Source organism: Rhipicephalus microplus, chromosome X, assembly GCF_043290135.1.
Source record: "Rhipicephalus microplus isolate Deutch F79 chromosome X, USDA_Rmic, whole genome shotgun sequence".
NCBI classification, from domain to species: Eukaryota; Metazoa; Arthropoda; class Arachnida; order Ixodida; family Ixodidae; genus Rhipicephalus; species Rhipicephalus microplus.
In genome coordinates this window covers 262,042,419-262,164,314 of record NC_134710.1, presented here as the reverse complement: position 1 = coordinate 262,164,314, position 121,896 = coordinate 262,042,419, and the positions used below count along the sequence as shown (strand labels likewise).

Genomic DNA, 121,896 nt, shown 5'->3' with positions numbered 1-121,896 from the left:
CCCCATTTCTATCCGGCTGAATCTTTTGACATTCCATGACTATGTGGTCAATTGTTTCTTTATTTATGCCACATCCAACACATGTCTCATCCTGTGACGAATATTTGCTCCTGTAAGTTAGAGGTAACTTTCTAGGTAGCGCATCTGCCGCGCGCGCCACCTAGAAAGTTCCTGTAGCAGACGACGCCCAGCTTTAAGCACGGCATTCAGCTGTTAGAAAAATATCTGCACATGCCAGGAAATAAAAGCTACTGATGCCTGACTGTGATGAAGGCTGAAATAAGAGCCCAAAATGTTAAAGCTGTGCCTTTATTTTAAATAAACATTGAAAAAGAGAGCGGAAAAAATGTTTGATCGCCTATATTCGGCATGTTTACATCTCGTTTATTCGCGTTCGTATTACATTGCGTTTTCCAACGTAAATTAGCTGCATATAATTAAAAAAAACGAAGGCGCGTTGATTCGCTTTCATTTCACAAAATAGTCGGAGCCCTTGACGGAAACAACAGCGAGCCGGGACCGAAGACAACCCGAGGCGAGTTTACCCGGTGCTGCCCATGGCGCCTGCCTTGGTCGCTGTATTGGCTTTACCTTGGCGACTGCGTGCGCTTAATCCGATTGCTCTCCGCCTTTCTTGCTCGTAAGTGTGCTGTGTACATATAGTGGTCACTTCGGTCGAACAATGCATCTCACAGCCATCCGGAGCGAAAAAATTTCGACATGGCGTTGCTGAAACGCGATCCTCGCTGAAAGTAAACATCCTGCGCACGTGTGTGGAAACTAAAATTTGGTGGAAACGCTTGCGCTAACAGTCTTCTTCTCACTGCGTGCGGCGATTGCCCGACCACTTGAGTGTCTTTTGCTATTCTGTGCTACGAGTCAACGCAAGCGTCACGACATTCCAAAGCGCCATGTCATCGCCGATCGTCGAATTGGTTCGTGTTGCAAATGCGACCTAACCGCGCGGAACACCATGGTGTAGTTAAATTTCTTCGACAAGGCTTCTTGTGTGCGCGTGTGTGAATGCGGTTGTATTCCTGATATGAGCAACGTCGGTACGTAGCCTTGAATCACCGCGTGGATTTTTAATAGTGCGTTTATGCTTTTTCGATTTGCCTTTGTGCCTCCCTGAAGCGCACAAGCTTCTCAAGAATTAAAGATCCTTAAGTGAAACGCCCGCGAATTGGCCTAGTTATTGTTGCACTTTATTTTGCTGGCGATTTTATATCGCTTCTGATGTTTTTCCTACGTTAGTTCGCAGCTTGGTGCTTTTCATCAGTGAAATAGCATTGCTGCTTACCGAGACATTTCGTTTAGTATCCGAGTGTGAGGGTAACCTAAGAGTAACAGAGTAGACAATAATGTACTTTGATATATTTTTATTATTTGGTGGCCAGTAGCTGTGGATATGGGGTATTTATTTATTTAAGAAGATACTGCCTGTCAGAATGCCATACTTTAGGCAGTGGTGAGCGATACATATAGGAGATATACAGTGATAGCCAGTGGCTATATGGTATTTATTTATTTAAGAACATACAGTTAGTCCGAATGCCATACTTTAGGCAAGGGTCAGCAATATAGTGGGAACAACACAATTCAGGAAATACAGTCATGGCCAGCAGCAATGGCTATGTGGTATTTCTTTATTTATTTTAGAACATACAGCCAGTCCGAATGCCATACTTTAGGCAGGATCAGCAATACAATGGGAATAACACAATACAAGAAATAGACAATGCATACAGAACAATATTAAATATAGACTAGATCATAATGTAGGAACAAGAGTATTATTTGTTTAAAACGAAAGCCTGAATGATACACAAACCCAAACAAAGTTTCATAATACCACACTATTATCACTACACGAGCAGTACAGTAACAGCAACTATCACTTATTTACCATAACGGCTTGACATATACACATGCCGCCTTGCAGGAGCTGAGCAAAGTTTTTCATCCATCCATATACACATGCAGCACAAAAATATAATGACATTAAGTTGTACAACTACGTAAGGTTATGCTTGCAGACAACAGCTGCGGCACATGCCACCCACAATGCAAAGTACAGAGTAACGCAGGTACTTACTAGTATATTTAATTACACATTCAATGCACGAAATACGCTTAGGATGTGCTTCCAAGTGAACAAAAGGACATGACATGAAGCTGGAACTGAACAGTAAGGGTAGCTTAAATAACTATTAAACTGCAAAAACAAAGAACAGCCACGCTTACAGTAGTACAAGAGACATCATACATTTTACACAAACTTTTCTACCAGTACTACCTAATGCTACCTGCAGCAACATGCATTCCAATGCTTTGGCTACCAAACTTCTGTGAGCTTTGAATTTTTGTCATAAGGAGATGGTTTTTCTTTTTCACGAGAATTGAGATTCTAGTTCTTAAAAACGTGGCAAGGAGTTTGTCCGATATGCTGTGGCATGTAGGGAAGCAATTGCCCAAGTACGGGGAACTTTGAATGGTACTCTGAAGTTTAGATGCAGAAACTCTGTTTGCAATCAATGCATCTTCATTTAAGTGCACATAATTTTCAGCAGCCTCTATTAACTGCAAGACAGCTGGTGATAGAACTGTCAATGCCGGCTTCTCTTTGTTGTAGCACTTCAGCATTGTGAGCTTGTTTCCCTCAGCTGAGCTTGTGATCGCTTCAACACAGGCTTGACAGGAGTTTGCCTTCTTGACTTGTGCAACAACATAACCAGCAAGGTACTCCATGGATTCATGTTCTAAGTCTTGAATATCAAGGAGGTCAGACGGACGAACAACATACATTTTGCTTTCATTTGGTTTGTTGTCATCAACCATGCCAGTCAAGAGAAGGCAGTCTTCTTCAGTGTAGCTGCCGTCCTTACTTGGCCTCAGAAACTGGGCCATCATAGCAGCTCGAAGCGAAAACTTGAATTCAAGTACACGAGGCACCGGGTTCTTACACCTTAGTGTAGAGAAAAGATTCTCTAGGGCATCTTGGCCGAACCTGCTCAGGAGCAGAAACTTAAAGTTGTACTTTTCAAGAAACAGTGCCTGCAGTAGCAACACTGATGTTGTCGCTAGGACAACGCCAGTCTGCACTAGTTTCCAGGTGGCTTTTTTTTCATCCCCAATACATATTTTTTCAAAAAGTGCAATTGTTTCTTCAAGAGACTGAAGGGCCTTTCCATACTCAACATCATCAAAATGGCTCAAAGCCAGTTTTGTTGTTCTGGAAGTCATGAGTCTGAACCATCGAAACATCATCTCAAGAAACCATGCAGTTGTCAAGGCTGGTTTATCTAATGTTCCATTATCTACAAGCAAGGGTACTGCAGCAGCAGTGTCGCTGTTGATAAGGCTGAATGCTGGCCCCACCTTCATTTTATCATAATGGCTGGGGTCAACTGAAGAAGGCTTCAGGTGGGGAGCTAGCTTTAGCTCTGCATTGCTGTGCACAAGCTTCTTTATAGGCTCTGCACAAGCTTCTTTATAGGCTCGACGGATATTTCATTTCCTGGCAGATTGTTTTTTTTTTTCACTACTTCTTCGGGCAAGTATATCTTCTGGCCCTTAGTTAAGTGGCTCCTCAGGTTCTTAAGGAGATGAGGAACGTCAGCCATGAAAAAAAGTTGCCTAGATGCATCACATGGGTGGGGACACGAGGTTTTAGGCTTGCTGTGCTTGCCTACAATTGTACCGAACAGTTTCCAGACGGCTTGGTTCCCCCCTCTCATGTCTGTCACCACAACATCTACTTTCAGGGAAATTGCCTCACATGCTTTTATGATGACAATGATTATATCCTTAACTGTTTTGGCATGGAATGAATTTCCAGTCAAATGGTAAGCAACTGTTTGCTTCCAACGGGTTGTTATCCCACTGAGCATAAATACCAGCCCATGAGTGGCCAAACAGTCGAGTGGCAGTGTTCCGTCTGCAAGAGGTATAGTTGGGGCTCCAAGCACTGTTTCCCGAGGATGGGTTGTACACTAAGCCTGGTGCAAGCTGCATCTCATCGAGCATTAAAGTGGCGTGCCGCTCCTCTGGTGACATGAGGCTAACCTATGGAGTGGAAAGATTTAGTTAGGCGATGCAAACAGCGGTGCTATGGTAACAAGACAGGTTATGGGCACCTGTCTGTGCACTTACCTTTAGTGCGAGAGACGCCATGATGTCCTCCAGCAAACCTGGTGTGAACTTGTACCCTTCCAAGTGACGATGTAGGGTGCGTTCTGTTGGCGGAGGTTGTCCAAGCTCCCTGACTGAGTCATAGCCACGTGCTCCACAGGAAAGTCTCATTTTCAATGCCTTTATAACAGTCTTCTTAGTCCATCGAGTCCCCTGCATTGTTGCCATCTTCAGACATTTAACTTGGTCTTCATTCAAGTATTTGTTTAGTCCTGTGACAAGGTGCTTATTTGTAGTTAGTGCCTGGAAACACTGCTTCTGAGCAAGTTGAAGCTTCCGTCGCGTCGCCTGAAGTTCAATTTCAAGCTGGGCCACCTTCTTCTGTAGAGCTGCTTGTATCAAGTGGCCTGAAATAGTGCACCGAAATTAGGTCTAAAGCAGTTGTCTATGCTAAACAGGCAAGAGCGGGGGCTAAGTGGTACTTCATATTGAAAATGTCACACTGATACAGAAAGCGCGTGCACGGAACAGCCTGTTTGCTGTTCTCTGTATGTGTATTCTTTATCAGTGCGATATATCCCCTAGTTTTAAATAGCATTGTTAAGGATGCGTTGCTGACAGCAAATGACCTGCATGAGAGCAGGAAAGCGCAACACAAAAATATCAGATAAGCGCAGGAATATCTAACATTCCCGCATGTTTCTTTTCCCTTGTTCCCTTCATGCAGTTCATTTTCTCTCACTCTGCACGAGTTGCACACAAATCAGTACTGTTACGGGTATAATGTATTGCTATTTACGAAACAAAGGGCCTCGACCTCCTAGTAGCGTGGAAACTTGCATTGAAAGAAAGGTTGTGTCAGCTTCCGTAAGTGTCGCTATGCGCAAAAGAGGCATTGAATGACGGCACACAAAAAAATTCGAACAAAACTGTTTAACTCACCAGCCTGTGTACTTTCTGGCTGGAATGGAGCAGGAATCTGTAGGTCTAGTTGCATATCAGGAAAATCTGCATAGAGCACAAAGCAAGTTGACAACCAGCAATGTAGAGAGGCATTGGTATCTCACATGGGGAATACACATGCTTTGGGCCACACAAAATATCTGCCTGTTTGCTTGGATCAGCTGTAGACACAGCTTTATTAGACGTGAAGGTAAGTTTGAACCATATTTTGCAACATAAAAAAAGATTGTAAATTGCAAAATATAAAATATCTCTGTGCTGTCTGCACGACATATATCGTCTGTATGTGAACGGATGAAGAGCATAAGCACACAATTTACCAGCTGATGGAAAGGTAAGAGCTCACAGACGGGAGAAACTTACCATTCTCAGTGTCGACTGGCTGGAGTTCGACATTGACCTGTGTGTTTTGCTTGACTTTGGGGTCATCTGGGTAGGATACATGAACATAATGACAAATGATAACTCAAGGATTGTTTTCATTGCAATAATCAAATTTGACTTGAACGCTGTGAATAGCATTCAAGATCATTTGTCCTAATGAACACCGTGAACATACCAGTACTTTCCACTCTTGTTCCTTTAGGGGGTGGCTTGCGTGGCTTTGCAACTGGTCGATGCAAAAAGATGCTTGGTGTCGCAAATGGCCTTAGCTTCTTTTCACCGGTATTCTTGAGAATAATCGGTTCAAACTGGTCTTCTGTGAAATGATCCTGTAGCAGATTTGGAAACGACCTTCTAAACATGTTGTAAAGCGAAGTTAACAACGCGCACAGAGATAGAGAACTAGAGATAGTAGAACTCACTGCTGAAATTTATGAATGTTTATCGCTATACCAATAATAATAATTGCTGGGGTTTTACGTGCCAAAACCACGATATGAGTAAGAGGCAAGTCGTAGTGGACTGGTCCGGTAATTTCGCGACTACTTGGGATTCTATTACGTGCACTGAATACACACCGTACACGAGCCTCTAGCATTTCACCTCCATCGAAAATGCGACCGCCGAGGACGGGATCGAAGCGCGTCTTTCCAGTCAGCAGCCGAGCACCGTAACCGCAGTAACTGCCATACCACGACGGCGGACAAATTTAGGTCGCGTGCAACACAATGAGGATATCTGTCAGCGAGTTAGTGCGCTTCCCTTGCTTTATTTAATTGCATGCTAGGCTTGTAGTGCATGACCTACGTCAGCGGGTTCATAAAGCACTAAAATGAATAATCTCGACAAATGTGGGCCATCAAAACCAGCGCGCACGAATGAAATGCTATTGCAGCTCAGCACATGCACGCGTACGCTTTCTCTTGCGCCTTTGTGTCGCGTTACTTACCTCGTATAGTCGTGCAGTGGCCGACGGTTCGAAGTCTTTCCGTCCAATTCTGTGCAACCACACTTTTCTTCTGGTTAGGTTCTGCTTGCCCCGCAGGATGCAAAATAACTTCTTGCCGTCTTTCGTCCGGTTTCGGCACCCAAACGCACAGCAACATGGCATATCGGACCTTCCAGAACGAAATCACTTCTGATCAATGAAAAGATTAGAAGAAAGGGAGCTCAGTGGCTGGAAGAAGTACATAAAAAAGATAGAAAGGCAGCTGCGAAATTTTGGAACCATCTAAACTCCCTAAGAAATGAGATGAGCCTAGAGCAGAGTTTTATAACTACAGCCCAAGGTGCTAGGCTAGAAGGGGACGAAGCTATTGAATATATAACAACAAGTGTGACAGAAAAATTTCAACAAAGAAGTACTTTATGCACCACAATAGACAAGGACGAATCAAGTGGTGCAATGGCTCCATTTTCACAACGAGAGTGGGAAAGGGCTGAAAAAAGGGTTCCTAGTAGTACATCAACAGGCCCAGATGGCATTCCAACTAGGCTGATAAAGACATTAGGTCCGAAGGCTAAACAGGCTTTGAGAGAGGCAGTGAGCACAATAATAATCGATGGTGAAGTTCCCGATGGATGGAAACTTAGCAGGATAAGCATGATCTATAAACGAAAGGGGGACAAAGCTGACATAAACAACTACCGTCCTATAACAGTGACATCAGTGGTCTACAGGCTGGCGACACAGATTATAAAGGAAAGACTGCAGGCATGGATAGAGGATGAGGGGGTGCTGGGGGAACTGCAGAATGGGTTTCGGAAACACAGGAGGTTGGAAGATAATCTGTTCTCACTGACGCAGTGCATCGAAATAGCAGAAAAGGAACACAGGCCCCTGTGGCTAGCATTTTCGGATATCAAGGGAGCGTACGATAGCGTGGTTCAAGAGGAATTGTGGGGAATACTGGACACACTAGGCGTGAAACATGTAGTCACTAATCTTTTAAAGGATATTTATAAAGGTAGTAAGGTAGTTATAAAGTGGGAAAAACAGGTATCCAAGCCTGCAGAGGCAAAACGGGGGCTTAGGCAGGGGTGTCCCCTGTCACCCTTATTATTCATGATGTACCTACAAGGATTAGAGGCCAAATTAGAGGGAAGTGGACTGGGCTTCAACCTCTCTTTAGTCAAACAAGGAAAACTCATTGATCAGGCACTACCAGCATTAATGTACACAGATGATATAGTGCTAATGGCCAACAACAAGGAAGATTTGCAGAGATTGATGGACACATGCAGTAATGAGGGAGATAGGTTAGATTTTATATTCAGTAAGGAAAAATCAGCAGTCATGATTTTCAATGACAACGAAGGTAGTGAGCTTAGAAAACAGGAGGTCACGCTAGAGATAACAGATAAATACAAATATCTGGGCGTATGGATAAGCAATGGGACCGAGTATCTGAGGGAACACGAAATATACGTGACGACTAAAGGTAACAGGAATGCAGCAGTCATGAAAAATAGGGCACTGTAGAATTACAATAGGTATGATGTTGTGACAGGAATATGGAAAGGGGTCATGGTTCCTGGGCTGATGTTCGGCAATGCGGTCTTGTGCATGAGATCAGAAGTTCAAGCAAGATTAGAAATTAAGCAACGTGGAATAGGTAGGCTTGCTTTAGGAGCTCACGGGAATACACCAAATCAGGGAGTACAAGGTGATATGGGATGGACATCATTTGAGGGCAGGGAAGCTAGCAGCAAGATAAAATTTGAGAAGCGATTGAGAGAAATGGGGGAGGAGCGTTGGGCTAGGAAGGTTTTCAGCTACTTGTACATGAAGAATGTCGATACGAAATGGAGGAAGCGAACCAGGAAGTTGACTGGTAAATACTTAGAAAACAGCAGGTGGCCGAACCAAAAAGAACTTTTGGTTAAGAAGAAAGTGAAGGAAACGGAGACTGACTTGTGGAGAATGGGCATGATTGAGAAGTCCGCACTAGAGATCTATCGAACTTTTAAACAGGAAATTGCCAAGGAAAGGATCTATGACAATACTCGGAGTAGTTCTCTACTGTTTGAGGCCAGGACGGGAGTACTGCGAACCAAGACATATCGGACCAAATACGAAGGGGTAGACACAGTATGCAGTGTGTGTGGAGAGGAAGAAGAAACTGCCGAACACTTGATAATGTTCTGTAAAGGGCTTCACCCTATAGTTCAGGATGATGGCGCAGAGTTTTACAAAGCACTGGGGTTTAGGGACAGCAAGGGCAAAATAGACTTCAAGCGGGTAGACTTAACTAGAAGGAGGTTATCTGATTGGTGGCTAAAGTCAAGGCACGAGTGAAAATTAAACCCTTCACTGCGAAGTACGAATCCTCAGCTTCATTATTTAAAGGAAAAAAAAAAGATAAATGTAATGGTTAGTTCACCAAGTATTACGGCTAGGTGGCATTAGCCGCCGCCCGATCTAAAGGGTACAGCCACATCCATCCATCCATCATGCTGAGGGAACTGCAGAACGGGTTTCGGAAACACAGGAAGTTGGAAGACAATCTGTTCTCACTGACGCAGTGCATCGAAATAGCAGAAAAGGAACACAGGCCCCTGTGGCTAGCATTTTTGGATATCAAGGGAGCGTACGATAGCGTGGTTCAAGAGGAATTATCGGGAATACTGGACACACTAGGCGTGGAAGATGTAGTGACAAATTTTTTTAACGAGATCTATAAAAGTAACAAGGTAGTCATAAAGTGGGAAAAACAGGTATCTAAGCCCACAGAGGTGAAACGGGGGCTTAGGCAGGGGTGTCCTCTGTCACCCGTGTTATTCATGATGTACCTACAAGGATTAGACGCCAAATTAGAGGGAAGTGGACTGGGCTTCAACCTCTCTTTCGTCAAACAAGGAAAACTCATTGAACAGGCACTATCAGCATTGATGTACGCAGATGATAAAGTGCTAATGGCCGACAACAAGGAAGATTTGCAGAGATTGGTGGACATCTGCGGTAATGAGGTAGATAAGTTAGATTTTAGATTCAGTAAGGAAAAATCATCAGTCATGATTTTCAATGACAACGAAGATAGTGAGCTTAGAATACAGGAGGTCATGCTAGAGATAACAGATAAATACAAATATCTGGGCGTATGGATAAGCAATGGGACCGAGTATCTGAGGGAACACGAAATATACGTGATGACTAAAGGTAACAGGAATGCAGCAGTGATGAAAAATAGGGCACTGTGGAATTACAATAGGTATGATGTTGTGAGAGGAATATGGAAAGGGGTCATGGTTCCTGGGCTGATGTTCGGCAATGCGGTCTTGTGCATGAGATCAGAAGTTCAAGCAAGATTAGAAATTAAGCAACGTGGAATAGGTAGGCTTGCTTTAGGAGCTCACGGGAATACACCAAATCAGGGAGTACAAGGTGATATGGGATGGACATCATTTGAGGGCAGGGAAGCTAGCAGCAAGATAAAATTTGAGAAGCGATTGAGAGAAATGGGGGAAAAACGTTGGGCTAGGAAGGTATTCAGCTACTTGTACAAGAAGAATGTCGATACAAAATGGCGGAAGCGAACCAGAATATTGAATCATAAATTCTTGAAAACAGCAAGGGGCCAAACCAAAAAGATTTATCGGTTAAGAAGAAGGTGAAGGAAGCTGAGACTGATATGTGGAGAATTAGCATGATTAAGAAGTCCGCACTAGACATCTATCGAACTTTGAAGCAGGAAATAGCCAAGGAAAGGATCTATGATAATACTCGGGGTAGTTCTCTACTGTTTGAGACCAGGGCGGGAGTATTGCGAACAAATTATCACACATAGTTCCTACACAGCATCAGCAGCACCTCTCTTTAGCACTCTCGAAATTCTACCGTTAATTTCCACCTTTCAACTCAAACTTGGAATTTTATTATTCAGAAGTAGAGTCGGTGACATTCCCACTGACATACTTCCCCGCACACATCTCCACAATACTAATAACACAGGGTTTTCTGAGTAACTTTCTGCTTCCAAACGTAAGTACTAAGTATGGCAAAATGACAGCCTTGTTTTCTGCAATTTCTTTCTGGAACTCACTACCATCAATTAATAAATCAAGCCCCTCATTACATTGTTTCCGGCGGCACCTGAAACAGTTCTTACTAACAACATGCGACACCTGAATATGCATGTATGTGTGTATATATATATATATATATATATATATATATATATATATATATATATATATATATATATATATATATATATATATATATATATATAAGGGAAAGAAGTGTATATCTAAGGGCTCGCTTTTCCGTGTTTTAACACAATATTAATGAGATCTAACAGACAGTAATGCCAAGGAATGTACAGGGGAAGTTATTAGAACCAATGGAATGTAAATAAGTAGAAAGAAAAGTGGATGAAAAGATAACCAGCCGTGAGCAGGAATCGAACCTACGACCTTCGAATAACGCGTTCGATGCTGTTACCACTGAGCTACCACAGCGGCCTTCCCTCCATCCACTTTTTTTGAGGTTTATATGTTAATTTAGAAGTAGGAGTGACAGTCAGCGTCATCTATAAACGAAACGACGAGTTTGAAAACACTCTTATGCGCATGTTTGGCGTCACGTAGCACGTGAACTTATTATGAGCGGGCAGCTGATTAATTGTCCCTCTTATACAACCTAAACACACCAAGTCTGCCAGTACGAGACCCTCGTTCAATGAAATAAGGGCTCGTTTTTCCGCGTTTTAACACAATATTAATGAGATCTAACGGACAGTAATGCCAAGGAATGTACAGAGGAAGTTATTAGAACCAATGGAATGTAAATAAGAAGAAAAAAAAGTGGATGAAAAAATAACCAGCCGTGAGCAGGAAAACGAGGGCTACTCTTTAGTGGGCAACATTGTGCATCAATTTTTTTTGCTGGCAACATTGTGGGCATTGCCTAGGTGTGAAGGTCTCGTGTCGCGCATGTGGTTACGCTCTGCTCACTAGCTGCTGAAGCGTGCAAATTGCATGAATTTATTACTTCGAACCCTTTGACTTAAAGAGAAGTAATGACTGAGCAACTGCATTTGCGAGGCACCCTTCGGGGTCATAATGGCTGGGTAACACAAATCGCGTGTAACCCGAAGTTTCCGGATACGATCCTTTCATCATCCCGAGGTCTAGTTTCTCATTTACTTGGTCAATATTTCATCTCATAAAACTGGTAACCTCGCAATACTTGCTGTTTTATTCCTGTGCTAGTATTTAATGTTATATGTGCAGTTTAATAAATAGAGTAATAGTTGAGGGTGCCTTAAGCTTGTTTAGACAGCGGTGTGTTAGATTTTTTTTTTTTTTTCAGATAAAACATTGATCTTATGGAAGCTTACCCGTGACGACATTAATTACGGTATCCCCAGAAAGCGCCTGAAAGGGCATGGACATTTTGTCACAGACGTTGTGATGTCCTGTGACGGCCAATATGCTCTATCCAGCTCGTGGGATAAAACACTGCGGCTTTGGGATCTATGCGAGTAAGTCGGTTAGGGCATGTTTTTGTATCGCATTGAATATGTTCTTCCAACGTACAACTTGGCGTGTACTTGCAGGGGAACTGCCACCCGTCGATTCGAAGGTCATGAAAAGGATGTTCTGAGTACTGCATTTTCGGCGGACAATCGGCAGATCGTGTCAGGATCACGAGACAAGACGATCAAGCTGTGGAACACTCTAGCGGAGTGCAAGTACACAATCAAGGTAATCGACTGGTGCTTCGTGTTCTTATTTTACAGTTGTAGCAGCATGTTCTCAAGGTATCTATACTGTTTTTCATACATAGCATTCAGTGTTGTGGTAAAATTCAAGCAATTCGGTGAGACAAGATTTATTCTTGTAGAGAGCCGGTATTAATTACAGCACTGGTGTTGCTGCTGCACCTTAAAGGTAGCATGACATACAGTAACTCTACTGCACCCTGTATGCTCCCTATGGGAACAAAGTGGCGCATAGGTCTACCATCTCTCCTGGTTAGCAACCACAGTTACCCGCGACTGTTTTTGCAGGCAACTTAAGCCTGTCGCTGATTGACAAAATGTGTCGCCGATTGCCAGTTGACATGCTTGGCGTGTCAATGACCGGCGAAGAAAGAAGAAACACCTCTCGGGACTGTGCCATGGGAGTTCAAAATCATTTTTTGTCTGTCCGGTTACACAAAGCGTGACGGTGTAGCGTAGTGCCAAATAACATGCAAGGTAGATAGATACAACAGGTAGCAAAGGCTCGATAGAAGCCCATACATTCAGAAAATGGTGGCTGATCAGCTGCTCATTGGGCTTAGCGCCATCTCTGTGAAGAGGGAACACTTCGGGCGAAACAAAAATTAAAGCGGATGTCACGCAATAGTTAGCAAACGAATAATGTCATATTGTGTGCAGTAGTGCAAAATTTGATCTCAAATTAATTTTTATAGGGCCCTGATAGCTAAGGACTACGGCAATCTCTGGCGACTCCTCCACGAGTGCGCTTCAAGTCAACGCCAGCTAATCTGATACCGACTCATGACTAGATAGTGATGATTAAGTGAAAATTGTGTCAGTTTTACTAGGAAACTTTTTTTTAAACTTTTATTCGATGTTCGTGTCATCTTCCACACATGGATTAAAGCAACCATCAGCGTATACCTGTCATATCTGGAGCATTGCTTATGTGCTTCATACATAGGCAGGTTTTGTAGCATGCACAATTCTTGTGTTCTTCAGTTTTAACTGGAAGGAATGACACCTAGTCACACCAAAATTATGATATTTGAATTTTATTCAATGGTCGCAGTAAGTAATATGTATTGCATTGCACACAATAGTAATAAGCACGAAAAATCTGCGGACACTACTTGCGTTATGTTTTATTTTGTGCATTATGCTCCGATAAATTACTGCTACGTATGCGAATGCAGACATGCAAACTGTAACGTGATAGATAACTTGGCAATCTGCTCATAATAGTAGGCACTGCATGCTCAAGAAGGAAACTGGGCTGCAGGAATACTGCTGGATGAAAGTCCAGCGAGCTCTGTATTGCGAACCATTGGCCTTGTTTCTTATCTAGAAGACATGGGTCACAGGCATATGTTAGTTGCTATTGCGTCCTTGCACAGCACATCGTTTCCGCTAGTACCGACGGAAGCACTCGGCGTTAAGTGTAATCCACATCGTCCCGCTGCCCATTGGACACTGCACTCAAGACGTTCACCAATGATAAAACGCACCTCACATTTTCGCACACAGTAGAGAGCCCCGCTGCGGTGGTCTAGTGGCTAAGGTACTCAGCTGCTGACCCGCAAGTCGCGGGATCGATTCCCTGCTGCGGCGGCTGCATTTTCGATGGAGCCGAAAATGCTGCAGGCCCGTGTGCTCAGATTTGGGCGCATGTTAAAGAACCCCAGGTGGTCGAAATTTCTGGAGCCCTATACTACGGCGTCTCTTATAATCATATGATGGTTTTGGGACTTTAAACCCCACATATCAATCATCAATGGCATACAGCCGAGAACGTAAGCAACTGTGAAGCACTAAAACACATGAGGGGGTGTGTCATGACAGACGAATTTTACGAGCGTGCCTTTCCATGCAGTGCAAAGGCTGCACTGAGTAATAATAGCGTGAACAGAGGGCGCTAGAAAAAGGATTTTTCATAATAATAAAACACTCAAAAATCCTTTGCTCCTTACACCTACATAATATCTTGGAGAAAGAAATTTCATTTGTAAAACAGTGATTGCTTCGACTTTGAATCAAACTTAGTTTTTCAGTATTAGTGTTTGTTCCCATAACTCCCCATGCTGATGTCACTGGCAATAGCTTGTGAACCACTTTTCGCCCGAAATTTCACCACCTTTTTGAATAGACCTTGTAACATGCACCGCAGCTGCCGCATTGTCAAGTGGCACCAGCTATGGAAGATAAGCAACTCACAAACACAAAATATAGGTCCTTAGAGATTCGAGGATGGCTCGACTGAGCCTACAGCATTGATTATTTTAATATGTTTTTCGAAAATGGTGTTGAATTCACGCAACTACTTTGCTGTCGAAGCTTAAGGACATGAATCTAAAGCAAAAAATTGGCAGATCCCACGTACAGTGGGATCTGCCAATTTTGTGTCATTTACCTTCATCATTTACCGTGTCATTTACCTTCATCATCTTTTCACGCCACCTGATACCAAATTTGGTATATGTGGAGCTAGCGAAACGGCCGCGAGCATGCTATGAGCGTAGCATGTAGTCGTGTTATGCATGACACACATATCATGATTATCATCTTCAGACATGTAATTTAACTTCGCCGTCTATTGACGTCATGCAATACCAATTTAGTATATGTGAAGCTAGAGAAACAACCACGAGCGCATCATGAGCGTGGCATGTGGTCGTGTTCTTACATGACACGCATCTCATGATTATCATGTTTGCACCAGTCGCATACCTTTGTCATCCCTTCTCGCCTTGTAACACCAAACTTGGAATATGTGAATCTAGCGAAACGACGGGTAGAGCATTATGAAGGGCCCAATGTACTGTGACGTAACATTGACACGCGCACGCTGGGCGCAGGGACGCTACGCTAGCAAAACGCGAACACTCTATAGTCTGATGCCAGACGCGACCAGCGTCTGTCGGCACGGCCCAGCGGCAACCGGTGCGCAGTGCGACACGCTGCATTTCACACCAAACACGTTACGCAGAATGCCCCATGTCTGTCTAGCTTTGTGACGAAGGGACGCTGGGCGTGCTCAAACGCGCATGCGCCAAAGCAACGCAGTGCGGCGCGTGCCTGCGAGTATATGCCAGGCAGATCGGCCCCTGGCGTGGCAACGCCAGCATGACGCGACGAAACAAACGCTGGAGCACATGCGCACCAGGTCACGTCTAAGTGTATTGGCGCCTTGAGTGTGGCATGTAGTCATGCTCTTACATGACACGCATCTCATAATTATTATGTTTGCACCAGTCATATACCTTCGTCATCCATTCACGTGACGTAATACCAAATTTGGCTTATATGAATCTAGCGAAACGGCCCCTAGCTTTATGAGTGCAGCATCTAGTCATGTTGCTACATGACATGTGTCATGATTATTATGTTTGGACATGTCATTTACATATGTCGTTCGTTCGCGTCACGTAATACTGAATTCGGTACATGTGAAGCTAGCGAGACGGCCGCAAGCGCATCATGAGCGCAGCATGTAGTCCCATTGTTGCATGACACGCATCACATGATTATCATGCTTGCACCAGTCACATCCCTTTGTCGTCCATTCACGTCTCGTAATACCAAATTTGGTGTATGTGAAGGTAGCGAAACGGCTGCGAAGGCATCATGAGTGTGGCTTGTAGTCATTATGTCACATGACACGCATCTCATGATTATCGTGTTTGCACCAGTCACATACCTTCGTCATCCATTCAGGTACTGTAATACCACATTTGGTATATGTGACGCTAGCGAAACAGCCGTGAGCGCATCATGAGTGTGGCATGTAGTCATGTTGTTACATGACACATGTCATTATTTTCATGTTAGGGTCGGTCGCTTGTGTTCGCCATACAATCATGCCATACCATACCAGTTTTGTAACATGTCATGTGAACGAAACCACCAGAAGAGCTGCAAAACCATGAAATGTAAATCATAACATACATGTCATGATTTTCATATTATGACTAGTCAAATATTCTCGTCATACAGTCATGTTATGTCATACCAAGTTTGGTATCGATACCATTATCCAAACGGCCAGGAGAGCTAAAAGTCGTAGGCGGCTAGATAGATAGATATGCTCAAAGTCGCCGAAGTTCGCTAAGAAATGCTTTGCATTTAATATATGCACCAGTTCCTAGCTAAGGAGCTACAGAGCGCACGACAGTCACTTGATAGATTGCAGGTGCACTGCGTGGTTGCTAGCGGTGTTAGAAAACAAATGCGCTACTCTGCTACCTAAAGGTAGTATGTACAGTTACTCTACTGCACCTAAGCAAGCTACGTCCTCTGTGTGGCCAGCTGTGCTTGCTCTTAGACGTAGTTTCCTATAATTACACGAAAAGAAACTATGTTGTTATATTCTATGGGAGCTGCAATGGACGGGGCTTTAGTCAGCATGGGAATCATTGGTAGTACACTGATTTGTTTAATCTTCATTGTTTCAGCTCCGTTTTGCTCTGTGTGGCCTGAGTCTGCTTTGCCGCAAGTCGAAGTTCAGCACAGGTTCAAAAGCCACATGGTTTCACACTGAGGGATGCCAGCAGCTGCCTAGCTTCTGGCTCATTGAAATTGTTGACTGAAGTAAAGTGACAAGGAAGCTGTTTTTTTTTTACTGCCACTGTTTCTGTTACTATAATCAGCACAAATGTGAAGCACGTTTGCTTTTCATACTGAGCTAAGCATCTTGCTCAGCAAGTTCACAGCTATATTGTAGAACCCTGACCAAGCCTTCGCCACCCTCCTCTTTCGGTCAGCAAGTTAGTAAGGGGGGGGGGGGGGGGGGGCTTTTCTTTAGAATTGCATGAGTATGTAAGGTAGCATCAGCAAAGTTTTTTGCGCTAGAGAAAATACTTCCTCAGGCGTCTTCTCGCTCTCTTTCATGGCGAGGCGCATTCACAAACTCAAGTAACACAAGGGGAATATTATAGAACCGCGGGAAGCATCACATGAGGGCACCTATGATGATGAGCCAATGCAATAGCTCTCAGGAACAAACACTGATCTCAGAGGCCTTACTTTCACCGATTATGTCGTTGTAAGTGCCTTCTTGAAATACAGATCTTGAAGGCCTTGCTTTTGATCACTAGGCCTTGAAAATGGTCTTGTGTGTCTTGTACGCAAGCTCAGGGTGCAATCATTATGTGGAGAAAAAAAAATCAAGTTTTGATGACAAATTTCAGGTGCAAGAGAGATAGGGGTGCTAGGCAGGATTCAAACAGCCCAGTGTTTCAAGCTGTAGAAATATGTTCTTAATCTTCCATCTCCTAGATTGATTGTACAGAACATTTATGTTCCTACAGTATAAATGAGGGGTTACACTGCTTAAATTTCCAAACCAATCGGTACAAGTGTACAAGAAATGGTACAGGAATGGCTTGTTCCCATGGAAGTATATCTTGTGCATGCAAGTGATGAATGCTGCACTTGTTGATATAACCCCAAAAAAGTACAGCCAGATCGATAAGATTTAATGTCATTTACATGTACAGTGGCACTCAAAAGTTCTTTGGCCATTCTGCTATAGGATTGGATGGAAGAGCAGCCTGACCACTGCTGTAAATGAAGTGTAGCCAGGTGTGTGAACCTGTGTAAATTGCTGCTGTTTTAAGAATGCACACTTTTGATGATTAAATTGCTCTACTCATCAGAGAGATTTTGTTTCATTTACTGCATTGTCCTTTCTGGCATGGATTCACTGCTACTTCTTGTTTCACAGTTGCTTCCCAAGCTGGTTTTCTAACGACCTGGCCGCTGCATCTTGTTGCTGTTGTGTCTTTCCCGAAATGCACTTTAACAAGTGAGTGCACTAGTATTGCTTCTAATACTATTGGACCATATGCACTGAAATTTGTACGATGATGTGGTGCTGCAGGGCCTTGTTTCAACATTCTTACAGCCCAGTCTGATAAAGCGTCTAACAAATCATTGTAGCATAACGTTACACTTGAATAAATGAGACTATCGCTCAACACTGAAAAAAAAACAACAAAGAAACATTGCAATTGAACAGTGAGAAACATTAGCTGATGCCAAATCGGCACGCGAAAATTAACTTTATACTGCAGGCAAATTTCAGTGCAGATGCCCTTCAATGCACTATGGTTTTGTGTAGCATTGCCTGTAAGCGTCTTCATATTTGGTGAGTGCCTTGCTGTGTTTTTGTGCAATAATAACACACACTTTTTTTTTTAATGCCAGGACACTGATCTGATGAAAAAACTTTTGTGCAGGTCCCACATGTTGTGGTGTGTGTTTCGCCATTCTAGGGTGTACCTAATCTGCTTTACGGTTTTACTTTTATGTAGCTTCATTTCTTCATGAAGTTGTGTGAGCACCTGTGCATGGTTTGTTAAAAATAGGTGCTTGTAAATGCAATTTGTGCACTGGGATGTATATGAAAGTCTGATAGTGTGCTTTTGGACAGTCAGTGAAACAAAACCATTAAGTGTTTTTGCAAGAAAGGCACAAAAATCGGCATGAGGTAAAATACCTCTACTTCGATAATGCTGGAGAACTTGTGGGCATTGGCTGCTGTATTTCTGTTTGCATTTATGGTACAATCTTTTTTTTTCTTCATAGATTGGAATGCTTGTAATCTTTTTAATTTTGTGTAGTGCTCTGAAAGCCAATAATTAGAGTAAAAATTGTATCTTTGTCTTGTTCCGAAAACAGGTCTAGTGTTGAAAATAATGTTCCTTTGAATAGCTATTATTTGATTTGGCTGTCATCTGAAAACAGTCCTCTACCACTTTTTCGAGTAATGACTGAACGTCTTCAGTATTGGAATTTATTGCCTCACAATCTTGCTACAAAGATTTCTAAAAACATTCATGAATGAAGGCAGTACATGGATCTGTCACATTTTGAGCTCTTTCTCGCTTCTCTCATCCCTATTAGTGCGATAGAAGCTACACAGGGAGCGATGGCATGAGGGAAGAAAGCAATATCTGTGCGTGCCATGACCTTGAGTGCATGTCATGAGGTGCAGTCTCTCTCTCCCGGTTGGATTCCTAGTGCACTAGTGGCTGGTGCAGTGGTGGATCGAGAAGGGAGAAGGGAGTAGTGAAGATAGCCCCCCCCCCCCCCTCGAAGTCTTTTTCAGCAGCACCCCCCCCCCTCCTTCTTGAGTGCTTGTCGTTCACTTATTACAGCACAAATTCACGTTCACTTATTACAGCACAAAATAACAGAATTTACGCTGTAACAAACTCCTCGTGATGATAGTAACTACTAAAAACAAGAAAGTTAGTACCCACCCCCTCTGGTTTTACTTCAAGCGACCCCCCCCCCCCCTTAATATAAGTGGATGGATCTGCCCCTGGGGTGCTGTGTAACGTTAAGAGTCAATGGCACTCCATGGCAAGAAGTATGTTTCATCAAAGGTCTCTCTTGATTTATGCCGGTTATTAGTCACTAGCATGCTTTGTAGTGTGCGTTTCCAAGCAGCAAGTTCCGGCAACTCGAAATGAAGAGTGTGAGTACAGGCCTCTTTCTGATACGAGGGCACCTAATAAAATGGTCGCTTTGCACTCACCTTCTAAGCTCTCTGTGCCATGCTTAATGGCAAGATTTGGCTGTCCTGTTAAAAGCAGCATCAGCTTTTCACAGGGTGTGTTTTTCCAGCAAGCCGATAGGGCGGCTGGTTCATAACCCTCAACGTTTACTTCATCACAAAAGGGGCATGGAAATGTGTGCATCCCAATAGACTTAATAATTAGCTAGTTGGTACTCTGGGCATCTTACATTAATGCTTGTTATACCTGATTAATTTTTATCTGCTTTTGGGCACTTGTGCTTTGTTAACATGCATGTGAAAAGCACCCCTGCATCCATTTTGTGTGTGTGTGTGTGTGCGGGGGGGGGGGGGGGGGGTGCTGTATCTTTTTATCCATGAAGGCAGCAAATTGACCTACTTTATTTCAATACCTTTTTCTGTAAGGGCTCATAATTCAACAGACGTAATGAGATGAGAAACATTAACCTCCATATTCTAGAATGTCCCTTCACTGGGCAGTCCACCTTGACTTAAGGAAGTCGTTTCTAGGAAAAAAATTCACTGCAGACCAGCGATAATCTGCAGTGATTCTTGAGAAATACTGCATAATTTTCAGTCAAGCTGCCCAGCTGAGCTCAGCTCACTTAAGTGAAGGGTGGAATTCGAGTCGAGGCTTGTTTCTGAATACTGAGGTAAATCATATTTTCACATTTTTCACTGATATCACATTTTTATGAAACTTGACTGTTATTGATTCGATGGTCAGAGGTTGATTACTATCATTTAAAGTAGAGCTGAAATTTCCATTTATAAAATTTCTTCACAGGCCTGGGGTTGGGCTGTTGTTTTGCATGAGTTCACTAAGGGAACTGTCCATTTTATCGTACCTCTATCGGATAATGCTTTATAGCACTGGTAAGAAGCAAGTGCCAGGCCTGTCAGGCAGTGTGCACTCAACAGGCTGTTCCAATAAGTGGATTCTTCCAGAATGCACCTCTGGGTGCATTACCGTGACATAATGTATTTTAATATATTAGTCGTACCTTAGCAATTGTTGTGCAGTGAAAATTCATGAAACTTCCCAGTTTCAATTATTTGCTAGTTTGGGACTTTATGTAGTAATGCATCTGAATTGATAAAACACTACTTAAGGGGGGAGGCTACCCTGGAGACCGAACTTTTTTATTTTTTAAGATATCTGGATGAAACTTTCAGGGGTTGTTCACTACAATAAAACTAGCACAACTGCTAAGTTTCACGAAGCTGTGTTTCTTAGTTCCAGAGTTATTGAGGTTTAACTGGGTGCTTCACATGGGTGCCTGAGGAAGAGTCGTGAGAAATCCCAGGACATAGTAGAAAGCTGAAATTCATTGTGGTCATTCCTTGATAGCTATCCCAGGGTGCTACAAAGCCGTTTTTTTTAATTTCCCCCCCCCCCCCCCCCCAAAAAAAAATTTTCATGCAACTTTGAATTTGATGTAACCAGTAATGACCAGATTAATCAAAAATTAATTGTTTATTATAAATTAACAGCACCAATTTTCAAAAAATGGAGCTTGTTACGCCCTTGCAAGATCATTCAGGAACAGAATAAAAAAAACGGCACACAAATCTGATGAACGGTTTTCGAGTTCTTGCTTTCCTCAGCACCACAACTAGCGAAAAAATCCGTTCTGAGAAAACAGGCCGAGAAAGTTCAAAACACGTGTTTTCTTCAAAAAGCTTCGAGTTCTTGCTTTCCTCAGCACCACAACTAGCAAAAAAATTCGTTCTGAGAAAACAGGCCGAGAAAGTTCAAAACACGTGTTTTCTTCAAAAAGCTCCAGCACAGTAGCTAGAAGTGTCCTGGCGCACTCTTTTCTTCTTTTGCCTGGCCTCCATCTTCTATTGGTGTCTTTTAGAATTCTTTTTTAGGCGTAAAGCGTCTTTTTCACGAGCTCACTGGATGGCCAGATGACCTGGTTGAAGTCCAATGGAGTCCGATATCACTTGGGTTGCTTTGCAGCAGCCGGCATTGTAGCGCAGCACTGCTTCATGCAGTGCTGTTTCTACCGCGATCAAGGATGAGTGTTGTTCTTTCGGCATCAGAGACCACAGAATGGAGTGGAATGATTCTGATGCATTTTGCGTCTTCGCTCCCAGGCAGCGCTGAAGAAGCGACTTTTGTGACAGTCTTTCGTAGATGGGCAGCATAGCTGCAGCGACATAGTCCGGTAGGCTGTGTTTATGTTTTGGCTGTGGCTCACGCTTTGCCTCTGCAGCTCTATGGCGGCACCAGGATTGAGCCCCCTCTGGCCAAAGTTCATGGTGAGGGTCCTGGTCAGTCGATGTGACGTGGTGATATGTTGCCATCACTGCACGCTGCATGGCTGTTAGGTCAGTTGAATTGTTTCTCAGGGCCCAACCATAATATCCTGTCAGCTTTTCAATGAGGGCTTTAGTCAGCTTCCCCTTCCCACTCAGTGGCTTATCATTTTTCTGCACAATGTTTCGAAGAGCACTTCCAATCCTTTTCTGAACATGGTTCAGACATTCTTCTTTTACAATTGGCACTAGCCCGTACACATTCTCTTCTGTGAGGGCAGCGAAGGTACGGCTGTCTCCGTCGGACACAAGAGTGGTGTACCGCAGGCCATGCTTGGATACAGACCGCCCAAAGAGAGTCAAGCCTGCCTCCACTTCCATGCTTCCCGATTTTGCGTCTGTGTTTTTCTGGCAAATGTGGTGCTTCTGCCAGCTTTCGTATGCTGCATCTCCAGGTTTGGGCCTTGTTTGGCATCCAAGGCAGTGGTTTGAAAGAACTACAGCATCCAAGATTAGACCTGTAAAGAAGTCAATTACCGATCCCACTCCCATGTGTGATGTGTGACCCCGCTTATGCCATGTGCCATCGTACACTACGGTGATGTCTTTGCAGAAGCTGGGGTCCATTTCTTTATATGGTTTGATCACTGCTGTGGCAGAATCAGCATAAAACTTCTACAAAGCGGTGGCCTCTGGCTTCCTGAACGTCTCTTTCAAGTGCTTTTGAAACGTCTTGTGGTGAAGACCTCTGTAAGAGACGTTCATGGAAGCCCAAAAGTCATTAAGAGCTGTTTGCCGCTTGCCTATTTGCTTTATAGCCATTATGGTGCGGAAATTTACATCAAAGGCCTGCGTGTCCTTTTTGCGGGGTGATGTCCATAATTTATCGACGGTGCCACAAGAGGCGCACACGACTTCAAGTTTTGTTGCAAGTCCAAGCTTGGTGCTCTCTCGGACAGTCATAGCACCTTTCAAACATTCTTTGCACACTGTGCGGCTGAGCACGACGTTAAAGATATTCATTTGAACGAGCGAAAAATGTTCGCACTCACTTGTCACTGCAGGTGCAAGAGCCGGCTGCATCAGTTGAAATTTCTTCTGCGTCGCCGGCGTAGACTCGAGTTCAGCGCGAACGGCGTCACGACGTTTCGCATTCGCATCGATTTCTTCCTTCGTTGGGAAACGCGTCCGCAGATGAAGCGACGGTCCACTCACGCTCGATGGCGGCACCGATTCAGACGAAGTGCTGGGTCCGGCGATATCAGAAGCACTCGGTGTCACATTGGATGGCATCGATTCGGAGCACGTGTCGAGCCCGGCGATCTCGGAAACACTCGGTGCATTTGCGGCTCCAGCCACACTCGATGTGTCGGATTCTCGACTGGCGACAGCCGACAACACAGTTCCGTCGCTGCAAGCGTCTACGCAGTCGGCACCCGCAGCAGAATAGCGGAATTTCGATGATCGTACAAGCCGCATAGCGCGCCTCCGCGCACCGGACTTCCGCACTGACTTCGGCTTCGTTGCCGGCATCGCCCGCAACAACAAAGACGAAAGGCACAGATAAGTGCAAAAAGAAAAAAAAAACGAGAGAAAATGATCGAAAAGATAGCACAAGGCGAAGAGCGGCTCGTAAGCAGACGTCTGTCGAGGCGGACGGAGCAGGGAGCAACAACGAAGCGAGCGCGCTGGACGCGCCATCGAGAGGAGCGACCGCCCCCGCTGCTGCACAGCAGCCAATGGCGGGCACGCTTTCTCCCGCGAGATATGAATGCGCTGCTCTAGCCAATCAGCGCTCCGCATCGCATCGCGGGAAAACGCCAATAGCGTCTCAACTGTGCTGCCGACGCCATTTTGCAAGGCAACGAATGAGAGAGAAAGAATTCACGGTCAAAACAACACCAAGATGGCGCGGGACGACCGCATGGTCCGGGAATGGCGGGCGCGCGAAGTTTGGTTTGATTTCGGGATTTGCACCTGTTTTGGACGCCGGGGCGGCCTCGAAAATAGTATTTTTTTTGCACTTTGCGGTTGAATTAGGTGCTGATAATTACAGAATAGGTAGTTTATGAGACATACAACCCAAAAATGTGGTTTTTCAAGAACCGACTTTTTCGCGATTTTTCGGTTTTCAAGGACCGCGTCCCCCCTTAAAAATTTGAGCAGGTACCCTAAAATTTTGTTAATTCTATCATGGTGAGCTGGCGAAGGGAAATCCGGCTTGTTCTGCCATGTCTCACTTTTGCATCCTTTCCGGCTTGCCAAAAGGCTGTCAAAGTAAGGACATGCTCTCACTGTGTTAAAGTGAAGAAACCTCCACTTTACTATTGGCTTAAACATATAGGAATTATATACGTACCTTGAGTTGAAATGCCTTTCGCAAACTGCAGAATTCTCTTGCAGTGGCTTGTCGGCCCTTGGTATGACACGTGCCCACTTTTCTAAATCATCCTTGCGAGCAGGTGCGCGAAACAGGGAGAGTATACATCACTTGAATTTTGCTTGCACTGCCTGCACTAGTTCTGAAAAGTGTCACAGCGGTGCTGTGGGTGCGCAGCATCGGTTCAGCAAGTGCAGGTGCAGCCGCGACACCTACAACCAGAATGGAGATGCAACTAATGCAGGCCGTGGTGTGTATCGCGGTGTTGTTTACAATCGATGCATGCGGCGTGTGCCAATAGTGGTGTTTACCAAAGCCGTGCCGCGATAGCTGTCTTCATGCCATATAAAAAAAACTGGCAAGAGCTTCACTCGACTGTTTTTTCACGCGCGCCCTGAACCACACGCGTCATCTCCTCCAAGCTTGGGAGGAGGAAGGGGTGCACACTATGCTGCACCTTTTTGCACCTCCTCTTGAGCAAGTAAACTCGTGCAGCACTATGCTTGTACCGTGACAAAACAAGGGAGCCAGTGCAGATCGCGCGTGTGCGGCACCAGCAGATCGAAGAGAAAGGTGCTGCACCCGTTGTACTGGTGCCGCCAGTGCAGCCAAATTGAAGAGACCTTATTTCAACGCAGGACTTGTAGCCGCCGTCGCAACCTGGCACAAAACAAATCCTCTGCGTTTTTTTATTTCCTCGTTGACACCATTCTTCAGTGTGGTTTGAAAACCAACAACATCCGCTGACATCATCTCCTTCAGGGAATCAAGAAACAATAGAAAAAAGGCCGCACTTCTCTGAAAGCAACCGCTAACCTGCGCTGCTCAGTACGAGACACGAGAAATGTATGCTCACAGTGGGCTAATGCCAACGGCGCCCCTGACTGACGCGCCAAACTTTCCCCCAGCGGCGAGAATGCGCAATGGGGCCTCGCTAGGCAGTGAGAGTGCCGCCGCGGTCATCACACCTCCCCATTCTAGCCACCCTATTGAGAAGCAATTGACGTCTCGTGAACTTGAGAAGACAGCCTTGAGAAACCTATAGCTGAAGTTCAAGATGAGGACCTGTGCTCAAGTGGTAATGAGATGGTGTGCGATCCTGAGCCCATTTCAGTGGCTGAAAGTGCAGCAAGAGTTGCTGTCATCCTGTTGCAGCACTACTTTGAACACGATGGTGGCACAAAGTTCCTGCCCAGGCTTTCAGCAATGCACTCCTACTATGTGAGAAAGTGTTTGAACAAGGCCAAGCAAATTGTTATCATCTCCTTTTTTCTGAGTCAGCAATATTAGAAACATTCTTCTTTCTAATCAGTTATAGTAGTATTGCATACTTAAAAATGTTTCTGTTCAGTCAGACACAGTTGGTGCTTTTGAAATAAAGTCATATTTCATTAATTTTGTGGGCTTTGCTTAAATGAAACTTCTCATAAATGAAACAAATTTTCTTGCACCTTCGAGTTCCGTTTAAGAGGAGTCCACTGTAGAGAATATTTGGTAATTTTAATGTGAGCTATTTGATTTGTTGTGTGAAATTTCTGAATATTTGCACATCTCTGCTAACTTGTACTCTTTTGTCTGATACTGTCAAAACTGTATAGTAATTGCTCTTATGTATTACATAATTAATGCTAGCATCGTCAATTGTGACCTCTTTCACTGCACTTTCAAATATGGGGCTAAGGTCATAAGAAACTAGTGCCTAAAACCATGTGTGTTCAAAGGAGCACTGACATGAAATTTCAAAATCGAAATGTGCCTTTCATTTGACTACTCTGTGTGCGTAAGTTCTCTTGGGCAAACTTGAATCGCGTCCATTGTGTGGAAGGTATTTTATTTCGACAGCAAACAGCGTACGAGAGCTTAATGCAAAATAGAGAGCCGCTGTGACATCGACTCTAGTGCTACGTGTTTGGTGTGATACGTTCCACGCATACCATGCTGAGTGACAATGCGCTATTAGCGATGGCGTCTACAATTCGAGTGTTCTTATCCTGGCACTGACTAGCGTCAAAGCCTGGAAACACACTCACTTGTCATGTCTGATTTTCGTCGCACCGCTTTGAATAATTTCGTGAAATTACCAACTTGCAAACCTCCCATAAAAGATCTGTAAAAGAAAAGACCTTGATTCAATGTGTGCTCGTCAGTCAGGACGTCGGGGAACCATTGCGAGTGGCAGTCGTTTGCTTGGAAGCGCGTAAAAAGCGCTATAAAAGTGTCTTTTCATTATGCGCATGTTACACGCCAACATGGTTACAAGCTATCGAAGTGGAGTAGCGTATAGATAGATATAATCGCTAATAAGTAACACGGAGATATCATTAATAGTGAATTTTACTTCATCTGTATACTTCTTTGTGTCCGCGTAATAACTGGTTACTGTTGCCGCCACCGTGAGAGGCTGAATAGGTGGGGCCATGTGGAGGCGCAAAAAAAAACCTTGCAGCAAGGAACATATTCTATTTCTACGCTGGTGCGCTTCCCCTATGGATGGATGGATGAACTTTATTTGGTCTATCGGAACGTGCTTCAGCACGTTGCGAGCCGCTTCCACGTCAGAACAGAAAGACAAAGTCTCTCTGCTGCGTTGCGGGCCCGGTGGACTGTCCATAGTGGATGTTCAAGTCCGGCTTCCCCTATACCGTTATTTTATTGACCGCTTTGCGTATACCTGAATGTTGTGCGCGCCACACACTCCAATATAGCTAATTTAGTCCCTCGAGCGAGCGTGGCTGAAGCATGCATCCTCAGGCACCTCCTCATTGCTGCTTAAAACGGTGTTCATTTTGAAATCGCTCACTGTTATGCAAAGGGTCAATTGAAGCAAAAGTTATTCGTGACGTCGCAAATCGCGGCTTAAGACTTTCGTATTTGACCCTAGTCGACATTTTGTACGGTGACGACAACAATGCAGGTGACAAGGCATGTGTGCGCCTAGCAGACAAAATGTTTGCGGAGCAGCTGAGCCTGACGTCACTCATTTCTGTGAAGTGGTCAGCTGTGGCGCAGTTTGGAGGTGACTGCGAGGTAGTTCCACTGGCAGCGCTCCCAGTGATAAAAATGGCTGGATCGCTGGTGATTTTTAATCGTGCTAGATATCAATGATATAAATCAACAAAAGTGACAGTTGTTCGTGCCTCAGTTGCGTTATAGGTCGCGAATCGCTGCAAGGGGATCGATAGCTACTCGACGCGAAAACCATGACATGGGTAAATTTGATGTCAGTGCTCCTTTCAAGCTTTGGAGACACTGACAGTGCAATGTCCCACTCAGGGCCCCATGCACGATTAAAGGAGTGGTGCCATTGAATTTCGAGGCTATAACAAGCCTCTTGTCCTCTGCATGCAAGGACACTCCACATGAATGGTCGGGCACAGCAGAACATTTTGAATATATTTTAATTCACTTATAAAGTGTACCTCGCTAGATCACGTGCTACAAGACACGAACAGGCAAAAAAAAAAAAACCTTCCACACTCGTCATAATGGCTACTGGGGGTGCTGAATGACGCTACCACGTTTAAATGCGCATATATACCTTATAAAGTGGATCTAAGGATGATCACTCCCATAACTCGGTAGTAGAGCATTGTATGTGCAATTCTAAAGTCACAGGAAGTCATCTTTTTGTCCACTTTTCTTTCTTCACATTTACATTCAATGGCTTTTAATAACATCCTCTATACTTTCTGTGGCATCATTGTCTGTTTGATCTCGTTAATATATTCTCATTTGTGTTATTTTCTGTTGTTTGGTCGTGGGTGTTAGAAATTTGAGATAACCTTTAAAGGGCGAGTAAACAGCTCTGAGGTCTAAAAATTTTTAAAAAGAGATATATGTGCAGTTTTTCTTTGTGAACATGCTGCCTAAGAATTTTGCAAATACGTGCTATATCGGCAAACTCGATCAGTCACAATGCACTCCCGCTTAGTCGCAATGCACTTCCGCTTGCTGTGAATTGTGGTTGTTTGTTTACCGTTTGCCGCACCAGCCACGGGTCAACCGTGTAAGTGTCACGTGCAAAGTGCCAACCACAAACGGTCAGGTCCTCGACGTACGCCGCTGGATGGCCGATTCGCTTCAGCCATGCAGCGCACAGGGCCCCATCATGAGACACCCGGTGCCAATGCTTCTCCGCTGCCCAGTCGCTCGATGTGCAGCCGACGACACAGCAACGCTTGTTACTCGTGTTGCTCACATCAAGGGCGAAATACGATCGTACGTGCACACAGGCGTTATAGTTGAGCGAGGAGTGTACACGTGCATGCGACAACTGTGAGGCTGGTTCTTTCACCGCATTGCCAAGAAACAAGAGGCAGTTTCATAGCTGTGGGTGGGAACAGGAACTGACGTTGACTTCACTACTGTTTTTTCACACCTGACTTAGGCCAATCGGCGAGCTGCGTGCTACGCCAGGTCTCCGAGTTGACGTCACTGCGCATGCAAGGTGGTCGGTCAGGCGTAGGAAAGATGCGCGGGAATTGTTTTTCGAAATAGAGGCTCTGCGCTGCACGCAGCGCTGTAATATTCAGAAAACATGATCACTGCGGTACAAATTGCCGAGCTTGTATGGGGGGTGTAAAAAAAAAAAAAGTCGGATGCTGTTTACTGGCCCTTTAAAGTGCGCTGTATCCTCTGTGAACATTGTCAGAATTGGTCAACTACTCTCAAAATCCCGAAAGGTGCCTAACCCTGGTCTATCGGAATGTCCAAGCTCACTCTTGATAATAGCATCATAACTTTAGGTGATAACGTTTTTCGGGACAACTAGGTGAATTTCGTTCGAGCTGAAAAACTGAGATCCAAGGGAAATCTCCAGAAGATATCTTCAGAGTGGATTGTCTTTCAGGGTTACGCACCTCTGGGAATTGTGAGAGTAGCTGACCAATTCTGACCCTGTTCACCAAGGACGCAGCACACTTTAAGTTTAAAGGTTAAAGAGTAAGGAAGTCATCACTTGCTGCTTCAATCAACGCTATATATTAGCCACCCTCAGTTGAACAGAAGACTTGAGAGCTTGATGAGTTGCTTGCTTCGTAGGTCCCCCTTCTGCTGCCCGGCCAGCCATGTCTATTACTGTGTGTGAGGAGACTCCTGCCATTTTGTTTGACAGCGAGATCTGCTTTTCATTTGGGGGCTTGATGATTAATGAATTCAAGTGTTAAGGGAAGGTGCTACTCAAAGACACTTTTATTTTTAATATTCACCCTAGTGCAATAAAGCTTGAGAGCTGATCATGGAACTTTTTATGAGGATTTCAAATAGATAATGATTTTTCTTGCAAGTTACATACTGTTAGCTCTGCAACATTACAAAATGAAAACCTTAAGTCTTTTGCCCCTGGCCCCCCTCTTTTCATCACTAAACTTCTATAATTTTTCACCGTTTATAGTTCATAATGTTCAAATGAAGGGTCGAATACAAATAACCAGCTAGGAAGTGTATACAAAATATGTAATATACGTGAAAAATAATAGACATAAAAAAGTCCATATTTACTCTACTCTAGTAAAGGTTTACATAGAATTTTTAATTGTATAATAAAAATATTGAAATTTAAACTAGATAATTGTGTTTGTCATGCTTTGGAAAAAATTTGGGCAAAGTTTCATGCATATTTGAGCACCAGAAGTGCCTGAAAAAGGAGCGGCACATTGGAAAAAACGGCGAAGTCTGTGTTTAGAGAAAAACGAGCTTCAAAGTTAAAATTTAATTTTTATATATGAAAGATGTCATTAAATGCAATGAAATTTGCACCAAAAAGAGCAATCCTTCTTGTAGTGGCGACCGCCACTAAAATGCGCCAGCACCAGAATTTTGTCCCTCACGACTCTTTCAAACAGACTCCTCACAGACATTTCACTCACAGGCGGGGCCATGAAACGCTTGCCAAACTTCTTCCGCTCTATCTGGCGGAGCCTTGTGCCAACTGCAAGCTAGGGAGATGTTCAATAGGGCTTCGAAATCTAAACTAAAAAGTCCACTGTCGAGGGACACAACAGTGCCGATACCATTGTGGCTGCTTTGTGTCATGTGCCGTTGTATATAACGGCAATGTTGTCCCCAGTAACTTCCTTCACTGTGAGCTTCCTCAACCTTACATGATTGGCACAGATGGCATCCATTGCCGCATCACAGACTTTCTGGCTGATAGCTGTGAATGACTTTTTTGAGGCTTTTGCAAGCCAAGAATTGCCGCAAATCGGACCAGCTGCTTGTAGCCCGTTCTGACAGAGCGCGTTGCCACATCTTTCACGTTGACAGCGTTGCCATCAAACGGCCTTTGGCTTTCTTCATACATAATGGTGATAAACACATGAGAGAAGCATTGATAAGCTGCACTGCTCGACGAAACACGGACCCTGCAAGTAGGCTTCACAGCATATACAGGCGCACAGCAGCCAAAGGCGATCCCTAATCCTTACCACGGGATTTAAAAAAGCCAAACGTGGCGCTCATAAATGCAGCAATAGCGTGCTTTTTTTTTCTTGCACTGCAGCAGCGTGGGAAACCATCATTATTTGAAGAGTGAGGCTCGGCTCTTTGCCTCATGAGATCGACAATGGCAAACAGCGGCACATTATCAGCGAAAAGGTGCTCGAAGGGTGCACACTTTCGGCCTTTTAACAGCTACCTTGTGCTCTTTAGGCACAATTTTAAAGCATTTTCAGTTGACTCACAACATAGCTCCTTTTTTTTTTTTTCCAGATTAGTAGAGGAATAGTTGTAGAGGGTCCTGCTGCAGTCTTCGACTATGGGACCCACGTTTGTACATTTTTCTGTTAACATTTTATTGCGTAAGAATAATAAGTGACTGACTGACTGACTGACTGACTGACTGACTGACAAATCTTATAAAAACAGGTGAAAACAAAAATCTGTAATTTTTTAGAAAACTCGCATTTTTCGACTCTTCATCTCCCCTTAATACATGTGCGTTCTTTCTTTGCCGCTGTAGATTCTTCAGCTTCTCGCTTTCTCTCTACTGCACAATAAATGTTTGCCCTCCTCATATTTTCACTAGGTTTCCTCTCATTTTGGTGGCTTATCTACTGGGATTTCCTGGTATAGCTGTTTGTGGATGTGGGTTCCATTCTTGTCTACAGTGGCTGCATTGCTATGAAGGCAAAATGCAAAAAATGCGTGTGTGCTTAAGATTTAGGTGCACATTAAAGAATCCTAGCTGGTCATTAAATTCAGAGTCCCTTCACTCCTTTCGCCTCATAATCATATGGTTTTTGTACATAAAATCACAGAAATCAATCTGTCAATATTTGCCCGTTTATTTCGCAGGACAACCAGCATGAAGATTGGGTATCATGTGTACGCTTTTCGCCCACAGCTGGGGACCCAACAGTGGTCTCCTGTGGATGGGACTGGAAAGTAAAGGTGTGGAATTTGTCCAACTGTAGGATGCGGGCTGAGTACAGCCACTCTGGATACGTCAATACTGTCACTGTGTCACCGGATGGCACACTCTGTGCGTCTGGGGGCAAGGTGAGTCCCATGACTTGTAGCATCTGGTTTGTTACCTCTCTGTAAAACAGGTGTTCTCTTATTTCTGCTGCTGCATTCGATTGGAAGAAAACTGTAGGCTTGACTTGATCGCTGTTCGTGCCTTTCGGTGGCGTGGAATCAGCGTAACTCTTTTCCGTGGCTCTGCTTGAAGGAAAGGGAGCTTGGGTGGCGCTTGTAACATTCGAATGGTAGTTCTCGATTTGATTGCAAAGTCTTGGATATGGGGTGCGAGCCTGTGAAATCTAACGATCGGCACCGTTCAGCCCCCAAATAATCTGTGTGGGCTGAAACGTAATCTGCGAATTTCTGCAATTGTGCTTTCCTTTTGTAGTTTTATTTTATTTTGCATTTCGTTGGCAACATGGGAATTTTGATGTAAATTTTTGGAAATTTGAATGCATTGTCTGCATGCCTAGATTCTTTGACACGGGAGGCTGCATGTTTTGCACTAGTGTAGCCCATGAAGAAGGCTGTTTCAGCTGTAGTGTGGATATTTGTGACATCGGCGATGTATACGTTATGGTGTAGTCTAAAAAAAATTTCCAGAAATTTTGCCCCGCATAATAGGCACACCCTGAACTTAGAGCCAAATTTTCTGGGAAAAAGGTGCTCCTATTGTGCGAGTAAGTACAATTTTTAGCATGAGAGTACACTCAAACCTCATTATAAAATTGCATCTTACACAAAAATAGGTTCGTTATATTCGTAAATTCTTTATAAACGTTCATTTCTAACATTATATCTATTGCAAGACTCTTTTTTCATTTAGTACTTTTTTTACAACCTATATTCTATTATATCTGGGTTTGAGTGTAGTTATGAAGTATATGCGTGACCCACACACAGAGTCAAAACGGAGCAACATTTCATTGCATCTTCTGCAAATTAAAAATACCTGGTAGCTTGCAATATCATCGTAGACGGCAACTATGCAGTTTTGAAGGCATGAGACTAGTGCAGTCATACGTTGTAGAAGGTTGCCCTGTGATGACACTTAGTGGCTGAATAGTCGTGTCGATTGACCTTTGTGTCCTGCAATGCTGAGGGCTGCTTCCTTCACATTAGCGTTTATGATGACTGTCATGCTTGCTGTGGTGATAATGCTCGATGTCGTGTTGTTGCCTAGGATTGCAAAGCCAACCTGTGGGACTTGGAGAAAAGTGAGCTTAAGTGTGTTCGGGACAACCAAGACATCATTAATGCATTGTGCTATAGTCCAAGCAGGTACTGGCTTTGTGTTGCCACAGGATCATCCATCAAGATTTGGGTAACTATTTTACTGTTTCATACAAAGTATAGTCATATTGTGGCATTTCGCTATGATTTGTCTTAAGAAAGAAATTGTTTGGAATATCCCATGCTCTTGAGCCTGAAGCCTGCCGTTGCAGCATGGATAACTTATGAGTGTATTCGTTAAGTCACTGCTGTTCTGTAATGGCATAAGAATGTCTTTACAATCATCGTATTCAGGCTGCCTCACAACAATCCTGTGCAAATAATGCTACTGTCACTGTCATGTGGGAATTCTATTAAGTTGCCAAATGTGTAGTAAAAATTTTGCAAAATAAAGTTTGCGAAATAATTATTTTACTTTAATAAATAGAGATGCCCTATGTTGAAGTAGGGCCATTTATGCAAAGTATAGTCAAGGATGGGTTCTATTTTACTTGCAAGGTGTGGCAAGGTATGTTTAAATAATAGGACCAGCCAAAAATAGTAGGACCAGATAAACTAAAGAAAACTTCATTTCAAAACCGTAAAGAAAAATCGCAGTTCTGATGAATCTGTGTGCTGCCACACATTTATAGTTTTATACCACGTTGAAAAATCCACTTCACAAGGGCGCTACAATACTCATTGAGAAGACAAAAACAGGCCAAATGCACTGCAGTAGTATGCGTAAGTGAAGTCATTTCGCACATTTTGCCACCGTGATTTCTCATCAATACCGTGAATCAGGGTGGCATTATACAAAATTCTGTTTACCAAACCAAGCTACTTGCTCAGCACTCAGTCATTAATTGCACAACTACAAAATTTGTAGCATGCCACAAAAACAAACAAAAAAAGCTTTTCTTTAAAATCTTATGAAAGCATGGAGACAATCTCAATTCTGGAAGCTTTGCTCATAGTTGCTGTTTTTGTTTTGTGACATTTCTTGCATTATCTCTGAAGAATTGAGCTAATACCCAGCAGTATATCATAAAATTTCATTGCATTTAAGCATTAGTCTTGCAGGAACCTTGCCAGTCTTTTTGTTGCAGAAAAGCCACATAACCCTTGCATAACTTTATTATGCTGGCAGTGGGTGGCAGGTTACTGCGAGCTGCTCAGAATTTTTTCAGATTAAGAATTATGGAGCGCTCAGCATTGTCTCTTGCTTAAACGTAATTGCTTAGAAGAAGAGTGAGAGGCCCTTGAATTTAGTACTGTGCTGCGTTTCAAACTACTCATGCCTGTTATTTGCCACATGGCTACAACGAAAACGCCCGATTCTAGTCCTGTGGTTCGTAGATGGTGATGCAAGGTTTTATCCAGTGGCAAATATACGCGACGAACTACAGTACTTGATTAGTGCCTAAAAATCCTCATTCACAGTTGTGCATACTTGTCGGGTGCCTCGCGTGCTTCTTTAGGATGCCTTAGCAGCTGCGATGTAAGGCTTCTTGTCCTTGAGTTCGATTTTATTGATTATTGCGAAATTCATTGTAAACAGCAGGTTCTCTTTCACGGCATCCATCACGTAAACAAAACAAGCGGAGAAGTATATGGCTACCCTGCACATTGGGTCAGCAGCACAACAATAATAAATCATGCGCGGAAAGCACGTGATCGGCGTGGCGTCCTCTTAGTTGCGTTGCTCGGTCTCTCAAATGCATGCGGAAAAGTCCTCTTTTATGAACAGAAGCCAAATTTTTGTGAGGGAAAGCAAACTTTTCAGGTCACTTCCCTCAGCTCAATGTTCGATATATCAAGTGTTACAGCTATATTTGTTCAATGTAGCCATTGATTTTTTCTATTCATTAATGTTGAAGCATTGTTGTGATTGAAAGTTGTTATGAAAAATAATTTAATTTACCAAAATTCAGTATAGACGACTATAATACAGTAGAATTTCAATACGTATTCGAAGTGTGCACACTAATTATTCGTGTCATTCTGAATTCGTATGAACCCAAAAATAGATTAAAGCTGATCATGTAGGTGAACATGAACTTTATTGGGATAAACTGCATTTTGCTGAAAAAATGTCCATGATATTCTTTCAAACTTCCTGCCTTCACTGCCTCTCAATAAAGTGCCACGGTTTTCTCACTCGTGCTGCTGGCACTTAAAGCGCGTTCACACTTGGCATCAAAGGGAGGGAAAGCTGCAAAACCTATTGGAAATTTTCTTGCTTAGCCGCTTAAGCGGCCGGAAGACGACATGAAGAAAATAAGTCGCACAGGAGAATTCAAGCAAAAACGCCAGCATGGCTGCAAAACCACGTCCGTGCTTGTTTAAGTTGTTCACATTCGTTCTGACTACCGTTGCCGCTTGAGAATTCATTCCATTTTGCCTGTTCCTTGAGCATTAAAATTCATACCGAGTTCTACTTATGCATGTAAAGCACTGAAAAGAAACAGTTTACACCTGTACAAATGTTGTTTTGGGAGATATGCCATCAGAAACAACACGAGTGGATGCACCGGCAGCGGCGGCGACGGATTCAGCCTGCAGTGCAAAAGTGAAACACGTTAGGTCATGCCGACTTGCTGCTGCTGCTGTGCCTTCTTCTACTTCCGGTGTTCGCAGCGATCATAATCTAAACTAGGCTCTCAATGAACGCGTTCTTGTCAAGGCTGTGAGGTTTGTTGTGCTGCGCGGGTAGTTCGGGATTGCGCCGGCGCGAGCCGCCTTTGCCGCCATGTTGAACTTGCGGCTCGTTGTTTACATCACGTGATTTGTGAACAAGTGCAGTCGGTGTAGCCAAAGCCGTGAAGCAAAAAGGCGATCTGCTATCGTGTAATTAAAAAATAGGTCCTGGGTCGATTTTTGCGCGTCAGCTTTGCGGCATGGTTTTCCTGCCACTTGGGCGACGAAGCAAGGGAAATTCTCGTGAGTTTTGCCGCGTTCACTCCCTTCGAGGCAGTGCGAATGGGCCTCCCTCCTACAGACAAGTCGTGTTGCGTCATTCGCGTGCAACGGTCAATCGCACGTTTGTATCATCCGCGGTGGCTGGGGAAACTGTTCGCATGACACCGAATGAAGGCGTATTTTATATAGTGTAGTCCATCTGAACCAATCTTAAAATTTTTATCATCTCGAAATTCGCATCAACTGTAATCTAATCATCGAGACTCTACTGTATATTAATTTGGCTTTTCACTGTAGGAAACAATTGCATTGATTGATTGATATGTGAGGTTTAACATACCAAAACCACCATATGATTATGAGAGACGCCGTAGTGGAGGACTCCGGAAATTTCGACCACCTGGGGTTCTTTAACGTGCACCCAAATCTGAGCACACGTGCATACAACATTTCCGCCTTCATCATTCACGATTCGATCCCGCGACCTGTAGGTCAACAGACCTGTGGGTCAGAGTACCTTAGCCACTATACTACCGCGTCTGGGCTGCAAACAATTGCAGCACATTATTTTACACTTGCAAGACAGGTTGTAGTGTACACGTATGCTGAAGGAGTACGGCTACTAGCGTGGGTCCAGTTTTAGCGAGCCGCAGGCCAAGCATTAACGTCGCCGTGGCGAGAACACGATACTACTCAAGGTCGCAACATTTTATTCTCTGTGACAACACCAAAAATGCAGTACAGCCCGTTGCAAAGGGGCGGCGAGAAAGCAAATGAGCTTATCCACGCCACGGGCGTAAAAGTTCTACACAGGGTGCCACGAGCACGTCTCCGTGGTAAAGGTGATTCATGGAGACACCAGGACCAAGGCCCGGTTGCTCGAGCAAGGGCAAAGACGCTCGCGATGGCTTTGAAGGGAGACGGGTCGGCGTAGCTTGGCCACGCACTAGGACACCGTACCACCCTTTGGTCGATCGTACGCAAAGGGGCAACAAAAGGTGAGCGTTTGCCTCGAGCACGAGGCGCCGTCAGCGAAGTCTGACGAGCCCTGAGCGACGGGAGTTGACGGATGGAAAAGGAATGTGTGGCTCACCGTAAGCTGTCCCGGAGAATCTCTGACCCGCTCCCGATGCACGCGCGCGAATCCTCTCTGGAGAACTTACACGCGGTGCCACAGTCAGCATCTGCTACCGGGTGAGAGGGGTTAAAACATCACTCCTTGCTCTCCCAGTGCGGCAGACAGCGGAGCAGGGGAGTCATGTTGGGACATGAGAACGGCAGAAAAGGCGGCAAAGCCCGCGCAAAGGCAGCGGGCTAGCCTCAATTCCCACAAGGTGATGGCTACATTCTTACGTAGACTGGTTTGCTGATTGCCCGCTCCTTGTGTTTGATGGTAAGAAAGGAGAAAGCGCTTGAAGTGTGCAACAAATACCTGTAACCCATTTCATACTCAAATGGATTCTAAAAATTTTTGTGGCAGTTTATTTGTGAGGTATTAAGCTCTTATAATGAGGCCATTCAATCATTACAGTCAAATCTTGTTATAGCAAATTTCAGATTCACAACTTTTTCGAAAATCCCGCTCCTAATGTCCACTTATTTGATATAAAAATATTATATTACTGTGAATTTCAGAGCACTGAATGTTTCAGAAACTTTAAATTTTATCAAATTTTATCGCCCTTATATCTCCACAACACTTCAAAATAACGAATAGCACTTTTAAAAAGTTGCTCGTGGCTGTAGAAACAATGCCCAGCTTCTTACACGTCACTATCGTCATCTGCATCATCATCATCCAAATACCCACGTACTTCTCTATGTGCCTGCCCTATGGGAGACCAACGCTGGTTAGGTGGCACGCCGAAAAAGAGCACCTGGCAGAGAGTCGCGACACAACTCGGCTGCTCGCGCCCAGACGACCGCTGCTGCAGTCTGCAGTGTACCACTATGAGAGCACGTGCGTGCGCCGCTGCTGTGATTTATTTTGGTACGAACAGCTCAAAAAGCCATTATGCCAGTAATGCTGCACTGTGGTTTAGAAAAATAACTTTGTTCAAAGGCTACTGTCATATAAAAAGCACTAAAAAACAGAGAGAAGCCCTGCAAAGCGGACTGCGTATATGCATTTAGTATCGAAGGGACAGTGCTGTGCTGTGATGGCAGCTCCCTCATCCTCATTTTTTTGTTGTGTGCTGGGTTTTGGGCTAATGCTAGTGCTGGCTGACATTGCCCCATTGATAAGTTCATGCTGCAACGATACCACGCTGCCAACATCTGCAGTAACACAAAACAAAACAAAAGCAGAGTAAGCGGTAGCTGCGTCAATATATATATATATTTTTTCTGGCATCATTTACGCCTCGTCTGTGGAGTGTATGCCCAGGGACATTGATCAAGCAAACCACTGTAGCAGCTTAGCACATGGGGTGTCGCGCTGCTATTCTTGAAGGCCTGGGATAGATTAGCGACCACGGCGGCTGCACTTCGATGGGGGTGAAATATAAAAAGAACACCTGTGAACCGAGATATATGTGTGCATTAGAAAACCCCAAGCGGTCACAATCTAGATACACACGCTACAGCGTGCCTCAATTGTCTTGTTTGGCACATGAAAGCTTAGCAATTATTGATTTCGCACTGACACCTTCATTTTAGGCCGACACAGGCAAGCGGAAAAACTGAAACTCTGTGTTAGTCAAACTAAATGACGAATAAATATCGAAGACATTTGATACTTCTCTAGCAAGGCGTAAATTCCGATGTTACTTAGCCACGGCAGGCAGTGAGAAAAACGTTAAAGAACCCCAGGTGGTCAAAATTTCCGGAGTCCACCACTACGGCGTCTCTCATAATCATATGGTGGTTTTGGGATGTTAAACCCCACAAATCAGTCAGAAAAACGCTTACCGCATTGGCTGACTCCAGAAAGCTAAGCTTCTAGTAGTCCGCTGCTTTGTAACAAGAACCCTGTCTTTTGCACAAATTAAGTTAAACAGATGCATCTCGGCATCGAGTGTTCACCACGAGAGTATAACAGCTCAGAGGCGTAGGTGAACGTGGCCCTGCACAAGTCTGGTGGACAAGGCAGCTCCTTTACATGCAACTGTTTACAAAAAAAAAAGGGAAAGACTAGCTGCCTATCTTATCATTCACTTCAGATGGAGTTTGGTGTTGGTGGTGGTGGTCAGATGGGTGGACGCATGGAAACTTTGTTAGCCCTGAAGTGCCCTACTCAACGATCAGCGGGCCAGATAAAAAAATGTTTACATATGCCTTATGTTGCATAATACGCTCATTTTATTTCTGGCAAAATGCTGTTAAAACTCTACTGTTTGGCCCTGATTTTCACTGGTGGCTGTCTTCACTATAGAATAAATATAGCAGACACGCGCCATTCGGTTTAAAAACGAGCCCGACAGCACTAAACAGGAGAGCTAAAGCAGAATTTCGCTCGCCTAACCGCTTGGTTGCAACGCCGCCTCCTCTTTCTACATCCTCCCTTCCCTCTATACGTCCTCCCTTTTTTTATATATTGTTGCACCTGAATATGTAGCAGTACCGCTAGCGCCCTTGAGTTTTGTTACGGCGATGCGCCCACGCATCTTCTCTATCAGCCGCCACTCTCGTCTGCAAGAGCAGCTGAGAAGTGCGCGCTCTCACCGCCAGTGTGGTCGTGGAAACTCTAAGCACAGGTTCCCTATACAAATGTGCGATAGCCCTATCGCCATCACCATTGCATGCCCTTGTTTTCTGCATCAGGGTTCGCCACGTTGCTTTTGTTTCGTCGAGCAGCTTTACCTGTGCACTTGTTATATGGCTTGCTTTTGGATTGGGAGCTGTACGTTCACGATGAGCTTCAAAAGCAGCATGAAAGGAATGCAGCAACAGTGAAAAATGCGACACGAGGGACCTATGGGATGAAGTTGCCGATGATTGAACACTACACGCAGTGCGGCGAGGAATTATGCCACTTTGCTGATGACCGCGAAGATCCATGTGGTTTGTTCTGATACCATAATGGCTATGGGATGACGAGAGCAAAGAGGATGTTAAAACAGCGTGCAGAAACCAACACGGAGGATCTGTATCTAACGCAGATGTTTCAAAGTCCGTTGGAAGGGTGCACATGCTTAAAGAGTTCGTCTCGCAGCAGTCGAGCTGCACCCATCAGGCAAAGATCGCACTATTCTTCAAATAAACATGCACTTGTTCGATATATTCGTATTTGTTTTTTCATGCTTATTAGATAATAATGCTATTGTGGATGTATACACAGCACAGCCCAATGGGCATTTAAACACTGATGGACATCCTCTGGACAACTGCTTCCGGATGTCTTGGTTGTCCACTGGTTCTCTGCAAATCTCTGATCGGCGTCCAGCGGACATCCGCAGGACTCTAAGGCGCATACTAATTGGCGATCCAGTGGTAGTCCTGCGGGTGTCCAGGGCGGATATGTGGATGTTCAACAGACATATAGGCCGCTTTATTGTATTATTGTTTTCGTAACCTAATCTCCACTAAATAAGGATTGGGTAAATCACAGACCATTAGTGGGATCCCACTCATTTTTATTATAATGCTTAATTGGTGTAGCTGGTCATATATGATAGAGGAGGTTCGATGCAAACAAAAGAAACAAAACACAATTGGTGTTTGTCTGTCTCGTTCACTTTTATGCGGCAACGAGACATGACCAACACCATTTGTGCTTTATTTGTTCCCGTGTTTGTCTTTGCACCACACCTCTTCTATCTATATGACCAGCTGCACCAATCAAGCATCAAGCATTGTAAATAAAAATGAACGTCCAACTATGTGTCCAATAATGGTCGGCGATTTACCCAATGGATATCTGGTGCAGTTTGCACACCACTTCCCATCAGAACTTACTAACTATAGTGAGACTTGCATCGTTCCGCACTTTTTCACATTTACGTATTCATACAGGACCGGGTTAACTGGCGGAACATGGGAGAGGCCTTTGTCCTGCAGTGGACGTAGTCAGGATGATAATGTTGATGACAAAAGAACATGTTTCTATGTATTGCAAACTGCTATATTGCAACTCCCATTAACTGAAAAGAGTCATGACTTATGCCATCACATTTCCCTGAGGCAGCATGAGAACGCAAACTGTATGTCTTCAAGATGTAACAATTCGACCACCGACTTCCTGTCTCCTCATAGCATCCGCCATGTATGTGTCACATCTGTTACCGTCCTGTATGTATTTGATATGTAACCGTCTGGTATGTCTTCTAACTGTCATAATTTTGCTACCATGTTTATGTCTACTAAAGTGTGTGTATTGTACGTGTTCTATAAGTAGCCTACCTTTATGTAGACCAAAAATTAGGCCAGTTGATAGCCTGCATGGTGGTGCATAATAGAGGCTGTTATAAGTGGAATGTATATCAACAAGCATGTGAAACTGCAAAATTATTTATTTTCATCTACACTGCACAGTTTAGAGCATTTTACAGACATTATTTGAACAGGTAACGTACCTCAGCTGATAAGACAAATAAGATCAACAGATCAGCCTTAGCCCAATGAAGCTTGAACACATCATTGTCACTGTAAATGTTTTTACTTTTTCAGCATTTTTCTAGGTAATTGAGAGTACATTTATTTCTCAAAAACACAAACAAAAGGTTTACGTAAGAAACTCATCACAACAGTAACTTCTGACCAGAAGGCTCTATTCAAGACATTCGAAGCACTATGGAGAGTATACTTAGATAAGCTTTGCACACCCAAATTAGCCATCTGTTGTATTATAATACGTAAAGTATATCACAGTGACTTCTTGTGCTTTATAGACTAATAACAAATGTATGCAGCCTTACGGAGTATAAAAGACAGAACAATCATAACGTCAGAACCAACTCGCATGGCAATCATTAAATATTGCAATAAATTAGGAATGTGATATCATAGTAAATTACGAATGTGACAAACGCCATCAGTGCACTAACAGAGATACCTGGTTGGCACCACTGCTGTACTTAGCATCCATCATTGAAAACAACACTACAGCAGCACACTTAATGTCACCCTTGACTGCTGAACTGAAGGCCGCGGATTCAAACCCCGGGTGTGGTGGCCGCAATTTTTATCGAAAAAGATAGGCTTGAGTTAGACATAGGTGCACTTCCCAGGCGGTCGAAAGTCTTTCACTATGGCATCCCTGATAATCATATATTGTGGTTTTGAACGCGTCAAACCCAGCAATTAGAATTCCTATTAAATATTATGCAAAATGAGACAAGCAAATATCATGTAGTTTTAAAATGTCACCATTCCCCTTTTATTCGATGGACTTCAGTTACAATATTCCGGAATGCCTTCTGTCAGTTATCATTACCAATGTCAAACATGGTTAAGTATCACTAACATGTCACACATGGTTAGGTACTGGCAAATTTAGGTATGATTAAGTATGACTGTTGAGAATCACTCGATTGCACTTATGGCACTAAAATTCAGAAGAAAATTAAGTAATGTTACAAAAACATATTAAAATGAATTATTTAGCCAATTTTAGAATGAAAATAAAATTTTGATCTACTACAGCCTTATTACAATGCAAAAAGTTCAATTTTAAAAGTGACTAATTGGACATGAAACAAAAATTAAAATATGACACACAAGTCTTGAGGGCACCTTACTAAGTAGATTTAAAATATATATATATGCTGTAAAAAAACATAAGAAGCAGCGCTGACACATTCAGAAATGTTGTTTGTACTTGCATTAAAATTCAACCCTAAGAATAGAAAACCGCCTTTTTAGATCAATGTGTCCAGGGGGACACTAAGTAAGACATTGATGCTGTCAGCTGCCTAATAAACTAATAATAACGAAATTTTGATGGCTACAACAAGTGGGTATGTTTGCACATAAAAGTTTGTGACAGTTGTGTTTCTACACAATCCCACTTGAAAAAATTCTTTGAGCATGTCTATTCTCTGAGATATTCCGCTCCAAAGTTCAATTGTGCTTTTCATGATTACACATGCAAGGCAGTGAGGATCAGCAAACCATGACTCCCTGGTGGGATGAGCAGTCACTGCTAGCTATCACCAGCCGGTAGTAAAAGGGTAACCAATATAATGTTCGCCTATGGCTTCGACCCATGGTCAGATTATATGCGGCCAATCAAGGAGTAGTGGCTGTGTGCTAGTGCTCACTGTCCTGCATGCATAATGATGCAAGTCGCAACTAAACTTACTTGCAGAATATCTAAGGACAGGCATGCAAATATTTTTTGGATCTATGCAGAAATGTGACTGGCTCAAATTTTTAATACCTGCATAGGGGCCTGCTGCAGTCTTTAATACGTTCAATATTGCATCTTATTCAACGGCACGGCTGACAGTAACAAGTATTGTTGCACATTGTGTCCCCCTAAACACATAGCTGTCTGCAAAGGTGGCTTTTACACACAACTCACAGCACTGACTTTTTCAAAGAAAAACAAAGGGCTTGATTTTGAACATCCTGAATGTGCGAGCTACTTGAATAAAGCAACCAGGTGGCTCAGCGAAGTTCCTTTTTCATAGGAAACAGAAGCCATGCGCAGCTGTTGTACATCTGCAGCCAACGTTTCCACGAGCTACCACTGATGGCAGGCTTGTCCGGAATTCTTTCACACTCAATTTGCACAAGGAGCATGCATAGGCTGCGATGGAAACAGAAAAAAAAAATTAGTTTAGTGATGGCAAAACTACATTTTTCAGTCTTTTCAAAATTATTTGGAACAATGTGTCTTAAACTAGCAGGATGTACACAAACTAGAGATGTTACAAGATAAACTTTCTTGATGTTCGAGGCGAACACAGTTGCAATCTTATGAAATAATATGCAATTTTTACATCACAGATGTGTTGAAACCATGCTTAATGCACTCATGCATAGTGTGTTGACATGCTAATTCAATGATACCACAACACACACATGATGGTATGCAATTTCATCAAGTATCCATTGCAGGTAACATATAAAATTAAAATATGAATTTGATTTCAAATGCAACTAATGTAGCTTTCTTCAGGCTGCTCACATTGGAACGATTATATCTTTAATGTCAGATATTATTGTCACCAAATTACTATTGTTTGCTGCTAAACTAAGGTCATTAGTTTCAATGATTCTTGTTGGCTAAAATGCAGTACGCCTCACTTGAGCATCACAGGCTGTCTATTGAAAAAAAAAAAAAAAAAACGTGGAAATACGTTTAGCAAGTTTTCAACACCAAGGTTGGGCGAGGCGCATCCAATATTTATTAAACCTAAACAAAATAACGAAATCCAAACCAAAGTGGAAACAAGCAGAGTAAAATCTGTGGTGCTCGAACGCTTCGACTAATGATCGAATTTGTGCTTGCACAGTAAGGTATAGTGATTCGGCCGCATTTAGCCATGAATTATTCGTTCAAAAATGCAGTTCACGTTTAACAAATAGCTTAAAATGCACGGGTTGTGGCCGCATCAGGTAATCTATACTGCAGGTGTATACTGTAAGTTAGAATTTTGCTAAACGAGCTGCATGAACACCTAAGCGTAAGGCAAATGCTGTAGGCCCGTGTACTCAGATTTGGGTGCACGTTAAAGAACCCCAGGTGGTCAAAATTTCCGGAGTCCTCCACTACGGCGTCTCTCATAATCAAATGGTGGTTTTGGGACGTTAAACCCCAGAAATCAATCAATCAATCAACCTAAGCGTAAGGCAACCTTTGCGAGCCCTACCTAAGACGATGCAACACGCTGCACACCAATCAACACGCTGCACACGAACATGCATCAACTCAAGTATCACGGTAGTTCATAAAGACGCGTGCCGAAGCAAATGCACACACCGGCATACATTCAGCCACTCGCAAGGAAATAACTTAACTGATAGTAGTCATAACGAATAACAATACTGTAGCTGTTTAAAATAAAACGCACAGCGTATCAAATTGCCGTACACACGTTCACTTCAGTAGCGCACATTAAATATGGCGGGCTTACGTGCCTTAGCCATGATCAACGCCTACAGCTAACAAACGCCCCAGAATTATTAAACAAAATAGTAGTCACTCGTGAGCAGGGGCCCCCTCCAACACCACGGCCGACAGAGGCGGGCGCCATCCCAACTCGGCTCAAATCCGCCGCTGAATTCCTGCTGCGTGTGCATGCGCTCCCTGCTTCACACTACATACAAAAGAAAAACTCGTCCATGCTTAAGTTCGCACAACCTTGCCTTTACTATGATGAAATGATACAGATAAACAGGCTCGCCACGTACACAAAAGCTCACTTATCATGCACATGGTATGAAAAACGTGGCGAACACGGTGGTAACAGAGCCCCGACAGCAGCAATGTGGTACATACCTGGCGAGTGCTCCACGATACGAAGCCACACGTACTCGCTTGAGTGTAGCGCATCTTCATAATCAGCAGCACTTGCAGAACACAGAACGCAAGCACACTTCACTCACGAGAGAAATAAACTCAAACACAACCCTTCAAGAGGCGGCCGTCGGTCGAGCCGCGGGTAACACGTCCAAACAAGTAAACTGGTTACAGCCGTGCAGACGCACACCGCATTTGCGCATCTTAATGCTGACTAAAAAAGCTCGGTTATGACATTGAAATATGTAAAATATATGTACATATAAACTACACAAATACGTAAAGCATATAACAATTTGATTTAAAAAAAAAATAAAGGAATGTGGAACTTTAAACGCGCAAAACTTGAAACTTCTATTCAAGGTACACATTAAACGCAATTCGGAACAAACAAATGAACAACAGCGGTAATAACCACCACAAAAAATTAATATAATCTAAAATAAAAATATACAACTGTTGATATACATGCGAGAATATGTTGCGACTGATGACTTTATATCAAACAGATACCAAATACAATGTATATGATGCGGGATGCAGTGTTCGTGTGTGTATATATATATATATATATATATATATATATATATATATATATATATATATATATATATATATATATATATATACATATGCATACATACACAGTAGAACCCCGCTGTTGCATTCCCGTGTGCTGCGTTTTCCTGGCTTTTACATCGTTTTCGGCCGGGCCCTGCACAGCTCCCATAGGATCCAATGCATCACGAAAAACGAGCCCTTAAGTATACACCTGTTTCCCTTATATATATATATATATATATATATATAAATATACACACGCACAATACGTTTTCTTTGTTATGTCCCGGGGGCATCCGCTGGAAAAAGCCAAAAAGATGTAAAAATTTAATCCGACATTATTATCCTTTGGATGTCCCATGGACATCTCCTTAGGATGTTTGGACTTTATCCGGATGTCCGAGGGAGTTTCAATTGGGAGGTAGACAACTCACGTGATTGCATTTATAATATTTGCAGAAATTTTTAATATTTTCACAACAATGACTTTTTAAAAATAATGAATAATTTTTAGTGGTCCCTTGAAAGTTCGTTCGTTCTGTCGAGATTTCGCTGTTCTTGGAAAAGTGTTGCATGGCCCCTTTAAGCTTTTCTCATGGCTGGGTTGCTATCGCCTACTTCTGAATAACCTGTGTGTGACATTATAAGCACCCCAAAGCATGTTGCTGGCGTTACCTTTGCAGCATTTCGTGCTCAGCATCAGCAGACGCGATGGGCACATCACACTTGTAATATGCATGCCAAAGATAAATAGCAGTTGTAAGCTAGAAGCTGCAACTACTGCTGGATTATGCTGGGCTACAGAGACTTCTCGCGCTTAAGTGTGATGATAACAAAGTGGTGTTTTTCTTTTTTCCTTTTCTCTCTTCTTTTTTTCCAAGCAGACAATGAGTGCTACTGCTTAATTATAAAAAGTTAACTTTTTTTATTGTCAATTTCGATGCTTTAATGTTTCAATTTAAGAAAGGCTTGCTGTTTACTGTGCCAGCACATCGTAGAAAAAAACTATGCCTGAGGTGTCGCTAGCATTGATATTAAAGGCACGCTACTGCATGTTTCGGGTGGGTGCTGTGTGGTGGTGCTAGTACTTGTACCGCAGGCTGATGCCGACAGTGCTGGCATCATTGTGTTGGCAGAGTGGCTGAGCTGGCTGCTTTGTGGAGGGGTTTTATTGCGCATTAGTGGCTAGCGCTGGAGGAGCTCCAGTCTAAGAAATGCTAGTGATTTCCCTGTCGAAAGTTCAACTAGAGCTTAACCTGTTGAGAGTTGGAATTTTTTCACGAAATGCAGTACAAAAAAAATGGGCACTTTTTTTATTCCTGAAACAAATTCTTTAGGTGATTCTACTTAAGAAAAATATTGTCCAAATTTTTTTTTGATGACTGACTGTAAAGTTTCAAAAGAATCATTTATGTTGTTACATACACGTGATTTATTCATAGTAACTATAAGAAAAATCCTTTTTAAGATATTCGTATACAATTTTTATGAATAAAAATTATGCATTGTAATAAACATAGCTCACAGACATAAAAAAAGCACACCAGAATACTTTGCCACCAAAAAATGTCTTTGCTTTGGCACTAAATACTGGGGAATAGTCACCTTTGATCCGTTTCGAGTCATCTCACCACGCATGCTTTCGAGATGTCCCTCCTTCATCATCACCACCTGGGTCTGAGCTCGTAAGTGAATTTTCGGCTGATGAACTCAAGTCTAAAATTAGATTCAGATTCGGCACGAGAAGAGTCCACATGGGAAGAATCGCCGCTCGACTTGCAACCGGCGCGCACTTCTATAATGCAAGCCGTCTGCGCGAGTGTGCGCTTGGAAGAAAACTGTGTAGTTGTGCATTCATCCAGAAAGCAAAACTAATGAAAAAGCTATAATGATCTTTTGTCTTATCATCGAGACAGAGTTAGATTTCCAGAGTCCCTAAAACAAGAAACGCAACCGCAGCAGCATCGTTTGTGTAATTTATGTAATTTATCACAGCATGGAAGCAGATGTAATCGCGTCTTGGGTAGCACTAAACAAGAGAGTCACAAGCGGTCACCCGGAAAAAATTAGAAACCAGGCAGCCATCAGCTCTGCGGGCACGAGAACAATAACCGCCTGAAGGATGAAACCGAAACCAGCCACACCGTGTGCATGTGTTTGGATGCACAAGCAAAAGCCACTGCGCAACTTGTGCATAAGCAGCAGAGACAAAATCAGAGAGACAATGGTGCGTAAAAATATTCCACGTATTTTCAAAGTGTGGCAGCTCATGCCAAACAAGAGAGGTGATTGAAAAAGGCGCGCACTTTAAATCAGCCACACCACAAATGCGCTCGGATGCGTAAACGATAGCCGGTGCGCCTCTTTGGGAAGTAAAAAAGAAATACAATGAGAGACATCTGCGCATGAAAAAAAATTTCTAGTATTCTTGAAGTGTGCCAGCGTATGCCGATCAAAAGAAATTGTTGAAAAAGGCACGCGTTACATACTGGCAATGCCATGCATGTATGGCAAAAACCCTTTGGTCTGTGTAAGGTTTTGCCTTAGGTACATGTTCGGGAAAAAACTTTAAAAGGGAAACAACTTTTCGCGACAGATGTTTCCTTTCAAGCAGCTTTGCGGCAGCGTTCCTGTCCAAAGGTTACTTGTTGGCACAGTCATCTCTAGAAATCACCTTGAGCCACTGGTCATGCTGTTCAAAGGTATCTCGTGGAAAGTCAAGCGTGCAACTCTTTTTCCGAGACTTGAAGAACATTTGCGCATGTAGCAAAGCAGCATTTCTAAACAATAAGAACACACTGCTCAATAACACATCACTTTTTCCATCAACGTATTAAGTCAAGGAAAAAAAATGCTTCTCAAGAATGGGCGTTGTAGAATTTTGCCTCTTGCACTTCTGTTGATGGCTGTTTATTTGTGTAGCATCACTTTCAGCTCATTTACGACATTGCGTCGCTACCACATTTGAGGTGCGCTTCATCGCAGTGCAGTTTGATAAACTCCTCCATTGGTTTCTGCACGTCGCTTCATCTGATTTACCAGGGCCCATGCAGCTGGTTGCAAGAAGTCACCGTGAGAGGCTCTAGAGACTACCGAGTGAATAGGAGGATAACGGACAGGGTTGGGCAGTGCTTTTGAAGCCTACATCCCGGGAATAAGTTTTTTTCTAGGAGGCATTTATGACACTCATGCAAGAAAGGAATGCACATATTGGTTATGCGTATGTGGAAAATGCATCTGCAAAGAGTTTTATAAAAAGCCGTGTTTTATACACCAGTAAATATGGTATCAAAAATGGCTGCTGCATTTAAATAAGTCCAACCCTGCAGGGTCTGCAGTTTTTAAGTGTTACTTGTACAGTGTAGCATATGTGCTTGATAACTGTTAAAAATAGTACCTGCCAAAATTAAGCAAGAAGTTTTTGTTCTTGTACTATGGCAGCTTTGTTGATGCGTGTAAAGAAGTAACCTGTTTGTGTCTTGTAATAAATGAATTCATGACTCGCTATGAAAACACTTTAGTCAAGTGTTTGCTAGGACCTTAAGTCCTCATGTCTAGCTATTTCAAGAAATGGTCAACTTCATAATGGTCACGTGGATAGCTTGAATGCTAGTTCAGCAAGGCAATGATCATTACTAGGGAATCAAAATGTGGAGGTATGTGAAGTATTATGCTGTACTCTAGTTAAAAATCTGGCTGCCTTTTCAATGTTCTTCTTTGATTGCTCCATTGACAGAACTTGGAAGACAACAGCCAGGTGGATGAGCTGTGTCCTGAAGTGCTGACACCAAATGCCAAAACTGAACTTCCACAGTGCATATCACTGGCTTGGTCAGCTGATGGCCAAACACTGTTTGCTGGCTATACCGACAACCTTATCAGAGTTTGGCAGGTTTCAGTGGGCATTACCCACTGAACAGGTACTACCTATTTTAGCATGATGTGTTTCTCGGAACATTCTTAATTTATAAAAAAAGGCACTGGCTTTAATCTGCTAAAAGTGCATCACTTTTTAAGATGCCACAAATTTTTGTTTTCTATTTTTAAGCTGTTAAGCCTTATGACACATATACAACAGATGGTCGTGGTGCCTAGAATATATGCTTCCTAATGTGCTGACTTCTGGGCATTCCCTGTGAGAGGCGATGGCACCACAATTGACATTTGTTTGTGGCTGCTTCCAGACAGTGCTACCTCTCGAGACTTTGCTAGAGCCATGCAGGTGACAGAGCTAGTGTCCTTGCGGCAGGGTAAAATTGGTGATATGCCAGTAAAGAAGTTTTGCAGAAATTGAGTGCTCATGGTTTGGGTTACTGTAAATATGGAGTGTAGGACAACCATTTATGCTGTATTAGTGGTGCCTCCTAAACGTCTAAGTTACAACTGTTGGTCGATACCTGTGAAATATAGATGATTGAAGATGTCCAATGACATCGTTGGTAGTCAAATGACAAGGTCTGGTGTTTTGACTCTGAAATGGACAAAGAGAGCTTTGCACTCACACGCTACTAGACTGCTGTTACCGTAGGTGTAGTTTTGATTCTCTTGGAAAAGGCTGATGTGCTGTTCAACCCTTCTCTCTCTCATGCATGCATGCGTGTGTGTGTAGGTTGTGGGTGAGTGGGCAGGTGGGTGCTAAGACATGCATACTGATCATACATTTTGACATAACTTCAGTCACTTACATGCCAGCACTGTGACTTCATGATGACGTGCTCTAGTGGGACACTCCAGATTTATTTCTATCCTACCAGTATACTTGATTTGCACATGAAGCATAGCCCACAGAAATCCAAAAGAGAGGCAAGAAGAGGAAAATGAAAGCTTGCGATGAGAAATTTGAAAACAGAGGGTGGGTGCTGGAGTCAAAGTTTTGGACCTGTCTTTTTTTTTTTTTTTTCAAATTGCAGCCTTGAAAAAGACAAGTCCGCTTTCCAAAACGTCGGCTCCAGCACCACCCCCTGTTTTCGAATATCTCGTAGCACTGGGAAGTAGCACATCTTTTGGCGACGCAACCACTCTTACCCACATACTTTTTTTTTTCAAAACCATTTCGTTTTGTTATTTTGTTTCTCGATGCTGCTGTTTGGTTTCTGGGGTGTCTTTTTATCTTACACGTTGCAGTGGGGTAGCCCTAAAACTATTGCTATTTTGCGAATATATTTATGTTTGTTACTGCTTGTATAATCTTTTTCTTCATCAAAGTTGTTCTTTTGTACTCCCGCTGCAGCTACTTCTCTGTTTGTCTTGATGTGAGTTTTTACCGCCCACTTTGTAGTTTTTTTTCCTTTATGCTTTGATGTTTTTTCTGTATTCACTCCCCTCTGTAATGCCTTCGGGCCCTGAGGGTACAATAAATAAATAAATAAATATATTTACAGGGGGGGTGTCATATACCACTGGTACAAAAGTACTGGTTGCAGTTCTTGCCAATGGCAAGTACTGTAAGTTCTTGCCAATCATTATTTGATACTGTGGAGTAGGTTTATTATTTATTCTACTATTAGTTGCACACCATCAAACAAAACAGATGCTTTTTGGTGTGTGAGCGCTGCCAGTGATGTTGCAGTGACGCCTGTGCCCAGCACTCTAGTAGTAGTATATTTGAGGCACTATAAGGTTCTATGTCAAATGTCGGGCATTCACTTGCATCTTTGGAAATGGGCTGAAAGTGAGCTGGGCAAATATCTTCTGGTATTCAGGCAATACCTTAAAGGAACATTAAAGGTCAAATAACAATTTACGTCAGAGTGAAAGCTCAACGTATGACATCTAAAATGCCATTATTATCAATAAAGTGCCCTACTTATCAAGGTTTTAAGGTAAATGCATGATAACACATGTGCTTCGTGTAGGACATTCACAAAATGATCCCGATGATGTGAGAGGTACCACCTACAATTAATCACTAATCGAACTAGCTGCACTAAATAAAGAACCTTCCATGCATCAAGAGACGTAATAAAATGCTGCTTGTTCGTTTCTGTTTGATTCATGGAAAAAATAACTGCCGAATATTGCGATGGGGAAAGTGGTTCAAAAGTTCAATTTTCGCCTGGTTAAACTGGACAGGTCGTGCCATCTAGTGGGGCCCAGTTGAACCAAGCACGTCTGCCACCTCAAAGGCCATGGCAGAAAATTGTTCAATGGCTGTTGTCACTGTTGTGGCTCCCGCTATTTTCGTTCTGCGGCTACTAGTGCCTGCGGCCGCACAGTAAAGCCGGGCAACATTGTGCACGGAAGCAGTGGCATGACATAGGCGGGTAACTTGAAGTTCACTAACACAATGCAGACCATTAAAATGTGATTTTATTTCAAAATAAGCAATTCCTTGGCACAAAAGTAACACTAAGAGGTTTCTGGACCGCTGTTTCAGCAATCAACATCAACTTAATAGTTGCCTTTAGTGTCCCTTTAATGTAAGGCTGACAAATTTGTCAAAGCAATTCATGAGACCTGTAGTCCTGCACACTTTTCAGCAAATGGTGCTGAAAAATAGTGTAAATATAAATGATACCAATACCATTGATGTTTGCTAAGCCAAATTTTGTGCAAATGTATACAATGCACATTTTGTGTTGACTGCACTATATAAGTGGAGAGCTGTTCATAAGAAAACAGAAAGCACTGCCACTTTATATCTTATGCCTAATGATGCAGTGTTGTAGCACTGTTGTAACTTCCTGCATATGTTACACCCGGTCATATTTGGTTCTATATAGCGATTCATGTGGCATTGTACCAATGTCTCTTACCTTTTTAATTGAATAAAAATCTGTTGCACTGATAATTAACTGTTCTATGTGATAACGACCTTGATTGGTTGCTCTATGAATATTAGATTTTGATCTTTATTGGAGAGTAGCATTTTCTGATAGTGCGTTAATATGAAGCGGCACCAAGCTGCTATGCTTTTAGTGTTGCACACTTTCAAGCGATCTGGTATGTCACTTAATCTCTTTCAAAAGTGCTCTAAAACGGCTTCCATCCGGAGTCGAAAATGCTTTGTATCCTGAGCGGGCTGGACCACCACTGATCTAGTGAAAGGCTGTCCATGCATTGAGCAAGTCACCTTGTCATGAAAAGCTTTTTACTTTTTCTCTGCTAATTCTCTCCTTTATAATTGTTTTCTTTTTTTTTGAAAGACTGCCCTTGGCCATAACAAACCAACACGAGCGGCTCATCTCATCCTTATGCTCTTGCGCACAAGTATCTTGCAGCACTACCGAAGTTGGGAGGTGCACACTGGCAATATTCTTACATTATGTCGCAAAACTTGTCTAATTATTGGTGAGAGTAGAGAATATTCTTCAAACTGATATGTCAAGCATTCTGGACTAGAGGCATGGTCACGATGTGTAATAAATATGCTTTAAGGAGACATTAAAGTGAAACATTGACTTGGTTTATATTGATAAACTATACTGAGAACTTTAATGTCGCAAGTTTCACCATAAGTTTATTATTAGAAAAGAAAAATCAAGGTTGAAGGATCATTTTAAAATTTTGTGTTGAAATCTACACACATTATGTCGCAAATTTAAATATGTATCTTGGCAATAGAAAAGAGGTTTGATCAAACACCGCCCGAGTTTCTTTTAACGCTCCCCTGTGAGCTAGACAAACGTGTAAATTCCCCAACTCAGTTCTGTGACTAGTGCACTGTGTAACACACATCGAAGTCAAAACTCAAAATATAGCAGACAATTTCCATCATAAAATTTATCCTGGGGAAGACAGTGTAAAGAATGGCAAACTACTCATGTGAACACTCTGTGTCCAGTATTTGTTCTGTTCTCCTGTCATTTGTGCTGCACTGATTTCTAACAAATGTGTTAAAAGTTACAGCAACTTTTGCATTGCCATCACAGTCCGGTGTGATTTCGGCAGCAAATGTTGCTTTGTGCAAACTTGGCCAGACTATACATACTACAGCTTATGCACGTTTTCCCTCTAGTTCAGCTGTGTCTTGTGTGTGCCCCACCTGTAAAATTCACTTGTGCTTCACCGCTTGCGTGAAGCCCATACGAGCGCGCCACCAGTGCCATCAGCCAATGATTCCAATAGCGTACAGCATACCTCACCACACAGAGAACTCTGCAACATGAAAATAAAAAGAATGGGTGATTATTGCATTCATCTATTTTACTTTTTGCTGGCTTAAACTATCAATGTAAGCAAAGCAACATGCTTGAAAGTGAGTGACCTTTAGCATCTATTACTTAACATGCAGTGCCTGTTTGCTTGCTTGGAAAGGAGCTTTGCAAGTGCAGTGTACTTTAAAACTAGTTAGAAGCATGAGTTGGTTGCAAATTATTTGTTTTGAAATATTGCCACTGTTTTGGTTTTGAACAGGAAAATAAAGTGTTACTGTTTATAACACTGGTTTGTGGCATTTTTTTACTCAATGAGATGAAAAATTGTAATACATTGTGCAGTCATAATTGCCTGCACAGTCAATTTTGTCACAAAGTATCCATTTGGTTTTCAAAACTTGCTGTAGGATTAGGGCACTATCTATCTATAAAACTCTTACAGTACTGTATTGATAATTCAAACTCTAATAAAAAGGACAAACTTACATTTTCGGTTCGCCTTCCATGTTTTCAATTATTTTAAGGCCACTTAATCCAAACTGCTGTGTTGCATTTAATTCGGTCAATTCATACTTTTTCTTTTTTTGTGCCTGAAAATATCTGCCGCCTTTGTTGCTTTCAGTTGGACACAAGTTCATATTATCGTCACATGCCTGCCTGCAAAGCATCCGAACTGGCCATACAACGCCACAATAAATTGCATGAACACTCGGGGAAGGATTTTTCAAAAATAGTCTTCTGGTGTTAATCGCTTGCCGAACCCTTTGCAAGTAAGTCACTTGCACCGCATTCCACTGGTGTCATGTAGTCAAAGGATACTAAGATTGTGAAGGTGCACCTGCTGTTATGGGGCAGCACATTTTGTACTTTAATTATGCCAGCATGCACACACTGGATAACGAGTTCCATATTGATCACTGAAATCTAAAACTTTACTGGCAATCATGCAGAGCTGTCTGTGAAATTGATGCGGCCTTGAGAAACAATAACCATTACAATGCAAGTTGGTATGGAGTGACGAGTCATATTTGTGAGAACGTGTGATAATTCAAACTCCTGGGGTCTCTTTGAGTTTCAATTTTGAGAGCCTACTGGATTTGCAGGTAGGGAATCTAAGTACCAATGCCTTTTCTTTTGAAAGTCTCTGCTAGTGCTTGTTGACTTCAAGGTTGTGGAGAGTAAGCTTGTGGTATTGCAAAACGAATGGCGACATACTTTTTATTGCTGATCAAAATTGTTTGCAAGATAAAAAAGAGTGTTGCATTTCAAGGCTGCTTGCCACGTGGCAACAGAACCCTAAATCAAGCACTTGTGCAGGCCCACATGGGTATGGAATATTGCCTTCAGTGTTTCGTGAATGGCTGTGTAAATGCAAAAAAGGCAGAAGTGAACCCAGGGGCTGGAGCCAGCGTTTTGACAAGCAGACTTGTCTTCTTTAAGGCTGCAACTGCCCATTTAGCGCATGTATATGCATTTGTCGTGTCCTCCACTCCAACCCATTTAAAAGAGGAGAAACGGAGTAGTACGCAGATGAGAATGAGGGGGAAAGGAAAGAAAAAAAACTAAAAAATAGAAGTAGAAAGTAAGGGGTGTTGGCAGGAGATTTGCATCGTGAGCATAGAAGGACAGGTAGCTTTTTCACTGCATTACGGTTGTCAAAAGTGAGTACCACTTGACAATGAAAATTTCACAGTGATAAGATCAGTTAAACGTTCATACAAGAAAGGCTTCATTCTCGCTGGTTTTCATTGTGTATCAATTGTATCAGATGAATTCAAAAGCTCACTCTGAAACATTTATACATATTGGCTGGGGCATATTGAACTTGTGAATGAGGTACGGCACTATATTTTCCGTCTCTCGGGGGATAAAGTTTGACTGAAGTATGCAAACTTTGAGATGACCAAATTTGTGGCCTGCCACATTAAAATGCTCCGCCATTGCTTTCAGTAATTTCTTTGCACATATATGCTAGTCCAGTTTAATCTAATATTAACAGGCAGTTCGTCTTCGCCAATGTGCTGTTTGTGGCAGTATGAGCATTCAATCACAAAGATAACATTTTAACTAGTTCAGGTAGAACGATATTGTGCGTGATAGACATAATCACTCCCAGCACTTCAACTATAGCATCATCTTAAAGGTGTTTGCAAGATGTGGCCAGTAGAATGAGGGTTCACTGTTGCATGCACTAACATGTTCTTAAATGTTTTGATTATGGTGATAGTCAACCATAAGTCAACTATGCCAAAGTCAATAGTTGACCGACTTTGGGAAGTGCTTTTTTTAGACGCTCTTGTCTTACTAATATTGGGTAATACTTGCAGAGAACATTGTTTATGTTTAGGGACACTTTTAAGTATTTCATTGCTAATGCTAGTGGCTGATTAGTCTGTGCTTCAGGGGCTCTTCTAGCAAGTGTTGATTTTCTATCTCATTTACATGCTTCACTGTAACAATCGTTCTCAACTAATGTTTTTTTAGGTTGCTCAAGTGGTGAACAAAATCGCCATTGTCACTGCCCATCTTTCATTACGCCTCGCCTGGCCGAAGAGACGGCGTAGTGGAGGGCTCCGGTAATTTCGATCACCTGGGGTTCTTGAACGTGCACCCAAATCTGAGTACACGGGCCTACAACATTTCCGCCTCCATCGGAAATGCAGCCGCCGCAGCCAGGATTCGAACCCGCGACCTGCGGGTCAGCAGCCGAGTACCTTAGCCACTAGATCACCGCGGCGGGGCCGGCAGCAGTGATTGAGTGCGTGCTAGTTAATGATGATGATAATTTCCCATCTGTCTCACACGGCAAACATCAACCATAACAGGTGGGCTGTAAAATGGTTGCCTTAATTTGTGAAGGCTATTCGAATAGTATGCAATTTGTATTTGATTCAGCATCATTGCAATTTGATTCATATTCATTTCTAAAATTCAATATTCACACACTCCTACTTGTTTGCAGCATCGTGGGTGATGACTAGTGTAATCTAGGTGTTGCTGGCTATCTGTTGGTTTTCTGTAGAGTGTCGCCTTTAATTTTCCTTTTACAATATGTACGTGCCGTCGCATCTAGGAAGTTCATTTGAGTGGAAAAATGGTGAATGGTAAATTTAATAAGAGGGTGAAACTTGTTACAATGGTCAATAAATGGCATAATAAATGATTAGTAAATGACATCACATAAGTTTACTTCTGCTATGTTTGCATATATGTAATAAGTTGACTCGAAGTAAATAGACATTTTTAAAAAAGAACTGCTGCTTAAATGGAGCAAGTGCTTTTGACAAGATTGGTAATGGTTTTGTACTTGTATTCTGTACCCTGTTCATCTCTCGGTAAATGGAACTCCTGTTAAATGGAACATATTTTTCTGGTCGCTTCAGGTTTCATTTAACAAGATCCTACTGTATATCGTCTATATGATGGAGATAAGTGGAAGGCTTTAACGGAGATGATGTCAAAAGTTTCAATTCCAACTGTCCCATAAAATGTTGGCATTCATTGGTGCAAAAGTTGTCCCCATGCTAGTACCGAAATTTGTTGGTAGTAGGAGGAGTCAAATTCAGAATAAAAAGTATGATGGCTAATTTTGGTAATGAGAGGTAGACTTCAGCATGATGTGTTTGCTTGCTTTCTATTAGTGACTAAGAGACTGCTTCAGTCCTTTCAGTGACTGACAAAGAACAGACATCTAATGTTAACAGAATATCTTTATCCGACAGTGTTTGCATTTTTAATAGGATCTATAATTCAAAGGAAATTGGGTGCATCTTGATCAAAGGATGAAGAGTGAGTGGTATATTGGTATAAATGATGATTCATAAATTTTGATAGCTCAATAGATGTGTTGCTATCAGATGATTACAATTTGTGGAATAGGTAATTCATCTCAAGCTTGAAACCTTATAAATCTTTGGAAGAAGATAGAAGCGGCCTGCTTGCTTTTCATGAAGCATCAATCACACACCTGATTACTGCTTCTTGTGGTACTCAGTTGTGTAAGGTCATACTCACTTTTGAAGCCCATAATTCAGTGAAACACCTACTTCCCCTTCTACGCTTTCGACGTGAATCCCCTCACTTTATATTTTACTGTTTCCATTTGACTCTTCGATTCAGCACGCCGGCCCCTCCTTCTTCCCCATCCCATGTAAGCACTTGCCCTTTGCTCTTCATTTGTTTGGTTTAGGGAGAAGGTATGAAACATGCACTTATAAGTGCTAAGGTAGGCAGTTGCAGCCTCAAAGACAAGTCTACTAGTCGAAACATTGGCTCCAGCAACAACCCAGGTTCACCAACTTTTCATCTCTCTGGCTGCGTAAAGTACTTGAAATGATTCCAAAATGTGAATGTTTTATATTAATTTGTCAATATGTGGCAGCACCACTAGCTGAAGAACAGGCCCATTGAAAACGTGCTAAGTAAGGCTTATCATTTCCTGGTGTATTAGTTTTACCAATGAACACTTTTGAAAAATTTTTAGTCATAAAATACACCCGATTAATCTTGTGACTTGCATCTGCTGTTTCCAACAAATCTTCCAATAATTATGGCCTTTTTTTTGAGTACTTTCAATTGTCAGACAGCACTATGCTCAAGGTATTGGAAGGCCACAACAATGCCCATGAACACACATGCAAGTCCTTTGTGCTTTCATACATCACGTCCTTGATTTTCACTTCTTTAGTCTGCGCCGTCTGAACATAATGTTCCTGAGCATTAATGTAGGTGCTATCAGAGTGCTAGGCTGGGAAGATGAATTGGAACTGATAGAGAAAGTGCAGCTTGGTTCTTATATTCTCCAAAAGCTAGCAAACTTTTCTTGTCAAGTGAGGGTATTATAAACTATAAAGAGCATCACGTCCTTGATTTTCACTTCTTTAGTCTGCGCCGTCTGAACATAATGTTCCTGAGCATTAATGTAGGTGCTATCAGAGTGCTAGGCTGGGAAGATGAATTGGAACTGATAGAGAAAGTGCAGCTTGGTTCTTATATTCTCCAAAAGCTAGCAAACTTTTCTTGTCAAGTGAGGGTATTATAAACTATAAAGAGCTGATTGTCTAGAGTCTCCTGCAAATTGTCACCTGGCTACTTGCCATTGCGTTCCCCACCAGGAGTTCACCAAAGCAACATGCTCAAAATTACCACAATTCCAAAGCTCTCATAATTAAAGAAATCATTTTAAGAAGCATATCTTTGCTACATAGATGAGATTTCAATTTTACGTTTCAAATGTGTTTTTCTCAAGATGCAATTATGGGATCTCAACTTCTTGAGATTGGACATCATATTTTTGGCAATTCTGATGACCAGATTTGGATGAAATCTTCCCCATATATTTCTTAACATGTGAAGAGCGTAATTATCTCCTTTCAAACGGGATGTCACATACATAGTTATTATAGGCCTAAGGTAAGCAATCAGCATGGGCTGTACATTTTAAGACTTCTCACATTACTCTTCTTCTTATTCATTGAAATCTCTTATATACAATTTTTTTCGGTTATTTACATTATACAGTCAATGTGGAACGATATTATTTATTAATGGTTCATAACCATAAAACTTTAGTGGCAGAAAAGAGCTATATTTGAAGCATTGTCATGGTACAAAATGAAAAGTATGCAGTTCACTGTAAACCTGTTTACATATTTGAAATCAGTATAAAAAGCTATGTAAAAAAAATACACATTTTCCTAGGCTATAGATAGAAAAAACTTTTTTTTTTTCGATTAGCATCTCTCTTTAAGAAGATCATGAACAACTTCGCAACTTTGATGAAAAAACATCTTGAAGAAAGGAAACACTGCTATGAGTAGCTCGGCCTAATCTTGCAGTCATATGTGGCAGAGAGAGAGTTAAGAAGACCATCATGAAGTTACCGCTTTATCAGGCATGTCAGGTTTTATCAGAAGCCTGTGCTCATTCTCCTTGGAGCTGCCAATGTCACCTGTTTGATGTCGAACAGCAGATAGCATACTATTGGCTGATAGCCAACAATGTAAATAAAGGACGGCATTCCTATCAAATGCACTTCTTGCCACAGGGTGCCACCACGTGTTGACACCACATTTCATAGTCTGCTCCACAGTACCCACATTAGTGTAGTAGGTATTGCAATGGGAAAGTGGATTGCGTTTCAACAGGTGCACGCAAGGTCATGACGTGCGCCTGTTGACATGCGCCCAATCAACTTTACTGTTGTTTTCCTGCCATCCCTCCCATGTAGGTTCCAGAGTGCTTTTCAGGTAGAATGAATAGAGAAAGTGCTTAAAGCGTCCCAGTAACTGCACTCATTGATGGATTCGCAAAATTCCTCTAGCAGTCAACTTGTGAGGCAGTATACTCCAATGCTAAAGTTTCTTGGAATTTACCTGCTGTTTGGACAAGTTCTTCAATACCCCTTTAAATTCTTTCTAGGTTGACTAAAATAGCATCTACATTTTAAGTATGCGAAATTTAAGGAACTCCGAGCATGTTGTCGGACAGCTGTGGGAATGAACTTGTGCGTTGCATAGAAGAAAACAGGGAATGAAAAATTTTGACAGGCCCCAAATGTTTTGTAAAATTTTATGTATTGTTGATCAAATTTGGCATGGTATACCAAACTGCGTACTCTCGCAAACATAAAACAGGCAGGCACAGAAAGCCATTCTGATGCAGTGCTCAATTTTTTTTACACTAGCTTTTTTAAATACGAAGCATTTTTTAGCGAACTTCGGCGACTTTGAGCGTATCTATCTATCTATCCATCTATCTATCTATCTATCTGCCTGTCCATTTCTCTATTTATCTATCTATCTAGCTGTCTATGACTTTTAGCTCTCCTGGCCGTTTCGATAACGGTATCAATACGAAACTTGGTATGGCATAACATACCTGTATGAAGAACATATTTGACTAGTCATAACATGAAAATTATGACATGTATGTCATGAATCTTGTGATTTACATTTCATGGTCTTGCAGCTATTGCAGTGGTTTCGTTCACATGGCATGTTACAAAACTGGTACGGTATGGCATGATTGCATGGCGAACACAAGCGACCGACCCTAACATGAAAATCATGACGTGTGTCATGTAACATGACTACATGCCACGCTCATGATGCGCTCCCGGCCGCACTGTAATACCAAATGTGGTATTACAGTACGTGAATGGATGACGAAGGTATGTGACTGGTGCATGTGACTGGTGCAAACATGATAATCATGAGATGCGTTTCGTGTAACAATATAACTACATGCCACGCTCATAATGCGCTGGCTGTCGTTTCGCTAGCTTCACTTATACCAAATTTGGTATTATGGAATGCGAATGGATGACGAATGTATGATACTGGTGCAAACATGATAAAGATGAGATACGTGTCATGCAACTGCATGACTACATGCAACGCTCATGTTGCGCCCACGGCCGTTTCGCCAGCTTCACATGTACCAAACTTGGTATTACACGACACGAACGGACGACATAGGTGAATGACATATCCAAACATGACAATCACGACATGCGTGTCATGTAACAACATGACTGCGTGCCACACTGATGATGTACTCGTGGCCGTTTTGCTAGCTTCACATATGCCAAATTTGGTATTACGTGGCACCAATGAATGACGAAGGTACGTGAATGTTTCAAACATGATAATCATGAGATGCGTGTCATGTGGGAACATGACTACATGCCACAGTCAAGGCGGCAATACATTTCGACGCGACGCTGTGCGCGAGCTCACCTGCATTCATTTTGTCGCGTCACGCCGGCGTTGCCACGCCAGGCGTCGGTCCTGCCATGTACTCGCAGGCGCTCGTCGCGCTACGTTGTTTTGACGCATGCACGTTTCAGCACGTCCAGCGTCTCTCCGTCATGAAAAGAGGGAGACGCAGTGTTGTCTAGATAATGCATCGGCACAAAATGTTGCATTTCGTCCCGGTTGCCGTCGGACCGCGCCGACGGACGCTGGTCGCGCCTGGCGTCAGACTATAGAGAGCTCGCGTTTTGCTAACGTAGCCTCCCTGTGCTCAGCGTGCACGCGCGTCAATGCTACATTGGAGTATATAGGGCCTTTCATGATGCGCTCGCGGCCGTTTTGCTAGCTCCACATAACAAATTTGGTGTTGTGTGACGTCAATGGATGACGAAATATATGACTGGTGCAAACATGATAATCCTGACACGCGTGTCATGCAAGAACATGACAACATACCACGCTTTTAGCGTGCTCGCAGCCATTCTCTAGCTCCCCATATACTAGCTCCCCATATACTAAATTTGGTATCGCGTGACATGAATAGATGACAAAGGTAAACGACACATCCAAACATGATAATCATGAAACGGAAGTCATGTACAGCATCATTTACGTCCACCTCATAATGTTATGCTTATTTTATAGTGACATATCAACATTTCTCACTCGTTCTTCGCATATCATCGATTCCCATTATACGTGGGATCTGCCAATTTTTTGTGCGTGGTATATAGTAGCTTGTTTCCGTTTGCACATCTTGAGAAAAATAGCACTGCTTTTGTGTAGACAAACATTATATGTTATATCAATGGATCCCAAGTCTCTCTCTCTCTCTCTCTCTCTCTCTCTCTCTCTCTCTCTCTCTCTCTCTCTGTGTGTGTGTGTGTGTGTGTGTGTGTGTGTGTGTGTGTGTGTGTGTGTGTGTGTGTGTGTGTGTGTGTGTGTGTGTGTGTGTGTGTGTGTGTGTGTGTGTGTGTGTGTGTGTGTGTGTGTGTGTGTGTGTGTGTGTGTGTGTGTGTGTGTGTGTGTGTGTGTGTGTGTGTGTGTGTGTGTGTGTGTGTGTGTGTGTGTGTGTGTGTGTGTGTGTGTGTGTGTGTGTGTGTGTGTGTGTGTGTGTGTGTGTGCATTCTTGACTTGTGTGTGTGTGTGTGTGTGTGTGTGCATTCTTGCCCACCACTCGGGTCGGTGAATACAAGAGTGAGCAAGCCACTCTTGTATTCAGTTTGCTGAAAGTGCATTGTACTTTCAAGGGCCACTAAATAGAAGAACACTTTTTCTCGCATTAGGAAATTACTTTCATTGTACCAACATCACCGTGCTTGTCACAAAAAGATGCCTGGTAAGCAAGAAAATGCACGAAAAGAAAATACAGGTGGTGACACCACCTTCAATTTTCTGCACCTGTTTCCATGAGGTCACAGATATTGAAGGCAGCTACTAGGGCCTTTATAGTTTCTAATTGGCAAAAACAAAATTCATTGTTCTCCGAGGCATTCAAAGACTTAACATGTAAAATTTCAAAAAATTTCGTGCCAATGTTGCCAAAATATGAAAAAGTGCCTTTAAACCTGCGATTTCACGTGCAAAGATTTCAGCACAAAATTTTTTTAAAAACTTCGATATCGATTCAACTTATGATGGTGAAATTAGTGACAGCAAAGTTTTCAAAGTATAATTGATCAGTCTACACCGATTCATTGTTTCACTTGGGTCTAAATTATATGGGTAGCACCGTAACACCAAGATAGGCATTCCTTAGCACAATTTATCTACTAGATTATCGCACAGAAAACTTGGATTTAAGCAGCAGAACTAACAGAAAAAATTACAACACAGACTGCACCAGCAGAAAACACGTGACGTTCCAAGTCAAAGAAAAATTGCACTATAAATTTTGTTACTAATTTCTTGCAGAGGATGACTGTTAGACCCATTAGTGGGCCTAACAATCAACTTTTAACAAGTAAACTTTTTTTTTTCAGGGACCTTGTGCGCTTCCATTTCTCACCTTTACCAGCTGGGAATCGCCATTGCGTACAGTAATGTGCAATGAATCGCTGCACAAAAATGTTATGGGAAACGTTACTACTGCTCTTTCCAAAAACACTGCTGTGCATCTAAAAACACTGGATGTTTGATATTCCGATGCTAGACAATTTTTTTGAGAACTGCATATATAAACTAATCTTGAAACAATGCCACTATGTTCCAAGTTGACTTGTGTGCAGTCCGTTTGCTATATTATCTGTTCGATGCTAATTTGCTCTTAAACTGTATATTTGCACAATATTTTTGGCTATTAATGGCAAATAAAAGAGAAATCCTCCAAACATAATAGAAATGACTACCAGTTATCTGGGTTTCCAACAAGCGTATTAAAGTAGAGCATTATCCTTGATTCTTTCTGAAGCCACTACCAAACAGGGCGTCATTGGCTATTCATCCTTACACGAGCCTATGAGCCTTCTCATGACAGATAAATTGCATCCTTATTACTGTTCGCATTTCATTGTGCCAAACTAAAGCATTGCACTCGTGGCTATGAGGTGCTTGGTGCGACTTGCACATCACATGACATGACAAGAACTTTATTTAGATCCTGAGGGACAGATATTTAGGTTCCCCCCCCCATATCAAGTCGGTGGCTCCGCCCACGATGGGATCGGAAGTCTAAGTACTGCCGCGATGTCGTGGGCCCTCTGGACGGCCTGAAGTTGTGTGAAGACTGCTGCTCTTCAGAGATGCACCCCATTGCTCCTTCGTGATGGGCGAAGAGGCATTAAGGACTGGGCACAGCCAGAGCATGTGATCGAAAGAACCCGAGTCGTGGCCAAATTTGGGGCACGACTACGAATGGTCAGGGCCTATCTGATTAAGGAATCAAGGAGTAGGATACGAACAGGTTTATAGTAGCCCGAATGTCCTCGCCTGCAGTAGCCTGAATGTGCTCGCCTGAGGCTTGGTCAAATCAGGGTGGGGGGCTGGAAATTTTTTTCTTAGCCAGACAGTAGTCTAAAACAATTTCGTAAAATGTACACAACAAATCTTTATAAATGTCAACCTCGTTACGAGCATTCCAGTATTATTGAACTTTTCTTTGAAATGATGCTTTGTTGAAATGTTTGCTGTTTGCACATTTTATTAAAGCAAAGGCAGTACGATTTCAACATGTGTTTGTAGCAAGCGTGTTATTTCCTGTCTATTGGTATGCATTTATATAAATAATTCTATCCTTTCATATGGAGCAGCCAGCCTGTTCGAAACAAATTTTTTTAGGGCTTTTCTATTCGGGGATATCTTAGGTTTAAGTATAAAACTATGTATTAGGCACTGGTGTGCAAATACATTTTTGCTTGGTGCAATGGTTTGACATACAGCTGTAGGGCAGGAGCTGGAAGATACTAGACAGATTAACAGTGAGAAAGAAGTGGGTTCTGTGCCATAATTTTAATGTGTGCCATAGAAGGAAAGCAGCAGGAGAAATGCTACAGGTAATTTTTTGGCCATTTGGTGGTCATTACTGTAAGTGCCCAAGTACAACGGTGCTATTGTTGAAATGTTTACTGTGATTAAGCATTAAGGGGAGATGCAAGTCAACAAATGAGAGTTCTTTCCAAAATTACACATTTTTCATTTTTCATTGCTTTCACAAGTTTAGTTTCTCTACTTTCCCAACAAAAAAAAACTGAAGATTGCAATAAAACTCGAAGTAGGTCAAAATCACTTTTAAAAAGCACAATGTGGCTACCAAAAACTGAGTTCAGCCAGAGGGCATAACAGAAAGGAGTTGGTATCATGAATATATACAAGTGTGCAATAATGTCTTGAGTCCCCTAGAAATTGTCACCTGGCTGCTTGCCATTGCATTTCACATGAGTTTGCTAGAGCTACATGCTCAAAATAACTGTTTGCAAAGCTCTCATAGTGAAAGACATCTTTTTAAAAATCATATCTTTGCCCCATAGAAGAGCTTTGACTTATAGCTTTAAAGGGCTGCTCACCAGGCCCCATATCAAATTTTAGTTATACAGTGGAAGTTGTTGGGTGTCCGATGAGGAACATTTTTCCACAAAAATTTTTTGAATCTGTTCATCATGAGCGGAGAAAACAGGTTTTTTGAAGCGGTGCGGAACGGGGACGAGAGGAGGCGAGCTCGAAACGTTTGCTGCTCCTCCGCACAGCTTTTGCAAGCCATATCTCTTCCCCACCCTCTCCGGCATCCGACTAAGAGGTCAAGTGCGCATAACGAGCCCAAACAAGTGCAACCCCCATCACGTGAGCGGCGTTGCTTTGTGAACCAGCGTTATTTTGTGGTCTTTGCAAACTATGCATGCTGTGTTAAATAATTTTCGCCATGTTACGTGCCACTGTTTGCAACGTCAGAGCAGTCGCCTACGTAGAGGACCAACGTCACAGCATTGCCATGTACGTAGGGTCATACGCGCACGTCATGCCCTCATTGTCTGGGCACACGCCGGCAGAAGGGAGGGGGAGCAACGTTCATCTTGAAATTTGACCCATTTCCGCGGCGCGTAGCGTAGCAAATTTTGGCAGACGTGATCATGAACGCCTCGTCTACGCATTGTGCTTGTCAGCTCAAAATTGTCAAACCTGGTGATTGGCCCTTAAAATGAGTTTTACTCAAGATCCATTTTTGGGCAACTTTTTGAGATTACATGGTTTTAGTACTTAAGATAGCCAGATCAGGCTGAAATTTTGCCCAGATATTCCTTAACATGTGAAGGGTGCAAGTATTTCATAAAACTTGATATTGCGTGTATAACTATTGCAAAGCTAAAGCAAGCATGGGCTGAGAATTCTAATTTTCACATTACACTTTTTCTTGTCCCTTGAAGTACCTTTTATGCACTTTCTTGATCGTTATTTACATTCAACAGTTAATGAGGAGCAATACGAGCCATTGATGACTTGAAACCATAGAAAATTTGTCCAAAACAAACTATATTTCACACATATTCATGGCACAATACAAAAACTGCACAACTTGCTTCAAAACTAATCACATACAGCAAAAAATTCTATTGCTTTAGCATACTGATTCACACAACTTTTTTTTTTAATCGCATATTTCCTTGAACGAGCAACTTTGTGCTCGGCAGCAGAATGCCGTTTCGGCACATGTGTATAAAAGGGAGACAGTGCGGCACAAGAGTCAAAAGCCAAATAAAAATACGAGGGTCATTCAACTCGCCTACAGCAGTTCTCAAGGTGCCATTGGCATTTATTTTAGAGGTGCAACAGTGGTGTCCTCTGAACCATGCCATTCATTTCGAAAGGTGTAGTGCCGATTTTAGATTTTCCTGAACCCTCTGTGCTGGTGGTATCAGCGCAGAGCAACTGTGCACATACACATGAGCAGAAAGCTCAGCTTATGCAGGTATACACTTTCTACAGAACATGGGCCATATCTGCACCTCGTAAATAGTCTATATGCGCACTTTGCCACCTCTCAAAGCTACATAGACAGCACTCATTAGGCATACAGAAGCAAGGCCTGCACTTCTCGTGCACTGTCGTGGAGTGCTTCAGATTGGTGCAAGCGAATTGAACAGACCTGCGTTTCTTGATTTACCCTTTGGGCACCTTCATCATACCTCTTTGCTGTCATTGGTGCTGGTATGAAAAAAGTGGTTAGGCGATGCATTTTCTCGGTCCGACTTCAGTGTAGTGGTCTGGCTACTTCAGTACAATATCTACTGCAGCAAGATAACCAAGAGGAAATCAACTGATTGATATGTGGGGTTTAACGGCCCAAAAGCACCATACGATTATGGGAGACGCCGTAGCGTAGGGCTCCGTCCGGAAATTTCGACCACCTGAGGCTCCTTAAGAGGAAATGAACTCTGCAAACCGTATTCTTGCAAAATATTTATTGTTTAGTACTGTATTAAACACTTCAGCAACTTGTATCATACATTGGCAAACAAACTGTCAAGTATCACTAGTTACAGTCATTGTGCCTTGCTATAAGTTGACATTAAAATATGTTTGATGACTAAATATGCATTATATTAAAAATGGGTGCAGTGAAATGTCCATCCAATAAAGGAGCCCTCTAAAACTTTCCACTCAGTCTATTCATTGATAATGTAGACTAATAGTGGGCAATGCCTTTGACAAAGATAAAAACATTGATATCAGAAAACACTCTCATGGCATTGGCATGTAGTGGCACTCACCAGAAAAGATTGACTGGAGCGACATAGCCAAGTGCTCATCCCTAATCGGTGAAAAACAAAAGTTATACCTAATCGCTTTGTAGCCCCAATATCATGGTTAATTTAGTTTTGTTTCATTTGCTCTATGTTTTATAAATAAATACAGATAAAAAAAAGCTCTGCAACTACAATTGGTGCTAGCTGGTTTTTAGCCTGTGGTAAAGTCTAAATGTGCCACGGTGCAGATGTGGCACTGCCAGTATGTCATGGAATGACATTTAATTTCTTTCTTCTGCACCACCAACAGAGGCACGGAGAGGGAGAGTAAAGGGGAAACCGGTCCCTAGTCTCCCTCCCCGTATCTTTTACAGAGGTGCAGAGGGAAGATTTGGAATGTCGTTCTGCGATACACTGGCAGCACCACAGCTGCACTTTGGTGCATTTAGTGTTCCCCATAAGCCTGAAGTTTGTCTTTACACAAAGACTTCTCAACACGCTTGGGTACCCTCATGAACAGCAGCATTTTGTATGTGCTGTGAACTTGTGAATGTTATTCAAGGGATGAATGTTTTTCACCTCATTGCTCTTGTTATGGTGGGAGACTGCATTGTTCATTGCTATGGCAACTATGGGGCACTAGCTCCTGCAATGCAAGTGCTTCTAACTCAGCCTGTGGCAGCACTACTTTATGCATGCAGCGAGCAAGAAGAGCTAGGATACATGACCTTGTGAAATCTGAATTTAAGGCAGTTTGCTTTTCTTGCACAACTTTGAATTTTTTACAGAATAATTTTGGGCTGCATGCCTCTGTCAGTATTGTTTTTTCATATAATGTATCAAATAGACACAATTCACAAATAAAGGTGTTTGAAAAGTATTGGAGGGCCCCTTTAAAAAGTGCAGTTACAAATTGTGTGTTGATGTTTCTACAATTATTATGCCTCTTTATCTAATTAAATCATGGCAAATGATGCCATTCAAATTATTGCACTGTTCTATCAATGTTGCAGTATGTGATTAGTCATTACAAAATGAGGGAGGATGCACTTGACAAGAACAAGAAATACACTCCACTTTATCATAATTTTAGGTCTTAGCTTTCACGAAGTCCACATTTTTTGTAAATTGATTGGTTCAAAAAGTAGCTGTGCTTCAGTACATGAAACATGCTAGCACAATAAGTTGCATACTAATTTCAGAGCTTTGCAAATCTAAACAACTAAAGCACATGCGCTCTCATTCCCTATAGTGTTCACTCGATTCAGCATTCACACAGCTGTGCTGGAAGGTTCATGGCCCTTGGCTCCCAACTTGATGCACATTGTTGCAAAGTAAAGCAAAACTGATCAAGTGACTGAAGTGTGAAATTATGTTGTGTTAGTCGAAGCTGGAATGCTTGTATTCAACAGCCTGTTCCAGGGAATGTGCAATGAATGAAGATACATTGCCTCAGCGAAATAGTTTGTGCTTCAATGCATTTCATGACATATAGATTAATCTTAGTGAAGTTGGAGAGCTCTTATCGAAGTGCCTGCTTCTACCTTAACTGAATCGATGGGTTATGTGTTAAATCACAGCCAGGTTGAGTAGAAACTGTGCAGATATAAGAGCCGGTGGGTTAATGATTAGGTGTCTGGAGTATTGCCAATACAGGACTTCCAAGCAAACTTCTTTTTTGGATTTTTTTTATGTAAAAGCAGCAAGTACAATACCACCTATATAGTCTTTGCGTGCAGCTCACAGTAAAACTCGCCTTGGCCCACAGCTGTTAAATCTTTAGGAGCACTAAAGATTCAGAGCTCAGATTTCACATGTGCACCAGCACTGTCACATTTCGTAACAGTGAGAAACGTGCTAGTGTGTGCATATTCCTGTAGCTCAGACATTCAGTACTTTGCAAGAGCTTCGCGTATGGCAAATGAATCTTCTTGCCAAGAGCACCAGGAAGATGGCTACACCTTAACTTGCTGCTGACTTACTTTGATGCTTATGACTGGCTGGTACGGTTAGGTGCACCATTGTTATTAAAAGAGCGAGATATGATCAGGAGTCAAGACCAGTGTCCAGGCCCAGTAACTGCTTGGCAATCTCGTACGTAGAGAATGACACAGCCACCATGGGAATCGCACGCAGATAATTGACACTCATGCCACGGTACAATCCTCTGGAGATGCCGTGCTCACGAAATGTCAAGGCCAGCGTGCTGAATAGGCTTTTGCTGCACAGACAGAAGAGAACTTGTTTTAGTCTGCTGAAAATGCTGAATAGAGAGCAGACATTTTGGCAACATGATTTAAGTAGATAGTGGAACTCGCAGTTGGTAAAAGTGTATAACCAGCTATATAATATGTTGCAAATTAAATAACTTGTTTAAAAGAAGTAATAAGAAATAACCAAATGTTTTGGTAAAGTACATAAATATTACACCTACTGAAAAAAGAAACTAATGCTTTAAAGCAACCATTTTAAAATCTGATATTCTATTCGAGAAGAGAGCATTCAGTCAAATGTAGCAGCAGGCAATTCAAGCACTCTTGTTCAAATTATATGCTCACACGAAAAAAATCCAATGCAAATATAAATGTTTTGGAAGTGTTGAGCATGTGTAGTTATCTTTAAATTTTGTATGATTACATGTTTATACAAGATTATTAAATTGCTTGTCTCATTCACATGACAGCGAAGATAATTTAAACCTTCCTGCTTACAGCATTGCGTCTCTTTCCAAACAAAACTCTTTGTATAGCAGTTTACTTGTAGTCTCAGTAATAAACATTTAACCATTAAAGGCAAAATAGGTCATGAAGGGGCCATGCGACAATTTTTCATAATTAAAAAAATGCTGCCGATCAGTTGTCAAGCCTCCTGAGAACACGCAAGCCAGACATAGCACAGCGTGCCCCGTGAAATTTATAATTTGTGAAAGTCTGCTAGAAATTGCTTCCTATTTTCTTGACAAATGATGCCACAGACCCAAAGTCCACAGCCATCAGTTGATTTGAACATCATGAGATGCATAGTTACCGTGGCCACCGCAAAATGCTGCCATGTGCCCTTGCGCACGCTTGCAATTACACAAAGGTATGCTGAAGAAATAAACAAAATGAAGTACCCAAGGTCATAATGCACGCTGACAAAGGTATGCATCTTCTTGCCCCTTTGTCATTCTCTTCTCTGTGTAGCTTTCAGCGCACCCGCTCGTACGAAACAAAAGAGAAAGTGCTCGAGGAGAGTGACAAATCCCTGAAACTTTTTTTTACTTGACACATTATAAAATTTTTCCTAATGAAGCCATTCGATGATCACTTGGAAAAGTGTTGCAGGACCCCTTTAAAGGAAGCTTGAGCATACTTAAGGGGAGACACGGGTATGGGAGGCTGAAAACTTTCCGAAAAACCGATATTTTGAAGTATTTTTTTTCATAATGATTAAGGTCTAAGGAAGCTGTTCCTAAAATATTATAGCCCTGTAATGCATATTTGTCGAGTTATTGGGTCGCAAAGTCAGTTTGATGACCATTTTCGCTTCCGAAACCACCTCAAAAACGGTCGTATTCAACGCCCCAGCGCGCGAGAACCGCACCAAGTAGCGCGGCCATTTTGGTCTCATTTTAAAGACGCATTTTTCTATTATCTGTTCCTAGCAGAAGAACGTTTTTGTCTAGCAACAACGCAGCTATTGCACATAAAGAAAAACTGAATACTCGCACATCATTGGTGCGTTTTTGTCACGTGGGGCAGTTCCCGGTTTCCTATTGGACGCGAAGGGATTCGTCTGCTAGACAGCGGCGTGCAAGCCGCCATTTTGCGTAGAGGCCTAACAACGGCTGTCCATTCGGTGCGGCAAGGTTCCTCTTGGCGTTGCACAAGTGGTTGCCAGACTGGGAAGGTCAGTGTTGCCAGACTGCCACTAAATATGACTGCAATTTTTTTTTGTAGTAGTTTATCCGTGAGAATTTTGTGCCATCCGTGGTGCATTTCGCAAACGAGCGACGCTGGCCGTTTTAATTAACGGAATGAACCGCGCCTAGCAGTAGTCGAGCGCGGCGCTGCTGCGCAATTAAGAGGCCAATTAAATTAACGAAATGAACCGCGCCTAGCAAAAGGCGACTGTTCAGTTTTCCCAGTCATCCCTAATACTGAGACGCGATATCTTAATTGCACAGCTGCGCACACAGCAAGAGAACGCGCCCCGACTTCTGCTAGGCGCGGTTCATTTCGTTAATTAAAATGGCCTCTTAATTGCACAGCAGCGCCACACTCGACTTCTGCTAGGTGCGGTTTATTCCGTTAAATTGGCCTCCTAACTGCACGGGAGCGCCATGCCCGACTTCTGCTAGGCTCGGTTCATTCCGTTAATTAAAACGAATTATGTAATGTGCAGTTCATTCCGTTAATTAAATTGGCCTTCTAATTGCACGGCAGCACCACGCTCGACTTCTGCTAGGTTCGGTTCATTCCGTTAATTAAAACGAATTCTGTAATGCGCAGTTCATTCCGTTAATTAAAACGGAAATAAAACGGCCTCTTAATTTCACCGCAGCACCACGCTCGACTTCTGCTAGGCTCGGTTAATTCCGTTAATTAAAACGGCCAGCGTCGCTCATGCACTCTCAAAATGCACCGCGGATGGCACCAAACTCTTAAGAAGCAGCCACAACTACAGGAGAAATTTTTTCCGCCAAATTTAGCGGCAGTCTGGCAACAACCACCCCAAAGTCTGGCAAATGACTTATGCAATGCCAAAAGGAACCTTGCCTTCGGTGCAATGGCAGGCGGTCATCGGAATTTCCGGAGTGCTCATGCGTTCGAAAAAAGACGAAAACGGCGTCCGAGAGACCGCACCTCATCACCAGCGAGACCTTCTGCCGCTGAGAACTCTGAAAAAGCAGGCTGTGCCAGCGCTATCACCGCCGCGGCATCCGCGATCGCGGACGCGATCCCAAGATCACACGAGAGCTGTGCGCGTCGACACTCCCCTGGTTTCCGATGCTGAAAAAGTGGCCATCGAGTGTCGTGCGAGCAATGTTCTGCAAGATCTTTCATCGAAGTTTGCCACAAAATGCAAGCGGTCTTTTTTTCGAGACTCCGATGGAGCCGCAACGCCTGGTGCGCCGTTCACCATCGTTAGCTTAGAGTTGGTCAACGAACTTCTTCAGTGTATGAAGTGCGGTGTGTGTGGCGGGCCTGGCAGAATCTCCAAGGAAGACCGCGAATATGGCATAGCCGCAAAACTTGTTCTCACATGTGACGAGTGCGGTACACTAAGGACCGTATGGAGCTCGCCGAGAGCAGGGGGGACGCAGCGCACGGCCCCTTCAAAATTTACGTGCTCGTGGTTCGCGCGGCAATGAGCACAGGAAACGGGCAAACTGCGCTCAACGATATTTTTTCCGCCCTTAACATTTCACGGAGAGGCCTGCACACCAAGACATACCAGGATTATGTGAAATTGAAAATGAACCCTGCCACGCGCGTTATTTATGACTGCGCGAGCACCGTGAAAACTGTGTATTTTGAACTCAACTATGGAAATCCTGCAAATATCGCCGTTTCCTTTGATGGGACTTGACTGACCAGGGGCCACTCATCCCATATTTGTGTAGGGACCGTGAGTGAACTATTCACGGGTTATGTGCTCGACTTCGTCGTCCTAACGAACTTTTGTTTGGGCTGCCAGCTAGGGCAGAAGGAGGACAACCCAAGGTATGCTAAGTGGCTAGCTGGTCACACTTGCCAAAAGAATACCTCCAGTAAGCCAGGACAAACGGAGGTGGAAGCAGCAAAAATTTTATTTGGCCGCTCATTGGAGAGACATGGGCTTCGCTACACAACCATGTTGTGCGATGGAGACAGCCGGGCCTTCAACAGTCTGCAGGAGGCACAGGTATATGGCTTCGTGCCAATAGAAAAAGAAGACTGTGTCAACCATGCGCATAAGCGCATGGGCACAGCACTTCGAAACCTCCTGCAAAAACTAAGAGCCGAAGAAAAGCCAAGCCTTGGCGGCAAGGGCAAACTGACAGGCGAGCTGGTCCCAAAGCTCACGTCATATTATGGATGGGCTTTACAAAGCAACCAAGGAAGCACTGAGGCCTGTCTGGGCAACCTTTTATCACGTAGCATCTACTGATGCGAGCCCTCAGCACTCTCACTGCCCAACTGGTGAAGAGTTATGGTGCAAGTACAACAAGGCTGTTGCCAAGCAGGAGACTCCTCCGAATCATCGCTACAACCTGCCGGAGTATGTCGATGCCTTGCGGCCTATTTACACGCGCCTCTCTGACAAGAAATTGCTGGAGTGTTGTCAGCGAGGCAAAACACAGAACCCAAACGAGAGCCTGCACTTCGTCATCTGGTTGCTTGTGTCCAAAAACAAACACGCGTCGCTTTTCACCGTTGAAGCTGCTGTGGCCGAAGCTGTCGCAAGGTTCAACGCTGGCACAGGGAGAGCAGATGCTGCCATATTGAAGGAGCTGCACCTGCAGCAGAGTGTTGTGGCCGCTGAAAGATGCTCAAAAAAGGACAGTCGCCGACTAGTGGCATCGGAGAACAAGCATGAGCATGCTGAAAACTTCCAAGTATGCCATGAAAAGAATTGGTTGATTTGTGGGGTTTAACATCCCAAAACCACTATATGATTATGAGAGACGCCGTAGTGGAGGGCTGCGGAAATTTCAACCACCTGGGGTATGCCATGAAAAGAAAGCGCACCAAGGAGAATGATGATGACTACATTCCTGGTGGCTTCTAACATGGTTAAGGGGAGATGCTACTCGAAAAAGGTTTTTTTTTATTTCATAACCCAGCTCCTTGAAATTTTAGGTGTTAGTAAAGCTTGCAGTGCTGATTTCATAACTGCAATTATTTGTTTGATAGCTATAGTAGTTCCGGAGTTACTACAACTTTGATATCAAAATATAGTGTTTTTTGTGCACATAATAAAGCTTACTAAAAATTTTCACACAGAATTGCAAAATGGCTCATTCTGCTGCACTTGAGCAGTACAATACAGAAAAGTACCTCAAACAGAAAATTTATTTGCTACATTAAAAAAAAAAAATTAAAAGTACTAAATGCATATTTTACATCTCTCTATCAGTGTATCAAGTTGTGTAACAAAAAATCTGTGATGTATAATGCAACCTAAAGTAGATACTTGTATTCTAGAGTGGCTGATTAAGCTCTGTGCAAAATTTCATCAAGATAGGACTATTTTATGCCTAAAAAAGATTGTGCACAAGATGAGAGAATTACCTCAAAATGGAAATCGAGAAAAATGCATTTGAAAGTTGTAAATATGTTTACTCATGATTACACAGTGCGATTTGCACAAAACTTGGTGATATCATAGAAGGGACACAGCTAGAGCACCTAAAATTGTCCTGCTCCATATGTGGATCCTTCTCGCCGCTTGAGAAGGGAGTCATCAAGGCGCGCTTTCTTTGCCACGTTCCGCCGATGGGCCCTTGCCTCTGCTGTTTCACACGCAGACATTCTTTCGATTCTCCTCTGGTCGCGGGATTGGCCCAGGGTGATCAGTTGATCCGGTGGGACTACACCAAGCTCCTCTAGCACGTGTTCAAAGCTTGAATGTCCTTTATTGAACCACAACACGGCCATAGCAGCTGCAGTTTCCACTGTTGTCCGGGAGGCAAACTTAGTCTTCGGACACAACAACCAGATTTTGCTGTTCAAAGATTCTGCAGCGTTTTGGGTCTTCCCTTGGATACAACGCACCAGCAACTTTTCATCTGTGAGCCGCTTGTAAATGGGAAGCACAGCCAATCCTTGAGCCTTGGTCAAGATTGGTGTGTGGTCGGGTGGGGCCTCCCTAAGCGCTTCAGCTCGCCTATGCTTGCACCAGGAAGTCGCCCCTTCTGGACAGTATCGGTGGCTGCCTGCTGTGTTGCTCGATGATGAGTGGAAATATGAGGCCCAGATGGCACGATGCATTTTCAGAATATCACCTCTGTTGTTTGTGATTGCAATACGGTAATAGTTCTGCAGCTTCTGAATTGTGCCATCTGTCAGCTTTTCCCCTCGTGGAAGTCTTGTTGGCAGTTTCCGAAGTGCAGTGCCTAGACGCTTGGCCACATGGTTTGTGCACTCCTCCTTGTCCACAACAGCTTCACCATATACCTTGGCCTCAGCGACAGCGGTATAAGCTTTGCTGTCCCCATCACTGAGGAACTTGGTGAAGCGCAATGGTGTTGTGTATGAGGATGTCCTGCCCCATATGCGCAAAGCTGCCTCAGTCTCCATGGCATGAGAGGAGCACTCTGTATTTTTTTCGCAGACAGGTGTGTGGAATGCTTGCCATATTTCTTCCTCATCACCCAAGTCCTGGTGCCGGCTACAGGCAAGGCAGTAATTCGATAGCACTTCAAAATCTAGGCACAAACCAGTGTCCACAGACACAGCAGTGCCGATGCCATTGTGGCTCTTGTGCCCTCTTTTTTGCCATGTGCCATCATACATGACAGCAACATCAGCCCCATCCACTTTCTCTTTAGTTATCATCCGCGCTTTCGCCAGGTTTTCTTGCACAGCTTTGGTAGCTGCAGCATGAACTTTTTTGCCAATTGCAATAAAAGTCTTATGATGCATAGGTATTGGCAGTCCAAGAATAGCGCAAAAACGCGACAGCTGTTCATGCCCAATGCCTATTGCACGCGCAGCCACAACTACCTTCACATTGACAGCGAAGCTGTCACGCGAGCTGCCGCTTCGGTAGCTCCAGTCATCACCGGCATCGGTGGGCTGTCTTTCCGGCAGAACACGCCGCGAACTATGCGCGGCAGAAACCACTGACTCAGGACACTCACTGTTATCACAGTGCAGCTCGAGGAACGAAGAGAGGCCCTTACGTTTACTTGCGGTGTCGCGAACGACGAGTCCAGCGGTGTGGCATGTTGGACAAACAGCACGGCTTACCATCGATGTCAGTGCGCCGATGTCACAAAATACTCCGCTCACAGAGCCACAAACACTCTTCGTTCTTTCGCTTTCGAACTGTTCAATCTTTTTTTCTGATGCGCTGATGAACTTGATCGCGGCGTCGATTTCGTCAAAGTTCCCGCAAGCCGCCGTATCCCCGCTGCCTTGATTAGGCCTAGTGGCCCGCGGCTCGCATTCTTCTACCGCTGCTTTGCGCTTCGGTTTACGTCGACGCCCTTGGTACTTGTTCTTGCTTGCAAACTTTCGTGCTCGGAAGTCTCGCTTCTTCGAGTTATCCATGGTGAACTCGGAAAAACGTAGAAACGCACGGCAAGTGCCGATCGTCGCAAGCGCTCAGCGAGCGAGGCCGATCAGATGTAGCCAATGGCGGCCTCGGTAGCGTACCATGTGACCGGTAGAGATGCGCGAAGCGGCTGCAGCTTGGCTGCAAACCGACTTGGAAACGACTGTTTTGTGAAATTCCTCACTAAAATACGAAACTAGGGGGACGCCTGTACACTAGAAGGAGCCTTGATCTACACCACCGAACAAACCCCGATGGCGGACGTCATCGTGTTGCCGAGTGGCGGATTTTCAAAAATAGCCGTCGGATGCGTGAATTCGCGACTTCGGCAGCTACCTTCACTAGCGCAGATCGACTTTTTACCACTTTCTCGTTTGAATTCAGCTATGACCTTTGGGGAAATGATAGTTGAATGATCAAAAGTGATTTTAGAAGCAATATCTCAAAAGTGGAAATTTTCGCAAAAAACGCGATTTTTCGACCCGCATCTCCCCTTAATACACCGATTCACACCTTTTCTTGTTAAATATAAGTGCTCAGCATGTTCCTAAACTTTTCTCGTTTTCTCAAAACAACATTTTTCATCACACCCTAAGCCATTGCCCACAGTATCTTTTGATGTAGCAGTTGGATTTTGATAATTCTTGAAGAATTTGAAAGCTTATACATTGATTAGTGCAAGAAAACAAAAAAAAATGTAATATTTTTATTTATAATAGTGATTTAATTAGCAACAAACTTAAGCAACAGTTTCAGATTTCTAATGAGTATACTTGTTAAGGCCATAACTCTGGTACCAATGAAGCTAAAAATAAAATTATGGTTTTGTTACACTCCCTGGCCTTCATGGAATGCTGTCATATCAAATTTGTAGCAATATTTTATGAGGAAGATGTCAAAAGGCTGGGCAGAATGCAAGTTTATGTAACAGTCAATATTTAAAAATCTAAAAGTGATAGCAAAAAACTAATTACATATTTGTTTTCAGCTGTGAAAAATACATATTGTATTAAAATTGCAGCTGGAAATACTGAAAATTAAAAAAATATTTTTCAGACCAGTGTCTCCCCTTAAGTCAAGCACTTGGTTTCCTTTTTCATGCTTTCTATCATTTCTTGAGAGCAAAATATGTTAGCTTCTTAAAACAAACCTGCTTCGAGTAGCTTAAGCGTGCCCTTCATACATGGTGACCCAATGCTACCGATCGAAAGCCTAACATGCGAGCCAAATATGGTGCTGCATGCGTCAAGGAATTTTATGTTAAAAGTGGATAACTGGGCATATTGATTTTGCATGATTTGAGGTAGAAAGTGCAAAAATGACAATAGACAAGAAGTATGATAAACCAGAAGTGTGCGTGTGTCTCTCCTTATCTATTGTCATGTTCATGGCTTCTGTCAAAAACTAAAAGAATTTACAATTATGATTTAAACGAGACAAAGTTGGGCTAGTTGGTCGCGCCAGTGCAGTTTCCCAAGCGTGAATTTTTTCTATTCGCATCGTTATAATCCCTCACCAGCTTCCCTCTGCATGTTCTTCGTGTTTATCACAAGAGTTTAATCTGTATATTCTAGTAAATCTCAAGTTGAGGGTCAGTGTTTGTCTTAGGTTACCTTTTTCTTGTCTCATCCATCTGTGCACTGTTTTCGCCCAGGCGATTTAAAGACAGCTAGAAATTGCTCACTCGTTTCTCAGCAAGTTCCATGATAGACTGACCTGACTATTTTATAGGCAGAGAGACACGATCATTGGCTAATTTGAGCATTGATGTGCTGCGATAGTTACTACAGCCACCATGGGGTGCTGCCATGTACCCACTTCGTGCTCCATAGTGCTAAAATTATACAATATGGAATTCAATAGCGCATTCATTATTACATCAAGCATTAGCCAACACATTCGAAGAATAAAGGAAAAGAAAGTGCTTAAGGTCATGAGATATGCCGACATAGGTTCTCCCTGTGTATAGCCTCCCACCACCATGTAGCTTTCAGAGCACCTATTGAGACAAAAGAAGAAAGAGAAAGCACTGAAAGCATGCGACAAATCCCTGCAACTCTGCTCGTACTTTACAGATTCAAAACATTTTTGTGGCAATCGATTTGCAAATAAGCAAACCCTACAACAAGGTCATTCAATGATTACTTTAAGTGTTGCAGAGCCTCTAGGACAACTGCTTTTAATTTTTTTTAAGTAGAGGATTTTCATGCCTGAACACAGGTAAGTCATGTGCTGATGGTAATTATACAAGTGGCAGCTAGAGTGAGTATATAAGTTGGATATAATGTGCACACAAAAAGTGTTTAGTCCGTATGAATGCTGTCATTCACTTACCTGTATTTATTCATTTCTGGGTGCATCATGCTGAGCTGCATTTGTCGACGGGCCACGTCTAGAGGATAGCTATACACAAAGAACACAGTCCAATGTTTTACAGATAACGAAGGGCAACACACTGTACAGTAATTATCCTAATCTTATAAGCTCTGAGGTGGTATTATGGCATCTGACCGAGATTCACTTCCTTTTACTGCAAACCTCTACAGCTTCCAGGTTTGCGCAGCTACGGTGGCAACGCGACCACACTGCACATGCAGTAGAACTTTATGCAAATGTTGAGTTTCTAAAGGTATTGAGAACAATGAACAGATGCTTACTAAATCTATACACTAGTATATGAATCTGCAAATCCTCTTCTTATTTTGCACAAAATCAGTGTGAAAGCCGAAATTCTTATTCTCAAGGCAGGGGACTAGTGTCTTTATGTGACAAAGGCTTGGCTATAAAGAAACTTGGTGTTAGCTATTGATGCTGCCCCCGATCTTTTGTACTAGCAATGATTTCAGCCAAGTATTTTTTGGGGGTCAGTCTCCAATTAATCAGCATCCATTATACGTAGCTAGAAAAGACATGCTCTGCATTCCTTTGTGCATCTCTAGGTGTCAAAATTCTTACTTGGCAAATTAAATCTAGCACGAGCTGGGTGCAAATAATGTGAACAATTGGCCAAAATGTTCCTCAGAACGCACACTGTATGGTGCTCAGAATCATGAAGATGACCCTGCTAGTCACAACGGATAAACTTTCACTTTCCTATGTACATTTAACACTGAGGTTTTTCTTTGAGGTTTTATAGTCTGTGGCTTAAAGAAAAGGTCACCGACTGATGTAAAACACACATACCGTATTTACTCGCGTAATTCTCGCACCCCCCACATCGCCCAACAAAAATACGATTTCTTTTTTTTCTCGAGTAATTATCGCACCCCCCGAAAACTGCCGCAATAATGTCGTCTGCTCGTTCCATCGCGCCATCTCTTAAGCATCAAGCGTACTATTGCACGGATTTTCAACTCAATCTAAGCCAAGCCGAAGTGGCCAGTGCGCGTTGCGGCGTTTTGTATGTTGTGTCGGTAATTTTAACTCGTTATGGGGAGATACTGAAGCTACACGGCTGCTTCAAGTTGCGAGTGATAGATCATGCACTAAACAACGGCAACAGGGCCGCCGTTTGTCTACGAGTTTTGTGTTCGCTAGTGGTGACGGCAGCTGAAAGCCACCAAGACGCATTGGGCCTGCCGTATGCCTAAAGCTGGGAATGATGGTAAACTATTTCTTCAGAAGGAAACTGCGGACGATTCTGTTAAATAGCTATCAGCCCAATATTGACGTCCTACGCTTACCTTTTGAGGGCTCCTGTTGAGCGACGAACACTACCGCTAGGCCCGCAACGCCCACAAGCTTTGTGACTTTTTGTCTCTCAAATAAATCTTGCCTTGTGTTGAACCTCCGCTTTTATTGTTAAGATAAGTTTTAATTAACACTTCTTAAAGCTTGCTGTTAATTGCTGGTGTGAGAATCCCGATTTGTGGCCACTTTGTTTTCTTTTTCGCTCTGTACGTTTTCGTGGAAAGTTTTCCCCCGTAATTCTCGCACCCCCCAACTTTGCATCGGTTTTAAGGCAAAAAAAGTGCGAGGATTATGCGAGTAAATACGGTATTAGCCAGGGTGGCAATGTGTGCATGCTTGTGCATGTTGAATATTGGTACTTGAGTGCATTTCAAGATCTATGGTGATCCTTTGTTCAAAACGAGGCGGTTATTACAAGAAGATTTTTATGGTAGTATACGCTCATGCACTTGCCCTAGAGTAATCGATAAAGTTGAAAGTGGCTTGTGTCAGAGAAGCTTTCGCTGACGGCAGCATTCGTTGTAATAGGTAGCATGCTTTCAACTACAAGAAATTATGCGCGTGGAGTGCTTTCGAACCTGCTGTGCACCCTCTAAGTGGTCTTAAGAAGATAGGCACAGTAACATGTGTGCGTTTTGTAAGGGGTGGTCAGCTTTAAACAACGAAGTCGTACGAATAATCACATGTTCCGACGCTCAATGGCAATATACACTTGTACCACGTGTAATATAACTGCGATATTACATACTGTATTGTGAAGCCTGCATACAGGATGCATGTTTGTAAGGCATGAAAGTTATTTTCTCTGCATTTCTAAGCAGAAAAAGTATTTCTCATGATATTTCCAAGCAGAAATGTGGCTGTGTGGTAGAATTCCTGCTTGCAACGCATACAGACTAGGTTCGATTCTCACCTAGACCAGAAAATTTTTATTTTTTATTTGTATATTTCTCCATTTATTTGTTCACAACTAACGACGGTCATGCCGACATTTCTGCAAAACAAGCTCGTTAACACTATCACATTAAAGATATGGACAAAGATTAACTAATTCCATAAATATAGAGGATAACCACATTCTCGTTTCATGTATCCCGAGGTGCCTTCTCTTAGCTGCTATGGGTGCTGAATCGTGAACTGCAGCACAATTCTTTTGCTAATATGCCTTAAAGGGACACCAAAGACAAATATTAATTCAACGATTACTGAAATAGTGGTCCAGAAACCTCATAGTGGTAATTCTGTACAGAGAAAGTGCTTATTTTGAAATAAAATGATGTTTTAGCAGTCCACATCATGTTAGCGCACTTCAAATTACCCACCTGAAAGCGGTCTTTTTCACATAACTGTTGCCGTGCCCAACGCTGCCCGTCTCCAGTGCGCATTCCCCGATACTTGTAGCAGCACAGCGATAGTAGCGAGAGCCACAGCAGCAACAACGGCCACTGAACAATTTTCTGATACATTTAGCTTAATTTCTCGATAAGTAGGGCACTGCTGTTGATAATTTTAGATGTCGTACGTTGAACTTTCACTGCACCATATTTGCCTTTAGTGTCCTTTAAAGTTAACATATCAAGCGATTTCTGCCTGATTGCAGCTCCTCTTTCAAGTAAGCTCCCACAAAGCAATGGTTGATGGCTTAATTGACAAGTGCCACAGTGACAGATTCCATGCACTCGTAAAGATATTCAACGACTAAATTGTTGGAATTTAGGTGCCTTCTCGTGCAACCTACTGTTGCTGGTTCTCCAGGAACTGCTGCCCCACTAGCAGCATAATATGCTGGGCTACAGCACTGGAGCTGCTTACTTATGACAACGTTAAGGGAACGCAGCATCAAGTCACTATTTCAGCACATGTAACTGGAGCATTCCACCATTTAGCCTCCCAGTCACAACCTCCTGGTTTAAATATGATCTGCATCAGCAATGTTAAACATGTGGTGACCACATACACTGCTATGCCACGCACAGTCATGTTAATTGCATATATCCTCTCTTTTACTGGCAAAATTATTCTAGCTTTTTCAGGTCAGTATGGCCACTAAAATGATATTCTTGAGGTAGCAAAGTACAGCTTTGGTAACCAGCTTCAGAAAGAGCAGTGCTAGCAAGTCACTACTACTTACTTCATGAGCCATGGCAAGCTCACTCTCATATATGTTAGACCTCACGGGAAATCTGGCCCGAGGACACGCATGCAAACTAGAGAAGCCGACTGTCAGCCTGAATTTAAATTTGTCTGTGTGCTTAAATGATGAAATGCTAAAGCTAGTGTTCAGCTTCGCACAACATAGCTCAATATGATCTCATGTAGTGAAGATTATATATGCTATATCAAAACAACGCACAATCAAGATACAGCTGTATTTCTAGTAAATGTGAAAATTGGTTACTGTGCCCAGTGTGAGCCTATAAAGGCATCTAAATGGTTCATTAGAATTCTACAACAGAAAAAAAAATGCTGAAAACATTTTTCCTAGCTTCTACATCAATACTGACAGTAATTGACACCATGTATCTAAAAAATTAATGTGAAAGCAGGGTAATAATTCAAATAAATGTTGGTGGAAAAGCCACTGACCAGTAATTTATATGACAGACTGCAGTTTTAAAAACTTTTGCACCATATGTCTAGTTCCTCAGTGAACATTATGCCTAAGTAAAACAAAAAAATTACAAGATGAAAGCTCAAAAGAAAAATGTATTCAGAGGGATACTTACGAAAAAGTCTGTGCAATGGCACCCGCAAAGCCGCCACATAGGAGTTTGGCAGGAACCACAAGAACAATACCACCGGTGTTTCCAGGGTACGGACGCCCACAGGTGTTTGGAAAGACTTCAAGGCAAAAGGCCTTCAAGCGCTCAAACACGTAGAAGGAGAGTCCTGCAGAGAATATTAGCAGAAGCAAAGCACATTTTCTGTGCAAGGTAACCTAGGCTACCAAAGTCAAACAGCTAGAACTCTCTCAGTGATGAAAGGAAACCACCTCATGTGTTATCAGATGAATTTTTACGAGGATAGCAAATATATGGGCACTCCAGGTGCGTTTTTGCCATTCCTGTGATGTTCCATATTGAATCCGAATGGATAACATCACCTAGTGCATTGCATGTTCAATGTCAGAGGGCACCCAATGATCATGACAAGCGGGGAGGAAACGTATTGGCTGTTTTTCGTCATTACAAAAGCCTATGCAGGAACTTAGAAGTGTGGCAGCTTGGGCTAGTTGGTATGGCATGACGATAGAGTGCGAGAACAAAACGACGACACCGAGACAAGAAGGACACGAAAGACACGAGCGCTAACTTCCAACTGAGTTTATAGCGCAGAGCACGAAAATATATAGAGGAGACAGTTACCATGTGATAAAAGCCATATGGCACAAGGAGCAGAACATGAGTGAGAGAAAAACAAAAACACAGAAAAACGGCAAAGAAAAATCTATAAAAACAAAACAGAAAGGTAAAGATAATATAACTACCTGTGCGCACCGAAACCTTCGAGGAACCCGAGTTCCTTCTCGGACAGAGCCACGGAGGGCTTGCTAATACAAGGCACCTGTTCGCGTGCCATCTCCGCGGCCTCGACAATGACTCGTGTGCGCTCATCTCTGTGCTTGTACAGCGTCGCTGTGTCCTTGAAGGGAACACAATTGCACTCAGTGCAGTGCTGAGCAAAAAAACCATCTTTCCCGTTTCTAACATTGTTAGCGTGTTCTCTCAGTCGATCGTTCAGACACCTTCCGGTCATTCCGACATAACAAGCACCGCATGAAAGGGATAGACAACTTCCCGGGAGCAGGCCGCATACCTGTTTCTATGTTGAAATCTGCATTCCGTTGATGACCGGGTTTTCAGGGGGTTTGTAGATTTGGCGAGGCTGATTAATTTGAACGGTGCCGAGAACAGGACACGAACTCCAACACGTTTTCCGATTTTCTTGAGACTGTGTGATATCCGATGTTTGTAAGGAATCACGGCTATCCTTTCACGTTCTGTATCCGTGTTGCTCGGATTCTGTCGCTGCCTCTGTTCTGCCTTATTAGTCCGCAGGATAGTCTCAGCAACGGTAGCGATAAATGCCTCGGGGAAACTTGAAGCCTTAAGCCGGGAAACGAGCTTTGAAGCTCGCAGAGATATTGTGGTCACACGACCTATTTAAGGCATTCTCAAGACAGGTTCGTGCTATGCCTCGCTTAACTAACTTGCTGTGAGCGGAAGAAAAGGGAAGAAGAGGTTTCTGCGCACTTGGTTCATAACACCAACAGATGTTCTGTGAGCTAAAAACCAGTTTTAAACCCAAAAAGCGTAACATGTCATTCTCAGGCATTTCATGTGCCCAACACAAGAGGCTTTAAGCAATCTTCGGACACACCTATCGTTTGAGTCTCAAACGAGTGAAACATAGAAGAATTACAATTTAGAAGAACAAAGAAATCATTCATGTATCTGAATATTTTGACGACATGCGAGCCCTCTAACTTGTCCTGCAGTTTTTTGCCCATTTTTGCCAACAGATCACCGAGTAGAGGTGCTATGCATGAACCAATTGAAACATCCTTTTTCTGCAGATAAATGCAATCATTCCATTGAACGAAAGTAGACGTAAGATACAGCAAAACCAGGTCAAGAAAATCTCGCGAACTAATGCCAGTTTTTTTCGTGCTCTGCGCAATATTTTCGTGCTCTGCGCAATAAACTCGGTTGGAAGTTAGCGCTCGTGTCATTCGTGTCCTTGTCTCTGTGTCATCGTTTTGTTCTCACGCTATAACTATCGCCTATGCAAGAAGGTTGGATTGCTTTGCCAGGAACTCCATACTATGCTTGGCCAGCCATGGTCATGTGCTCTCTTATTTTGATAGTGATCAGAAGATGGCTTGTACCTTTGCACATGTTGCATTCTCATAGCTACACAAAGGTACAGTGGCTGTATTTTGTTGGATTGCACCAAATCGGATGCTGAAAGAGTTAGCTGTCAGCCTTTCTTTGTATGACATTTCCATTTGCAGCTAATCGCATTCATTGCTTTGCCCTCACATGATTTTCAACAGTGGAGCTGTTTAAAGGGGCCTGGAACACTTCTTCAGCATGGTCCAAAAACGCTGCTGGTCAATAGCCGAGGTTCCCGAGAACACGCAAGCCAAACATTATGGCGCAGCACATGACCCAAAATTAACAAATGATTGCCAATGTCGTGTACCCAAAATGACGAAGCTATAAGCACAAAGTCCACAGACACTGGCTGATTTGAACATTGTGAACTGCATAGTTACTGTGGCCGCTATCGGATGCTGGAATGTAGCATGCACGCTTGCAATTCCACTGAAAGCAAGCTGCACCTTTGAAGACAAAAAGAAAAGTGCTGAAGATCATGATGCACGCTGATGGAGACACATCTTGCACCCTTGCCATCCCTCTCCCTGCATAGCTTGCAGCATGCTTGCGCGCTAGTACAAAAGGAAGGAGGGAGAAAGCGCTTGAAGTGTGTCGCAAATCCTTGTAACTCAGCTCTTACCAGACAGATTATAAAAAGTTTCGCACCAGCCGATTCACGAGACAATAGGCTCTTTTAATGAAGCCATTCGATGATTACTTGAAGTGTCATCAGGCCTTTTTAGGCCGTTTGTTGTGTCGGGTAGTACGAACAAATATTGTGATCTGGCACAAGCTCATTTCAGCGTCTTCAGTTTCCGTTTTGCCCCCACAAGCGTGCACATATTTATTCGGTGTGTCAAATTCATTTTCAAAACAGTGCAAATTATGACAGGGACACCATCATCAGTGGCAGCCTGACTATGTCCACTGCAGTACAAAGGCCTCTCCCATGTCCTGCTAATCAACCCAGTCTTGTGCTTTCTGCTGCCACGTTACAGTACCTGCAAACTTTTTAATTGCATTGGCCCACCTAACTTTCTCTATCCCCTTACTTGTTTGCCTTCTCTTTGAATCCAGTCAGTTACCCTTAATGACCAGCGCTTATCCTGGTTATGTGCTACGTGCCCTGCCCTTCATCAAGTACATCTTCACTTTCTTGCCGCAAGAAGCGCCACTGAAGAAAAAAAATATAATCTGCATTTTTAATGAAAAAACTGGGTGCTTTTTAGACAATACAATAGACAATCTTCCCATTGGTGGGATTATCTCGATTCATGTTTTCAGCAGTTGTCTGTCCATTTAGGCACTTTTTTTTTAAGTGGTCACTGCCTTTAATCATATGAAATGAAGCTCGCGGGGACTGCATTTAGAGTTATTTTTTTGTTATAAAACCACATGAAGCCAGCATATAACAAGGCCAAGGAAAGCACAGCAGATGTTATTTGTAGTTTTCAATACAACTACAGTATTTATTAGATAAAAAAAAACTAATTGAATTGAAGGAGGAGAAAATGTCAGTTTTGCCAGAAGGGTGAAGACGTAAATGCGATATCAACGAATTGGAATGTTATATGAACTAAGGCTAGCAGCTAGCTCTTCTGCCTTCGACCTGGCATAACTCGAAATGCTGGCATAAGAAAGCATGGCCACTTGAGCAAGCAAAGTGACCTTCGTGCAGCATATAGCTTGAATGCAAGATCAGTGGTGAAAACGTAGCACGTACTACAAAGGTACAATTAGTCTGATGATCTCTCAAGATTAAGTGTGCCACCATGCCTGGCTAATCAAAGTGCAGAGTTATGGGACACCCCAAGACAACCAGCCTGTTTCTTGTCATTGTGAGCTGTGATCATCAGCTGCTTTCACTTGCACACACAGAATAGTCAATGCGCAGGGCGGTATTATTGGCCTGAGATGTACAAAACCTTATGATGGCGACGATGGCAACAATGCATCTGGAACATATGCCTTTTAGTGCAATTCGCACCTTCTAGGTACTGTGGCACTGCTGAGCGGCGGCGGCCGGCAGCTCCGTTGAGATGATTGAAGTGTTGGACCTGCTTCAAATAGCAGATGTATATGCTTGAATTCCCGTTTTTTGTGGTCATTTTGAAACATTGTGAACGGCCTCGATATTACCGTAACCCTTTGAGTTTCTCAAGTTAAAGGGAAATAAACTTCACTAAAACTGTTGCTTTGGCAAGTTGGTTCATGATTATTTAGACTGATTTATCAGCGCAAAGACGGGACATTTAGAAATACACACACACAGCACTGTGTGTGTGTGTGTGTACTTCTAAATGTCCCGTCTTTTTTGTGCTGATAAATCAGTCCAAATAAATCAGTTTAAAGGGAAAGCAGGAAGAAAAAGGAAAGGCCGACCGATTTCTTTTCTGAGCCTCGATGCTCAAAGCCTATATACACCGCGAGAAAAAGTAATTAGGCTCCCGTTCAAATCAGCGCCCCAAAAAGCCATGAGTGGTTAAGAGGGTTAAATTTCGCAGGCAAATAACCAAAGCCCGTGAATGTATGCAGCACCCATTTTGTGTACGAGTACAGCAGCTTCCAGGTTTTGCACTTAGTTCAGTCTGCTCGACTCGGTCGCTCTGCAAACAGTACCAGAACTAAATTAAGAATGCGTTCCACCTTCAGAATAGAAACAAAAGAATTGAATTCAAAACGTTCCTCGCATCATTACACATCTGAAGTGTTTGCGAAGTGCCTTTATGACCTTCACGTCTGCAGCAACTTGTGTTCGGTCTTACTTGCTGACGGCATTTTTTTTTTTTTTTTGTCGTTTCTGCCCTGCTATCTTTTGTACTTCTCAAACACCGAAACATGGAAAAGTAACGGAAACGTCACCTCTTAAACGTGAAAAGTGCTCAAGTATTACCACTGCTTTCGTTCGCTGCTTACCAAATTCATCCTCTGGATATTCTATTGTTACTTTAATCAAGAAAGCACCCTAAAATTATATTGCCAGTATTAAGACAGACTCTGTTGGCATTTGCACTTCGGTATTGAAAAACAAGATTTTTTTTCATCTGCTTATTCTACTTCATGCTTTTAGATGAGCTGAACAAGCTTTGCGTAGAATGCAATGCAAGCAAAACTAAGATAAAGCACGTTGACAAAACGTTTCCGACATTACTGAGAAATTTATACAAAAGCTACTGTTATACTTTTTCAACATGACTTCAGGCGTTGTCCGCGATTACGCACAGCCAGTAATGTGAAGAGGCTTATTTATAATTTTGTGCATATTTATCTGCTTGATGTGCTACCAGGCATTTATTTACTTAATATGCTATGTCAGCGCACCCTACTTTCTCAAAAACACAAATCGAAGGGATACTGAAGCGCGAAGAATTGCACTCTTCATCAAAAGTGTACTTTTCGGTACAGTCTCTTTGAGGGCGATCATCTCAATGACCGCCATGTTGGATGTACAGTCGCGCCACTTATAGGTCGTGAAAGTTTCGAATGAAACAACTTGCCACTGGCAGCGACTACACCTACTACTTCAGCATTACACATGCAGTGCTCTGCCAACTGAGCTACTATGGTGACCATTTCCCTGACCATTTTCTTGGGTATTTCTGAAAACAAAATCTTGAGAGTGTTAGCCAACATTAATTGTAACCGCAGTGGCAAATGTGAAACTTTATAGAACCTCATTATTCATGCAACAGCACCATCTGCACCTCTTCAGCAGACTTGCAGGTATTGTCAATGCATATCCTTGGTATTACTACATTCTATATAGGATACAGCATGATATGCATGGCAAAGCACTTGTGTTTTGTAGCTAATAATGGACATGATGCATCATACTTAGTAGCAGTATACAGTAGCTAACATAGCCAGTACCAACTGATGACCCCAAAGCAGTGGAGAGTTTTTATAGTACAGGTAGAGTTGAAGTTTTTGAATAAAACAACCAGAAGCAAAATCTTGAGAAATTGGCATCGACACACATGGCCTACAAAAATTACTGATGGGACCAGTGGCTCACAGCGTAAGAGTATAGAAAATATAGTGAACTTGACAAGGAGGTTCTAGTGTATTAAAGGATATCCATGCAGCCTTAGATGAAGATACTCTGCACAAAATAAGCTCCTCTTCCTTCAATACCACAAAATGACATTAACAGAGTACATACCTGCATAAGGCACCATGCCAAGAACTGTTGGAGAAAGACCCTTGTACAGTGCTTTGATGCCACCTTCCTGCAGCATTTGTAAACATGAACTAAGTGTTCAGTAAGTAAGTCATCCGTAACATACGATTTATACATTACACAAGGACGTTGCTCGACTCTCCAAGTGAGCGTTGTTAAAAATATGTTACTTTCCGATGCTTTCTGACTTAACACTCGTAATGACTGTTCATCTGTGGCCAACACCTCATAAAAACTAGAAGGTCAGTTTAGGTTAACTTCTTGATTATTAAATGTTGTGTCTGTTATAAATAAAGTAACACAGCAAAAGTTTACTTTGGGCTGAAACAGATTTCCTGCAGCTCATGAACACTATCAACTGAAGCCTATTCTGTACAGGCACCCTTCTGAATGTTTTTATTATTGATACCAAAAATTACATAACGTGCAGCCTGTTGTAAAAAATGTAAGGGCAAATGTTCATAATCTAGCAGTACACAAGCCCCTGCTTTGCTTGCCAAGACTTGCCTACAGTAAGATGTGGCTTTGACCCTACTGCACATGAACGCTGTCAACTATAACTCCAATTTACCAATCTCACATACTCTAGCAAGCGACTTTCAAACATTTGCAACAGACTCCAGATGACACTAGCGTTAAGCAGTGAAAACCGTCACAGGCAGCTAGCAGTAAATGTACAGGGTTGCAGGCCACCATACACCAGAAACATTACAGTAATGCATGGTAATGATTGATATGTGGGGTTTAACTTCCCAAAACCACCATATGATTATGAGAGATGCCGTAGTGGAGGGCTCGGGAAATTTCGACCACCTGGGGTTCTTTAACGCGCACCCGAATCTGAGCACACGAGCCTACAGCATTTTTGCCACCATCGAAAATGCAGCCGCCACAGCCGGGATTCGATCCCATGACCTGCGGGTCAGCAGATGAATGAAATTAACAATGAAATTAACACCTCCAGTATGATGGAAGTATTAACGAAACATTGCCATAAATTATTTCAGCTTGTGGTTTTCTTTGATGTAAATTGATCAAATATTGTTGGAATGTTAATTGCCTTAGCGACTAGACCACTGTGGCGGAGCTAGTAATGCCTGGTAAGGAAGCATAATTGAAATTAACACTTGTATGCGTGCAACCATTGTCTTAATTTTTTTTATTCCTATGAGAATGTAAACTGACAGCACAAACTCTAGTCATTTATAAAGTGCAAGCATTTGAAAGTCTCCAACCAGAATTGAACCATCTTTTCTTTGCTACTTTTATATCGACCTTTTGAAGTGCGAAAGGGCAGCAGCTAATGTATTATAATAAAAATATATTTCATGTGATTCTGCAGAGTTACATTGATAGCCACATGAAAAAGCACACTAGAAATGTGTTGCGCAGTCAATTGGAAGGAGTACAAGACTTATCCCTAACATTAGAATGTCGAATGCCCATTTGTGTGCAACAAGGTGTTTGCTTCACATTACATACATCAATATCATTTAAATCATTAGTATATAACCACCAGAATGAATGGTTGGAATACATGTTCTATCATGTCAAAATCAATGAAACATAAGCAAAAGGTCTAGCTTGTCTCTCTCTCTCTCTCACGCACGCACCCATACGCGCACACACGCGTGCGCACACGCACACACACACACACACTAGTACTAGCCACGTAGCACTTAAAACCACTGAAGCTACTTTGAGTCATTTAATTAATCACGTTCCCAAGGCAATTAACATTCCAACAATATTTGATCAATTTACATCAGAGAAAACCACAAGCTTAAATAATTTAAGGCAATGATTCGTTAATACCTCCATCATACTGGAGGTGTTAATTTCATTAGGTTCAAATGTCATTCAGTGTAACGAATGTCATTCGATCAGTGGTGATGCTGTACAAGAAAAAGTCATACTATATGTAGTTCGTTCATGATATTAATGTCGATAATTTATAAGATAATGTCAGAAAAATCTGTGAAAGGTAAATGGTTCAAAAGCAAACAAAATTATCAAATTCCCAATAAATGAATTAAAATAACATACCGTCTTGACAATTGAGGTTACAACATGAAAAATTCCATTGTAGATGTGGTGGCCATTGACTTGAAACGCCAGTCTTGCTCTGACCATGTCCAGTGGATAAGTAGTCACTGCAGCAGTGACACCTGTGCATGCCATTGGGAAGTTTTTGAACCAAAGATTCAGACACAAGCATACATCTGAGCAGCTTCTGCAAGCTTATAAAATAGGTAGTTCCTGAGCTGTTTGTTGTGTTACTGCTATTAAGAGAAACACTTTTGACTGCAAGAGGAATCAAGCCACATAGGTACGGTCTCCACATTTTTAGTTGCCATTGTATACTAAGCATGAGTAAGAACTGAATATTTGTGATGAAGTGTGCAATGTGTGTTGATGTATCAAATGTTTTGTGTTCTTTTTCATCCCCTCCTGCCTACTTAGCATAAGAAACCAGGTGCAACCTTGCTAATCACCCTGCTTTTCGATCTCTATAGGTAGCAGGGGTTTGTAGATACTGATGGCTTACTGAGCATACCTCCTGGCACTATGCCATAACATTCTCGAGCAACACTTGCTTTGTACTACTATATGCATTACTGAAAAAACACCAGATGGCAAACATCATAATGCAATCATGTGGAACCATGCTGCAGACATGCATGAGCCTGTAGTTGCTTGTTCAACCAACTTGCTCAGTTCATTTCCAGTAAGAGGTCAACACATTCTTTTCTATGTTGACATCTACAAAATTTCAGCTGGTGCAAGTAAAATAAATCACACAATCAAAAAACCTGCTATCATGCTTAGTGATGCATTAGTACTGTACGTACCTGCACACGAACCTGCCACAAACTTGCTTGCATGCGAAGTATTTTCAAAGGTGTTTCGTATAACCTGAAAATGATTTTAAGGCATCACCATAAAGGCATAAAAATAAGGAAAAGCTTATAAAGAGGCAACAACCACATACCGTGATTTATGATAAAATTATGGCTTTTGTGTGAAAGAAGAACTATTTGGAATAGGCAACTGTTTTATAAAAAACAATAAAGGCACTTTAACTAAATAGCTAGAAAACTTAGATTCTCCTCTAAAACTTCTAATAGATAGCTCTATTTTAAAACAGATAAAAACCCTATTAAATTTGAAACTTTTATTGACCTTTCATTCACTCCAATTTGAAACTACAAAACTAAAGAAATCAAGAAACACTGATTTAGCGATGACACATAATGCAATGGGAAAACACCCACCTAAGCCAATCGCAAAAAAAACTTTTTCAAGCAGTGCCCGACCAGTGATGTTCCGTGCAGAAAATTTTTCCTTTAATGGGAAATTTTCGCCTGTTGTTTTGAGCCAAATGGAAAAGGGGAATATGACATTGCAGAAAATTTCAGGAATGGTTAAATTCTCCTATGATGACTGATAATTTGCTGTCGCAGTACGCCTTCATCTACTGCAATCAGTTCTGGCGCATTCACCCCGCAAGCATAGCCCTTACGATTTTTTTCCGATGTTTACGGGGAGCGATTTCTAGTTCACTATTGATATTAAACTTGAAACCCAAAATGTGCAATTTACTAACAGTATATGAATTTTAAAAATTGTGCTTTTGTTGTGTGGCAGTGAAGGGGCTAGTCATGATTTCAAAAGACGCCAGTACGTCAGGCACGTGTAATCATATGCGTGTGCTGGATGGCGGTGGAAATCTGTACTGTTGTGCAGGGAAATATGCTACGAATTTCGTCAACGTTTACAGGGGAAAATTCCTGAAATAAGAAATTTTCATCTTTCTGAATGGGAATACTTCAGCTTAGTACGGACCACCACAGTGCCCGACAACAAACAGCTGCAGTCTCATCCCTTTCTCAGAAGAGGCCCGACCATTGACCTCAAAGGCTGCAAACCTCTAACAATAAGAAAAGAAACGTCTTTAAAAGAAGTAGCTTTATGAAATTAAGAGGGGACAAGGCACATGCCAGGCTAAATTGTTAAGATTCACAGTTCATTTGCCACAGTGCAACACGACAGAGGAGGACACGTACACAGACCTGGGTATGTGTCTTTCTTCGTCTCCAACATGTTGCACTATGTCACATGAATTATGATAAAGAAGAAATAAACAGAAACTTTATATTTTTTCCAGCCCTACTTGACCTACATGCATTGTGACTCCATGTTTGGAGTTCTTGAAATAGGCTGTTGTACCGACATTTTCAACAGTTCATTTTTCCTGCATAATTATGCACAGTGGATAGATTGCCACACTGTTAATGGTTCTGTATAAAATATGTCACACTTTCAATCATTTTTATATACCAATCTACAGTAAGCCCTTTAATTTTTATGAAATGTAGGCATGCCTACAAGAACCTGTTATCACCATGACATTTTTTACGCTTGAATTATTACCTTGATATATGATTCAATTATGTATATATTTTAGATTGTTCATTTGTTTCTTTTGCATACGCTTCTTCCTTTCACCAAGTCTGCCCTGCAAGAATACTCTTGTGAAGCTCTAGGTACTTCTATGAGCAAGCTAGAGTACCTTAAGTAAACCATCCTCACAAAGATACTTCTGTGAGCTCTGTATTGATGCAGGCAAACAGTTTTCAGATTCTGAACATCATAATAAATAGCTGGGTGGGTGTCACTAGTGAAATGAGCACAAAAGACTAAAACACCACTAAGAAGTATTTTCTATCACTAGAAATATTACAGTACTCAGAATACAGCTGACACACTAATTAGCATATTAACAATAGAGAGAAAAACTTACTCGTTTGTATGCTTCGAATGAAAGAAATTGTACAGCAGCATAGGGGAAGATACGGACCATCTGTGCTCCATTGCCTTTGTACAGGCCAAGAAACTGCTCTTTCTGCACTATGCCTTTGAGGCCTGAGAATACACCTGCAGTTGATTTAGAAAGTGTTAGCAAGCAGACAGTAAGAGATTCTTTAGGTACAACAAGTGAAGTTATTTTAACAAGCAAAATCAAGTATACCATAATGCTTGTAGTGGCACTGGTGACCTTGAAGAAGTATCTTGATTCTATCCAGTGGTGCTACTGTTGTCTTAGCACACATACCAGCCACACCTGAAATAATAAAACAAAATTATTAAAAAAAATATTATACAATCACAACAAAAAGATAAAAAAGCCTTTTCCCCTTAAGCTTTTGAACATGAAATGTCGATACTATACAACTTCTTACATTTATATAGAACTTTTTTCTAATATTAATGAGAACTAACAGACAAATTATTATTGTGTCTAACAAAGAAAACAAGCCCTTCCATCAACACTTCTTTTCTCCTTTTCAGTATACAGCTTTTGATGTTTACTTTTGATATACATGGAGGTCCAAGTTCTCAATGCACTAGGGGAATGTAACTATTTATTAGAGCTGTCCGGATAGCAAAATTTTAGGTGCAACGTGAATTTAACTACTGAAGTAAGAGTTTGAATCAAACAAAATATTTTTTGAATACTTTGAAGTGAAATTGCAAAAAAAAAAGTTGGAGAGGATTCCTAAGTAGGATATATCCTTTGTGTAATGTTACATCAATTTCAAACAGTACTATATATACTGGTAGCAAATATGATGCCTCTGCATCTAATGCGAATACTAGAGCAAAAAACACATACAGCCTTTCACCATGAACCTGCAATGAGTAACAAACATAGCTTCTTTTACAGAGGAATTAACTGAATTTACTTCTTCATGAAAGCTGCCCTAAAAGAGTTTATTACTATATGCTGTATTACCAAATAGGTACAGAACAGCCGCTGTGATGCAACCATCCTATTGGTATGGCAATAACCTAAGAAGGGACACTAAAGGACACTAAAGGATGTCACAGTGAAAGATAATGCTTAAGAACCTCAAACATTAGTAGTATGCTGAGAAGCACTTCAGTAACCGAGAAAAAAGAGTATGTGTGGGTCACGATTTCAGCTACAACTGGGACATTCTGTAACAAGAGCACGATGATGTAGAACATTATCAGTATTACTAACATTTAGTCAAAGAATTCACGATTGAAAATTATACAGCAGTGAATTACAAAATAGAATAAAATGCAACTTTGTTTCAGTTTGATTACTGAAAGAAAGAAAAAACTTCTTGGCACTGGCCTTGAGAACTACGCAAGTTTCATTTTCGCCAGGATGTGCCCCGTTGCACTTTAGCACTGGCTGTCGTGCAGTACAGAGAAAGCACGACAAATGCTACATTACACACCCTTTCTTGCAGGCTAGAGGTCTGAACTGTGCCACCGATATACAAACCACTACAACCCAATTTCTTTTCATGGCACAAAACAAGCACTATAAGGTTTTTAAATAGCTATTTCAATGATCCACACCAACTCAATATGTGCTTTTAGTGCTTCTTCAAGATGTTTGCAGCAATAAATATAGAAATTACCCATTTTCTCAGATATTATAACTATCGTCTGCACTGTAATAAATAGAGCAAATATTAAAGGGCCAGTAAACAGCCCCAAGGTAAAAAAATTGTTATAAAAAAATATGTGCACTTTTACTTCATGAACATGAGCTGCTGGAAGAAGGTTGCAAATATATGCTATATTAAGGAAGTTACGGGGGTAAGAGAATCGCTTTCAGCTGGTCTCAAATTTTCCCGCTGCCTCTCCACTCTTCTTCCTCGCAGGGAGGGAAAGGTAAGCCCGTTGTCGCGACTCCGCCCACGAAGCAACGGTTTTTTCCCATGTTGCTCATGTAGAGGGTGAAGCACGTGCGCGCAAGAATGTATACGCGTGACAACTGCGAGGTCAGAACTGCAGTGGCAAGAAAAAGGGGCAGTTTTGTAGCTGTGGGTGGGAACAGGAACTGACATTGACTCCATTACTGTTTGTTGAGACCTGCTTTAGACCAATCGACGAGCTGCGTGCTGTGTCACATCGCCAATCACAGAGTTGACGCCATTGCGTGTAGAAGAAGATTGGTCAGGCGTAAGAAAGATGCGCGGGCATTGTTTTTGGAGGCTCTGCACAGTGTGAAGCGCTGTAATATTCAGAAAACGTGATCGCTGCAGTCTATGAATTTCCAGCTTATTTGGGGGGTGTAAAAAAAAGTGAGCCTGTTGAGTGGCCCTTTAAAGGGAGCCCCTCAGAGGGAATATCATCCATGAAATTCATAGTGGTGATATTCATACTATGAATATCATCCATGATATTCATAGTGTTTTGTTCAAGTGGCAGTGGACATGCAAACAAATGTGAGTGCACATGCACACACACTAACAGTCTTGTTTTACATATTTCCCTCATGTGGGTCATCTATTCCTTTTCTCTTGTGCTTCTTCCTTGTATTGACTACTGTACGTGTTGGTTGGTTTATTAGGGTTTAATATCCCAAATCAGTGACTCAAGCTATCAAACGCCATGATGGAGGGCTCAGGAACATTGTAATGACCTGGTTTCTCTTAATGTGCACTCGCATAACACAGTACACAGGCCTCTAACATTTCGCCTACATTGAAATGCGACTGGAGCAGCCATGACTGAACCCATGTCTTTTGGGTGAGCAGCTGACCACCGCAACCACTGGGTCGCTGCAGTGGCTCCATGTGCTAAGTTCCAGAGTACTCAGTATGGGTGTACAGGTACTAAAGTACAACATGCAATTATTACACCTGCCAGTTGTGGCCAAGCACAGAAAATAATTTTAAAGTATGAATTCATTAGGAAAGTGAGCCGTACACATGGAATGGCATAGTATTTCACTCTACAACTGGCCTGTGCTCTGTTAAAGTGAGAAACTGGCTGACCCAGAGTTGCGCTATCTCCGAGATAAGTCCACATTTTGTTTCTTGTCATAAAGAAACCGACAGAGAAATTTTTCTGGACCAACTTACCAAATTATGCTATGCATTTAAATATGGCCCTTATGGACACACACCATTCACTCCTAACTTGAATTACTTATATGCACAGCATACAAATAACCTTTATTTGCATGCCATGACTGCAATGCACTAGCATAGCCTTTCAAAATAAATGTCCAGGAAGTGCAGAAACGGAGCAAACAAAAGCAGGATAGGTTTAGATTAATGCACAAAGCTGCCCAAGTTTTCCTCAACCCGTACTTATACATACACCTTGCGTATACAGCACACGACTCTTGGCACCCTTTCTTTCTGAAACCATCTATTTTCTATCCATTGCAAAAAATAAATGAAATACAGTTATAAGCAATAATCAATGAATGGAAAAAATGGCCAACTTTAAAACATCACATCCATACACCTCTGCATTTTACATAACGGCAAATACCACATCTTTGCACACCTAAGTGTCACCTTGATCCTTCTCAAAAATCAACTACATACCAGGGAGAAAAAAAAAGTAAAGATGCCAGTCTTCAGATCAAAAGGGATGCCAGTCTTCAGATCAACATCACAATTATAAGATTTCAATAATACAAATGAGTCCTATTAAACAGAATGACGATTCATTATTCATTATGAACAATAGGAGAAACCATGAAAGACTAAGATATAGTCCCTACTATGTGACAGCATAACTAAGTGGTCACAATGAATGTTGCAAAGCCAACCAGAAATTTACCAAGACAATAGTATATTTCCCATAGTGCTTTAGTAGCTGCTGTTTTACGCCTAGTGGTCAAAAAGTTTTCTTGCTATTAATTCTAAGTACTTCATTGCCTGCTTCAAATTTAAGCATCTTATTAAATTGATATTGCATAGGCATGAGAAAAATGGCCAGGAAGTGTTGCAGAAATAGTTGAAGATGTCAATCATTGCTTGGGTTTTAGGCATGTAAAACCCAAGCAATGATTGACATCTTCAACTATTCCTGCAACACTTCCTGCCCATAAACACTGATTCAAAGAATAATAATGCTAAACATAAAAAGAAAGGCTAGAATAAATGCACATGTGCCATTCAGTCCTGTTGCCTTTTTTTTTATTATTATTGCCTCTTTACATAGTATCAGAATGAAGATTCCTGGAAAGCTAGACACATACTAGACAAACTAAAGTCTCATTATTTCTCTGTATAAATGTTTGAAACACAAAACAGCTGCTTCTTAATTGCCTGCCTCAATGAAAGAGATATAAACTGTCATTCTGATAGATAATGAAAGTTATATAAATAACCAGACATGAAGAAAATATTGGAAAGTGGTGACAAGCTCTGCATTAGTCGGTTATGTTTGATTCGATCTTCATAAATGTGAATACTACATCTTTTTGGGTAGCTGCAGACGGGCATAGCCAGGGAGTGGCACACCAGGCCCATGCCCCCCCCCCCCCCCTGAAATTATTTTTCGCCAGGCATAGCGAGTGAAAATCACCATTTCAAGGAGGCGCCGCCCCCTTCCATTTAAAAAAATTTCGGCTGCTGATGTCAACAGCCCTGTAGTCTTTTCATAAGCTGTGTGCACAATGTTCTTGCAGGAACATGGCTGCGTAAGTGTCATACGTGACAACAAAGCCCTCAGCAATAAGCACATTCGTAAGCACATCTTGTCATACTGATCGGCTGAAGTGCTTTTAATGCCATGCATCACGAGGTATGACGCAAGTCCACGAAGGCAGTATAGTGGTACATGCCTTGCATGCAGTTTGTCACATCTATGAGGAATGCTATTTTCATCAGGCATTCGCAACAATCGTCGTGCATGACTGGATGCATGTTTACTTTGGAAGCACCATTTTTCTTTGCACAGTTGCATATAAACATCATTTACGCGGGCAGTCTGACAGCCCGAACTAATGCCTCGATTTATTTGCAGCTTCCTCATGCAGTGGGGCACGCACGAGCGCGAAATCTTCAATTCTATCGCGGAAAATAAAGCAGCGCAACATGGAAAAAAAAAAAGTGAAGGGGTCCACTAGATAGCGCGCTTACATATGCCGAAATTATCGGATGTGTCTCAAGGTCAATGACACGTATAGTTTATGTGTGTCAACCTGAAAGACGGCCGCGTGCGGCGACCAGCCGAATTTTCGAAATCAGAGTTGTGCGGATATATACACATTTCTTTACTTTTTTTGTCTGTTCGCATCTCGTAACAACAATAATCGCAACGTTTTTGCTCGTGCGCTGCACATGAATTGGAGGAGGAGCCGTATCCCACTACTGGCACGCTGACACAACTTAGCCGGCAGTTCAACGAACGCGCGGTCAAAAGGAAACGAGCTCCCGGGTCGCCTGCATTCTCCACAAAACAGGCACGCGGTTCTAGCATGCATTCTAACTGCCTGGCTCACGGAGCGCCCGAGGAATTTCGGCGCCCACCGAACGAGGTCAATGTTATTTCTCGGGTAAGGCCGTGAACTTGACGTTCGAGGCCGTCGTAAAGCATGCAGGATGTAGTAAGCTTGTCGCACGCTTTACAGAAATAAATGATTACTTACCACCAGCAAAGAAAGACTTGAGCAGGAAGTTTGGAGAGCGCAACTCAGTTTTGTCTGACATCGCAAGCGGAGCCGTAGGACCTGATGTGATACACAAAGCAAATACTCAGGAAAGGACAACATGCATCTTCGCCCGACTGAGAGAGGCTGTTAAATGCTGCAGGCAACTGGCTGGCTAGCCTGGCCCCAACGTTTCTAGAACTAGGTTGCCTGGCCCATACTCGGCGCGTCTGCTACTTCCTTCAGCTTCTTAGGCGCCACCTATTCAACCCTCTTGCCAAAAAACTTATTTTGTTTAACTTTCAAAACAATGACTGTCTGGATTACCAAAAAAGACGCTCTTGTCAGTAGCAATTTACGGCGGTCTTGCTTGCATGCAAGTTTTTTTTATGATTACTTGCATGATTGCTACTATGGAAGAAGGCAGCGCCTCTATTTTTTTGGCAGCATCTCCTGCGCGGCGCAGCTAGAGGTGTGCGCCGAGAGGTCGGCGCGCTGCCGCCAACAATTCTCTGCTACGCCGTCGGCGCCGACGCCAACTGATTGGCGCGCCGCCACCGCTGACGTCTTTTGTTGGCGTGTCATCTAAATAAGTTTTTTTTTTTTTTTTTTTTTCAGATTGCCTACGTTTATTTTGCATTTTCTCACACCAGTCTGGCCTTAATTCTGTCCACTTCGCAAATGCATCAGAATTGGTTAACCTGTAATTTTAAATTAAATAAGTGGACTATATATATATAAAAAAAGCTTGTCGCGTGCTCCTAATAATGTTGGATTATTTTAAACGTGAATTTTAAGATACTTTTGAGTTCACTATATTTCAGCGAATCCCGTTCAGTGACAGCGCGAACGGTGGTGTTTGGCGATGACTGTCGACATATTCTAGCTGACTAGAATATGTAATATGTGAGGTGGGCTTTGAACAATGATAAAGGGTGTGGAAAGTTGGTACTAGAATATTCATTCTTATCACTGTGCAAGCGAGTCAAAGAACAAAGGCAGTTCAAACGCGAAGTGTAAGGGCTAGAACTGCGGACGGGCAAGGTAGAAGTGCGATGTGTATTGAGGATATTGTTATAAGTGAGGAAGGGCTAGCTGTTTTGGGCATATTTACAACAAAAAAATCAGTTAAGAAACTGGATCACATGCATTGCCTTTAATGAACAAAGAAAGGTAAAATGACAATTGTTATGCGAAATGCTTTATCAAACAGAAACGATCCCCACTGTATTGGCAGGTTGAGCGAGATCAACAATATTAAACGAAATGGTGATCACCATAAATTAAGTTTGTGTAAACTGTGAAGTAACCCACAGAAGATGAATGCGCACAAAACACTGAAGCATGAGCTTGTATTTTCGACGTGCTTTGTCCTGCATGCCGTGCGACGCTCCACGCCACGCTATCAAATCAAGGAATCTGTATTTCCTTCGCAGTTTTTATCTCGGACGTAGTTCAACTAACTACACATGCCAATTTGTCACAACCTCGTTTCGTAAAAGACACCACATACGTAGCTTGCTCGGCGAGTTGGTTTATAATATTTTTGGAAGAGCAAACTAAGGAGCTCAACCAGACAAGACATCGAGCGAAATGTTTATTGCGGAAAGTCCACAAACCCATGTACCAGAAGTGCATTCATGAAAAATAGGCTGAGGCGTTCCACAGCTGCACGCCTAACACTACAAAGGCAAGAAGCGTGTCAAAATGGTACAAATATACGGCGTCTCTCATAATAATATGGTGGTTTTGGGACGTCAAACCCCACATATCAATCAGTCAAATCAAAATGATACAAACAGCACACTTCCATGATCAACGCCACGTGCACTCGCTATCTAGCAACGCGAGTCCCTTATCTAGCTGTAAGTACAACTGAAGGATCACTTATACATGCGTTGCACTTTGCCCTTTTTTTATTTTTTAAGGTTTCAAAATCTTCACGTTCAATCTATTTCTTCCTTTGCCGATGGCACTCACATATTGTGGACGCAGAGACTAGCGAAGAGGTCAGTTTTGTGTCTGAAGGGTGTTCACACTAGGCCTCGACCTGTGTGATCTCTATAGACACGGCCACATGACAAAGGAATTTCTTTCAAATCATTGAATGCCATTGGCAAAGGAAAAAAATAAGATTGAGCGTGAAACTCGTGAAGCTTTCGAAATAAAAACACAGCGAAGTGTCATGTGTGATTGATCTCGCAGCTTTCCTCACAGATAAACTTGGTGTTGACATTTTGGTGTTCTATGGATATCGGCTGCTTCATACCACCACCTTGAGACATTTGTTGGAAAGAAATGTACGGTTAAATGTGCAACTGTGGTTTAGATAGCCTTTTTAAGCATGTGCTTCTGGTTAATATTTGTAGGCGCTTTCTTTGTTAACATTTAGTTTTAAGTCCAGCACTTGTCCTTTATGGTTCCTATGCTGCATTCATGTTTTTCGTTGATTTCTTCTTGCGTAGATCGGTAAATATAATCCCTATTCTCATCATGTGGGTATAGCAACCACCCTTTTAACCTTTCTTGTTTTCCCATATTTCACGATCGTGAACACACACAAAGGTCTTCATCAACACGTGACGTGAATGAGAGATGTGTTCCCATTATAAGTCGGCAAACTCACTGATGAGTCTATCAGAGGAATTGAAAGGCATCTGATTGAGGCGTGAGGCAGTCTGAGTGAGTCCGGCTGAGTTATACTTAGGTAAGCCTCAGTTTGAGTGAGCCCGGCTTAGTTTTACCATGGTGAGTCTGAGTTTAAGCTAGTTCCTTGTTCGATTCAGCAAAATTTTGGTTAGTCTGGGTCCTTGTGAGTCCTATGCGAAAAAAAAAACTTATTTATTGAGAGCGTCTTTTTATTTTCCTGATCTATGGTTACAAATATTTATAGTCTCATTTTATGGCATGCCTTGTAATTGTGTATGTGCCGGCTTGTAAAGCCACAGAATTAATTTTCCAAATTGTAAATCTGTCTCATTCCCCACACCCTTGGAACTCGTTCCAGGGAAGGTCCTTGATAAAAGCCACTTGCTCATATCTTCGAATAAAAATGATAACCTCAACTTAAAGGCACGGAATGCACCACACTGAGATGAGATTCTGACATTATAAAATTCTAACATGACTAAAAAGCTAATGCATACTGCCTATTTCCAAGGTGCACAGCTATTTGTAAATTTGTTTGCAGTGTATTTGGTCACGGAGCCATTGCCGTTCGCGCCAGCGTGATTTCACAATTTGAAGTTAGAATTTCCAACAAGACGTTAGGAGTATCTTCTAAAAAAACTCACATTTTTTGGTGATGTAATACTGATTTTATGCGTCAAACTCACTTCAACTTTATTGCTAAAAGGCAATGCGTTTATAGAGTACACCGTTCGCAGACTCTGACAAAGTATAATGAGAAATTTACGCTCATGCATGTTACGAAACTCGTGTGATCTTTTCTCAGAGAAGAACGCATATCGAATGGTGATAATAACGAGAGGAAAAACTGAATAATTATCCGAGCTTCATTATTGTGTACCTAGTGTAATTCACAACTGTTAGGAATAAATGAACATGTCTTTAAGAGGGCATGAAAAGTGGGTTGTGCAGAATGTTCTGGCTCATGTGCAACTCCCGGAAATTTCATTACGCAACATCGTGATTTACATTGAGTTTGATCTACAAGAGGCGGCGATGGCGTAGGGGTTAGAGCATCCGCCTCGCATGCAAGAGGTCCGTGGTTCAAATCCCGGTACCGCGCAGTTCCCAACCGGATTTAAAAAAAAATCCGCGTGTTGATGGAACTGCATTAAGAGGCCTGGGGTGCGGCCTCACCGGCAAACACCGCCGAGAACGCACTCCCTCACCAGAGAAGGATTGGCCACCCTGGTGCAGTATCTGGCCACTACCTCCCACATGCTTACGTCAAATAACTCACGGCCCTCAGTCCCCAGCAGCTGCGAAGCAACTGACCACGGCGGCGGTCAGATCTGCAACGCAGCAGAGGGTGCTAAGAATCTCTGGATCCGGACAGGCCGCCATTGGAACCTGAACTTGGCAACGTTTAATGCTAGAACCTTATCTAGTGAGGGCAGTCTAGCTGTACTATTCGAGGAGCTAGAGGGTATTAAATGGGATATAATAGGGCTCAGTGAGCTTAGGAGGACAGATGAGGCCTATACGGTGCTACAGAATGGGCACGTCCTTTGCTATCGGGGCTTGGCTGACAGAAGAAAACTGGGAGTGGGGTTCCTAATTCACAGAAACATAGCTGGCAACATAGAGGAATACTATAGCATTAATGAAAGGGTGGTAGGTATCGTAATTAAACTGAATAAAAAATACAAGATGAAGGATAGTACAGGCTTACGCGCCTACATCCAGCCATGATGACGCTTCAGTTGAAAGCTTCTATGAAGACGTGGAATCGGCAATGAGTAAAGTAAAAACACAGTATACTATAGTGATGGGCGACTTTAATGCAAAGGTAGGGAAGAAGCAGGCTGGAGACCAGGCAGTAGGAGATTATGGCATCGGTACTAGAAACGCCAGAGGAGAGCTATTAGTAGAATTCGCAGAACGCAATAATTTACGGATTTTGAATACCTTCTACCGAAAACGAGAAAACCGCAAGTGGACATGGAGGAGCCCTAATGGCGAAAATAAGAACGAAATAGACTTTATAATGAGTGCACACCCAGGAATCGTGCAGGATGTGGAAGCGATTGGCAAGGTACGATGCAGTGACCATAGAATGGTACGGTCTCGAATTCGCCTAGACTTGAAGAAGGAACGACAGAGACTGATACGCAAGAAGCCAATCAATCAGCTAGCACTAAGAGGGAAAGTACAGGAATTCAGAGTGTCGTTGCAGAACAGGTACTCGGCTCTTAGTGAGGAAACCAACCTTAGCGTAGATACAATGAATGATAATCTGACGAGTATCATTACGGAGTGTGCAGTGGAAGTTGGAGGCAGGGTAGTTAGACAGAACACTGGCAAGCTTTCCCAGGAAACGAAGAACCTAATTAAGAAGCGTCAAATAATGAACGTGTCAAGTACAACAGACAAAATAGAACTGGCAGAGCTTTCGAAGTTGATTAATAGACGTAAGGTATGCGATGTAAGAAGGTATAACATGGAGAGAATTGAACACGCTCTGAAAAACGGAGGAAGTGTCAAAGCATTGAAGAGGAAACTTGGGATAGGCAAAAGTCGGATGTATGCACTAAGGGACAAAGAGGGCAAAATAACTACCAATATGGATAGGATAGTTAAAATAGCGGAGGAGTTCTACAGAGATCTGTACAGTAGCCGAGACAACCACGACCTTAATACTATAAGAACTAGCAGTAACCCAGATTACACCCCACCAGTAATGATAGAAGAAGTCAGAAAAGCTTTGGAGAGCATGCAAAGGGACAAAGCTGCTGGTGAGGATCAGGTAACATCAGATCTGCTGAAAGATGGAGGACAGATTGTGTTAGAAAAACTAGCCACCCTGTTTACGAGGTGTCTCCTGACGGGAAGAGTACCAGAGTCTTGGAAGAACGCTAACATCATCTTAATACATAAGAAAGGAGATGACAAGGACTTGAAGAATTACAGGTCGATCAGCTTGCTCTCTGTAGTATACAAGCTATTTACAAAAGTAATTGCTAACAGAGTAAAGAAAACATTAGAATTCAATCAACCAAAGGAACAAGCAGGATTTCGAACAGGCTACTCAACAATTGACCACATTCATACTATCAATCAGGTAATAGAGAAATGCTCAGAGTATAACCAGCCCCTATACATAGCCTTCATAGATTACGAGAAGGCGTTTGATTCAGTAGAAATATCAGCCGCCATGCAAACACTGCGGAATCAGGGTGTAGATGAAGTATATATAAATATTCTGGAAGAAATCTACAGGGGATCAACTGCTACCATAGTGCTTCATAAAGAAAGCAACAGAATACCAATCAAGAAGGGTGTAAGGCAGGGGGACACAATTTCCCCAATGCTATTTACCGCGTGCTTACAGGAGGTTTTCAGAAGCCTAGAATGGGAACAGTTAGGGATAAGAGTCAATGGAGAATACCTTAGTAACCTGCGCTTCGCCGATGACATTGCATTACTAAGTAACTCGGGGGACGAATTACAACTCATGATTACGGAGTTAGACAAGGAGAGCAGAAAGGTGGGTCTTAAAATTAATCTGCAGAAAACGAAAGTAATGTACAACAACCTCGGCAAGGAGCAGCGCTTCGAGATAGGTAATAGTGCATTTGAAGTTGTAAAAGACTATGTCTACTTAGGGCAGGTAATAACCGCAGAGCCGAACCACGAGATTGAAGTAACTAGAAGAATAAGAATGGGGTGGAGCACATTCGGCAAGCACTCTCAAATTATGACAGGTAGATTGCCACTATCCCTCAAGAGGAAGGTATATAATAGCTGTATCTTGCCGGTACTTAGCTACGGAGCAGAAACTTGGAGACTTACAAAGAGGGTTCAGCTTAAATTGAGGACGACGCAGCGAGCAATGGAGAGAAAAATGGTAGGTGTAACCTTAAGAGACAAGAAGAGAGCAGAGTGGATTAGGGAACAAACGGGGGTTAAGGATATCATAGCTGAAATCAAGAAGAAGAAATGGACATGGGCAGGGCATGTAGCGCGTAGACAGGATAACCGCTGGTCATTAAGGGTAACTGACTGGATTCCCAGAGAAGGGAAGCGGGTTAGGGGGAGGCAGAAGGTTAGGTGGGCAGATGAGATTAAGAAGTTTGCGGGTATAAATTGGCAGCAGCAAGCACAGGACCGGGTTAACTGGCGGAACATGGGAGAGGCCTTTGTCCTGCAGTGGACGTAGTCAGGCTGATGATGATGATGATGATGATGATCTACAATTATGTCCCCAAACCAAAGGAGAATGAGCACTGTATTCCATCTTCATAAATCATGCGGCTTCCAAGGCGACAGAGCAGCACGATTCGCGAGCATCGAGTACCCCTACGCCCTCTCCTGCATTTAACTGCTTGTCCTCAGACGCCGCTTCCGTTTTTTTTTTATTATCAATAAATGTGACGATTGGAAAATTACGGAGTGCAAAACAAAATATTCACAAGAACGAGAGAGACGGGGCGGGCGCTTGTGAAGGCCCTTTCGATGTATTGTTTTGCACAAAAAAGTTTACATCTCGACGAATTTCAAGTTTTTTTAAATGTAGTGACAACACATGCTGTCAGCTTTTATATCATTTTATGCCAGGTGATACGTTTAAAGCTTTACGAGCGAATTCCAAGGAGGAAGGGGGCAGGAATTTACACACCGCTCCTGCCGTGCGCGACGCTTAGTCATTGGAAAAATCAAATTCCTTCAACCTGTAATGCTGTCGAAGATTTGTGTGACCCCCTGATAAATTGAGGAGCTTGTAAACATTTTGCCAACACGCCTGCAGTTCAGGACGATAGTTATAGCGCGAGAACAAAACGACGACACAGAGTCAAGAAGGACACGAAGGACTCTGTCTCTGTGTCGTCGTTTTGTTCTCGCGCTATCGTCATGCCATACCAGATTGTGGTTATATCAGAAGAAAAGAAAAGAAAGGTGCTGACCCGTAACTGTCTCTCCTTACGAGGACACCTCAACAGGTCAGCAGAGGAATGGGATATGGGGAATAAAAGATATAGAGAGAAGGAATAAAAAGAATAGAAGGAAAATAGATGGATAAGAAGCCGCCAGCCAACGAGAGGAAAAAAGAAGGAGATAGGAAAGTGGAGATCCGGTCGAAGCAATCCAAGGGCGGGGTGCCACAATGCGAGAGCTGCACGGCATCAGGAGACCGCGGAGGGCGAACCAGTCGGCGGGAGCTACGCTGAAGTCGGAGATCGCGAGGGCACAACCGTCCAGCTTGAAATCCTCCGAGCGAATCCGATGCCATACCAACTAGGCCAAGCTGCCACACTTCTAAGCTACAGTTCAGGACTCCATGTCGACACAGCATAGCAGCGCCGTTTTTTCTTTTGAATTTTTTTCTTACTCAAACTTCTTTCCATTCACAGTCAGGTTTGACACGCGGAAGCAATTTCGGCGGTTCCTCACCTGCCATTGTGTTCGCCCTGTCTGTTCTGCGAAAAGCTTGACGACACGGGCTTTTCCCAGGCTCAAGTTACTCATACCTGAGCTTTTGCGTTCTTTGTACGCCCCAAGGAATGTAGACAGGCTACAAAACGCAGCAAGGAGCTCTACTCTTTGGGTTTAGGGCGTGCAGCACAGATATCTGTATTATTTCAAAAATGAGCATTCGGCAGAAGCCTATACTTGGTTGGGATAACAGAAAAACAATAAACACCAGAAAACTCCCGCCAATATTTATATTAAGAAACCTGATGTTTTTAAGCCTGATCGGCTTTTCTCTTCAGGGGTCAGAAGGCCCGAGATGTTTGCCACGACTCTTGCATACCCTGGAAGTAGAGGGAGGGTAGTGTCCCCAGTGGTGTGGTTGTTGTCTCCCACTATCTGCTGACTGTGCCAGGATTCAAAGGGGAGCCGCCGGCGAAGGTTTCTTTCCGTTTAGACGATCACCGCTGTGTCGGGATTGGTATGGTGGCCAATCCGCTTACAATGTTCTGCCTCCGTGCTCGGTCCACTGTTCATTTGACCGAAGTCACTCCTGTGCTGCCACATTTTTTCAAGCTGTAGGACCACTTGATGCCTCCTGCAGCCCCACACTTCCAAGTCTTACGACTCTGGTTGCCCTGCCATTGGCCCATATCCGCTTTCTCTCTACCAGCCATGGCCGTCAGATTCTTCCAAACCTTCTCCTTCTACCTACTTCAAATCTTTTTTTCTCCACCCCCCCCCCCGATGTACTGAGCTGTGCTCCCGCAAGGGCTTCAACCACACACATTCATTCAAATTTTTGGGAGATGATATAGACTCCAACCAAAAGTTTTAAAGAAGCTCGACGCTACGGAACCGACTTGGTTCCTTCCTCAGGAGTGACTGCGTAGGCTACGTCGCAGCAGCGTCTTCAAAGCACTCGAGTGGTGGCTAATGACCCCCCCCCCCCCTCTCTCTCGTTTTGTTTGTTGAGCGATTCTAGAAAGAGGAAGAAGGCACCTAATTTCTGTCAGCCCAGCGCAGTCCGTGTGTGTACACTGGGGGAAGGGTTCCGCGAGAGTGGTTGATGTTATGGGCTGTTCTCTGTATGTACCACGACTCGAGTAACAACCTTCTCCTCCAGTTCAGCTCGCTTTCGAGGATGGCCGTCGCTTGGAAATTTATCTGGTGGTCCCATGTCTTGGCATGTTCGGTGACTGCGCGTCGCTCTTTGTAGAACTTTCGCACATCGTTGGCGTGTTGCTTCAGTCGTTCCGGTAGGTTTTTCGTCTCGCCGATATACGACCCGGGGCACTCGGCGCACGGAATTTTGTAAACGACACCGGGGCTCCTGTCCATTGTTGGCCAGTCTTTCGGGCGGGGGAAGAGGCGGCCCAGCTTGCAGAAGGCACGTGCGCGATGCGAACCCATTCCTTCTTGAAGATCCGCGCCAACATCTCGCTGGTTCCGTGAACGTATGGAACCGGTACGCGTTTCGGGGGGCTGCCAATTAAGGCTGATTGGGGTTTCCGTATCCTCTGTTGCTCTGGGCGGTGGGTGGCGGCTCGAATGAATTTTTTGTGTATCCGTTTTTTCTGAGGTTAGCAACTACGCGGGCATCTTCTTTCTTTCACTCTGTGTCATTAGAGCACAAGTTCCTGGCTCTCTCGAGTAGCGTGGTCACAACCGAGGTCTTGTGGCAGGCGGAGTGGGAAGAATCGAATTCCTCCGTGTACTTCTTGTCTTTGTGTCATCGTTTTGTTCTCGCGCTATAGCTATCGTCGTGAAGGTAGCGGCCAGTGTGCGTTGGCTTCCTATGAACGGAGAACTCCAGGCCATTGTGATTTCTTGCCACCTGGACGTCAAGAAAGGGCAGGCAGTGGTTGCTTTCACACTCGGTCGTGAATTGTATGGCTTCCTATGAACGGAGAACTCCAGGCCATTGTGATTTCTTGCCACCTGGACGTCAAGAAAGGGCAGGCAGTGGTTGCTTTCACACTCGGTCGTGAATTGTATGGCTGGGTGCACGGAATTTACGTGTTGTCTAAAGTTTTGAGCTTCGGAAGTCTTAATGACGCAAAAGCAATCGCCCATATAACGCAGAAAAAGCTTGAGTCGCGGTGAGAAGGAGCTGCTATAGCTATCGTCGTGAAGGTAGCGGCCAGTGTGCGTTGGCTTCCTATGAACGGAGAACTCCAGGCCATTGTGATTTCTTGCCACCTGGACGTCAAGAAAGGGCAGGCAGTGGTTGCTTTCACACTCGGTCGTGAATTGTATGGCTGGGTGCACGGAATTTACGTGTTGTCTAAAGTTTTGAGCTTCGGAAGTCTTAATGACGCAAAAGCAATCGCCCATATAACGCAGAAAAAGCTTGAGTCGCGGTGAGAAGGAGCTGAGTGCTTTCTCTTTTATGTACTCCATGGTCAGGTTTGCCATCGTGACGGAGATGGAAGCTCCCATCGCGGTTCCACTGTTCTGCCTCAAAGTAGTTCCTTTGTAGGATAAGTATGTACTGGAGAGGCAGAACTCCAGTAGACGACAGAGCTCGTCAACCAGGAGTCCTTTCACTCAGGCTTGCGTCCTCCTCAAGCGCAGAACGGGCAGTGGAGACAGCTAAGGGAACTGGCACGTTGGTTAACAATGAAACGACGTCAAATGAGACCATGTTCTCGTCATCGCCGATGCTCACATCTGACGCTAGCTGCACGAAGTTATTGGCGTCACGGACATGAGTCGGTGTCTTCCGGGTTAGTGGGGCGAAGATTTGGTGTAGAAAATTTGAAAGGGCTCAGCATGGGGAGAACGTGAAGTCTACGATCGGTCGGAGGGGGACGTCAGGCTTGTGAATTTTTGGTAGTTCATAAAAACTCGGTGCGGATCTGTTACGGCAGATTAGACGTAGGTAAAGTGTTCTGAGATCCAGAACACTTTACCTGTGACTAATCTGCCGTAACGGATCATCTGCCATAACGGATCGCAATGAAGCGTTACTAAAGCGTTTTGCGGCAGCCATTTAATTTACGACCATCCCCACTTCCAGCTGTACATTACGCCCCCCCCCCCCCCACCCGTCCCCAACACACTGTGACAGGAGATAAGACTGGTGCGCGTCTTAAATAGCCCCTATTTTTTGGACTCTATGAGCAAAAGGCACTTATGCAAAAAAAAAATGTCGCTTTTTTTTTGCAACGCACAGCTGGAAAGCTCGTTTGCTCGATCACGCGATGTTAATTGTTGAAGTCTCGGTTCCACGCCGAGTGAGGAGGGACCCAGAGGTATTTTTGCATAGAGGAAAGGAATCCTGCGTTTTCGTGCAAAGCTAACTGGCTAGGTGGACCCACAAAACCACGTGCACGTGTATCACCACGTCCACAAGTCTTTTCAAGGAAGGTTTTGTGGGCACTCCTGTGATCTCTCTGGCGTTGTAAATATGCGTGACCCATTCGAAAAACGCCGCTGAAGCTCGAACACCAGCCCGTTCAAGTCTGCCCCTCTTGCATTGAAATGGTTGGTCAGAACCAGCCAACACAAAACTCGTGACGCGGGGCGTGGTTGTTTGTTTACCCGAATGACGAAGGCATAATCAGTATGTCGTTGGGCGACACCCGATTCAAAATAATTTTGAGTATGTTGGGTGACAATATTAGTTTACATTTAGTAGATGATGTGTGTATCTACACAAATCTATTTGACAGGTTATCTCGCTTTCAAAATTTTGTTTCAGTGCTCCTTTTAAGAGAAAGAAAGGGGGAGGGAGTATGGGCTGGTATGTAGATAAAGAGGGGTCTCACAACCAAACGAGACTCAAGCACCACTCTCCACCCCACCCCCCACCCGCACCTCCTTGCGTCTTACAAGAACGGAGTCTTTGAAAATGGAAACAAATAAAAAAGCGCATGTAGTCCCCTATTCATTTCGCTCTTTTTGTATTCGTTGCGCTGTAGCACTTGCATCATAAGTCGCTGAGCAGTGTCCCCTCCTAAGAGATGAATTAGCGCCTTTATCGTGTGTTTCATGAATATACCATTGTGACCTACATAAATTCATAAATTCCGCAGTCGGTTGCAAAAAAAAAGCAGTACATTACACACGAAGACTGTGAACTCCACTTGCCCCTATTTCCCCGTTGAAAAGAGGCTCCATCGTTATTCATTTATTTATTACTAGCCTCAAAGCCGGAAGGCCTTACAGAGGCGAGTGATGCATTTGATAATAAATAAAAAAATATCAGTTACTTGGAAGTAAAAACAATATAAAGTGTAAGTTAATAAGGAAAATTACCTAGCAGTAGAGGTGTGCGCCGAGGCGGTTTCGACCGCCGGGTAAAATCGTCGACGTCGGCGCACGGCCCCTTTTCGTCGTCGGCGGCAAGGAAACCGAAACCACAAGTTCAAAAAAACGCTTTACTGCGTCTTTTTTATTCAATTGGCTGAAATTTAGAGCTTTTAGCACTAACTGCAAAGTGCGACATATGAGATAACTAGAAGAGAATCGGCAAACGTTTCGTAAATGCTTTGTTTTTGAGCACTCTGAAAATGGGGGGAAAAAGTGGGGCGAGGGGGGTACTTGTATCAAGTCGTGTACAGTACATTATTAATTTTGGGGGACGTTTTGAGGACTTGTTTAGCGTTCGTCAAATAGCGATTACCGCGGCTGGGATCGAACACGTATCAGAACACCGTGCCACCGCGGTACGTATGTTGAATGTAAGTTTATTGCTTCCACACATGTGGAGCATTTTTTTTTTAGGAGTGAAACTCCTTAGGGTGTGGGTCTGTCCACCTTCTGATGGTGTATGTAGCCACCGGTGCCACATACCCGAAATAGCGGTCCTTAACATGCCCGCTGCATGGCGGCACGTCTATATGGTGAATACATGATGAAAAGATGTGAGATGGCTACTTGGTAGTGTTCAGTAGATAGACGGACGGACGTACAGATAGATGGATGGACTGACGGACGCACAGACAGACAAAGGGGCGGACGCACGGACAGACAGACAGAGGGACGGCCGCACGAACAGACGGAACGACGGACGTACGGACTGATGCATGGAGGAACGCATGGACGGACGGAAGCAAGAACGATAGGGGCGGACGAACGCTTCGCCCCACCAATCATCATTCACTCCGTAAAGATGCTGTTGTTGATGTTTTTTTTTTCTTTTTTGGTACTGTCTGCATATGTCTCGCAAGATTCTTGGCGGTAACCTGCCGGTATATCATTTGAAAGAATGACGAACCCAGGACGCGCGCACACAACAAAATACAACAAGCAAGCTTGGACGTCAGTATCTTTGATGAAGCAACACGGTTCGAAAAGAAAACCAAGACGAATATGAGCTACACGTGATGCAGCTTGTACAGATGAAAACACTGCGCATGAGACAATCACATAATAAATAACCAACACGTGCCCATGCGCCATAAAAACCATAAAGATTTAACCTACAGGGCACGATATATTCTAAACTACATTTCAATAAAAAGATGACCAGCGTCTTTTCGTGATAACGCTATGGAAGGTACACGATCAGGATTATGTTTTTTTTCTGTGAATTTTATATACTTCAGGCAGTTCCCTGCCGCATATCGTGGCACTTGATATATTTTTTCTTCAGTTCCCTCTCGCATTTATTTCATTGCTGGATATCGTTAAAAACTGGTGAGCAACTGCATTCTCTGCAGTAGAGCAGGCGAGTCTCCTCCCGATGATGTGATGGACATTTAGGTTCTTTGAGCGTCCCACTTGGCATATGCACACTCTACCGCAAAACAAGGAATGTATGACATCTTTTTTTTGTATGACATCTAACAAAATTCCTAACACATCTAACATCTAACACTTCTTTCCTCGCGTTTGCGAGTAGTTCGGTTAATCTATTATGTGGCCAGTTGTACCTGCTCCTTGTATTCCGGATTTGATGATCTCACGAAATCGCGAAAGCATTGCATGGCGCCATGAATTCGGCAACTTTTTTTTCACGCTATGAGAAATCGCGGACTACTGCTTGCCTACTGTACACTCTAACGCGTACCTGAAGTTTCATCTGTTTCTTTTTTAACTTCCTTTTCGTTTCAACTCAACCTTGGGGCCTTACAACGGGTGACTCAAACGCTGCAGCTTTTCAACGAAGGCTGTCCAAGTGCCACCTAATTCCCTCCGCGATTGTAGGTATGCGTGCCCCCTAAAAATGGACGTTCTTTCTACTAAGAGTCCCTCCAAACGAACAAAAAAGTGGGGTTGCTGCAAGGGGGGTGAAGTGGGGGGGGGGGCAGGGGTTACAAAACAGTCATTTACATTGCCACTGTCAGATGAAATTTTCCAGCTTTTATTCTTTTTTTTTTTCTTAAAGTGGAGTAGCTATGGAATGGCACACATGTACTTGTCCGCGGAACACGTTGTCGGTCCGGCGCAGAGTCTCGGAGAAAGCGGTGACCCCTTTCCTTTTCCTCCTAATACAAGAAACAGGTCGCCCGAGGGCTGTGGGCCTGCTGATGGCCGTCCAAATATGTGCTCCCGACACGGGAAGTGGGGCGCTATGCAGCCCGACGAGGCAAAGAGTTCGACGAAAACTACTGCAATGGTTCCCGGCTTCCTGGCCACACCACCCTGTTTGAGGAGAGCGGTGTCACGGTGGATGACAACCAGCCCCTATAATTGAGCGTGGTGAATGGTGGTCCTTTTTTTTGCTCCATTGCACGAACCTTTCTCACATCAAGAAAGGGACACGTCAAACTGTGGAATGCCCAGTCAAAAAACGTCGACCTGCAGGCGGGCGTGGGCTCAGTGGAGACATCTTCGTCTGGTTTCACGACATGTCCATCACGTAGCATTGTGCTTGTTCTGTAATTATTCTCAATAAACGTCAAGTCTCCTTCTACTGAAGGAAATTTAATATCTTCAAGCTGCCTTGACCCCATCTTTGCGAATCTCCTGCGCCAAAATGGCTGGACACAACACTTCTAGAACCGCTGATATATCTCTTGACAGTTTAATGCTGCTTCGTAATCCGTCATATAGAGGGTTCTTTTTTATTTGGCTGTTTTATAAATTCTTCGATTACTTGCACAACGATTACGGTAAAACTACGCACATATTAGATGATATTTCTGAATATTTCGTACAACATGCTGAAAGGAGGTCGATCGGTTTGTATAGTTTGTGGATGAATGGTGAAACAGATGACGTCGTGTGTTGATAAAATCAATTATCAAGTATGCGCATGGTGGGAAGTTATCAGGAGAAGAGGAAGTGTGTGAGGACAGTTGTTACGTCACTCGCATGACGATAAAAGTGATGATCTCCAGCGAACTATACTTTATAAGAAACCATCCAAAAGCACGAAAACAGCGAAGGAACCAGACAAGACAAGTGCTGGACTAACAACTAAATATTTATCAAAGAAAGCCCCCCCACACGTATGAACCATCAGCGCATGCGTAAATGGGCTATCAGAGCCTAGTATGTTGCACATTCAACAATACAAAGCCAAGAATTAAGCATGTCAAGGTGTCGCAAACAGCGCATTTCCACAAAGCCAAAATATCAACGCCACGTGCGCCCGTTGACTAAAAACTGAGGGTTCGAATCGCATATTTCACGTTGCCTTTTTTATCATATTGATAGGCTTCGCAGCTTTCATATTAAATGCTATTTCTCAATTCCTTTTTTTATGACACCCTGATTTGAAATCAGGGGTGCGCAGCTACACCATTTGCAGTGCAGACGTACGTGAGTTTCGAAATTTTCTTGTCATGTGGCCGTGTTTACGAAGGTCAGAAGAACCGATCAGCTTCAATGACAGACTGCGTGAACACCGCATTCTACTCACTACAGGTACTGGCGGAAACTCACCACTGCACTGAAATGGCTCTACGTCCCTGATTTCAAATCAATAAGTGTCATTGGCAAAGGAATTAAAAGTAAGCTTGAACGTAAAGTATTTAAACCCTTCAAAATAAAACAAAACATGGCAAAGCGTCATGTGTAAATCATCTATCAGTTTTCCTTACAGATTAACAGCTCGCGTAGCTACATAGTGATTGCATGGTAACGTCGACTCAATAGTGTTTCATGAAAATGTGCTTTTTGTAACACCTCAACACCTGTGCCCTGTTAGGTGTGCAATTGTCAAATGACTCAATTAGCATAATTTATGCACGCGTTGCTTGGTTGTGTGTGGCTGGGCTTTCTTCAATAAACATTGTGTTTGGAGTCCAATGATTGCTCTCTGCGGTTGTTCTCCTTTGTTGTATTCGTGTCTTTCGTTGATTGATTGATATGTGTGGTTCAACGTCCCAAAACCAAATTCGTGTCTTTCGTTGGATTCCTCTTCCGAATATTATGAAACAACTCGCACAGCAAGCTGCGTTATTGATGTACTGCTTCAAACACCGTTGAGAAAAATTGGCATCTATCGATTTAGTTAGTCGAAGATAGAACACGGGGGAAGTTGGGCGCAGATTAATTTGATTGTCGACGAGGGGATGGCAAAGCGGAGGAATCACAAGACATTACGTACTCAGTGTTTTATCCACATTAATGACACAGTGTGGCTCGAACCCGGGTCCGCTGAGTGCCTGCCCAGTATTCTACCCCTGAGCCACACCAGTGCTTGGGACTTGTATAGTCAAGCTTGTCTTAGGCAAGGTTGATGTCGGGAAAGCAATCGCGTTAATATGACTTATAAAGCGTTTTAAAACAGCGAAAGAGCACTTAACCAGTCGTCGCACAATGCGAATAGCGTAGCGTGTGGGTCGTCCGTTGCGAATAGCGTAGCGTGTGGGTATTCCAATGCTCCAACCCATTACAAAAGGTTGTTCTTGTTCAGCCATTAAATGTGGCGCATACTCACTTCAGACACAATTCCTCATCGCCCTCAGTCACTGCATGAACAGTTGACACAAAATTCCTTGCAAGTGTTTAGTGGATACCACGCTTCTCAGAAAAATGACGAAAAATAGCAGAGCGAATGCCAGCCTACTACCCTAAAATTTTTATTATAAATGGTGTAGTGGGTTTCAAGCAAGTGTGCTTGCAGCAGTTACGCGATGAATATTTAGAAAAGGCTCTGAAAGGCCGCTCTTCTAGCTCTCGCTGTGACTGTGGCGCACCTTCCACGCAGGCCTGGCGTTTTTTTTTTTTCTGATTTAGTTATTTAACTGTAACCGGCAGGCAAATTGATTGCGATGCGTCTACTAGACGGAAGAATTAAGAAAGGACCGATAATTTACTGGTGACAGAATGAACTACCAAAGAAGGCCAGCTTTACCTAAAAGAAAATTATTCGGCACCCCCCCCCCCCCCCTCCAAAAAAAACAAAAAAAAAAACCCACCGGCGGCGGCGCGCCGACATCTCGGCGCACCTCTCGTGCGCCGCGCGACGCAGCAGTCTCTGCCTATCTTTGTGCCTGTTGCGTCGCGCCCGTTCCCATTTCTCTAGAATAGGCGCTCTATTTCTCCGAGTGGCCATGTAGTGGCGTTAGATTATTACCCTCTCGCGTGGCCTCTCTTTGTCTGACTACAGTGGTAAGCCACTGTAGCTTGACTGCTACGGGTGGATGCGGCACAGCCACTGGATTTTTCCAACTTTATGCGATTACTTTCCTTCGTATTCGGTAATTTCGCATTCGTGCGCTTGTGTTGGTAACGTATTACGAAAAAAAAAAAAAACGCGTCACAAGGTGTCTTATTCTTTATTTTCAAGTGCTCGAAAGAGTGCTCTGCCAAATATTGATACCGATTGAAATGTTAGTGGAATTCACAGGTTGAAGTAATGAAACAAGACATAACAATTTTATATGCACAAAAGACAAAAAATAAACAGAAATGAGTCAGTGCAAGTTAACAAACAACCGGCTGAACTGAATCAACTTGTCAGTCCAACGTTGAAGGTGCGCGCGTGTCATGCAAGCTTTTTAAAGCTTCAAAAACTTTCGTGACAGCAGTTTCCTATAAAGCCTGGCCAGAGATTTTTTATCGGTGAAGTCGACAGCATGGTTCGTGAACGGCGGCTTCATGAACTTTCTGCACACAAGTTCTATTAATTTGCGCCTTTGGATTTGGTCACAATGGTCACACAGCAGTACTGGTAGGCCAACAATTACATCCGCACTCTTCACGGCGCACGTCTGTAGAGGCTTAAGGAGAGCGGCGCAATGCAGAAGCATCACGTCCACAAATCTTTTCAGGGCATGCAGCACACGCACGAGCTCCGCAGTGGGGTATCACAAGCCACATCTGTCCTGGTGGCAAATCAAGCCGTCCGTACGTAGCACATGTGCTGCTCCCTTTTTGCCTTTAAGACTAACGACACGCAGCGCTCGCAGTGAGTCTTTTCACTCACGACGCGAGATAATGTATCCTGCGATGAGTGAAACTGCTGCTATAACTGGCGTTGGAATAAACTGCTTCGTCGAAGTGCAGAGTTCCTGCAGTAGGTGCTGCGACGAGTTCACTGCTGCGACCGCGCGCGCTTGTTGTTGATGTGCTGCTTGACTCGCCGCTCCTAATAATGCTCCCCGAGGAATTGAACGAAGCTGAGCTCAGCCCATTGCTTGTGTGGGAAGCAGCAACGATGCCCGTCTTCAGCATCTTCTCAAGGCCCGAAAAAGCGCTTCTGACATCAAGCATATCATTGCAGCCAGCGCTGCGTCGAAGCGTCCCAAACAGGGATTCGATAGGGTCGCTTGAAAACTTTCTAGTCAATACAAATTTGAACTCTCTATCTAACAGAAATCTGATACACTGCATGCCATGGACGTTGGCGAATTATGTGGTGAATACCAGTGGATTGTGAGTTTTTTTCATCAGAAAGTTCATTGGTGCGCTTGCCATCTTGAGCTGTCCAATCTATTATAAAAAAAACAAGTTCCAGCCAATGAAGTCTGGAGTCCTCAGGATGATCAAACTGCCTGGTGTCCGGATGGTTCTGGTGAATATACTGCTGGCAGTTGCTGACGTCCATGAGAGTAAACCATCTGCTCACATTATTCATGAACTCAACAGTTGGGCCGACGCTGGCGAACTTTGCGTCGCATGTGTGCCTGGCATGATCTTCCATGAAGAACAACGGCGCTGTCACGGCTGGTGAAAACAACTGGACGTCAGGCTTGACTCCCATTTTTTCTATATTAGACGGATAGACGTGTTTCCTCGTGATAAAACGTACCGGCTTGACTATCGAGCCTATACTTCTCTATATATATCTCTATACTTTTTAATCCTATCCTTTTAATTCCTCCTTACCGTCATCACTCGTTAGCTACTGTTGAGGTGTCCTCCCCTTGAGAGACAGTTACTGGACTCACTTTTATCTTTTTTTCATTCAAGAATCTCTCAAGGTGCTAACGCGTTCAAACTGAGGTGACTAAGGCTAGCACAGCCGAACAAGGGAGCGTCTGCCTACTGACCATGCTTCAGGGGACGCTCCTGGATTCCGCTTCACAGCGCGACAGTCTATGGGCATTCCCATACTGTAAATTCGTATTCATGGTCAACGCCAAAAATATGTTTAAGTTCAGAGAAATTTCAGACAGCGCAAAAGTCCATTGCTAGTAGCGTCAACTATATTGTTTTCTCGGATCAGGGGCGCATTTTCGTCTTCCAAAATAATCTTTCCGCGTTTCACTATAAAAGTGTACAGCCTTTTTCTTTTGCTGCCCTTCTCGCTCGCTAAGACACTATATGGTTCATTCTTGTAAGAATATTGTGAAATAACAATTTTCGGTAACTGTCCGTTTCGGTGCAAACGACTTGTTTTCCTTTTTCATCAAATCCCAAATTCCTTTCAGACACAAAACAAAAGCTATCAACACGGGCAATGCGTCGGCAACAGGAAACATGCGTGTCAAAGCGAATGCGGTGTTGACGTGATGCGAAACACATGTAGAAAAAACACTTTTTATAAAAACATCGTTAAATTTTCTAAAGTACTGACATAAAAGCCCTGTGCAGCAAAGAAGTAAAACTATGGTAAAGTACTGTACACATCAGGAAAAATTAAATTTTGTGTAATCTTGAAACCAAACAAACGTGTTCACCTGATTGTTTCATAGGGCTGTTATAGGTGCTGCCGCGGAAGCTAAACAGACCAAAGACGCTGTTCTCCTCTCACTGAAAACATCGGAAGCCTTACCAAGTACTCGACTATCACCTTATCTCATACTATATGGAAGGGACAGCTTTATGCTCTCCCATAGTAGAGTACATGGTACTCTAAACTAAATCGTTAAATATAAACACCATATATATATATATATATATATATATATATAGAGAGAGAGAGAGAGAGAGAGAGAGAGTCCAGTAGATCCTCCGTGAGCGGTCACAACGTGGTTTATTTCGACCTTTCGGCCTAGAGTCTGGCCTTCATCAGGATTAAAGGTACAGTTTGTTGGGGCTCAGCTTTATACAATCTCAAATCAGAGGGCAACGAAAGCGAAAAAAGACAGAAAAGAAAAAAAAGAAAAGAAAAAGAAGAAAAAAGAGAGGAAGAGAAAAATAATATACGGTGGACTCCCCTCGGGCGCCCCCCTTCCACTCTTCCTTCCACTTCCCCCTTCATCTCTCTCTCCCCCTTCTCCCCTTCACCTTTCTGATGTCAGCGGTCTGTGTATGCTTCCTTTCACTAACGCATTCCTCCCGACCAGACGGCGCCTCTTGGCACTGGCGGTTCGGTGTGGGGCAAAAAAGAGCTTTTTTAGGAAGTTCTAAGCCTTTAACTACTGGGAGTCCCGTAAACGTTTCGTTGTAGAAAGAGGGGTGCCACGTATTGTGGCAGAGGCTGGTAAGGGGGCATTTTAGGAAGTTCTAAGCCTTTAACTACTCGGTGCCCTGTCAAGATTTCGTCGTAAAAAGAGGGGTGCCCCGTATTGCGGCAGAGGCTGGTAAGCGGGCACAATGCGAATTCCTTGCCCGCTTCTGGATTACGCGTGTAGTGGGGGCCTCCCGGCTGTGCACAGGGTTGCTGTTGGGCATGTCATGCATGGCACAATTGATTGGGTAGTAAAATAAAACAAAAAACAGACGACAGCTGCACTTAGGAAGAGTAGTTACACTAGGAATTGTTTTGAGTTGTCCAATGCCCTTCGCAGCTACAGTGCCATGAACTCAGTTACTATTTTTATTATTGCCGTTATTGTTTTCTAATGCTTTAATTGCTGCAAGTGTACCAGGATTCTCATTTATTCCTCTATCGAGGGTGTTAAATCGGTGGATAAGGTATGACTCTCGTTGTTCACAACGTGAACAACATTGTGAACAACGGTGTCGTGAGATGCCGAGGCTAGAGCACTGCACGGGCTAGAGCTTGCCCGGAACTGGCCCGGCCTGTGAGCCGGTTGTAAAGGTCCTTTGTGTAAACTGAAGAAATTGTGCCATTTCTTCCCGATTGTCGTGCCAGAAATTTCGATCAGATGTTTT

General features: G+C 43.0%; 3 protein-coding genes across 9 annotated transcripts; 1 reads left to right on the top strand and 2 right to left on the bottom strand.

Annotated features, from left to right (window-relative positions):
• Window positions 1-442: 442 nt before the first annotated feature.
• Window positions 443-63,983, top strand: LOC119161564 (small ribosomal subunit protein RACK1). Of its 6 annotated transcripts, XR_005108477.2 has the most exons (8): window positions 11,361-11,607; window positions 11,792-11,963; window positions 12,039-12,186; window positions 31,664-31,867; window positions 33,015-33,155; window positions 49,669-49,852; window positions 54,651-54,798; window positions 56,513-57,615. XR_005108477.2 is itself a non-coding variant. In XM_075879016.1 (7 exons), the coding sequence occupies exons 1-6, from the start codon at window positions 11,499-11,501 to the stop codon at window positions 49,846-49,848; spliced, it is 954 nt and encodes a 317-aa protein (XP_075735131.1). In that variant the 5' UTR covers window positions 11,361-11,498; the 3' UTR covers window positions 49,849-49,852; window positions 63,765-63,983. The 6 variants fall into 6 exon arrangements, 5 of the variants coding, with proteins under 5 accessions (XP_075735133.1, XP_075735131.1, XP_075735129.1 ...); XM_075879016.1 differs by lacking the exons at window positions 54,651-54,798; window positions 56,513-57,615 and adding an exon at window positions 63,765-63,983; XM_075879014.1 differs by lacking the exons at window positions 54,651-54,798; window positions 56,513-57,615 and adding an exon at window positions 53,078-54,312.
• On the bottom strand, window positions 1,629-10,558 carry LOC142776090 (uncharacterized). Its single transcript, XM_075879012.1, has 6 exons — window positions 6,428-10,558; window positions 5,654-5,807; window positions 5,458-5,523; window positions 5,074-5,139; window positions 4,153-4,538; window positions 1,629-4,065 (listed from the first exon to the last, which is right to left on the bottom strand). Exons 1-6 carry the CDS (start codon window positions 6,587-6,589, stop codon window positions 3,808-3,810), a joined length of 1,092 nt encoding a protein of 363 aa, XP_075735127.1. The 5' UTR covers window positions 6,590-10,558; the 3' UTR covers window positions 1,629-3,807.
• Window positions 63,984-67,658: 3,675 nt separating the features above from the next.
• On the bottom strand, window positions 67,659-100,661 carry LOC119161566 (solute carrier family 25 member 16). Of its 2 annotated transcripts, none has more exons than XM_037414105.2 (9): window positions 100,393-100,640; window positions 94,987-95,079; window positions 94,759-94,892; window positions 92,807-92,870; window positions 92,001-92,122; window positions 89,937-90,003; window positions 83,621-83,783; window positions 79,539-79,607; window positions 67,659-70,179 (listed from the first exon to the last, which is right to left on the bottom strand). In XM_037414105.2, the coding sequence occupies exons 1-9, from the start codon at window positions 100,451-100,453 to the stop codon at window positions 70,005-70,007; spliced, it is 948 nt and encodes a 315-aa protein (XP_037270002.1). In that variant the 5' UTR covers window positions 100,454-100,640; the 3' UTR covers window positions 67,659-70,004. The 2 variants fall into 2 exon arrangements, with proteins under 2 accessions (XP_037270002.1, XP_075735128.1); XM_075879013.1 differs by lacking the exon at window positions 67,659-70,179 and adding an exon at window positions 78,135-79,203 and having other exon boundaries at window positions 100,393-100,661.
• Between the last annotated feature and the right edge of the window lie 21,235 nt (window positions 100,662-121,896).

Bases quoted from the DNA above. Each gene is read 5' to 3' on its own strand.
- LOC119161566 (XM_075879013.1), bottom strand. From the start codon at position 100,453: ATGTCAGACAAAACTGAGTTGCGCTCTCCAAACTTCCTGCTCAAGTCT. The intron at 95,080-100,392 runs GTAAGTAATCAT...TTATTATTTCAG, and splicing joins CAAGTCTTTCTTTGCTGGTG to GTGTGGCTGGTATGTGTGCT. The intron at 90,004-92,000 runs GTATGTTATTTT...CAAATGCTGCAG, and splicing joins TAACCTCAATTGTCAAGACG to GAAGGTGGCATCAAAGCACT.
- LOC142776090 (XM_075879012.1), bottom strand. From the start codon at position 6,589: ATGCCATGTTGCTGTGCGTTTGGGTGCCGAAACCGGACGAAAGACGGC. The intron at 5,808-6,427 runs GTAAGTAACGCG...AATCTGCTACAG, and splicing joins CCACTGCACGACTATACGAG to GATCATTTCACAGAAGACCA. The intron at 4,539-5,073 runs GTGAGTTAAACA...GCACTATTTCAG, and splicing joins GCCAGAAAGTACACAGGCTG to GCCACTTGATACAAGCAGCT.
- LOC119161564 (XM_075879016.1), top strand. From the start codon at position 11,499: ATGACTGAGCAACTGCATTTGCGAGGCACCCTTCGGGGTCATAATGGC. The intron at 11,608-11,791 runs GTCTAGTTTCTC...TTTTTTTTTCAG, and splicing joins GATCCTTTCATCATCCCGAG to ATAAAACATTGATCTTATGG. The intron at 31,868-33,014 runs GTGAGTCCCATG...GTTGTTGCCTAG, and splicing joins TCTGTGCGTCTGGGGGCAAG to GATTGCAAAGCCAACCTGTG.